Raw genomic sequence first — 144,179 nt, 5'->3', positions numbered from 1 at the left:
GAAGGCGGAATCTCTCGCTTACGTCCTTCTTAATCTGAACACTTTTTTTTTCTTCTTCCAGTCTGACTGATTCCTCTTGACTTTTGTACTTTTTATCTTTTTCCCATTTTTCCCTGTAGATTACTCCTACTTTCCTTTGAATTTCGAGCATCTTTCATCGTTTCACAATTGTCGAATACTTTTCATAATCTGACAGATCCTTTGATCGTGTAATGATATTTCTTTAGCCCTGTTTTCGTTATGAAACGCAACGTCAGATCAGCCTCGTTGTATCTGAGAAGACAAACTGACAGTCATGAAACACATTTTTTTCCGTTCTTCTGTATATTATCCTTCTGACTTTGTGGGATGCGCAAAGTGTTAAACTGATTGTGCAGTAGTTCTCGCACTTATCTGTCCTTGCTATGTTCGACATTATGCGGACCCAATTTTCCGAAAGTCTGATCACATCAACTCGATAGTATTCTTGTTGTGGCCTTCTAAACGATTTAGGAAATTCCAGTGGAATGTTATCTATCTCTTCCGCTTTATAGGTTTCATGTAATCCAGAGCTCTTTAAATCCTGACTGTAATACTGGATCCCCTATGACTTCCTTGTCGACAAATCCTAGCCCCCATAGAGGCTTTCATTGTACACTTTCCATGTATCTAGTCTCTCCTCTGGTTTTAACACCGGAATAGACTTTACACTCATAATACTACCACCGTTGCTTTCAATTTCACCGAAGATTCTTTTGAATTTTCTGACTGCTGTGTCATTCCTCCCGACGATCAGTTCTTTACCTATATCTTTACATCTTTTCTAAAGGAATTTCGCTTTGTCCGATCTATACTTTCTGTTTCATCCGTTCGTACGAGATTTTTATTGCTGTGTATCTATCTTTCTCGGAATATTTTTATGTTTCCGTCTCTCGTGGATCTATTGAAGTAGATTTTCTGTTACACTTACCTTCCGTACACCTACATTAGCCTTTCCACCATTTGTTATTGCTAATTTTATTGATGTCCACTGCTTTTCAACTGAATTACCTCCACTGGTATTACTTATGGCGGTATCTACATCCTTAGCGTGTCGTTATTGGTTCAAATGGCTCCGAGCACTATGGGACTTAATTTCGGAGGCCATCAGTTCCCTACAACTTAGAACTACCTAAACCTAACAAACCTAAGGACATCACACACACCCATGCCCGAGGCAGGATTCGAACCTGCGACGGTAGCGGTCGCGCGGTTCCAGACTGTAGCGCCTAGAACCGCTCGGCCACCGCGGCCGGCTGTGTCATTATTTCTCTTTACTTCAGTGTCCCACTTCCTTCCATATTGATTCTCGTAAAAGATTCACTTAAGCATAAGTCTAATCTTCATCATTATTAAGTTTTCACAAGAGTCTATATCTGCACCTAGGAACGCCTTACAATCCAATATTAAAGTTCGGAATATCTCTGTGTCGGTGGCGTAATGCACCTGGTATCGCACCGTATCTTCGGGTCTTTTCGAAGTATACTTCCTCCTCTTGTGATTCTGGAAGAGAGTATTCGCTATTACCAATTGAAACTTACTGCAGAACTTAATTAGCCTTTCCCCTCTTTCAGTCCTACTGTCAAGCCTATTATCTTCCGTAATCCTTTATTCCACTCCTCCCTCCTGCCCACCCCAGGAACCAAATTCCATTTGTTCATAATAATCAAACATTCATCTCCCGTTACGTATGTAATTACGCTTTCGGCGTCCGTATACATAGTTTTCTGTTTCTTCAACCGGCCGTTGTGGCCGAGCGGTTCTAGACGCTTTAGTCTGGACCCGCACAACCACTACGGTCGCAAGTTCGAATCCTGCCCCGGGCATGGATGTGTGTGGTGTCCTTTGGCTACATAGGTTTAAGTAGTTCTAAGTTCTAGGAGACTGATGACCTCAGATGTTAAGTCCCATAGTGCTCAGAGTAATTGGAACCTTTTTTTGGGGGGGGCGGGGGGGGGGGGGGGGGTTTCTTCATTTTCTCGTCTCAGCGTTGGCATCTGTATCTGAACTACCGTTGTCGACGTTGGCTTTCTGTCGAATACGATGGGAACCACCTGCCACTGAATTGCTGACAATAATAGACGCTTGGCCCTATCTTCCCAATTATAACGAATCCTACTCCAGTTATGCCATTTTCGACTCCTTCAGACATTATCAGTGGAGTTGTGCAGTACAACAGGTTGCTTCACGATTTCCACCTGAAGCAGCTGAAGAAGTACGCCAGGAAAGCTGCCGTGCTCTGACGAGAACTAAACCGATCAAGTCAAATAATACCAGCTGGGAGAGGACAGCCATTCGAGACCTGAGACAGAGACCTGAGATTGTTGTCTTACCGGCTCACAAACGCAATTCTACGGTTGTTCTTTCCCATAAGGACTACACTGAGGAGACGCAGAACCTGCTAAATGACGAATCTTACAGGAAGACCAACGCTGAGCCCACAAAGCAGGTGGAGAACAAAACTAGAGCTCTTCTCAAGAACGTTGATTTAGCAGAGGGTCTCGGCAAGAAATTGACACCTCAAGGACCTGTACCGCCAAGACTTAATGGACTCCCTTAAGTCCACAAACTAGGGATGCCTTTACGTCCAATTGTCAGCAACATTAGGGCACCTACATATTTGGTGGCCGAATACCTGGAAGAATTACTAAGCCCTTATGTGGGTAAATGCCCTCATCAAGTTCGTAATTCTGTGGATTTCGTAAGACATCTCAACAACTTCAAGCTGAAAGATATCCTGGTGTGTTTGACGTTGTTTCATTATTCAACAGAATGCCTCTTCGACAGTTAGTTGAGCTTATTGCCCAGAAATTTGACGAGAAGGCTACCGACCTTTTCAAGCACGTTCTGACCTCCACGTAATTTCTCTGTAAAGCGAATACTATGAAAAAACTGGAGGAATCGCAATGGGGAATCCACTCTCGCCTGTGGTCGCGAATTTCTATGTGGAGTACTTCGAGGAGGAAGCTTTGGCGTCATCCAAATGGACACCTACTTTTTACGTTATGTGGATGACACGTTCGTGATCTGGCCCCGTGGAAGGGACAAGCTCCTAGACTTCCTTACAAACCTGAACTCTATACATCCAGACATCAAATTCACTATGGAAACCGAAGCAGAAGGAAGATTACCATTCCTGGACGTCGTGGTCAAAAGAAGAGCGGATGGCACCCTGGGCCACAGGGTACACAGGAAGAAAACGCACACCGACCTGTATTTGCAAGCGGATAGCTTCCACCACGTGGCGCAGAGGAATGGGGTGCTAAAAACATTGGTGCACATGACGCGCACCATCTATGACGCAGAGAGTTGGCCCAAGAGCTGGAACAACTCATAACTGTATTCCGGAAAAACGGGTACTCGAAATGGTAGATCAGACGCGCTCTCCACCTCACCTCTACAGTGCAGCGTGTGGAGACGGAAGAAGTCACGGAGAAAGAGACAGCAACTGCCTATATACCGTATACTGGCGCACTATCGGGGAAAATTGGACGAATATTGAGGAAACACCGAGTAGGAAGTGTCTTTTGCCCACCAAATAAAACGCGAGCTTTATGGGGGAAGTGTCAAAGACGATCTCAGTTTGCGGAAGGCCGACATATACCAGATTCCGTGTCAATGTGGGAAGACTTATATTGGACAGACGGTGCCCACCATCGAAGATCGTAGCCGAGAACATCAGAGGCACGCTCGACTTGAGTACCCCAAAAAGTCGGCGGTCGCAGAGCACAGTTTGTCCGAAAATCACGAAATGGACTACCAACATACCTGGGTCCTGGCACAGACATCTAAATACTGGGACAGCGTCGTTAGAGAGGCTATCGAAATTCGTACCAGGGACGGACTCATCAACCAACATTGCGGCTACTGTGGCGTTCGCTCTTTATTCTGTGATTTGGTACTTAACTAATTTCTAAATGAAAATGATAATCTCATTTTATTACATTGAGTAATTACTAAATAATTTTTCTCCCGGCTAAAGATTTGGTCAAGTTACTGAAGAACTCCAAATTAACGTCGTGTTAAAGTGTTGTCTGTAAGTTGTGTAAGTGTCACTAAATCACAGTTCATACAACAGATTCTATACCACTACTGGTTATGATGGAAGAAGTTATCTTCAGCAAAATGATCATCAAAACCACCGAATATCAGCCGCGCACAACACTGACGTATGTTACCTGAAACAATATTCTTCGCATCTCGTGCTTAGTTAATTTCGGCTCGATACATCAGCTAGAAAAGTTTGTTATAAGGATCGTGCTATGAGGACTGTTTTCAAGGAACCAATCTGATTCGCATTATTTTCATTAAAATGAGTTCGGGATCACCGGTGCACATTTATTTTTACACATTTGTATTACCTTCGGCATTTATATCTGCAGAGATTCGTAATTTGTATTTACCGCTGAGATGATTGTTAAGATGGCGGCAGACAATTGATGGAGACTTTCTATTGTTAGAGCAAATAGGATAAGTATTTGAAATGCTTATTAAACTTTACTTTCGTATTGTGCACTATTTAGACTTCATCAAGCAAACATTTGATTTTTTCTAAGGAAAACACAGACAAAAAACGCGATACAAATCGCTATCATCAATGGCTGCGCACCTTGCAGCGGAAAGAAATGCTTATTGAGTGAGGAATTAAAGTTACAAATAATTATTCACTCTTATTTATAATAATAATGAACTCTATTCTCAAGTAATAATTAACAAATAATTGCAATTTTTTAACAGACCTCAGTTTGATGTGCGTCCGCAACCTTCAAAAGCCAACCAACAAAAGGTAAAAACAAAAGAAGACAAAAGCAGATCATAAAAGGAATTTAGAATTATCATTGTCTTTGTATGATACACATCGATATGTCCAGTTACATCGTAAAATATTACATAAATAATTAATATTTATGATCGTTTTCACTGTTTTTTCATATGTTGAATAGATAGTGTTTATAATTGTTAGAGGCATAATTTCCTCTCGTCTCACAGTAGCTAAAATTTATCTCGTGGATGTTACACTACAACCTCAGCAGGGCATGGGAACCAGCACTGAGTCTAATTAAAAAGACACTCAGCAAAGGAAACGAACGGGAAACTAGGGTCGACGACGCAATTACACCGACGCCAGCACAGACGACGAAGTCAGCGTCTGACCTACCACTGACGCACGGGCGCTGACCGCAGTGAGAACGCGAGAGGAGGGGATTTAAGACAGCCGCCGACCCTCAGGAACTCAGTTCGTCAGCGCACCTGACGATGGCGACATGTGTGATTGCCGAAATATTGTGCCCGTTGGACACTGCGGACCGGCAGTACACCCGTGGACTGTTCGAGCAAGTAATACGTCGGAAGAAACTGAAGAATCACGTGAATGTATCTTCTTTGAAACATTTCACAAGACGGTGGTCAGATAGCGTTAACATTTGTTCTTGGGTTAAAATTTTGTGCAAAAGGGGGCATATTTTAGGACATTTTTCACGCATATAAATCTTACCACTCTATGGCCAGGGTGCTACATCCATAATACATTTTCAGTAGGATAAAACATTCTAGGTCATGTGTTCACAAACCTTTGTTTGTCGTGCCCCCCTACTGCTAGAAACAGACGGTTTGCGCGCTTCCTTCTCACCAATAATAATGTACTATATATGGCCAGCACATGAAAATGTCACGGAGGAAGAGGCGGGGGATGGTTCAAAGGGAAAGGAGTAACGAATTGGAGTGGAAGGGGGTCGTGAAAGGGAAAATGCCATATATTAAATTACCTCTCGGCACTCCTGCATGAAGATGATGCGTGCCGCTTGTGTCGATTAGCCATTACGGTGTAAATATTGCACGGATGTAACGTGGAATCATGAAGACCCGTTATTAGAGTCCCAATTTCAATGCACCTTTATATTTAGTCGTCAGTCTTCCGACTGGTTTGATGCGGCCTGCCACGAATTCCTCTCTTGTGCCAAGCCAACCACCTCATCTCAGAGTAGAACTTGCAACCTGTGTCCTCAATTATTTGTTGGTTGTATTCCAATCTAGATTTTCCTCTATAATTTTGCCCTCTACAACTCCGTCTAGTATCATGTAAGTCATTCCCTGATGTCTTAACGGAAGTCCTATCATCCTGTTCCTTCTCCTTGTCAGTGTTTCCCACATATTCCTTTCCTCTCCGATTCTCTGCAGAATCTCCTCGTTCCTTACATTTTTCATATGAAGCTGGTATCCGTACAGATAAAATTGGTGACCCCTGCATCTCTAGGAGAATGAAATTATAATTAAATATAGACCTTTATCTGCTTACAGGTGTTGATAAATATAGACGGGGCAGCTGAAAAATGTGTGCCCAGACCAGGACTAGAACCCGTGACCTCCTGCTTACATGGCAGACGCTCTATCCGACTTAGTTACCGAGGACACAGAGTATAATGCGACTGCATGGACTTATCTCTGGCTCGCCCCCCGTGAGCCCTACACTTCCAACTTTATGTCGACACACTACATTTGCAGTGCCCCTGCCCATTATACTCATTACTCGCGGCAGTCCATCTACCGATTCTCGTAGGAGTTCGGGCAATGTGAAGAAGATCATTGGCCGGTGTGACATGTATATGAAGATGGGTTCTGTTCTTTCGGACATGTCCGAAAGAACAGATACCATCCTCATATCGTCAGTGGATCATACGGCACAGTAATGCACGCCAAGCTGCCGGATGGCTGTGTGGTGTGCGAGCTCACAGTGGGCTCGTACCCGTATATTGAATCCACCACTTGATATGTCTCAGTCATATGGTGTGAGAACAGTCAATGCAATGGTGTCCACTCCACTGTCAAGACCCGCATGTTACATGACATGATCAGAGCGGCAGACTTGGACATTGCCCTTCTCCAGGAGGTCCGTCCTGCGCTGCGCTTAGATCTACACCACCTGCCATCAGGTGACGGCGCAGGATGCACAAGCATCCTTCTCTGCGATGGCATGGAAGCGACGGACGTAACATTATTTCCGAACGCGCGAGGCATGTCTTTCATGGTGGGCGCAGTCCGCGCCGTTAACGTCTATGCTCCTTCCGGTACATCACACCGCGGTGACATGCACGTCTTCTATTCGGAGGAGGTCGCCCCACTTTTTCAAGAAAATATGGACTATTACATAGGAGGCTGCGATTTTAACAATTTTCTGCGGCCCGAGGATCAGATACCGCATTACGTAACATGCCCGGCCCTACAAGCACTGGTACATGACCTCATGCATCACAACACATGGCTCTTGCATCTTGGGAACCAGCTCAGATATACGCATTTTACCAGCGACTCTACCAGTTGTCTGGACTGTATATACGTCTCACGTGGCTTCCGCATAGCGACCCGTGATGCAGAACTATGGCCGACTGCCTTCACGGATCGCCTCGCATTTACCTGCACTGTCACCATACCCCAACGACCCACCAGACGCTGCAGATGCCCATGGACGCCAGACGTCACCATCCTTCGCGACGAAGCATGTCGGCAATTAGTTACTGACACGTGGCGTCGCTGTTTAATGTGCCCGCCCATGTATGCCTTACGTTGCTGTGGGGGCTGGAATGTGTGAAACCTGCTCTCCGAAAGACCCTGATCGCCTACGGGTGTGACAGATCGAGCAGGCAAAGGACGGCATCGGAATTTTACTGCACAGCGTTACTTTAGCTAGCGACGCAACCACGTTCTCCCTAACGTCAGATGTCCGTATGACGCATGAGAGCTCGCCTAATTCGCATCAGGGCAGAGCAGCTGGAAGGTGTCCGCATTAGTGCGCGAGTGCAAGACTGCATCCCTAATGAGACGGCATCAGTCTATCACAGTGTGCGCGAGAGGCGCCACCGGAAACCTCAGCTCATAACGGCGATAAACACGGAGGCGGGTGGCCGCGCAGTGACGTAAACAGATATAGTGCACACGTTCGCCTTACAATATGCGACGTTGCACATGGAAGATCCGCGAAACGCTCGTCATTACGACGAGCTGCTACGATTGTGCCGCGCCTAAGGACATGGCACCCTACGACACACATCCGACGAGCTGACATCTGCCTTGGCACGTCGAGCACCGAACAAATCGCCAGGGCCGGTCGGTTTTCCTCTGGAATTCTACCGCACTTTTCTAAATGTTTCAGAAACTGGTCCGCCCTAATTCCATTGTCCCCACGGAATTCACAGACGGCATCTTGACTCCAGTACCGAAGCTTGATGGTGGATGTAGGTGATACCCAATCACGCTCTTCAACAACGTAAGGTCTTCGCCCGCATTCTCGACGTGCGACTCAACACTGCTGTCGGTAAAGCCATCACACCGATCAGACGTGTCTGGGTGGTGTCAGCAACATTCATACAGCGTTAGGAGCATACCATGAGGTAATTGCTTTGAGGTCGGTCTTCCCTTGGCGCCGTCGATTTTGACCTCACGTTCGACCGCGTGGACCACGGCTTCCTACACGCAGTTTTGGAATGCATGGGCCTCTCTTCAGCGTCTACACAGATGGTCGTTCGTCTGATCCACGGAGTACGTTCCCGAATGATGGTGAACGGTTACCAGTCTGGTCACATTGCTGTGGGACGTTTAGTGCGACAAGGATGCACCTTGTCAGGTATATCATTTGCGGCAGCGTTTGAACAAGATTTGCTTGGTCTACAGAGGCGATTAGCTGGAATTTGCATGCGGGACGTTAGCTTTCATTGTGGTACATTCGTCGATGATGTGGTGTTCCTGGTCAGAGCAGAGGATGAAATGCACATAGCGCTTCTGTGGCTAAGCCAGTACCGAGCGGTCGCTGTGAGCGTCATCAACAAGAAAAAGGCAAAATATATGGATATCAGATAGGGGCTTTCCCATGCAACGGTGGTACCCTTTGACAAGCCCCCCCCCCCTTCTCAAATGTTTAGGAGTGCAGATGTAATGTAATATTCGCCTCACGGCGGCGGCTACATACCTCCGGCTATTACGCTTGACACGTGCTCTGATACGGGACAACAAATTGTGTCGAATGGACATGCTCCGACGGACACGTTATGTAAACACCTATCTTGTCTCCAAACTTAACTATTTTGCGCAACTCCTTCCCTTGACGGTTGCGATGGCTGACAGATTTCAGGCAGCATATGCACATTTGGTGAGCGCCGGTCGTGTATGTAAAGTGTGATACGCCACCCTGATACTGCTGCAGCGTGCGGGCTGTATCAGTTTAATTCGTGTCTATAACCATGCGCCATCGCTTTATCTCAACACAATGCGTCTCACGTGGACCTCTGCCCAAGCCAGATTGACGGGCACCCTGATAGCTAAAGTGGAACCACACTCTCTGCATCCCCCGTTTCCTGTAGGACACATTTTACCGCACTAGCCTACATCAGAGAGTTCTATATTGACCTCAGCTACTTCAGTTTACATCTTCCGACGACAAGGATACCTAGCACGAAAGACTATTATCGTCTTTATCAACAGCAGCTGCCTGTCAATGCGGTCGCACACAGACATCCCGAAGTTGGCTGGAACACGGTGTGGCGAGCAGTATAAATGCCTTTTCTACCTACGACGGTGCGTCCTTTGTGGTATGTGGTTGTGAACGGGAGGTTCGCTACTCGTCAGAGGCTACACTCCATTCATCTGACAGACGACCCCTTATGTCCGACATACTCGGCCGTTGACTCGGATACACATCGCCTGACTTTTGCCGCGACCAGCGAGTGCTAGCTACTCACGCAGCGCATGCTGGCATTACGCTTGCGTCGGTCTCCCCTGATGACATATTGCGCCCCGACAGCGTATCGTTTCCACCGAAGAACGCCATAAGCTGGCTAAAAGGCACATTCGACTTTTCGTCACTATTGATGTCGACACATGCAGGCTTCAGCCGCCACCGAAAGTACTGGACCCAGTTCACTAATTATTTAGGTTCTTTATCTGCGGACCCTCTAGCTCACTGTGACGTTCCGGATGTGAGATGCTGAAACTGAAGAAGAAGCCTGGAGCATATTGATCTACTACGGACGGGATAGGGAAGAAACCCTAACAACATTCGAGAGGACGACATGGACGCTGGGCTGGGGCAGTTGCAGGGTATGGTTTTAATGCAACAAAATTAATTCCATAAACATAAAAATTAAAAATAGACAAATAAAACAATATAGAAAGACCCACTAAATCCCCTCCCTGATCCTTCGATCCTGGAACAAGTTGCGTAGATATGGCAAAGGGATGGCCGGGCTTCGGGGATTAAACCCTGTTTTACCCGTCGTGTTGCTCCTGCAGCGGTTCCATTAAAAAAAAAAGGTGTAGCGTCATTTATTCAGAATCAAAATGTCTACGGTCTCGATTTCGAATACCATACTTGATCAAAGTTTGATTGATAATCCGGCATAAGAAGTCACCAGTCATTCTGTAAATGGGCTTGTTAAAGAGAGCGGAGGAGCGGACCGAGGTTCAGGGCACTCTCTTGTCCTGGGGGTGAGAAACTGCCCTGAAAGGCGGAAGAATCAGCAGTGATCAACGTCATGAGAACACAAAAGGTAAGGGAAACTACTGCATTAAAGACACGTAATGTGCATCCATAGGACATGTGGCCTGTAATTGAAGAAGTGTCATGATGATATCTCCATTGGCTAAAGATTCAGGAATAGTCGCCCCTTCGGAGCTCCAGGAGGTGACTGCCAAGGGGGAGGTTAACAAAAGAAAAATATTGAATAACCAACGAAAAATAACGTTCTACGAGGCGGGGAATGGAATGTCAGAATCTTAAACCCAGTAGATAAACTAGAAAATTTGAAAAGGGAAACACAATAGCTCAATCTAGTTGGGGTCAGTGAAGGGAAGTGGAAAGAAGACTAGGATTTCTCGTCAAATGAATATAGGTAACATCAGACGCAGCAGAAAATGTTAGAACTGGAGTAGGATTCGTTATGAATAGGAAGGTAGGGAAGAGAGTGTGTTACGGTGAACAGTTCAGTGACAGGGTTGTTTTTATCAGAATCGACAGCAAACCAACACCGACAACGATAGTTCAGGTATACATGTCGACGTCACAAGCAGAAGATAAGGAGACAAAGTGTATTAGAATACTGAAAGGGTAATACAGTACGTAAATGGAGAGGAAAATGTAATAGTCCTGGGAGACTGGAATGCAATTGTAGGGGAAGGAGTAGAAGAAAAGGTTACAAGAAAATATGGGCCTGGGAAGGAATTAGAGGGGAGAAAGGCTTATTGAGTTCTCTAACAAGTTTCAGCTAATAATAACGAATACTCTGTTCAAGAATCACAAGAGGAGAATGTATACTTCGAAAAGGCCGTATGATACGAAAAGATTTCAGTAGGATTACATTGTGGTCAGACAGAGATTCCGAAATCAGATAGTGGATTGTAGGGCGTACCCAGGAACAGGTATAGACTCAGATCACAATATAGTAGTGATGAAGAGTAGGTTAAAGTTTAAGACTTAAGTCAGGAAGAATTAATGCGCAAAGAAGTGGGACACGGAAGTACTAAGGACTGACGAGATACGGTTGAATTCTCTAAGGATATCGATACAACGAAAAGGTATATCTTGGGAGGTACTCCAGTTAATGAGGAACGGACATCTCTAAAAAGGGCCATCACAGAAGTTGGGAAGGAAAACATGGACGGAGAGATGGTAAATGCAACGGAACCATGGGTAATAGAAGAAATACTTCAATTGATCGATGCAACAAGGAAGTAAAAATTTGTCCGGGGAAACCTAGGAATACAGAAGTGCAAGTCGGTGATGAATGAAATGAACAGAAAGTGAAGGGTAGCTAATACGAAATTGCTGCAGGAATAATTGAAGTAATCGAAAAAGAACTGATTGTCGGAAGGACAGACTCAGCATATAGGAAAGTCAAAACAACCTTCGATGACATTAAAAGGAAGGGTGAGAACATTAAGAGTGCTACGGGTATTCCACGGTTAAATACTAAGAAGAGAGCGGGTAGGTGGAAAAAATGCACTGAAAACCTCTATGAGGGGGGAGATTTGTCTGATGTGATAGAATAAGTAACCGGAATCGATTTAGAAGAGATATGGGATGCAGTATTAAATCAGAATTTAAAAGAGCTTTGGAGGACTTAAGATCAAATAAGGCAGAAGGAATAGATATCATTCGATCACAACGTCTAAAATTATATGGGGAAGTGGCAACAAAACAATTCACGTGTATGAATCTGGCGACACACCATCTGACTTTAGGAAAGGCAAATTTCACACAATTCCGAAGGCGGCAAGAGCTGACAAGTGCGAGAATTACCACACAATCAACTTAACAGCTCATGCATCCTAGCTGCTTACAAGAATAATATACAGAAGAATGGAAAAGAAAATTGAGGATACCCTAGATCAGTTTGGCTTTAGGATAGGTAAAGGCACCAGAGAGGAAGATACGACAATCTGGTTAATAATGGAACCAAGACACGTTCATAGGATATGTCAACCTGGAAAAATCGTTCGACGGTGTAAAAAGTGCAAGATGTTAGAAATTCTGAGAAAAATAGGGGTAACTACAGGGAAAGATGGTTAATGTACAGTATGTACAAGAGCGAAGAGGGAATAATAAGAGTGGACGACCAAGAACGATATGCTCGGATTATAAGGGTGTAAGAAAAGGATGTAGCCTTTGGGACCTAATGTTTAATCTGTACATCGGGAAGCAATGAGAGAAACAACAGAAAGGTTCAGGAGTGTAACTAAAATTCAAGGTGAAAGGATTTCAATGGTACGATTCGCTAATGACATTGCTATCCTAAGTGAAAGCGAATAAGAATTACATGATTTGGTAATCGCAATGAACATTCTACTGAGTACAGAGTATAAATAGAGAGTAAATCGAAGAAAGACGATGTTAAAGAGAAGTAGTAGAAAAGAGAGTAGCGAGTAGCTTAACATCAGGATTGATGGTCACGAAGTAGATGATGTTAAGGAATTCTGCTACATGGGCACTAAAATAACCAATGACGAATGGAGCAAGGAGGACATCAAAAGGAGACTAGCAATGGCAGATAGGGTTTTCCTGGCCACGTTAAGTCACATCAAATAACGGCTTTAATTTGAGGAAGAAATTTCTGAGAATGTATGTCAGGAATTCATCACTGTGTGGTAGTGAAAGATGGACTGTGGGAAAACCAGAGCATAAGAGAATCGAAGCATTTGAGATGTGGTGCTACAGACGAATGTTGGAAATTAGGTGAACTCATAAGGAAAGGAATAAAGCTGTGCGTAGAATCGGAGAGGAAAGGAATTTTTGGAAAACACTGATAAGGATATAGGACAGGATGGTAGGACATCTGTTAAGATATGAGGGACTGACTTCCACGGTAGCAGAGGGAGCTGTACAGAGCAAAAACTGTAGAAGAAGACAGAGCAAATAATTGAGGTCGTAGGTTGCAAGTTCTTCTCTTAGATGAAGAGGTTAGCACAGGAGAGAAATTCGGGTCGGACCCCATGAAATCAGTCAGAAGACTAACGATCAAAAAAATCTGCAACTTACTAGCATACACTGTGACGGCGTTCCGATGATAAATTACGTTCGAATCTCCACCTTGTAATTTAAAGTTCATTGAGCTCAGTGAATCGAAAATATCTGACGGGTAAGCCTCAGAGTTCCGCCCACAGCTGAGTTTGGTTTTTAATTTCCAAAAAACTAAATTACGTCATCGCTAAGTTCAAATGATATAGATAACATATTTCCTTTTGAGAGCTAGCCTTCTTCCGTATGAAACAGCATTTTCTTTTCCCAAGTTTTCACGAATGCCCGAAAGAAGCCGAGTATTTGAAGCACTCTTTTTAGCACGATTCACAATTCTGAGGCATAATCTTAAGACGCCGTTGAGTTCGTTTGGAAGTGTTTTGGCTGCCGAGACTTTACAGTATTACACGATGAATTGAAATATCATTGGGATTCTTTTCTCTGATCATCTGTACGAATGCTGACCGAGATCCAAGCACTGACGGGGTGCCGTCTGTGCATATGTCGATCAGCTTTCGCCACGACTGTTTATATTTTCAAAAGAATTCAGATATCGCTGTCACTTGAATTGCTTTTGAAGTAGTCGCTAACTCTGTAGATAATAGCAACTCGGTTTTAATTGTTTTGTTTTGCTTGTGCCGAACGAAAACAAGCAACTGACAACAACTTGGTACATCTGTACTCTCGTCTAACTGTACTGCGAAGTATTCTGATTCTTTCACGGCCTGCATTGCCTGGTTTGTTATATCTTCGGCCATATCGCCATTCTGACGGTTCACAGTGTTGTCAGAAGGCTGTATTTGTGAAAGTTTTTGTTTACTTCCTGGTCCAAGAACAATATCGGCTGCTTTCATTAAACAGGTTTTGACAAGTGTTTCTCCGACACTATGACTCTTTTTAGGTTTTGCGATGAGTAGCGACAACTCATAGAAAGCTATTTTCGTTATTGCAGGAGACTGAGAAATTGATCCAGTATTTTCCAAATTCGCATGTTTCAAACTCAAAAATTTCGCAGAATAAAAAATCCGTTCGCATACCTTTTAATGCGCTATGTTTAGTCCGCAAACACCGTTCGAGATGGCAAGGTCTCATGGCAAAATTGCTCAATACTTTATGACAGTACATTGTGACTGGTCGACACTGTTGTACTGTACAGAAACAAAATTGAATTTAATGTCATCATCACTGTATTTGCGTTTTCGCGGCAAACTCATGACGAGTGAAAGAAAGTAATATCCTTATAAGTCGACAGTTTACTTTCAAATCAAAAGTAGACTCTCCTGAACTGCTTGTTTGATCGGTACTGAGTGAACAGCTCAGCCCACCTAAGACTCGAGCACCAACGCTGCTTAGAATCAAAGCCACTACAGGCAAAAATTGCTGTATCGTTGAAGCTGTGAATAATTCTATACAGAAGACGGTTGCTATGAAATGTGCCATTATGGTCCAAGTTTTCGCACGTTTACTGTACTCGTACGCTACGAATTCCAGCGGTCCGATTGGCTACGGTCAGTTACTGCGCTTGCATTCAGACCGAGGATCTAAGACTAAATTGAATCTCAAAGTACACAAGAGTTCGTCGCAAGTATTTACCAATTTCTCTTGAGTAAATAGCTACTTTTTTTTAACAATGTAATGCGTTGGTACTCCTCGCTCCGCCCGGGACCCCTGTTATGCGTCCGCACGCCCTCCTTGGGGGAGGAGGGGGAGAGAGGCTCCCCATAGTTTTGAAACGAGCTGTCTACGTTGTAAAAATAGCATAATCTTCATTGACGCGTTTCACCTTTTGCGGCATCTTCACAGTTCGAATAGGAACTGCTGGTAAAGCGTTAGTCATAGATCTTTTACTACTTATGACTAATGCGTTACCTGCAGTTCCTATACGAACTCTGAAGATGCCTGAAGAAGGCGGAACGCATCATTTAAGCTTATACTGTTTTTGAAACACTGTTTTTCCTAGCGAAATTTTTTCATTTATTTAGCTCATTTGAAAGACGAGCGAGAGGTGGCTCCCAATTTAATGAGATCCTGATTACTATATTTACATTTAATTTAACATACGAACGGTTTTGTTTGTTTTTACTTATATTTACATCGCAGGAGTCTAGCTAGCGCTGACAGCTATAAATCACGCGGTGGCAGTTTATCACAATGCCAGATAATGGACCTAAGTGGTCTACGACCACCCTTAGCAACAAAAAACATGAATCTGTAGTCTATGTTCTGTAGCGATTTTGATCTCACTTTGAAGTGAGTGAATGAGACTTCTCTTTCCAACTCTCGTATGATGTTTACTTTATTTGTGTAAGTCAAAACATTTCATTAAATAGCGGAACCCTGGATATCGTTGGTGCGAGGAAACAATGTTAAAATTACACAAAGTAACACATATTTAATGATATTTACCACCTTCTTTACCAAAGAGGAAGATAATTTCAGTAGTATTTATTATGGAATGTTAATTATGCGTTAAATGAATATGAAGACCTTAATTATTTTTAAGACGTGCTAAAAGTCAGAAGCATACTTCTGTTTGCAAAGGATACGATGACATTAATTTACGAAAGAATTTATTTGGGATCAGAATAACCTGCAAATAGTAGTGAACGGAAAACATGCAGTCCAGTTAAGTGAGAATTAATCCTGCGCACTTTTAATTGTGAAAAATTCAATTTTCAACTGTAATAAGGAGTACACAAGGTAACGATTGACTGATTCGTCAGAGCATTTCTTTAAACAGCATCGCAAGTTTTATGGGCAACGAAGAGAATCAGGAACTGAATATTACAACTATTTCTGGAAGAGATTGTAGAAAATAATCTTCCTGTCTTTGCCTTATTCTTACTGAAATGAGGAGAACTTACGTTCAAACAACGAAGTAATGACATACATACAAAGGAATTATTTACTGAGAATATAAGAGAGTCACATATCATGAAAGATAAACCGAGCGGGGTGGCCCAGTGGTTAGACACTGGACTCGCATTCGGGAGGACGACGGTTCAATCCCGCGTCCGGCCATCCTGATTTAGGTTTTCCGTGATTTCCCTAAATCACTCCAGGCAAATGCCTGGATGGATCCTCTCAAAGGGCACGGCCGACTTCCTTCCCTATCCTTCCCTAATCTGATGAGACCGATGACCACGCTGTCTGGTCTCCTTCCATCAAACCAACCAACCATGAAAGATAACTCTTCATCAACTTTTCACATTCGATACGGCCTCGTTACACCGCAATACAAACCCATATCGTTCGTCTGCGAACAACTTTGTGCTTTTAAGCATTGCGATACTTCACCTTCAACGGAGATGTGGCGAGCTCATAGATAATTGGAGCAGAGGGTTCCGCTGCCTGACTTTTTTATTTTCTTGCCCTCCGGCCAGTTGCATGGAAAGTCTTTTATTTAATCGTGGATTACATTGTATGATAATAAATATTATTTATTACGGAAAACAAATAAATTTCAAAATTATTTAAATGGGTAAGGTTTAAATTGCATCTTTTCCGCGTATCCTTTCATATTCAAAAGTAGAGTGGACTTATAATAGTAATAATAATAATAGCATGATATCGTTTTGTTCAAAATACTTTAATTCACATATGAAATGGCAATATCAAGAGAAAAGCTTTTTGGTATTCTACATAGTTTTTCTAAATGGATTGGCAAGTTTTACTACAAACATTTTCCTTATCTTTCTTACAATAATGTATTGCTTTGATGCGGCTAGTCACAGATTACTCTCCTGTGCCAACCTCTTCATCTCAGAGTAGCGCTTGCAGCCTACTTCCTCGGTTATTTGCTGGATGTATTCCAGTCTCTGTCTTCCTCCATGCTTTTTACCATCCACAACTCCTCTAGTACCATTGAAGCAATTCCCTGATATCTGAAACATTCTTCTGTAGCACCACCTCTCAGATGCTTCTATTCTCTTCTGTTTCGGGTTTCCCACAGTCCGTTTCACTACCACATAATGCTGTGCTCCAAACGTACATTATCTGAAAATTTTTCCTCAGATTAATGACTACCGTTGATATCAGTAGACCTCTCTTGGCCAGTTATTCCCGTTTTGCCAGTGCTAATAAAATTTTTATATTCTTGTTCCGTCCGTCATGGGATATTTTGCTGCCTAGGTAACAACATTCCTTAACTTTATCAACTGGCCTTAGCAATGAACTAAAATGACGAAGCTACTGATAAAAACGCGGTTCCAGCAAGGGTAACGAATATATGATTTACAATAAGAGCGTCGGGTCCTCTTGCCTCGCACTGCTCCAGTTAAGGGTTAAATTGGAAAAGGTCTGTTAAGTGTACGTTTATGTTAGAAGTAGGAAATTAAACTTGTTTTTAAGTGTTTTCAGTACGGTATTCGTAACTTTATAAGTGATACACTAATGTCACGAAAGTATACCGTAAGGGAACATACGTCCAGCATGCTCGAATATCGTGATGGATTAGGAAACTGTCTTTCGAAATACGGAGGGTGATGATTTCGAAACGAAAGCTTGAGGACGACCGGTAGCAAACGCTTCTTCGCAATGATTCTCGACGCCATCACAGGGTTGACGTCGCTCCTCGCACCCTGGCACTGTGTCAACGATATACTTGGCGGAGGCGCACGCAGCAGCCGTGTAATAACCCAGGGCGGCCCCTGACGTATGACGGCATTAATAACGCGCGACAAGCCGCGCCCGTTGCGCTGATCAATACTCAAAATGTGGCCTCATAAATCACCCCGCGCACCGCGACGCAGGTCGTCCTCGGCCCGCCTAGCCCCTGTGCGTAGGCTACACTCGCAGCGCCGCGGGTCGCCCGAGAAATAAATACAGCGGGATGGGTCGCAATGAAGTGCTCCGACTTTCCGCTGCCACGTCAGCCGCCGCTTCACGTCGGCCAGGTGCGGCTCCAATATTACACACCTGCGATGCTCCAATATCCAGCGGGCGTCTTCTAGCAACGAATTTCCGGATGATTTACCTCCTTCATCCAGTCTGTCAACCCTTCTCTCCACCTGAGTCACGGACAAAGAACGTATACTGTACTTAATAATTCTATTAGAATGTAGTAATCGCACAATGCAAACCAAATTCATTATTTGTGTAGGCACATACTCACAGTTCCTCCACACGTTTCTAACTAGTTCCAAATGTCTGCGAGCAAATATGCGATATTTCCGTGGATCATATCGAGTGTTCTACTGTTCACAGAGATAAGGGGTCAAGTGTTCTTGATAACCCTTGGCCTAGCGACTATTTGCATACATGTCGGATAAACGGGCGTACTGAAGTTAACCCACAGAAGAGGGTCAAAATTTAAATATTACATTAATCCATATCGAGCATATTGCTTGGCTCTTTCCGAACAGGTATGGTATAGGGTGGACCTTAGGAGATATATAATATCATCATTTCTTCACGGGCGATTCCTGAGGAAATACTGAAAAATCATGTTTTTTTGGTATGAAAATTGCCAACTGTGGGGATGGCCACGTATACAATTTCTGTTTACGGGAGATCATCGAAATTCTAACGAAATGTTCTTAAGATGATATTATGAGGGATATTTAGAACTTTTTTCGAGGTCATTATTCGTTACCAACAACCGGAGGTTCAAAGCTACCGCAGTAATGAAGAAAGCAGCAATAACCCACTTTTAGGAATTATGTAAATAACTAACCATAGCAAATAGCTTCCATTTTCTCACTGGATATACATCTACCAACGTCATTTAACCCTTTTAGAACATCTCTATCCGTTATCCAAATACACTATGAAAATCATGATTTTTGTGTATAAAAAGTACCAATTGGCGGATGGCCGCTTCTATAATTTCTGTTCTTCTTATATCATCAAAATTTTTTTCATATGTTTTCATGATGATTTTCTTGGGGAATATAGAGATTTTTTTCGATATCATTTCCTTTGAGGTTCGAAGTAAGGGTACTTGTGCACGTAAAATATTGACGTAACATCTCGTCTGAGGCGTACATCCAGTTTTCACGTAGTGAACACATGACAAAGTTTCTATGATGATTGCAATGGTTATGAGACCAGCAATCTATGTTTTTAATGAGAATTTCTCCAACAATAAGACTACATGACCCACTGTCTCTGTATAGTGGACGCATCACGCCTGTGCAAATATGCCCAAAGGGGATCTGCCGTGATACAAAATGGCTATAAAGGGTCTTAACATGTCTGAAACTGACGTAACGTGACTATAAAACTAGAAATACTGCAGATTCAACTAAATATCTCTATTAACATTTTTGCTTCTTGAAGATATAAGTGATAGGCAAGGCGTTTTCAACGAACTTTCATCGACGAACAAAATATCCAGAATAAAATCAAAGTGGACCAATTTGTGTTAACCTATGTATTTGTTGTTTACATGTGTGTAAGTACGCAAATGTGTCGAAGTATATAAGCAAACTCTCAAAATTTTCCTGGCCTATCTAAAAGTCTTTAAATAAGCCGCACAACCTGCTGTAATCAGCGGAAAAATGCTCGTGTCGGAGCAAAAAATGGCGAATACGTACATATTGAAAACACTCTGACAGAAAAGTGGGCAACTAGCTACCTTAATCCCCATTCCGCTTTACACACCAAATATTTTTGTCAGGCGAACTTACTCGCACTTCTTTGTGATGTAAGAAAGTAGTAGAGACAAAGACAGTGGGGGAGAGAGAAGAAAGTGCCAATGACAGAGACAGAGAAAGGAGACGGTGATGGTGGGAGAGACAAAGCTACAGTAAAAGAGAAAAAAAGATGGACGAAGAAACTAACACTGGGAGGCAATGAGGGAAAAGGCAGTGTACATGAAAAATACAGATGAGTGAAGAATATGTATATGTTTGGAAAGGGCGGTCTTGAGAGTCCCAGACCGGCCAAACTTTGTCCAAAATCTTAAACTCGTGGATATGGAGAAGAAGTAAGGCAAAACCCACAGAATTTTTCAGCTGCCGACTTAAGGGGGCGACGGGGCGACAGTGGCAGTGAGAAGGAAATAGGAAATGAGACAGCGTGAGTGAGAGAGGAGAAAGTTGTACTGAGAGGGGAGAAAAAGGAGGCAACGAGAGAGAGACATACATAGGCAGGGGCAGTGAGAGGGAGGTACTGAATATGAAGGCTTAGCTACAAAAAGACACTGGATAAAAAGATTGAGAGTTTTCTTTGATGAAAGAGCGCCAATATGTTGGCAAGCCAAAATGTTTGGTGAGAAATGCGGAATGAGAATTGAGTCACCTGGCTGTCCACTTTTCTGTCAGTCTTTTAACGCTGTAGTTATCTTCGGGTCGGTACGACTAGAACTGGAATTTGTTCTTCAATAATTTTTTAATATTAACTGTTATTGACGCAGACTTGATCGTATTGTTTTACTAAACTTTCTAAATACGTTAAAGCTCAAAATTAAAAAAAAAAAACTTTTCTCTGTCTTGCTAAAACTTAATTTGTTACACTTGTCTTCTTCGGGTCAATATGACCTGGAGTGGGGGGGGCTTAAAAATTCACATAATGTACAAATATCATAGTCAGGGTTTATTTCTACTTGCCTGAGGTGTATACGAAAATGTTTTTTAGGTAAAAGTAAACATCTGATTCCTTACTGTTGCAACGGGCGAAGGTAACACAAAAATGCAAGTCGCCTATTGTGTTCAAATTATTGTAGCACATTGTCGCTAAAGCTACATTTTATTAGCTGTTGTGTGCATATATCGTGTCTGTCATAGTAATTTCCGTGTGACAATCATGGTAAAACGTGTTCGTTCCCATGATAATTGGAAGCATTAGCAAATCCATCTGAAAGCGAGGAGAATATTTCTGAAGAAAAAAACCACGCAAGTGAGACGACATTTATCCTTCATTTGTTTCAGAAGGTATTTTATATACTGATACCTTAAATAGCAGTGTGTAAGTTATTCAACTCAAGTGTGGAGTTCAGAACCTTTTTCGCAAACCGGAAGATCATCTGGAGCAAACAGTATGACTCTGACTCCTGGTCCGCCAAGATACATTATCGCCAGAGTAGTTGATAGAAAATTATCTTTTTTGAGTTATGATGGACGATAATATTCACAGGATTGTGATGGAGTCGACTAATATTGACGGTCGAAGAGTTTATGGGCAACTATAGATGGAACTACACTTGAAGCTTACACTAGCCTCTTATTACTGGCTGGTGTGTATGAATCGACAGTTTATGGATTCCAGACGTAATTAGACAGATAACTCTGCCGTCTCACTGAAACGGTTCCGTTGCATCATCCGTGTATAACATTTCGATGGTAAGTCTGATAGAAGAGCATGAAGAGTAGATGAGAAGACGGCACCTGTAAGAGTTCTGTGGGATAAGTAGGTGGAAATATTCTGAAAACTATATACTCCTGGCACAAATGTAACTGTGGATAAACAACTGGTGGCTCTCGGAGAACATTCTCGATTCAGACAGTATACAAGTTGTTTCTGTAAGAGCGTGCAAAAATTTAACAGAACATAAAAGGTTTCCCACTGAACAATTTTAGGTAGGGAACCTGGTGTAGGAGACGCCAGGTTACGGAGATAACAGGAATAAAAGAACATTACTGTGTACTTCTTTATTTACATTAGTTACAGTTATCTATAAATACCATCACTGAAAATGAACGTACCATTTGTATCTTACAAAATGTGCTGAAACTGACGGCCATCAGCCTCAATGCAAGCACGGCTTCGGTGAACAAGATTCTGAAGCACCCTCACAAATATCCCTGATGTGTTTCGAATCACACCACAGGCAGCTACAATTCTGGCAACTAATTCCACCTCTATATGCACTGGAGTCTCATACGCAAGTGACTTTAGACATCCCCATAGGAATCAATCAGTTGGATTCAGGCCAGGTGAACTCGCAGGCGATGGAATAGGACCTCTCTTCAATCCAGCGATCAGAAAATAAAGCACCGAGATGTTTGAGGCCATCCACACTTCACCGATATGTTGACTGAGTCTTTCGTTGATTCATAGCACGTTCTGTAATGGGACGACGTACGAGTAAATACGATGCAACACAGCCACTTTATGGACAAGTAAGGTAAACAATACCTGCATCATGACTTCTTAGCAATCAGGCTCCTATTTCTTGTTTCCTTGAAGGAAACCGAGGATGTACAAGTAAATAAACTGTATGCATGTTTGTTGTGAAAGGCTGGAAAACATTAGGGCTAGACAAAGCGGTAGACAAGTCTACTTCCATATCTGCTTCAGCTGACTTCTCCGACCCCTGGATTCCTACCTCTCTATGTCCTGTTGCACTTTTACATGCTTTTACGGAAACACCCGGTTTACCGAGCAAGCCCTCAAAATGTGGGTTTAAAGTTGTAGGTTTTGAAGACACAAATCTATACAGGAAAATTATATGAACAAGCACCCGAGAAAAGTCAAGGTATGAGTGTTGTCATGGATCTGACACATGAGCTAAAAGAAGAAAATGTCACACATGACAATTTCTCCACATTTCATTATGTCAAGGATTTTTCAAAAGAGATCTTACGAGGGCTATTCGGAAAGTAAGGAACGACAGGTCGCGAAATGGAAACCACAGTGAAAGTCAAAACTGTTATTAGCATCAGTTAACTATAACCTTCCTCCACAGTCGCCGATCCGACTTAGACGTTTGTCATAGCATTGTACTAACTTTCGAATACCCTCGTTATTGAAGGCAGGCACCATTGCTTTCCGCCTGTTATCTACTCTGGCGTACAGCACATTGTCTGTGCCAAAATGTTGTCTTCATAGTCAGCGATTCATGTGAGCAGAGAAGATACTCAGAGGGAGACGATTACGGGCTGTATCGTGAGTAATCAAACATTTCCAACTGAAAACGATGCAGGAGCATCTTAACTGCCCCTGCAGACTGTGACTGAGAATTGTCTTGAAGAAGAAACCGCACGACAGTTATGTAATGTCGGCTGCATAGCTTCAGGCGAAATTTCTCACCAGGCCCTCGTATTTGGCGGGAGACGCTATTGTTCTAGATATCTTTATGTGCTCTCTGTGCGCTCAGAACTAAAAAGAACGACGTAATGCGATCTACGGGCACACTGGAGACACTGTCCAAACACCCATGCAAAAAATCAATGGATTTTCCCTGTGGTTTCCATTTCACGATCGATCGTTAATTACTTTCTGAATAACCCTTGTATAATTCTGGGGACAGTGAGGAAATGTTAGCCTCAACTCCGTTATAGAACACGAATTGTTTTCACTTTAAAGTTTTTTTTTTTTCTTTTTTTTTTTTTTTGTTTTTTTTTTGCTGAGGGTAACACGATCGCATGTTTCCTTCGAAGGATGTACGAACAGGTTGTTCTTATGGGAACAATGGGCAACGGTGAGGGAATAAGGAACAGGGGGGACAAGAAACTAAAAATGATATTGGGCTACAATGTAAGTAAGAGAGCAGCTGACACATTGGTTCAGCTTATTGGCACCTACAGTTGGAAGCGGAAAACTAAACGTCGTCCAATGATCTTGTGTAATAGTATTGGTACTTCTCCCATCAATGCTTTTGTGTTGTGGTAGGATATGTATCTAGTGCGGAAGAAATGTTCTCTACAAACCAAGAATATTTCTCGATGACTTGGGACGACTACTAGTTACTCCTTATAATGAAGCTAGATAAGTGCTAACACGAAATGAACACTCAGCAGTCACTGATAGAATACATACAGGAAGTCCATCAACATCAAGATTTAGCGGTGGCGACCAAAGCTGCAAACGTGGCAGATAGAAATTCTGTTCAAGTTGTGCCCCTTCTTTTTGTCATCAGTCTTCCGACTGGTATGATGCGTCCCGCGACGAATTCCTCTCCAGTGCAAACCTCTTCATCTCAGACTAGCACTTGCAATTTACGTCCTCAATTATTTGCTGGATGTATTCCTATCTCTGTATTCCTCTACAGTTTTTGCCCTCTACATCTTCCTCCACTACCATGGTAGTCATTCCCTCATGTCTCAACAGATGTCCTATGATCGTGTCCCGTCTCCTTATCACTGTTTTCCACATATTCCTTTCTCCTCCGGTTTTGCGCAGAACCTCCTCATACCTTACATTATCAGTTCACCTAATTTTCAACATCCGTCTGTAGCACCACTTCTCACATGCTTTGATTCTCTTGGTTTCCGGTTTTCCCACAGTCCACGTTTCACTACCATACAATGCTGTAATCCAGACGTACATTCTTAGAAATTTCTTCCTCAAATTATGGCCGTTATTTTATATTAGTAGACTACTCTTATTCAGGAATGCCTTTTTTCCATAGTAAGTCTGCTTTTGATATCCTCCTTGCTCCGTCCGACACTGGTTATTTTATTGGTAGGTTGCTGCGTTCCTTAATTTCATCTACTTCGTGACCATCAATCCTGATGTTAAGTTTCTCGCTGTTCTCATTTCTACTACTTCTCACTACCTTTGTCTTTCTTCGATTTACTCTCAATCAATACTCTGTACTCATTAGACTGTTCAAACCCTTCAGCAGATCATGTAAATCTACTTCACATTCGCTCCAGACAGTAATGTCATTAGCGAATCGTATCACTGAAATCCTTTCACCTTGAATTTTAATTGCACTCCTGAACCTGTCTGTTATTTCTATCATTGCATCCTCGATGTACAGATTGAACAGTATGGGCGAAAGACTACATCCTTTACTTACACCATTTTTAATAGAAACACTTCGTTCTTGGTCGCGACTCTTCATACTCCCACTTGGCTATTGCACATATTGTGTATGACCCTGTCTTCCCATAGCCTACACCTAGTTTTTTTCCAGAATTTCGAACGTCTTACACCATTTAACACTGTCGAACGCTTTTTCCACGTCTACGAATCCTGTGAACATGTCTTGATTTTTCTTTAATCCTGCTTCCATTATTAACTACAGCGTCAGAATTACCCCTCTCGTGCCTTTACCTTTCCTAAAGCCAAACTGATTGTCATCTAGTGCATCCTCAAATTTATGTTCCATTCTTCAGTATATTATTCATGTAAACAACTTGGATGAACGAGCTGTTAAGCTGATTGTGCGATAATTCTCGCAGTTGTCAGTTCTTGCTGTCTTCGGAATTCTGTGGTTGATGCTTTTGCGAAAGTCAGATGGTGTGTCGCCAGAGTGATACGTTCTATACACCAACTTCAATAGTTTTGTACCCACTTCCGATTCTAATACTGGACCCCCTATCTCTTCGAAATTGACTCCTACTTCCCCTTCTGTCACATCAGACAAATATTTGACCCCATAGAGGCTTTCAATGTATACTTTCCACCTACCTGCTCTCTCCTCTGTATTTAACAGTGGAATTCCCGTTGCACTCAACGTTATCACCCTCACTTTTTTAATGACTTTCCTGTATGCTGAGTCTGTCCTTCCGACTATCATTTCTTTCTCGATCTCTTCACAGTTTCCCTGCAGCCATTTCGTCTTAGCTTCCCAGCACTTTCTATTAATTTCATTCCTTGTTGACTTGTATTTCTGTATTCCTGAGTTTCCCTGAACATTTTTGTGCTTCCTCCTTTCATCGATCATTTGGAGTATTTCTTTTGCTACCCACGTTTCCTTCGCAGTTACCTCCTTTGTACATACGTTTTCCTTCCCAACTTCTCTGATGGCCCTTCTTAGCTTTTTAGTGATGTCTATTCCTGTTCAATTGTAGTGCCTACTGAGCTATTCCTTGTTGCTGTATCTATAACCTTAGAGAACTTCAACTGTATCTCCTCATTCCTTAATACTTCCCTATCCAAATTCTTTGCGTATTAATTCTTCCTGACTAATGTCTTAAACTTCAGCCTATTCTTCATCACTACTGTGTTGTGATCTGAGTCTATACCTGTTCCTGGGTACGCCCTACAATCCTCTATCTGATTTCGGAATCTCTGTCTGACCACAATGTAATCCCACTGAAATCTTTTCGTATCATACGGCCTTTTCGAAGTATACGTTCTCCTCTTGTGATTCTTGAACAGAGTATTCGCTATTACTAGCTGAAACTTGTTAGAGAACTCAATAAGCCTTTCTCCCCTCTAATTCCTTCCCAGGCCCATATTTTCTTGTAACCTTTTCTTCTACTCCTTCCCCTACAATTGCATTCCAGTCTCCCAGGACTATTACATTTTCTTCTCCGTTTACGTACTGTATTACCCTTTCTGTATCCTCATACTCTTTCTATATCTCTTCAACTTCAGCTTGCGACGTCGGCATGTATACCTGATTTATCGTTGTCGGTGTTGGTTTTGTTCTCGATTCTGATAAGGATAACCCTGTCACTGAACTGTTCACAGTTACACACTCTCTCCTCTACCTTCCTATTCATAGCGAATCCTCCTTCAGTTATACAATTGTCCGCTGCTGTTGATATTACGCTATACTCATTTCACGAGAAATCCTTCTTTCCACTTCCCTTCACTTATCCCTACTACATCTAGAGTAAGCCTTTGCATCTCCCTTTACAGATTTTCTATTTTACCTGCCACATTCAAGATACTGACATTTCACTCCCGGACTGGTAGAACGTTATTCCTTCACTGATTATTCAATCATTTTCTCGTGGTAACCTCCCCCTTGGCCGTCCTCTCCCGGAGATCCGAATGGGGGACTATTCCGGCATCTTTTGCTAATGGACAGATCATCATGACTCATTTTCAGTTACAGGCCACATTTCCTGTGGATACACGTTATGTGTTTTTAATGCAGTGGTTTTCATTGCCATCTGCACCTTGATGCCGTTGATCAATGCTGATTTTTCCGCCTTTAGGGGCAGTTTCCCACCCCTAGGACAAGAGAGTGCCCAGAACCTTTGTCCGCTTCTCCGTTCTCTTTGACAACGCTGTGGCAGAATGAGGGTTACTTCTTATGCCGAAAGTCTGCGGTCGCCAATGCTGATTATTGATTAAGTTTTGACTACAAGACGTCAATGATGTTTTCAACTGTAACAGACATATTAGTATGGCTCTCGTTAGATACCACTGCCCAAATAGAGGAATTATAAGTAAAACTCTATTCTGCTTTTCCCGTGATTGACCTTTTGTATGCTAAGTAAAACTTTATTGCGCCACAGCTTCATTGTGGTTCAGGGCTTACATCACTGTTGACACACTGCTACATCCACATATACACCCTTCTGTCATGATTTTGAAACGAAAACTTAGCGTTGATTAAATTATGAACTGTTTAAAATTCTACCGAGCGGCTTCATCTGTCTCTCGTTTCCCCCTACTCCACATCCTCCTACTATTTTTTCCTCTCTTCCTCATTCTACTACCGATTCCCAGTACCCTTCCAAAATTAAGCTTTTTCTTTCCCTTAACTACGTGAATAATTTCTTTTAACTTATCACACAGTCTTTCAATCTTTACGTCATCTACGAAGCTAGTTTGCATATAAACTTGTGTTCCTGCCGTGGGTGTTGACTTTGTGTCTTCTTGGCCACAGTAATGCACTGACTATGTGATTCATAGTAGCTTACCCGCATTACTATTTTTTATTCCTCATTTAACTTAGACCTGCATTGTATCTGTAAACCTGTGCTAACCGACGAGAAGTCATATGCCACCAAACTTCACTACTTCTCGCTGTGTCTAACTTCACCCTATTCATTTCCCTTTTTAAATTTCTAAACTTTCCTTCCCAATTGAGGGATTTAACATTGCACATTCCTACACATAAAGTGTCACTCATGTTTTTCCTGATGACGACATTCCCGTGAGTAGTCAACGCAAGAAAATCGGAGTGAGGGACTATTTCACCTCCGGTGTATTGTACCCAAGGGGATGTCATCATCGTTTAATCCATTTAACCATACAGTGCAGTTGCATGCCCTCGGGAAAAATTATGACTGTCGTTTCTCCTTCCTTTCAGCTGGACGACGCAGTACCAGAACAGCGAGGTCGTTTTGGTTCATAAGTCGAGATCTGTCAGTCATCCAGAGTTTTGGCCCTGCAACTATTGCCCCTTTTCAGCAACCACACATTTGTCTTGCCTATTATCAGATGCCAACCCGTTGTGGTCGCACCTACTGTGTGGGTATCTGTATCGCTGAGGTGCAGAAGCCGCACCGCCACGGCGAGGTCCATGGTTCATGAGTGAAGCTAAAAATACAAGCTTGGAGAAGCAACAGGGATTGAGAGAACGTTTCATTAACAAAGCTGGAAATTAAATTAATGTACATCTGTTAACAGAACACAAATTAATAAGATACTTGAACTAAAAAGTTGATTAGACGTAATCACAAAAAACTGAAGAACGGGAAAGCAACATTGTCAGACGGAGTACATTCCGAATAGTTTAAAATCGGAGATGTTACACTTACGGGACGTACGCCACATTTCACTAATACCCTCGTGCAGTTTGGTCACAAATTGATATTCCTACAGGTTTCGACGACAAATGAACTACTCTGAACTCTGGCGGCCGATGGAAGAATGTCTGACGCTGCAGTGGAATTCCGATCGCAGCTGGCAAAGACACCAAACAAGGGACAAATCGATACCAGGGCGTTACGTCTTTCCGAATATCACTCCGTGTGCTCGTTTGAGTAGTAACAATGCCTTGCAAACAGACGCCTGAGCAATATACGCAGATGTCAGCGTCTGAGAGGGGACGTGCAGTTGGGTTCAAAGAAACCGGTTGGAGTAATCCACGTATCGCTCATTATTTGAACAGGAAAGATGCCACTCCTCGACGATGTTGGCAGAACTGTATGACCCATAGCCGAACATAGCTTAAAGAATGATGCAGTCGACATAGAGAGACCACAGAACGTTAAGACCGAGGAACTGTGACAGAGGCAGTCAGTGCCTCGGATTCATCATTATCATGTACCCGACATGCAACTGGTGCTTTATCGACTGTAAAGACCATTCAAAAAATGGTTCAAATGGCTCTGAGCACTATGGGACTTAACATCTATGGTCATCAGTCCCCTAGAACTTAGAACTACTTAAACCTAACTAACCTAAGGACAGCACACAACACCCAGCCATCACGAGGCAGAGAAAATCCCTCACCCCGCCGGGAATCGAACCCGGGAACCCGGGCGTGGGAAGCGAGAACGCTACCGCACGACCACGAGATGCGGGCTAAAGACCATTAATAGGCGGTTCATAGAAAGGAAACTGAGCCCCAAGCGCAGATTAACATTGAGCTCTGTACGCCAACAAGGGCATGTGCAGTGATGTGCCTGACACTACTGCACATTCGGCATGGAATCTCATTCACGTGTCCCGCCACGAAGTGAGCCCTCATGATCAGAGAAGACTTGTGTGGAGACACACAACCAGAAGTTTACTGGATGACTGGTGTCAACACGCTAAAGTTGCGATTCAGATCCGATGATGGCACTTTTAGTGTGTTGAAACCGGTTATCCAGTAAACAGTATTTAAGTGATCTTGGCTTTTGAATTATCTCTACAATATTTCTTGTCATGGCAAACCGCCTTTGGTTGTCATCCGCAGCACACTTACTGCACAGCGGTTAAGTTGACGACATTCTACTCCCAGTTGTGTTTCCCTTCATCGCAAGTCCTCCTGGTCTTCCATTTCAGCAAGATAGTGCCCGCCCGCAAACGACACCAGTCTCTATTGCTTGTCTTCGTGCTTCTCAAACCCCACCTTGCCCAGAAAGGTCGCCGGATGACTCTCCAACTAGGAACGCTTGGAGCATTACGGACAGTTCCCTCAAACCAGCTCGACATTTTGAGAATCTAACGCACGAATTGGACAGAATTTGACACGACATCCCTCAATAAGACATCCAAAAACTCTATCAATAAACGTAATTTGTTGTGTATTTTAATCACACCTACAGACTTCCGTCTCACGTAGATTTTTTTTTCATTTTTGGTTTATATACTGGACAGTGATTAGGGTACCTAATGAATAGAACCTAACCAAAATATTCCCCATGTCAGGAAAGGAAATACAAGCGACCCAAACTACTATAGACGTATTAGCCTCGTTAATATAGGATATAAGTTCTATAGGACTATTTTAATTAATTGGTTGAATCTATGTCTGATATGATTTCATAAGAAGAGCAAGTCGGTTTCAGAAAAGGAAGATTTTGCCCCTGATGGAAATTTTAGTTTAAGACAACCGTGGGTGCACACAGCGTTTCTAAGAAATGAAAAAGCTTTTGCCAAAAGCAATAAACTTTTTTATATCAATTTCCATTGGGAACCGCGTGCTGCACGACCGTATTAGTGGCAATGTATTTTGAATGTATGGCGGCATCGGTCGTAAGCATTTAAATCCTTTATTTTGCAGACCGAAATCGATCCGTAAATAAAGTACTTCAGTATTTACGACCGATGCTGCCATTTATCCAAAACATATTCAACGTCAATAAACGACTGTTGTGGCGTATTATGAAAATGCTGAGGACGCAGATGAAAAGATTGGCACAGGATAGCAATTCGCTGTGGGCCGCATCAAACACGTCAGAACACTGGTGACTACAAAAACGGAAAAATAGGCTCCCAAACGCCTCTCACTAATTATGTGAAAGACTTTGCCAAAGAGACAAAAATTGTAACAGACGATTGGGGTAACTTGTCCACACACTTAACATGAACCAGGGAGTCAGACGTGGATGTGGCCTGTCTCCCACTGTGTAGAACATCTATATAAATGAACCTGTCAGGGCTTGGAAAATAAATGTCACCTACGACATCAACACGATGAAATGTTTTTGTACTCTACTATACACAGATGATCAAATAATAATTTTAAAAAATGGAGTGTAATTTTCAAGGAACCTTTATGGCCATACATTGTTGGCTTGGAAACATAGAATCGATAAACGATCATTTTTATCAAAACTACAAGTGCGTTCCAATCAAACTCCAATAAATCGATAAACCTAGCTAATCTAAATTAATTTCCGTCAAAAAGGAGAGTACGGGTATTGATAAAGTTAACATTAGTGATTGCCATCTCTAACTACTAAAAATCCATGTTAGTTCCATGTTCAGGAGCATTACTTAAACGAGTAGTTGAGAGTGTTATGAATCGAATAATGAGCGAAGCCTTGCACAACAGAGACCGGAGGACTAATGTCGAGCAATTAGCCCTGAGGGGTTGAGGGAGGCGAAATGTCAGGCAGAAATCTCAAGGGCCGGTGTGTTGCGTGTGAGCTGAGTTCCACGAACATGGGCCGTCTGTGCTTTCGTAGGTGTCAGAAACTGTGTTTGCACTCTAAGCTATGGGAGGTTATTGAGTAACAAAAGATTGTTTTTAGTGTGGAAAGTCCACTAGTACCGGGAGCACACCGCGACTTTTCCCCGCGAGCAAAGACCGCCATGGCGTGCTGAGCTCTAAGGAAGTGAGCCCTGCAGAAGTCACTTATTCCGGAAAACGATGGAATGTGTAGAGGCCATCCTGCACCTTAGCGCTTGGGAGCGTGACACTAGCAATTATCAGGCTGGCATCAGGCTACTAGAGGTGGTTGGCTTTCGTGAAGGAACTGTAAGAGCAACTACCATTGATTAATATAAATAAAATCAGTAATGGGCTACCGGAGCGCGCCTGTGTGTACGTGGAGGTGTTACTGTTGGGAACACGAACTAGGACAGGAAGTGTGAGTCACATGCTGTCTGTTTCTAAAACCCACGAATAAAAATCACCACTACTGATTAATCACATTAAAATTGTATGTGGAAGGAGCACTACTGCCCTGTTAGAACATATATAATTGATTAAGGCTTGAAAGGACCATTGTCACTGGCGATCAAAATCATGCACAATGCTCACACTTAAAATCAAAGAGTAAAAATTCATTTCTCGCTTTGGGCACTCAGTAGAAATGCACTCCGTAGAAAACAGATTCTGAGAGAGAGCAGTCTTCGATGCCGGACAGTTGACAAAGTTTTACAGCCATGACAGCATCCACTCGTGCGCCCTGGTAACTGTAAGTGTGGTGAGCAGCAGCAGCATCCACAAACCGAGTTGTAGACAGCGCGCGAAGAATTGAGATTAACGTTAGAAATTCCACATTTGTATTTCAAGTACGCTGATTAGCAATTGCAAGCTCAACATGTCAAAGCTGTAGGTGCTTGTATCACTACTTCTGCAGTTCTTTCCTTCCTTCTTGATTAACAATAACTAATCACTGTGCGGCTTCCGCAGTTGCTTGTTGATTCTAATTTGTTAATTTCAGATCCATTATGCGACCTAGGCCTCGGTGTTGTTCAGTTGCAACTATCATTTCCGTAGTATGCGTTTAATTAGAAGTCTGTAGGGACTCATAATAAATAGACCTCAATTGTGATAACTGTTCCACTCAGTTGTATGTTCAATGGCCTACCTTTACTATACTTGTGACTTTTAGCACCCATGTCTCATATATGTCAGGATTATCCCGTTTAATTCAGTTGATTAAATTATCCATCGCGTGAAAACTGTAATTAAATTCACATAATCCTGTGGTGTTTCATCTGCTTATCGGAGTGGTCACACTGTACAGGTCATTCTGACATCCAATGGGGTATGTCGATTTCTCAGCAGCAAGTTCACAACATGAACATCTCTATTAATAAAATAAAGATTATGACATTCAAGAGAAAACGGCCATTAAGAAGTACAGTTATAATGCATTATGCAATACTGGAGCAGGCTACTCGGTTGTCACAAGGGGTGAACAAGATCCTAAAATTTTACGCAGTTTCTTGAACAGTGTGAAAAACGACACAAATATCCATTTCAGAGGCGAATTTCAAAATACATGGCAGCACCTGTTATGCTCCGTGGATCCGAAACCTGGGTTTCACCTCAAAATCATATGAGCAGGATTTACAAACAGTGTTAAAGAGCGCAGCAGAGAAGATAACTTCAGAAATGAAGACTGTAGAAACGAAATACAGGTTTATGCAGTACACAAGAAAACGGATCTAAAGAGAAACAGATGATGGGAACACACAGACAGTATGCGTAAAAACAGACTTCCGAAACTAACGCTTGACTACAGATATAGAAGGATTTAACAGAGGGGAGGACCGTGGAATAGATGCCTGGATAACGGTGACTGGAAGGATCGGAACAAGTGAAATTATTTGATCCTTGATGGAGAAGAAAATCGAGATCATCTATATGCATCCTACCTTACAGTGTTTCTCGCAGCTTGTTTGCCAATGTGAAAGTTTCCTCTCTATGGTTGCTACCATGAACTCGGGCAAACGTTGCTGAGGGTTGCGTGGGAGCGACTCTCGTCATTTAGCAACGGCTTTTTGAAAAGTCTTTACTTCCTGGATGGCAGGAGAATTTTCTGTGGCGAAGTGAATAATTTGCCTTCAGAATGACGTTGCGGGACGATTGTAACAAACAAATTTTCAAATGAAATGTAGTTAAAACGTAATACTGACACAGTGTGTGTATTCAACCACACATCATCTACGATGCGTCAATGACAACAGTGACGGTGTATCCTAGGTTTCAAGATGATGTTATTAGTGCCGTTCAGTGATGCCTTACTACCGTGTGACTGGTTTTTCACGTCGTACAGTCTGGTAGCACGTTTTCTTAACAGAATTGAGAGTCAACATCTGTCTCGTCATCACGGTAGGGTTTAATGCGACAGACTACGAAGCACTATCGTCAACTGCATTTCCATTTCATTACACAAACAGCCCAATACACTGCTCTGTAATAGAAGTAAGAAGCACATTACAAAAAATAACTTTAACTTATTCAGTACTTCGAGCTGTGGAGAAAGGTAGCATTGTCAGTGTCTGAAGAAGTTGAGAAATGTCATATTGCCGCCTTCAGTTGCTGGTAAATTTTTCTATATACACAATCAATTTCGGTAGACTGACCATCATCAGGTTCATGAAAGTATTCACTGCTTCATGTGACGAAAAACGAAATCATCATCTTCAGATGATAAAACTATGAATTATGCACGATTATCATATCTTAATGTCAATTATCACCAGTCTGTAAAATTTGTGCTAGGTAGTGTAGTCATCCATGTTATTATTGTAGTTGGTATTAACGAGCGGTGGGCCACCGCCCCCTGAAAATATTTTTTTCAGTTTCATTTATGCTTGTTACGTGGTGGTCGTATTTTTAAAAACTTGTGTAAGGTGAAGGTTGTGAAGGAAGTCAGGTAACTTGAAAGCAACATAATGCATGGCGGGTGAATCAAGGAATGTATAAGAAGACAAGTAGCTCAGACAAGTAGCTCAGACAAACGTGGACGGATGGGGGGTGATTCAAAGTATTTGGGACATTATATTACAGATGGATTCTGGTTCTGGAGACTGTGGTGTTAGAGGGAACGCAGGTGACATGAAATTTAGAGGAAGACAAGGGAATGGGTACAGGTACAACAACGAGGTCATTTAGTGTAAATGCTACTCCGAGATGATGTAATTTTCAGGAGAGAAGAAATTGCGATGAGGGACATAAAACCCAAGAACCGGATAAAAAAGGAAAAATATCGATACAATTTTGCTACTCACCATAGCACAACGATTGGAACAGAAAGGAAGATTGTACAATATTACCTTCCGCCATTCGATGGACAACGGCTTCCGAAACACAGATCTATGTGATGTATTCCAGTTGCAAAATTCTGTTATCTTTTTTACAGAATATTTACTTTAAAATTTTGAAACTTCTGCTATTTCTCATTGTAATCTCCTGCAGCTGTAGACACTTTTCTCAACGTCAACAACATTATTCCACAGCCGACGCGAACGTTTATTTGTGAATATTTTGACCACTGGGAAATCGCTGGTGCATCAACAAAGACAGGACAGATGAGTAAGAAGCATATAAAACATTTTCGAAGTTGTTTTCACAACAAAATTTCTGTGTCACATCCGTCGAATGCGCTGGTGTGTAATGACTTTTCCGGCTCTTTCATGCAGTGCTGAACGGGCTGTTCCTAAAAACATCCTGGTGACTCTCTGCTACAACCTTAGTGCCACTTGCAGCACGATTAGGTTGAATTACTGTACCACAGCATGAGTGCGATATTTTTTTCAGTACTTGGTCATTACCCTACAGTTCTTGGTGGCGACAAGTTTGAGTGCCTCCAGTTTGCTGTCTGGCTCGTCGTTTTAGAATTGGAAACCACTAAGAACGTTTCATTCATTGTTACTATTGTTGGCATAAGAGTCCCATCCACGCCGTCATCACGTGCCAAAATAGCCTGGCAAATTGAAACGTGTCTAGCAATGAGGTCAACCGTCGGCATTCATGGTACATGCAAAGAGGACACTTCCATGTATTCAGTGTAACGACTCCATGTGTGCCGTCACATGGCCTGATACAACAGTCATATACCCAAAACACACCTGGGTGCCCTTCCGACACTCATGGAAGATCAATATAAGATTTATTATTCGGAATTATATAGCCATTCTTAGTATAGATTGCAAATGTGAATGCGGGTCGTCTGATGACGTATGCGTGGGCTGTCTGCTGTGGGTTCTGTGAATGTGGAGATGCCGTTTAGCCAACCATTGTATTGTGATATTGCACTGGACCAGAGAGACATAAGTTCCACGCGCGTTAGCAGGTCCCGTTAGGTTGGCCAATAGCCGCTGTGCAGACTCTATGAGCCGTTCCGGCCATCGTGTGTTGACACCCGACGAAGGGAGACGGTTAGGCATTCCCTGATGAGACTCTGGTAAGTACGGACGCTCTGCGTAATGGCTCCTACAGTCATCTCAGTTAGGAGATATAGTCAGATTAGATAAAATTGCAATTTTTTTCTGTATTACTGATCATTGGACAGCATTCCATATAATCACGCTATTAAGAAAAGTGAGTGATTAAGGAGTATTTTCACGATTTTTATTAAATAAATGTTGTTGTTATAGAAAATTCTTGATTTGGTCCCACATCAAAGCCTTATTTCCGTTAGTATTCCAATTAAGTTATTCAAACTTTCAACTTGCAGTTAACCAATAAGCAGATATTTTGTGTTGTGATACTTGCTCATGCAAACGGTCGCAGGCGTCTTTCACAAAAGATATAGGTGCCATTTTCAAGTTGAGGATGCTTGCCAAGGCTTTTCGGAAAGCAAGTACCCTGCATCAGGTCATGCTGCAAGAATATATGGACTGGTTCCAAGGATGTGTCAACTACGGCGACGAAATCATCCTCAGTCAGTCTACAGCTTCATTTTTGTGTGCAATATCCATCACATCAAAAAATAGTAAATTTTCAGAATCCCTGGCAAATTGCCACATGCACAGAATTGATGTCAACCTTTTCAGAATTGGAGGCACACACATGGAGGACACATTCATGTATTTAGATCACCTTGCAGTAAAATTTGGACAGATTCCTAGCATATATCAACTAAGGAGACAATATCTTTTTCACTCAGGCCATAGCGTAATTTTTGTGTGCAGTCGCTCAGACATCAAACAATAATACAATTTCACAACACATGTTATTTGTGAGCTATTCTGTATTTATTACGAGTACAAACAGGCGCAATGTGAAGTCATTTTTATAGAAGTAAAGCAAGTAATTCAGTGATATTATGTAAATCGTCCTTTCATGTAAAATGTATCTGTGATAGGTATCGCTTCCCCTAGATTGTTTTAAAATTGTCTTTCTTCTCTTATTGACTGCCGACTAGACGGAAATGCCACGTAGATTTTTGCGATTATGAAAATAATCATTCTGTAATATCAAACCAGTATAGGAGCATTCTTCCGTTCCTTTCATGTTACAACTATTAAGGAACCACATTTTGGCCATTTTAACTAAGTACGACATGGTACGTTTGGTGACGAAACGATCGTGCACATTTAGCGCTCTATCGTTAATTAAAATTAAAGTGAAGTTACATTATGAAACGAATTTCGGTAACCTTTTCTGCAAAATATTTTTACATGCTTGCGAGAATATTTATTAACATTCACGATTTAGCGTGATCAGGCTCACCACCGACGAACATCGAGCTTTGCCCTGTAGCTACTCTGAGAATTATAACAAAGGGAAAAAATAAAATAAAAGTAACAAAACCTCATATTTATATAATTAAATCATTTTTGTAAGTAAAGGAAGTCTGTACCTTAAAATTCTGAAGCCTCTCTTTTCTCTGAATATTTTAAAATTGATAATTACATCAAAAGCTAACTACAACGGAAAGGAATGCTTCAAGTCAGCGTTCGTAGAAACCAGCATCCCGTCTGGTGCAAGACCGAGACTGCTTTGCTCGCTGCCACACCTTCACATTCAGCACACCTTCACAAAACGTTTTACTGAAATGGCAACCAGTTTCAACGCAACAAGAGAGAAAGAGTAGTGTTAAATTTGGCGTTTATGATATCATTCAGCAGAAGAATCGTACAAACGTAGCGTCGCTTCACCATCGCACAAATTTCGGTATGGGGAACACACTAATAGGCACCTCTGCTGGGGAGAAACAATTGAAAGGAAACAAACAAGCTGCTAGTTGTGGATGGAGCCCCACCTCGGTTTCACAAAGAGTACTCTACCGCACTGACCTCTTACTCAGCTTGCGTTCATCATGAATCGCACGCTCAGCGCGGAAAGCCTACCGAGTGGAAGAGAGCGCAGGTGATTCCTGCATGTAAGAAGTCAGACCAATATCCGTAATATCAGTTTGCTGTAGAATTCATGAACGCACTTTTCAGCTCCAATATAAAAGCGTCTGGCCAAGAATCAGCACGGTTTTATAAAGCACCCCTCATGCGAAACACGTGAAACTCATATTACCTTTTTCTCACTTGATACACTGCGAACAACGGATGAACGGCAACAGCCAGGTTCCATATTCCTAGATTTCCTAAAAGAGTTTGTCACAGTCCTACACAGCCGACTGTTACCGCAGGTACGAAGTAGGGTCCCAGATATACGAATGGCTCGAGGACTTCTTAACTAGCAGAACCCAGTACTTAGGTCTGGACGGCGACTGTTCATCAAGACAGGGGTGTCGTCAACAGGCAAGTGTGGTGAGGCGGCTGTTATTTTCTACATGCATAAACGATGTGGCGGATAGAGTGAGCAGCAATCTGCATCTATGTGCTGTTGATGCTGTGGTGTATTTGAAGATATCATCGCTGAGTGGCTGTAGGAGGATACGACATAGACAAACTTTCTAGTTGGTGTGATAAATGTCAACTAGCTCTAAATGTAGGAAAACGTAATTTATTGCAGATGAGTAGAAAGAAAACAAACCCGTAGTCTTGGAGTAAACGTTAGTAGTGCAACATTGGACAGAGTCAGGTCTATTCAACACCCATAAGAAATGCTGCAAAGCAATATGAAATGGTGGGAGCATGTAAGGATTGTAAACGGGAAGGCGAATGGTCAATTTCGGCTTATTGGAGGAATTTTAGCAAAATTTGGTAGTTCTTCTATAACGGGGAAAGCTTACAGGAAACTGGTACACACTGCTCTTGAGCACTACTTGAGTATTTGGGACCCGCACCAGGTCTGAGTAAAGATAAATGTCGAAGAAATTCAAAGAAGAGCGGCAAGATTTGTTACAGGTAAGTTCTAACACACATGCTTCGCGAACGCAAATAGCGATCCCTGGAGGAAAGGCGACGACCAGAGAAAATTTAGAGGAGCGGCATTTGAAGCTGACTACCGAACGATCCTACTGCTGCCAACGTACTTTTCGGGTAAGGACTACGAAGATAAAAATGAGAAACTAGTGCCCGTTTGGAAGCCTATGTCATTCTTCCCTCGCTCTATTTGCGAGTGGAACAGGAAAGGAAATGACAAGTAATGGCACAGTGTACCCTCCGCCACATATCAAACGGTGGTTTGCAACTATGTATGTAGATGTAGATTCAGACGTATACACAGAAAAATAACTGAATATTTTAAACCGATCATCATGTTTCTATCTGTTCTCAGTCCTAAGAAGTAAAACGGGGGACCCTGGGAACGGAACGTAATTCCTAAATAAAACACAAGTGCTAAAGCTAATTTATTAGTCAAGTACAACGCTGCTCCCATATTAACATTGGAGTTGGGTATATATAAGGCCCAAGGTCGCTAGTTGATCTTGCCGATCTCCACAAACAGCACAGGTGCAGGAGGCCGGCTGCCTGGGGCTGGCCAGTGCCCACTAGCAGACGTGATTGATGCCGGGGGCAGCGGCGGCGGCGCCCGGGGCGGTGGCCGCAGGGTGTATATCAACCCCCGTCTCTGCCAGGCAGCCGCTCGGCGCCCCGGGGCCAGTCCAGGGCACGCAGAGCAGACTCTCCACACTGACCACCACCACTGACCACCAAGGGTCTAGGAGTTGTAATATGTTTCACTATTCTTACTCCCAATCAATGGCTTCAGCAAGAATTTAAATATTGAAGCAAATATTTACGCAGCATGTACATGTACGAGAAGACGTGATAAAATTTTAACGAACATCAAAAAACTAAAAATTACTATTTCATCATATGGCAGAGTTATGTATATTACTGGTTGATTTTTCTATGTAATAAATAATTTCTTTCTCCCATTCTTCTGTTTTATCTGGTTCTACCCAAACATTTACTATTTTCACTGCTTGCACTAAACCCGAGCCTCGAATATTCCAATACGTGTGTAGATCTATTATGTAGGGCGATTCAGCTGCCCCTGCAACTGTCATTTTAGGCAACCCACAGCGCTCTCTTACACGCTACACGCAAACTGTTTGTCTTACGGAAAAATGATAAACAACATGTTTTTATAGGAAATTTTAATATCATTACATTTTGTACTGGACTACGTTTTCGTTAGAGGAACTAGTTCTCGACTGTTCAGGAATAACATTCAAAAGGAACCAAACCCATTCCCACAACCATACTCAATCCCTACCTGTCAGGATCTCTATTATGTTGTCCACGGTACTCCCTCACATTACTTTACAAAAATTTGAGACAACCTGGATTATTTCCCATATTCGACCGTTTTCGGTCTTAATTACGAGGCATCATTACACCAGTGACCTAGACGAACACTTACAGAATGTAAAATTACACGAACACTTACAGAATGTAAAATTACGTTTGTGTAAATTTTACCTTGATGTTTTGTGACTTTAACAGCACAAAATAAACAATTACATCGTTGTATTCGTCAGGCTTTCTAACTATTGAGCTACTGTACTTGTAAGAGTTAAGTTACGATCGAATTACCAACGTAATTAGTTTTAGCGTAACGTTTACACAAGTCGTATTTCTTTCATTGTCCTCATGGGTACGTTTAAACTGATAATGTTAATGTAATAGCCGACAATACTGGTGTCGTAATAACCCAATCAACACAGACCAAAAAGGGTCGAATACCGAAAATGTTTTGCATAGTCGGGAATTTTTGTATAGTGGAAGGATTGAGTACCACAAACTACATGCCAGAAATCCTGACTGGTGGGGGATGAGTTGGGGTGGAGGTGCGATTGAGGGTCGCTGTTGCATGTTTTTCTTGAGTAACTCGAAAACCGTAGTCTCCATCGAAAACGTGAACCAGCACAAAATCTGACTACATAATATTTGTTACGAAAAGTTTCCGTTAATTATTTAATTATTTCGTATCATTAATAGATTTCACGAAGCGAACGTAAGAATATGAAAATCTCGCTTTGGTTTTTGAGGCAATATATAACATTACAGGTTGCATAACCGTATAGGTAAGGTAGCTGAATCACCATGTACAATACGCCTCTGCTTCATGTATTCATTTGTGAAACCACCAAAGCATATTATTGCATCTTTGCTTTGTTTCCTTCCCCCATGGACAGTATTTACAGATTTCTTGTGGCTACGAATGTGAGTACATGCAGTGCCTTGGAACGAGCCAATAAACTGAACGATCGCCAATACTGTATTCATTAACTACAGGATGTTTCAACACTTTACTGCACAACTTCAGGCGTGGATTACCCATGTAACTGTACGAGCTCTAAAATGCATACCGTAACAGCTATGAGCACATTTTTAGTAGGAGACACATCTTTCATAGTAATGAAGATAAACAAGTGCTCATAGCTGTTAAGGTATGCATTTTAAACAGCTATGAGTATTTTCTATGTAGGAGAGGCATCTTTCATAGTAGTGCAGATAAACAAGTGCTCATAGCTATTAAAGTATGCATTTTAGAGTCCATGCTCAGAGAATACTTTTTTCTTGGTTCGGCCCATACTACCTGCTCTAAAACAGAGGAAGTGAAGAGATTGCAGCAAAAGAAAAATTGTTCATGGGTCTTAAAGTATACTTTTTATCGACTTCTTTCCGTTTGTTATACGAAGAATTCTTTCCTGGAGGTTTGCTGTCTAGTTTTGAAACACCCTGTATTAGATTTTAATCCTGTGTTCTCTGACGTGTACTAAAATTCTTCTATAACAGATAATATTGTTTTACATTTTTACAATACATTTTAGGGTAAGTACAGAGTGAGAAGGAAAGGATAACAGGATATGAAGAGCCAGTATGACAATTGTGATAATCGTTGCACCTCTCTGCGGCCAACAACATTCGCTAAATCGACGCTAAGCGGCATATAACTATATAGCTTCGAAATAATAAACCCAATTATTTTCTCATAAACGTATCATCATAAGCCTAAAAGACTCACCGACCTTTCACCGTACGTCCTATGATCTCCTCTCCGGTCTCCAGCATGTAAAAGAAAGTAGAATGTAATATCCCGATAAAAATAATTTCAATCTAATCTAAAAAAATCAATATATTCACACCTAGAGCAAATATTTCTTTATATTTCAGCCTTTGGTGTTATAAGCTTTTTCTATGAAGATGAAAAAGCCTCTCTGATTAACTGGACCCTGCTTAAACCACTTCCACTAACAACGAGTTCCAAATTACGATAAAACTGTTACGGATAAAGCACAGGGACAACATGAGATCGATATTCTGAGCAACAATGGCCTTCGACATGTGACGACATGTGACCAGGTACTTGATGACGTGGTCTGTCTTCAAAGTCGGCACACACTCTGCCCACGTACCATACCTCTGGCCAGATGAGGATTCTTTTTTTAGTCATCAGTCTTCTGACTGGTTTGATACCGTCTTCGATTCTACACAGAATCTCCTCATTCCTTACCCTATCACTCCACCTAATTTTCAACATTCGTCTGTAGCACCACATATGAAACGCTTCAATTCCTTTCTGTTCCGGTTTTTCCACAGTCCATGTTTCACTACCAAACAATTCTGTACTCCAGACGTACATTCTCAGAAGTTTCTTGCTCAAATGAAGGCCTATGTTTAAAAATAGTTGTTTCTCTTGGACAGGCATGCACTTTTTGCCTGTTCTAGTCTGTTTTTAATGTCCACTTTGCTCCTTACGTCATTGGTTATTTTTCTGCGTAGGTAGCAGAATTCCTTAACTTCATCTATTTCGTAACCGTTAATGCTGATGTAAAGTTTCTCGCTCTTATCGTTTCTGCTATTTCTCACTGCTTTCATCTTCCCCTGATTTATTTTAATTTAGACACTTTCTTCTTCTTAGTTAACCCTCCTTATTTCCTCTTGGCTTTTGTACTTATTGTATATCACCCGGCTCTCCCCATAGCTTACCTCCATTTTTCTTAGAATTTCGAACATCTCGCACCATTTTAGGCTGTCTAACGCTTTTTTCAGGTCGACAGATCCTAAGAATGTGTCTTTATTTTTCTTCAGTCTTGCTTCCATTATCAACTGCAACGTCTGAATTGCCTCTCTATTGACTATATCTTTCATAAAGCCAAAGTGGTCGTCATGTAACACATCCTCAATTGTGTTTTCCATTCTTGTGTATATTATTCTTGTCAGCAACTTGGATGCATGTGCTGTTAAGCTAACTGTGCGATGATTCTCGCACTTGTCAGCTCCTCCCGTCTTCGGATTTGTGTGAATGATATTTTTTCGAAAGTCAGATGTATGCCGCCAAGTTCAAACATTTCACACACCAACGTGAATAGTCGTGTTGTTGACACTTTCCCCAATGATTTTAAAAATCCTGATAGAAAGTTGACTATTTATTCCGACTTATTTGATCTTAAGTCTTCAAAGATCTCTTAAACTCTGGTTCTAATACTTGATCATCTATCTCTTTAATATAAACTCCTGTTTCTTCTTCTAACACCTGAGGGAATTGTTCCCCCCTCATAGAAGTCTTAAGTGTACACATTTTGCACCTGTCCTCTCTCTTCCGGCATTTAACAGTGGAATTCCTATTGCGTCCTTAATGTTGCCAAACTTTCTTTCATTTCAGCGAAAATAATTTGGAATTTCCTGCATGCTTAGTCAATCTTTAAGGCAACTATTTCTTTTTCGATTTATTCACGTGTTGTAGCAGCCATTTCGTCTTAGCTTCGCTGCACTTCCTGTTTATTTCATTCCTCAGCGACTTGTAATCCTGTACTCTTGAATCTCCACGAACATTTTAGTTCTTTCTTGTTTCATCGATCAACCGAAGTATTTTTTCTGTTACTCATGGTTTCTTCGGAGCTACCTTCTTTGTATCTAAGGTTTTCGTACCAAATTCTGCGATTGCCCTTTTTAGACATTGTCATTCCTCTTTGACTGCACTGTCTAGTGAGCTATTCCTTATTGGTGTGTCTATAGCCTTAGAGAACATCAAGGGTATTTCGTCTTTCCTTTGTACTTTCGTAACCCACTTCTTTGCGTATCATCCTGACTACTATCTTAAACTTCGTCCTTCTCTTCATCACTACTACATTGCTATCTGGGTCTATATCTGCTCCGGGTACGCCTTACAAGCCGGTATCTGTTCTCAGATTCTCTGTCTTACCATTATGTAGTCTACCTCATTTCTTCCCCTCTTGTGATTCGTGAACTGAGTATTCGTTATTACTAGTTGAAATTTATTACAGAACTCAATCAGTCTTTCTCCTCTACCATTCCTTGTCCTAAGCCCCTATTCTTCTGAAACCATTCTTCTACTCCTTCCCCTTCAACTACATTCCATTCCCCTACGACTATTAGATTTACATCTCCCTTTACGTACTATATTACCCTTTCAATATCCTGATATACTTTCTCTCCGTCTCTTCACCTTCAACGTGCGACGTCGGCATGTATACCTGCACTATCGTTGTTGTTGGATTGCTGTCGATGGTGATAAGAGCAACCCTATCACTGAACTGTTCGTACTAACACACTTTCTGCACTACCTTCCTATTGATAAATAATTCTACCGCCGTTTTGCTATCTTCTGCTGCTGCTGATACTACTCTATGTTCATCTGACTAGAGAACCTTGTCTTCTTTCCATTTGGTTCCACTGACCCCTACGATAACTAGACTGAGCCTTTGCATTTCTCTTTTCAGGTGTTCTAGCTTCCCTATCATGTTCAAACTTTTACCTTTCCACGCCCCCAATCGTAGAACGTTATCCTTCCGTTGGTTATTCAAACGTTTTCTCATGATCACCTCAGTCTTGGCAGTCTCGTCCCGGAGATCCGAATGGGGGACTATTCCGCTATTCCGGAATAGTTTGCCAATGTAGAGATCATCAAGACCCTTTTTCAATTACATGTCCTGTGGATAAACGTTACGTGTCTTTAATGCAGTGGATCCCATGGCCTTTTGCATGCTCGTGCCGTTTATCATTGTTGATCTTCCACCCCAAGGGTAAGTGAGCGCCCAGAACCTTTGTCGGCTCCTCCGCCCTCCTTGACAAGGCCGTTTGCAGAATGACCGTGACTTCTTACGCGGAAGTTTTCAGTCGACAATGCTGATTATTAATAAAAATTTAAGCAGTGTCGGGTTCGAACCTGTGACCGAGGACATGTTGACAACAAATCATTGTCATTTCCCCTTTTTTTAAATCACATTTTGTACGTTATACTTCATTGCCTTTCTTCTGGGTGGAAATCCCATGACACCTGTTCCAAGTTCATCGTAGGTGGTAACCCTCTGACGGAACACACCGAGCTACCAAGCCGGAGGTCGCCACACCACGGGTACACATGAGATATGTGCATACAATTCAGAATATAATAATAACTTGAACAAACTGATTTGAACAAACGTTAAATCAGCTGTTTCAAAAATAAGTGCCCAAATAACTTTGTTATACTGCAGTAGACATTAAAATATCTGCGCCACATTACCATTGTACGCAGAGACGAAAGGTTAACAGCAAAGACGCAGGTAATCTCTCTAGTGAAGAACCGGGAGTCGAATGAGAAGTGTTAGGAGACCGGCGTATAATGAAGGGGAAAAAGGAAAAGTTAGTTGTGGGTCGATTATCAAGATTGTACATCACATTTTCAAAGTGAAAAACATCACCACTCAACTGACAAGGAATTGCTTGAGTGCGAGGTCGCAAATTCAGTCGTTAGTGGGGTTAATTAAAGTGTTATGTTAACAATTACGACACGAAAAATATTAGCTGGCAATGACGCACCATGCCCATCAGGAGGGGGACAGAAAATGAGTGTAAGGGAGGTGAAGAGTTAATCCATCTATGGCACGTATGTTTTACGCTTCACAAAGTGGACAGCGCCGACATTCAAGAAATGTTCAAAACGAACCATTAACTTGCACCATAAACACCTAATGAAAAGTGGCTCCCTACAGTAATCACAAAAGGGCGCACCATCAAAATCGAAGGCGAACTGCTTGGGAGCCACGTACCGTGCAGGATGTTTAGCTAAGTATCCACTCTTCAAAAATGCATATAGAAACATACTAGTGTAACGGGGTGATGAGAACTGATGGAATGTGACACCATGCAAGCAAATTCGAAACATTCTTCTAGCATACTGTGAAACTGGCAATCCGGCGTAGCTGCAAATAGTGCGATAAAACTCCTTCCGAACAGGCCTTGTAAGGCTCAGAGTTACTGACTGGCCGCCGTGTCATCCTCAGACCACCGCCGTCACTGGATGCGGATATGGAGGGGCATGTGGTCAGCACACCAATCTCCCGGCAGTATGTCAGTTTACGAGACCGGAGCCCCTAATTCTCAATCAAGTAGCTCCTCAGTTTGCCTCACAAGGGCCGAGTGCATCCCGCTGATCAACAGCGCTCGGGAAACCGGATGGACACACATCCAAGTGCTAGCCCAGCCCGACAGCGTTTAACCTCGGTGATCTGATGGGGACCGGTGTTAGCACTGCGGCAAGGCCGTTGGAAATATGTTTTATAGGCACGGAAAAAACAAACATGGAAAAAAATGGTTGAAATGGCTCTAAGCACTATGGGACTTAAGATCTGATATCATCAGTCACCTAGGCTTAGAACTACTTAAACCTAACTAATCTAAGGACGTGACACACACCCATGCCCAAGGAAGGATTCGAGCCTGCGACCGTATCAGCCACGTGGTTTCGGACTGATCGGCCTAGAACCGCTCGGCCACCGCGGCCGGCTAAAACTGGAAATTTGTGGTAAGATAGTATGGGACCAAACTGCTGACGTCACCGGACCCTAAGCTTACACACTACTTAATCTAACTCACACTAACTTACGCTAAGGACAACACACACACCCATGCCCGAGGGAGGACTCGAACCTCCGACGGAGGGAGCCACGCGGACCGTGACAATGCGCCCATGACCGCGCGGCTACACCGCGCGGCACAAACATGTAGAGTCTAAATTTTTACAGTGGATCTAAGTCGTATGAACTGCAATGTCACACATATTTCAGGAAGAATTATTTGCTTTGAAGCTCTCTGATTCGTAGATGCTGACCAGGAATCACGTTTAAGTACGTTATTTCGATCAGAAATTGGTCGAGAGCAGTGCTCATACCGCAGTTGTAGCTATTTTAGCCCATTTTCCCAATCTTCTTTGCTGTGACGTAAAAATTCCCTACTGCACTGGCAAGATCACGTCCACGGGAAAGAATCGTGGAGGGCAAGCACCTCCAACTTCTCGCAGCACAGTAAATAATTTTCCAGCCAACTCGTCATCAGATTAACAGTTGGCAAAATCGTGTACTAATCCGCTAAGGGACTGATGTTAGCTGATCTTGATACGACTCTCTAGGTACATACGATTTCCAGGTTTCCTTCCATTAGCATTTCCTCGTCAAATTCCGTTTGATCAGAGTAGACAACAAGTTCTGTACTGAACGATGGAGAAAGTTTGTTTATATCGTCTATAAATTTTCTGTCCGGTTCCGCAGTTTGCTATGCGTCACACAGTTGACGCTCTTTTTGAAATGTCTGTATCACTGTTTGAAGTTATGCAACGATCCGCTGCCTCTCTTGAAATCACTGTAATCTGTGTCGCACACAATTTGATGTGCATAACGTCACAGGTCACTACCATGCAGGTCCCCTAAGTTCTTTCCAGCATCTATGAAACGTGAGAACACTAATTTTTGTAACAAACGTATCTTGTCTTTCCTTGAATATCCGTTGTTTTTCTCATGCAATAGACAGTCATGTTGCGGCGGACGTATTCGAAATCCGCTCTTTCTTTTTTTTTCTCTCTCTCTCCTCTCACGTTCCACCGAGTCATTTTGTAGAAGCGCTGATATTTTATCTGCCATTTATTTCTCACTCTGCGAAATTCCTTGGGTTCATTCTAACGAAATGTCAGCTTCAGCAATTTCTGTTGTAGATATAATGCAAAGTTTGGTTTGTTTGTCATTGTCACTGCTCTGCTTTGTACCAACACTTTTAGCACAGCAGCACTGTTGTGAGTTACTCGTCGACCAGGCAGTCCAGATAGGCTCCGTAGCCTCACACCGTGCTCACCATGGGGTACCTGCAATGGCCAATAGCAGATAATATTTTGGTTGCATGGTAGACATGCATGGTGCGTCGAATGCCGCAAACATCGCTGGTCTATGTGACCTTGCACTTAAGGGGTTCCGCGACTTCTCACACTCATTGACAAACCCAATCGTACCGAAGCGGCAGCAGCAGCAGTAATGTTGCCGCTGTTCAGAGTAATCCAGCCACTTAGTTACCAAGGACGTGAGCTGGATGTGTATGACTCGGTAACGAATGTGTTATGGAAGCATTGAAAAGACATGGATTCACAACCACCTAGAAGACGAAGACTCAAATATCACTGAGCAATGTCATTTTGAGTGCCTTCTGGGATTGTCATGCTGTAGTACCAACAGAATTATCGTAGGAAATAAACAATTGGAGGAGGATACTACTGAAATCTCCCAAAGACGTTGGACTAAGTCGATAAGAACAGTGGGAAGTTGTCCAAAGTGGTGCTCCTGTCTACGACGAGGCTCCAATGCATTCCACACTGGACACTGCCTTTCATGTAGTTTTTTTGTGTTTTTTTTTTTTTTTTTGTTTGGTCTCAAGTCTGTATTCCCTTGAAATGGTACTATTTGACCTCTTACTCTCTCCTCGGATGAAACAATTGCGTGGCATTTCCGTAGTGACCATGACCTTTTTCCAGGTAGAACACTTCCTCAATCGGCGACATGCAGACTTTCACCATTAGTATCTCCGCCAAGTCACACGTCTTTGGCAAAATGTATTGCACTGTGCTGAATGTATAGAGTAGGGCTAACACTATCACCTAGATTTATGCTCACAATATTAAACTTTCGGGGTGACAGTTAAAACTGTATGACTGCTGTTTTAAAGGTGAAATGTTAAACTTTCTTGTCACAAATAACTTTTCACTCGTTACAGTCACATCTAGACCATTACTCTCCAGGAACGTTTTTCCGGATTTATGAATCTCACTGCTGAGGAAATAAACTGAACTCTTATTTTAAGTTTCCTGTGATACTGAGTTGCACGAGAACAGCTGATCTTAATTAGACAAAAAGTGACACGTCTCTTTTGCAGCCCTGACAGTACATTGCTTTTTCTTGGGTCATCAGTCATCTGACAGGTTCGATACAGCCTGCCATGAATTTCGCTCCTTCGCTATGCTTTTCGTCTCAGTGTACCACTTGCACTGTACGCCTCGAATTGTTTATTGGATGTATTCAAATCTCTGACTTCAGCTACAGTTATTACCTCAGCAGTTCCCTCTGGTACAATCCAGTCACTACTTCTTGTCAGTGTTACCCATACGCTCCTTTTTCCCCTGTTCTGCGAAATACCTCTTTATTCCCTAGCTTATGAGTCAAACTGATATTTGACATTCCTTTGCACCATCAGATCTAGAGCGCTTCGATTCTCCTCTGTTCCGGTTTTGCCACCGTTCATGATTCACTACCTTCAGTAGTGCACTGCCAATGAACATTCTCACAAATTTATTCCTCAAATTAAGGCCTATGTTTGATACCAGTAGACTTCTCTTGGGCAGGAATGCCCTCTTTGCCTGTGCTTGGTTGGCTTTTATGGCCTCCTTGCTTTGTACGTCATGGGTAATTTCACTTCCAAGGAAGCAAAACTCTTTAACTTCGTCTGCATTGTGATCACCAACGTTCATGTTGAGTTTTTCGCTCTTGTTATTCCTGATACATCCCACTACCTTTGCCTTTCTTAGGTCAACTCTCACATATTCCGTACTTATTAAACTGTTCATTCCATCCAAAATATACACTAATTCTCCTTCACATTCCCTGAGAATAGAAGTGTCATTGGAGAATGTTGATACCTATATCCTTTCATCGTAAATTTTAATCGCTCTCCGGGCGTCTTTTATTTCCTTCATTGCTTCTTCGATGAACAAACGGAACGATAATGGCGAAAGGCCACATCCATTTCTAGTTCGATCTCTCCGTTCTTGATATTTCAGTCTTCTTTTTCCTTCACAGTTCTTGAACTTACGTATTGTGTATTACTTGTCTTTCCTTGTAGCTCACTACTTTTCTCATAGTTTCGAACACCTTGCACCATTTTGCATTGTCTAAGTTTTTTGTTGCTCATCTAATCCAATGAACGTGTCTTTATTTTTCTTCACCCTTGCTTCCATTATCAGTGGCAACGTCGGAACTGCTTCTAAGGTGTCTTTGTCTTTCCTAAAGCCAAACTGATCATCTAACAAACCCTCAACTCTCTTTTCCATTTTTCTGTATATTTTTCTTGCCACCGGTTTTGATGCATGAACTGTCCGGAATTGTGTCGTTAGTATCTTTCAGAAAGTCCCATGTAACTTCGCCACTTTGATACATTATTGGTTCCAACGTGAATAGTTGTTTTGTTCCCACTTCCTGTAGTGATTTAGAAATTGCGATAGAATATTATCTACCCTTCTGCCTTATTTGTTCTCAAATCTTCCAAAGCTCTCCGACTTAAATATAATGAATCTCCTTGTCATCCATTTCGACTACACTTTCTTCATCTGCCACATCTTAAAACGAGCCCTTCCCATGTTCTCTTTACACCTACCACACTACTCCATTTGACATCAGAATTCCCAATGCACTCTCAACATTAATTTAGTTGCTTTTAATTTCTTCGGAGGTTGTTGGGACGTTTGTATACTCTGTCAGTTCTACCGAGTTATGCAACGAAAGTAATTGAATATTGAAATTTTTGAACTTCTTTTGGTTTATTTGGATCGCCTCGTCACGTGGAACTTCATATCACCATCCGAGGAAATAAGCGCTGTTGTGGCAAGCAGTATCCGTTGGTTAAGTTAATCTCAGGTGAAAGTCGGTTGCCTGAAGCCACTGATACTTGAACAGACTATAAATCAGGAAGTCGTGCTCCAGAACACTCTCTTAAGAGTTGCCATTCTCTTGTTCAAAGTGCTCAGACAAGATACCACCGGCTCGGTGTTTCAAATAAGGGAACGAGGGTTAATACTGCACGATGACGGGTAAACATTCTCTAAGGCCCGATGATATCGTGTCTCTATGGCTAATAGTAGACCTTCTCCATGTGATACCTGGGTAGGAAAGCCTATTGCATAGCCTCTTACAAGAGACCAGGAGTGTATCTTCTGAAACAGCACTGAAAGCGAGTAAACGAGTCGCCTGAATTCAGAGATCCAGACTGGATGGCGGTTGACCATCCAGCCCTAGGTCTTCCTCACGCATCCAGTGAGGCAACACTGAGGTAACTAGTTGTCCATGAATGGAACTTCCGAGTCTTAAAATCTGAATAAAACTGTTCTCTTCAGCAGTCGGGAAAATTGCCTCACGGAGAATTGTAGTTAAAAAGTTCGAAGAGCATGTCTTTGCTCCGCTATGTGAGCTGCTGTAACATGCTGTAATGGACACTGTCGTCATTAGGTGATGTATAATTAGCAACGGACAAATCGAAATTCACCTTTCAGTAGGAAAAAAGGCATTTTTGTTCTTCATCTTCTTGAGCTCATTACTAACGCTTTATATAAAATTCTTTCCTTTGAAGATACCTTCGCACTCCCTTTCCTAATCCGGCTATCTGGCATACATTCTATCACGACAGGCTACAATGCCCTTGCTGCGCTTCAACGCTGTGTGCACCTCACTTCTTACAGCACACTCTACAAGAGATTTGAAATGTAATGTCGTGTTTAGATGGTAGATTTCATTGTCTCGAACAGGAGTCTACCCTTACCCTGCGTCTTGGCTGAATTTGCCCAGCAATCATTTCTAAGGCTTTATGTGTGTAGAAAGGCGATGCCTTCTCAAATAAACCTTACACACAATTGATAAGAACATTATAGGCTACGAGATCATTTTTCTGTTACTGTTAGTAGTTTCCAGAACACACCTCAGGAAGGACTAGCTGCGCGATGTCATTTTGCATACTGGGTGATAGTACTGTCCAACGTAAAGTCCGATCTCACGCCGCAGGGAGTCGCTCGGGGCCGAATGACCGTCGTGTCATCCTCTAAGAATTATGACACTGAACGTGGTATGGTGGGGCGTGGCGTAATCACGCCATTCTGCCGGCGGTTAGTTCTCGGTCGAGTAGCTCCCTTGCTGGCTTCAAGAAGCTGACCACTACGCGTTCCAGTCCTCCTACCACGGGAAAATTCCTACTAGTACCAGGGATCGAACACGGGTCCTCAGCCTAGCAGTGCGCCGTGCTGAGCACTCAGCTGCATACGCGAACAGTTAATATTGTCCAACGGATGGGTCAAAAAAACTGTACAGTCAGAAGATGAAACTTCATGGATGTCCGTCGAGCAGGTTGGGAAATAAAGAGTTCAGTCAGACAGAAATCCACTTCTGTGGGAGAGCCTCGCAGAACTGAGGTGCAGTAACTTCCGTAGAGGTGGTCCGCAAATGACTGTCCCGTCTCAACAGCTAACCGTCTCACTGGCACACGGCACACCTTCGAACTGAGATTGTTCTGCAGGGGATTGTACAGTTCTTGCGTCCGGACGGTTAGGACAAAATTCCCGATCCCTGTGACACATAACGTTCCAACCGCCGCAACGCGTCGCTGAAGCATACCGAGAGCATACGGTTGTAGAAGACAGACGGTGCTCATTAGTCCACAGCTCAGGAAATCAGGTTTCGTCAAAAAATTTATCCAGCCAGTGCAGGCTAAGCTTCCTGAGTTGCTCGCTATTTGGCATGCCTACGGAGCTACGAGCGGCATAACGAATACCACGGACGTGTCGTGCATTAGCCCTCTCAAAACATTCCGACCACTTTATAGCATAGAAATATTACCCCAAAAACAGATACACTCTTTCCTGAAATATTTGGAATGCCAGCAGGAGACTATTAACATCCTGACACGATACAATCAGAGAGTGATGTACATGTCGAAATTTACCTTAAGGTATCAGCTGGAATGTCAGCTAATATATGGAGTGAAGAAAATCTTCAAGCTGCAATTCCGAAACCTCTCGGAATATTTATTACTGGGAGGTTGCCCAGATACATTCGGTGTCTACTTAAACTCACCACTGAAGAATAATGCCAAACGTACAGCGCAATATCTGACCACAAATGAGTTTTTAATAAGAAAAAGTAACTACCTAAAAGAACAGAACCCACCTTATTAACATAAGTGAGTGCAAGGAAGTCTGTGCAGAGATAAGAGAGAATGGAATAAGTTGCAAAACCATCGAACATCAGGTACGACCATATGCTGAATGCGAGCATAAATTTCAAGGTATATAGAAATAGTGTCTTATAACCTTATTGATAAGAAATGACATAAATAACAATATTAAGACTGCACGATCATGGGAGGAATCCATACATATGGGTGTATGTATGTGTGTATGCTCCGCATCTCGTCCTAAACCACTGAATCGATTTCAGCCGAACGTGGTACACATATTCCTTATACCAGGCAACAATCTGCGTTGGCGAAAGAATCATCTACCTACCATAGTTCGGGAGATATGACTTCATTAAGATCAAAAGTGCTGCCTTGTGCATGACGTTTAATTTTATTACCTCTTTGGTACTAATTGTATTCGAAACACTTTTTGCAGACAATATTCGCATGTGACGCTGAATGTAAATATAAAATTATATTAGTGTATGACGCATGAACGAGAAGGTACAACGTCATGAACACTGAGATGCGCAAAAAGCTGCCGCATACTCCATGACGCTTAAATTTATTATAGTTCGCAACATATATCATAAACAGATCTACACAGCCGCTGAATGTACCTACCCGCCACATGTGATTGTACGACGTCGTAAGCTATGAGATACGTGGAAAAATGCTGAAGCATGCAAGAAGTCGTAATACATTTGTTCTTTACTACTAAGACACTCATACAACCGGGTTAGGAATATCCCTTACAGTAGGCAGCGCTTTTGACAGTGTTCAACTACGAATTGCAATCGACTTTAGGCGGAATCATTGTCGACTATAGAGCTATGGAGAGACGTTGCCGTAGAGACTTTACAAAATCGCGTTCTAGACACGCGAAACAGCTGCGGCCAGTGTATAGAACCTGTCCGGGAATGCTGGGTTTTTCAGTTAGTATATATACAGATGTAAACGAAAATCATCTTCAAATAGAAATTCTTCCAATACATATGTGGCATACAGCAAGCCAGTGCTTAACAGTATTGGTCAAAAACAGTCTTCATTGCAATTTCAGTTTTTTATTTTTCAACGACGCGTTTCGCCTTATTTAGGCATCTTCAGGTTATCTTTTCTAGATGGACGCGAGAGGCACCAAGATCTGCACAACGTGTTCCCGTTCACAGGAGCGAGTTTTTAACCAATACTCATCTTCAAATGTTAGTACCTATTTAAAATAACGAAGTTCGCATAACACATTCAGTATGAGAGTCTCGTTAGTTCCGTCTATGCATCAGAACAATGTCTTTCGACAGACAAAAAGCTACCCAACGCGGAGTAGCAAAAGAAAAGAAAAATAAAGTCTTAATATTCTTTCACTTTCGTTACCTCTCAGATATTTAAAAATATCTGCGACTTTATAGACATGGTGAATCGTTTTTCGCTGGAGTATTAAGAAACAACAGGCGAAGAGAATTCACTTAATAAACTACTTATTTAACCCCAGATTTAACCCCCGTGTCCACCCCCAGTAGTTGAGTGGTCAGTGTGACAGAATATCAATCCTAAGGGCCCCGGTTCCATTCCCGGCTGGGTCGGAGATTTTCTTCGTTCAGGGACTGGGCGTTGTGTTGTCCTAATCATCATCATTTCCTCCCCATCGACGCGCAAGTCGTCGAAGTGGCGTCAAATCGGAAGAGTTGCACCCGGCGAACGGTCTACTCGACGGGAGGCACAAGTCACACGACATTTCATTTCATTTCAACCCCGTAAAATTTAGGGTTTCAGATGGTATGACTTCGCGGTTCCGTCAATCTAGACACATGATCGATACGTGCTCTTCAGTACCTTCAAGGAAAACGTTGCTGTTACCAGTGGCTGAATTATTTATTGCCTGACTTCATCGGTGTTGCTGAGACTCGTGGTCTGCAAATATTACCACTATTAGTAGCGGTGTGCCTGTTTCCTAACAGTCGACATATTTGTTTAACGCTTAGAATTTATCTTAGTATGGCATCTTAGGTGAAACAACGAGAAATCGCAAATAGAAATGTGTTACATCACAATTCGTTCTCTCCAGAGCTAATTTCATTTTTTCTAATAGTGATATTGGAACAACGTGGATGGTGAAAAGCTTGATTTTCACACCAACATACAGGGAATCGCAGGAAAAATACCTGAGAGAACGTGGAAGAACGCCAGTTTGGTCTTCTTAGACTGTTCTCTAAGTAGAAGGCTGTAGTTTTGTTTGTAATTTTTTTAAGTGATACTAATAATTATAATAATTTGAGCCGTAACATTGTCTTTACACTGTATAAAACAGGACTATTTGTACTTACTTTGTACATAAAATGCCATTTCATATCTAATAATTGTAATTAACGTGTCCATAACCTATACATTTTGACTTCTTTTGAATAAAATTTTGATTAGTAAAATTTACGATGGTTTAGTAACACTAATACTTTCCCTCTCTTAATACTCTAGGATGAAGCTTTAGAATGCAAAGGACCGAAAGAAGTCTCTGATTATCTACGCAGTGATACTGGACTAGCATTTCATCAGGTGCATTGACGCCGAGGAACGGGTCAGGCAAACTAACCACGTTGTAAACCTCACCAAACTAATGTAGGACCACTGGATGTGTGTTATCAGACTTTACTGTCAGCCCCTTTATGACAGATTGTGATAATATTCATTGAAACGTTCTCATGTGTCACTTTGATTCATTTCTATGTCTAAATTCCTAAGTGTTTACTTAATTATACGCTTCCAGTGTACGTGAAACTCCCAGTACACTGAAACCTCGTCCAATGCACCAAAGAAACGAGCGCATACATACACATACAAACACATACAGACACACGCGTCCGCGCACGCAAATATGAAATGCACACACACACAAATTACGAAGTGACAGTGTAACGTGACAACTGCAGAGGTAGCGTACATCTGTCAAAATATTTCGAGTTGGTGCTGTTGTGGAGTGCAGCACAACCTTTTAATTCCTAAGATCTGCAGCTTGACGCTTCAGAATCTGAAATGCCTGCAACGAATTGGACGGGTGGGAGGAGTGACCTAAACTGCGGTGGAGGCATGAGAGGCCTGTACACATCGAGGCTACAACCCGCATTGACATGCCCTTAGCACGCATGTTGTGTGTGAATGGGCACGCAACAACACTTTGGCTCACTATTTCTGCGCTGTGGAATCTATAAGCTGGGACTGGGGTTAGCCGGCCGCGGTGGCCGAGCGGTTCTAGGTGCTTCAGTCCGGAACCGCGGTGCTGCTACGGTCTCAGGTTCGAATCTTGCCTCGGGCATGGATTTTTGTGTGATGTCCTTAGATTAATCAGGTTTAAGTAGTTCTAAGTCTATGGGACTGATGACCTCAGATGTCCAGACCCATAGTGGTCTGAACCATTTGAACCATTTTTTTGATTGTGGTTATCGCTGCGAGAATGCGCCAGAATCTGTCATCGATGGGTAGAGGCTTGCACAGCCACATTGTAAGCCAAGATGACAAATGTTTTCTCTTCTTATTCACAGTGCTGCTTTTTTGCTCCACCCCTGCTTGGATTGGCAAAAGGGGGTTCACACACTAAGGTTTTCGCTTTAAGGAAAGTGTGTGTTTTAAGACTCATTGTATTGTTCTGCACTCAGAATCCGATACCATGGCTTTTCGTTGTCCTTTTATATTGTCTGTTTGTAGGTTACGTGGTCAATGTGTACTCTATTACATAGTCTGCACGCAAAATTGTAACTCTTGGGTTTCGGAAATGTGAAAAACAGTTGTTTATCTTTGCTTATAAAGACCGATTGTTTTAATTAATTCTTTTAATTCGAAAGTAAATTGGTTGTCTTTAAATTATAAAGGCGATTTTCGTGAAATTAATTCTGTGCGTTGAGAAAACTCGCACCACAATTCATGTAATTTCTACTGCACCAAATTTGCTAGTGGATTAGGAAAAGTACTGCCATAGCTATCAAAAATTCACAAACGCAAATTTTCAGGAAAATCTGTCAGGGTTTGGAAATCTGTGTTGTGGTAGGAGAAATTGTCTTATATTTTCTAGTCCATTTTGAAAACGTGTTATTTCAAAAAAGATTTCATAAGTAATTTGAAGTTTTCCTTTTCGTTTTAATTTTTACTTCCCTTTTTTCTTTCTTACTTTTGGGTTCCAGGGGGCCCCTAGTGATTTGAACTCCAGGGCATTGTCCAGCTTGGCCCAGCTTAGTTACGCTCCTGATTCGATCTTATTTGAGGACGAAAAATGCAATACATGATCTTATTCTTGTATACAGCCTATACATGGCGGTACAGATACCCCCTTCATGCGGTTGCTGAGAAATGCAAGTCATTTGCATATCCAAGCACGTAGCAAACTTCATGTATATTTGATGTCGGTTGCATGTCATGATACAATTTCAGTGGCAAATAGTGTCTGTCGTCAGAAAACCTATAATAATCTCTCATTGGCTGCCATAGAAAAACCAACATTTTAATGGCAGCTGAATTGTTACATATCAGTAAAAATGTAATCAACAGAACGACAGGGTACAGAGGAGTGGTAATTCAATGATGAAGAAGACCACAACTTCTAAGTCGGCATTTCGTTATGATCTAGCGGTGACGATACTGTACTAGAGAAACAGAACATCGTCAGCAAACTGTCAGCTAGTAGTTATGCCATTGCCTGATCGATCGTTTATATACAATGAGAATATTAACTCACAGCTATCGTTTTTTCGGGAACATCCGATTTCTTTTACGCTGAACATTCAACGTCCTTACTTCATATGGTAATCGAACACTCAAACTTTCATAGAATCCATCTATCCAAGTAAAAATATTCCCGAAACATTAACAATGTAACATGCATGGATAAGGGAGTGATGGACGTGCTTACATGTCAAATGGGTGTATTGTAAATTCTTCATTACTCTTACAATTATTAAATTTTAAATAAATTCTAATAAAGACTTATGTTAGTCCCAATTAACAAAACTGTTTCTTCTTTTTAATCACTTAGGAAAGATTTCCTGCAATTTCTCGCCATTTAGCAAAATCACCTTGTGCACAAAACTACACTAATTCCATAGTTCTACAGAAATAAAAATGTGTGTTTTGTAACATAATAATTAACATTTCAGCATCTTAAGTCTCTTAGGAAACACTGGACAAAACGATTTATGTAGCCAGAGACAGGTGAATGATATCGTCCTCTTCTTCCCACGGACACAGGGATGAAGGCAAACACAATGGAGAGGCTTCTTGAAGTGCGCGTAATTAAAGCATGTCCTAGTGATCGACGCTGTAAATGTTTGTAAACATGGCGTATCGTCATAACAAAGACTTGACGGATAACTAAGAGTGAAGAAACTTGACTTTCCTTAACCAATGCGTCTCTCTCTTTGGACCTCATAATTCCAAGGTGATACATATACTGCTTGGCCAGAAACAGTCCCAACAGCTTGTAAAGGTAATCCAGTGTAGGTTGTGCTCAGAAATAATTTCTACGAAAAATATTCGATCCATTGCACCGTTTCCGAGGTAATTAGCATTAAAGTTAGCCGGTCAGGTCACTGCGTGTGGAGAGGGTCTGTGTCGACAAGCGTATACTTCGCTCGGTTTCCGAAAACAGAACAAGAGAGCGATAGAAGAATTGGACATTGTAGTAAGGATCGAACCAGACCCAAAGACTGAGCAGCCTCGTGGGCTATTATCTAAACTGTCAGAAGAAATGGCAGTAATTGCATCTGGAGAGCCGCTTGAATTTACGTGTGTAACAGTGTAACTCCTATTTATTCGGAAAGGTGCAACGTATCGAACTCTTAACAATTTATTGTCAGCACATCTTAACCTACAACACCCTTACAAACGTTTCAGAATATATCTGAGAGCTCTATACAGGGTGTAACAAAAATGTTCGGCAAAATTTGCAGGACATTTTTCTCACACACGGACGAAGTCATTATGTTATGTGAACATGGGTCTGTAAATACTTTGTTTCCATGTTGCATCTGATTTTCTCCAATGATTATTCATGCTAAGCACACGCAAACAGAACGTACCAGCATATGACGGGCAATTCTTTCCCATAGGAGACGTTCAACATGCCCTCCGTGGGACCTGATATACACATAACCACCCGTCGTACTGAATCTCGTATGCGCTGATGTATCCCGGAAGTATGGCATATAATTTCGCAGCCTTCAATATTACGGGCACGGAGACTCTGAACATTTTGTACTGGGGATCCATACACAAGCTTTCAAACGCCCCAACAAATAAAAGTCCAGTGGGGCTAGGTCCGAAAAGTGCTGAGGCCAGGCAAGTGGTCCTTCTCTACCCATCCATCCGTGAGCGAATCTGTTATCGCCTGACCCCACGCTCTCTATACCTAAACCCACTGAGTTTTGTTTGTGCTAGTATTTGAAACCTACTCTCATTCCTTAATGAATTGCCTCTTTCTCTATTGTCTCTGCCAATTCTTTGCCGGTAATTCCACATTGCGGCTTTGTATAAACCCGAGTACTCTTGTTTGTTAGTCAGAAAATCTTATCAATACTTTCAACATTTGGGGAACACTTTAAGCACTGTTGGCTAGTGTGTTGCGTGGCACACTGGTCCTTGAAACCATCACTTATCGAGACGTATGCTCCCAGATTAGTAGTCGGTTTGTAACGTCCCACCGGTTAGTGAGTAGTTAAAAATGGTTTAAATACCTGTGAATATCTTGCCTTCGGTGTCCCTCGACGACTGCATATATGAGCTAAAATATGCTTGTCTCTAAATACAGAATACCACAATAGTGTGGACTTCAATGATGGCTTCAGTGATGCAGACCACAACTGTAGTAAAGTAAGAACGTAGATTTATTCGCTTCGAAATCTGTATCTTATGAGCTCATGATCAATTTTCGGTGTAATAAACCTCTATGTTACTACTTCAGCTAACCGATGGTGGCACATACTACACTGGCGATATTAAATAGTCCAGATGCAGTATTTTGATAGAAATTCGTGTGTGGGGTCCATTGCATTGTTCAATATTAATACTCAACGAAGCACGAAGCGATTTTGAATCAAACTATTTAACACTCCGAAATAATCCGTCGTTGCACTATTCTACTATGCTGTTTCAGACAATGTCCATTACACAACTTGCTCTATTGTAAATCCAAACCTGAATCATGCACCAAGAACTTTTCTCAACTGTACTCACTGATCTGTCCTCTAGTGCGTCCAACAGTCACCTCCCTAACAATACTCGAGGCCGAAGATTTATACTCTTCCTACAATGTACTACTGGTTATAATAATGCTAAACATAATTTATAATATGAAATAGTTTAACAACATTATCAAACACTTTATAATATTCCCTACTTTGCTAGAACAAGTTTAAGACATATTCCAAACACATAAAGATCACATTAATATTGAAATTGCGCAAATAAGCAATCTAAGAATGCTAAATGATCAATTGTCTATATTTTGTTAATTAGGCTCGAGATTTAATTCCTACCATTTGCAGATGATGAAAACGAAATATATTAATTTTTCATCCAAACAGTTTCCATATATTAATTTAGTGAATCTGATTTTCATTGTTTATGGAACAAAGGCTATTGTAACTACTATTGTTTGGTATTGCTGTTATTCTTGTAAAAGCCTTTTTTCTATTATTGAAAAGTAATTGAATTTAATTATAGATGGAGATATAAGAGTATTGATCTAGCAAAACATAATGCAGGGATGGTAACAATATGCCTGAAATGTTACAGATTGTCACTGACATATAAATTTTAGATTTCGTAAACTCATATAACATTTCTAATAACTGGAGCAATTGTTCAGCAATAGTCTGTGAGGGATATTGTGTGAGCTTAAAAGGTTTTCTGCAGCTTCTCTGTCTGGCTACATCGGTCATAGAATAATTTTCTTTTATGACAGCATAGGCATGTTTAATACATTTAAACCTATTTCTTCCTCCTGTTTTTTGCTTGAGTGTTTATACAATTTTTCTTGCAAAAACGTACTGTACATAAAATAAATGCTATGTTGGAGTGTCAGCATTTGCCTCAATCTTCTTATTGATACGGAAAAACAGAATATTTTAACTGCATCCGGCGAAAAACTTTCTTTATACAGCAAGTCTGAAGTGTCAACACGCCAAGAACGCTGGCAATGGAGATGACGTATAGAAATACCGTTGTAATATTTATTGTGGGAAAAATTCATTTCTGACCATCGTTCATGATCTTATTTACTTTCACGTCAGGAATTATATGCAGAATTTCATCATGAACTGAAGAAACGACAACCGGGACGGGTATCACCAGTTCACCTCATCATAACGCACACACACAGCACTACGTGTAATAATCCTACAAAATAAAGCCTTGGACCCTGTTTGGATGTTTCGTATATAGTGTCGCGCCATCGTACTTTACAGCGTTCTAATGCCAGTACTTCTTGCTGATATCTAATTGAGACTTGGGTCACTGATCTTTAATTAATCTGGGCCTATAACAGTGAAACTGACAGGGCAATTAACATGCCAATGAGAACTTGGATACGGTTATCCACTCCATGATTCAACAGCCGTGGACGAAAGCAAATGACAAACTCGTTCGCTTGGGATCGTAAAATAAATACCGATAGTGGAGGCAGCGATACTATGTATCATTTATGGGTGGCTTCATGATTTTCTTACGAATATTCCATAATTAGTAACACATAATCAGTAATTTTTGGTGTGGTGATGCCCATTTCCCCCTTTCTAAAGCTGAACGTTAAATCGCGATATGCGCATTGCTCTCAGTTTTGTAAATAATCAAGACCTGCAGTTTTAGTATTTTTTTATGTGTAATACTTTTACTGACTGTGCGTCCTGAACAGGCAGATGAGTTAGTGTGACATTCCCGGGAATGCCTCCTACATAGCTCCACGTGTTGCAGATAACAGTTTTCTATCTGCGTCTTCACTATGACGTACTTCTTAATTTCACTTTTCCAGTTCATGTACTCTTCTCGCTACAAATGTATAGTCAATTACGTTCTACATTTCTCTCCTTCTTTTGGATAGTCATTTCCTTACGCGTTGGTGAAAGCAACTGGTCAAGTAAAAAGAGAGGTCACCGTAAGCGCTGTCGCTTAAAAGGAAGACAAATGGCAGTCGGCCGCTATTCACACACAGCTGGCCTGCCTGTGCGCATGCGGAGGACCGCAACTTTACTGTGGAAATTCCTCTGCGCCGTAGAAAAGCAGAGTGCAAAAACAAAAAAACAAAAAAAAGGCGTCGCGTAGCACATGTAAGGCGAGTGCACCCTTGTCTCTGGCGTGAGTCCAGGGACTGGGTCCAGTAAAACTGGCCACACGCTCCGACGGTAATACACTGGGCGATTTGGCACCGTATCGGGGAGTTAACTCATATGTGAGACAGAACAATACTTGACACCAGTTTTTGTCATTCTGAGTAAGGTTTACAGAGACTTTATAAATTAGACCACACGCTCTCCAAAAAAGGAGGCTACGTCAAACATTAAAGAACCAGAACTGAAAAGATGATGACAAACCGGTGTGTTGTTTACAACGAACCAGAAAATTTTGGAAGATTATCGGTTACACAACACTGGAGGTAGTGCGAGTGGTAGGGTTAGGCTGAGCCTTGAGTGAATGTATGCGTTTAATCATATGTTTATCTAGAAACAAATTAAATTTAGAATCAGTCACCTGGATAGCCAAATTAAGAACATGAGAGCTTTTGAGAAGCCAATGCAATGTCAGTAGAAGCAAAATGCAAGAGCCAATAGTAAGTCAAACAGAAAAGGGTGACTGCGCAGCCCAACAGAAGAATTGCAGTAATAATCAAAATATTTAAATCAGGTAATCAATATACACAATTAAATTACTGAAAAGCCAAACAAAATTTCGCTATACAAAATATGCTGTAAACAGTTTTAATTAAAATAATGTAAGGAGAAAATAACTTTTAGAGTGAACGCAAGTAAAAGCCGAGTACGATATCAGATTCTGATAACTGAGCAAAACTTCAAAGACAAGATCCTTAAAAAAGAGTAAAGCATTTTATTGATTGACCCGTTTGGACACAGCTACGTAGTCATCTTTGGATATTATGCTTTAAAACCTTTTACAACATATTTCAAGCACAAGGTCAGATGCTGACAGTATAGCTCTGTCGAAATCGGTCATTCAATAAAATTCTTTTTAACGATGTTGACTTGAGGAGTTTTCTTCAGGTATGATACATTGCAAATTGCTCCTAGACTGAACGTCGGTAACATATAAGGAATAAAATGAGCCTACAGAATACACAGTATGTTCAGCGTCAGCTAATACAGCCCGCAAAACGGAAGAACTACATAATGTAAATTAATAGTGGCAAACAGTCTGTTACTCAGGTATGTATTGTAAAGAAGCTGCTCTTATCGGAACTTTTCCTCGATTATTAACACGTTCGGTACCAGACTTAGGTTGACCTTCTTATATAAATTATGGATTTCTTATCGGCAGATGTTCATATCGTTCTCTAGCAGTCATATGCGAGTATCCGTAAATGTATTTCGATATATTATCAGTTATCGAACGTACCCCATGAAAATTTGTAATCATCATTTTAAAAGTATACAATATGAGAAGAAGTATAGGTACATTTTTTTTCTTTAGTACTATATGCAGACATCTATCCCCATTCATAATGTTATTAATTTTACTGTCGATAATAAAATAGATTTTCATCAAATACAGGAAGTTCCAGTTTCTCATTTTTTCCAAAATTTATATCCTTAGTTTCGAACCATTAGACTAGTAACAAATGTGTAAACTGAAACTCAAATAATTTCAATGATGAAAGCTATTTTAATACTATTTAATTTACCCCCTGTTCTCGAAGATTCTGGGACATGGTCATAATACACATACGAGGTTTTGGCACCAAGTGCCTCAGGGCCAGAGATTAGTATTGGAGTTCTTAAGATTAGTCCAGATTAATCTTAGCTAAGAGACAGCTTTCTATGAATGTCTTTAAAAGATATGAAAAAGATTTATTTTCTACATTGGATATGTGAAAAAAGCATGAAGTAATTATGGAACTTAAATTGTCAGTTCTTGAGGCAAAGTTAACGGTAACACCCAGGACCTCTCTGTATAGAATACTGTACAACAAGAGCACAGACCTAGACACTGAAGTTACCTTGAAAAGATATGTACAATTTCTCAAGTTAATGTAATGCAACCGACCTTTAATCTAGGAAATCATCTCTACAACATTATGTACCAATGTTATTATGAGGAACTAATGAAACGTATTTACTGTGGAAAATTAAGGGAGGGATTCATTACAGTTGTGAGCGCCAACCGGGATAAGCAGTTTTAATTTCTAGCATTAGAGTAGATGCATTACATTTCGCAACAGAAAGACAAAAACAATTTAATTTTGTTGAGAAGCATTATGTAAATCTATGATTCAACTAAATGCTTCTCCTCAAAATCAGCCTCTTAAACATTTAAGATCCGTGTAAGTTGATACAACCAAACTGACGAATAGAAACATCATATATCCACCATACAGTTCGGTCTACCACTTTCTTCAAATATGATACCATTGGTCCAACAGGCACAACGTGCGCTGCAGTCCGGAGAGAGCTGTATGAAAACTGGTACACATACACACACACACACACACACACACACATATCCCAAAATCCGACCTCAGTCCACACTGCAGTAAGCACATTTCACAGATTATTTTACTGAAACCAAGCCAGAATGGCGTGCTTGGTTCCATCAAACAACACTCTCCTGTTTCCAGCCATCCGCCACCCAGAGGCTGCGCAGGATATCTGTCAATATTTAATGTAGACATTCCTCTCTGCCTTCTGGTGGTCAACTGCCTTCTCTTTGTGGTACTCGAGCTTTAATCTCTACGATAATTTTCTGCCTGCAGTAGCGAGCGGCGTTCCACATAGGCTACAGGTGGCGCTGGTGCTGCATCGCTCTATCTATCAACGCCCTGTCACTGCGACACTACCGCACACGCAGATCTATTGACGTAGTCCTTCAAATTCATCCTGCACCAAGTTGAGGAGACGAAAGAAATCAGTTACATGAAATTGTTTGTGGAAACACCTGACAATTTCATAAGACCTTTGTGGAAGAGAGATCAAGGGAAATTTAATTTTGCAAATAAGTTTTGTAGCAACTGCGATAAATTTTTGACATCGCTTGATATTATGTACTCTGATAATACAAATCACTTCCACCTGCCTGGAGCGTGTTGATCGATATGTGAAGAGGGACACAGAAGCGGCTCTGCGTGGTATGTTTTCGACAAGTCCTCGGCAAGTTTTGCGGATGTAAGAGCACCAGATGCCTACTCACAGGTCACAAAACTCTCGTAAATTATAAACTGGTGGTAGGTGGAAGCGGAGCTGTCAACCAATAACGTTCCAGTTGTGTTATATATGGTGCAGACCGTGCTGATTAGGAGGCCAAAACATTATCGGGAATCTGCTATCATGGTCTTGGAGCCATTGTAGCACAGTTATGGCCTTCTGCTTATGACATGAATCCATATGGAAGATGCCATCGCCGTAGGGGAAGTCATGAAGGGATGCAGGTGGTCTGGAATTATGTTCACGTGGTTCAAAGATGTCTCGATGTCTTAGATTACTGTCACAGGTCCAAATGAAGACCAAGTGAATTGTCCCTCACATCACAATACTGCCCAGAGAGGTCTGTGTCCATGGCGCGGAGCTTGTTACGAGAAGCTATTCGCCAGGATGCCGACGTATCCCTACACGACCCAACTACTTGTTGGGATAGGAATAGTGACTCACACGACCAGGTGACTCGCCCTCATCGGTCCACGGTCTAGTGACGATGACCTCGTACACACAGCAATTGAATTGATGACGTCGTCGGATTAACGTGTGAGAACGGTGGTGGCCGTCTTCTGTTGAGTCTCAAACTCAACCTTGTGCAGTGAATGGTTTCCTCTGATATAACTGCACCAGAAGTGTACGCTGTACTTAGATATTCCAAAGATTTCCGCCTATCCTGCTAAGCCCCTCACGTTCTGTGATGAAAGATATGGGTGAACTTCGGTTTCAGTCGGACGAGGAAGTGCAAGATTGGGTGCGGATCCGTCAGCGGTTGACAACGTTCTACGAAACAGGGATTGATCGTTTTGTCTCCCAGTAGGATAAAGGTATTAATGCTTGTAGTATTACTTTTGAATGGAACCATTCCATGGACCCATTATTGTGGTTGTTCGGTTTCAATACGGCTGCCCCTTCTAAAACTGCCTTTTACTAGTAAACCAGCACTAGATGTACACGATTACAAACTCTTCTATTGAAGTACTAATTCAACACTTATAACAGAACAGTTCCATTGAGACGTCAAGAGCACCAGTATCCTTCCTAGATGACGTTGACTACTTCATCGGAGACGACGAACTGGGCAAGAATGAGGCCATGCTTACCTCTATCTAGACTTCCACGTGATGGCGTTACGTTTCTCAGATAGAGGGTGGGTCTCCAGGGACACCACGCATTCGTCATAGCGGACTGCAGTATGTGGTATTAACGTGCGTTGCTAACTTTGGTTTGACACTGCTTTCTTTGGACGATCCCACAACCATCATTTTTTATGTTCAGTATTACATCTACATCTACGTAGATAATGCACAAAACCATCGTACGGCATGTGCAGAGGGTAACCTGTACCAATACTAGCCATTCCTAATCCCGTTGCAGTTGCAATACAACTATTTGTATGATTCCGTATGAGGTCCGCCTCCGGTAGCTGAGTGGTCAGCACGACAGAATGTCAATCCTAAGGGCTCGACTTCGATTCCCGGCTGGGTCGGAGATTTTCTCCGCTCAGGGACTGGGTGTTGTGTTGTCCTAATCATCATCATTTCATTCCCATCGACGCGCAAGTCGCCGAAGTGGCGTCAAATCGAAAGACTTGCACTCGGCGAACGGTCTACCAGACGGGAGGCCCTAGTCACACGACATTCCGTATGAGCATTAATTTCTCGTATCTTTGTGGTCCTTACAAGCAATGTATGTTGCCAGCAGTAGAATCGCTCGGCAGTCAGCTTCAAATGTGGTTTCTCTTAATTTCCTCAATATTCTCTAAAAGAACATGGCCTTCCCTGCAGGAATTCCTATTTGAGTTTCCAAAGCATCTCGGGAACATGTGATTTTCGATCCTATCGGTAACAAACCTAGCAGCTCGCCTCTGAATCGTTTCGATGTCTTCTTTGAATCCGGTCTGGTATGGATCCAAAACACTCGAGCAGAACTCAAGAACAGGTCGCACTAGCTTCCTATATGCAGTCTCCTTTAAAGGCGAACTGCTCTTTCCTAAAATTCTCCCGATAAACCGACGTCGTCCGTTCGCCTTCCCTACAGCAATTTTTACATATTCGTTCCATCTCACAGTGCTTTGCAACGTTATGCCCAGATATTTTAATGAGGTGACTGTGTCAAGCAGGAGACTAGTTATACTGTATCCGAACATAGCAGGTTTGATCTTCCGACTCATTCTCATCGACTTATATTTTTCCACATTTAGGGCTAGCTGCCATTCACCACACCAACCGGATACTTTGTCTGTCTTTTATCTTCCTACCGTCACTCAACTTCCAAACCTTACCGTATACCACAACATAATCAGAAAACAACCGCAGGTTGCTGTCCACACTCTATGTCAAATCATTTATGCATATAGAGAACAATAGCGGCCCTATCACACTTCCCTGGGGCACTCCTGACGACATACTGGGTTCTATTAGAAAAGAAGTCTTCGAGTCACCCACATATCTGTGAACTTATTCCAAATGCTCGCACCTTTTTTAACAGCCGGTAATGGAGCACCGTGTCATTTGATTTCTGGAAAACTAAAAATATAGATTCTGCTTGTTGCCCTTAATCCATAGTTCTCAGAGGCAAGCTGCCCTTCGTATTTACTGGAGTCATCTGCACATTTTTACAGTCGCTTGGTACTTTGTACTGGGCATGAGATTCACGATAAACGCAAGCTAGGTAAGGTCTCAGTGGCGTAAGATCGAACTGGGATTCCATCCGCACCTGATGATTTATTTGCTTTAAAATCTTTCAGTTGTTCCTCTACGGCAGGGATACTGTTTGACGGCCAAATAACGGTATATTTGTAGGATTATCCTGCGTGAACGATTTCTTGAACGTGGAATTTAAAACTTCGCTTTGCTAGCTTCAACTGACACACGAGACTGGTCAACTATGGACTGAATGGAAGTCTTAGATCTGCTCAGCGATTTTACGCAAGACCAAAATTCGGGTTCCCTGTCACATCATTGCGTAAGGTGTGACGGTGGTAGCTGTTGTATGCTTCACGCATAAATCTTTTCACAGACGCGTCAATCTCTACTAACCTTCGCTTGGAGTCATTTGCGCGTTCACTTTTGCACCGATAGTGCAACTGCCTCTGCTTCCTCAGCATTATTATTACATTACTCTATTACTTACTTTCTTCGCTTCCTCTTGGGATAACAATGTCGTCAGAGAATCTTACCATTGATATCCTTTCACTCTGAACTTTAATTCCTCTGTTTAGCCTTTCTTTTATTTCAGACATGCTTTCTTGAGTCTGTAGCTTGAACAGTTTGGGTGGAAAACTGAATCCCCGTCCACACCACATTTTCTCTGATCACTTCATACTTGGTCTTTTACTCTTATTGTTCTGTCTTACTCCTTCCACATAATGTATCACCTGTCTTTCCCTATAGCTTACTCCTATTTTGCTCAGAATTTCCAAAACCTTGCACCGTTTTACACTGCCGAACGCTTTTTGTAGGTCTACAGATCTTATGTGCTTGTATTGATTTTTCTTCAGTCTTGCTTTCATTATGAAGGGCAACGACAAAACTGGCTCTCTGATGCTTTTACCTTACCTAATGCCAAATTATTCGTCGTCTAAGATGTCTTCAATTTTCTTTTCCATTTATCTGTATGTTATTCACTTCGGCAGCTTGGATGCTTCATCTGTTAAGATGATTGTCCGATAGTTTCTACAGTTATCCGAACTTGATGAATTCCGGAATTTCTGTGAGTACTATTTTTCCTGATATCTAATTATACGTCGCCAGTATAATAGCTTCTACACTCCATCTTGAATATTCGTTAGGTTGCCATTTTGCTCAATGATTTTTTAAATTCCGACGGGCTGTCATCTATCCCTTCTGCCTTATTTTATCTCTTATCTGCTCTGAATCTGATATTGCATTCCCTATGCCTTCCATTCCGACTGCAGATTCTTCTATCAAGTCAGCAGAAAAGTGCTCTTTCCACCTATTAGCTCTCTCCATTGCTTGGAATGGTGTAGTTCCCGTTGCACTCTTAATGTTGACACACTTGCTTTTAATTTCACCAAAGTTTCTTCAGACTTTCCTATATGCTATGTCAATTCTTCCGACGACCACTTCTTTTTCGATTTCTGCTCGTATTTCCTACACCTGCAGCCATTTCTCCATGGCTTCCCTGCACTTCCCAACTAATTCATCTCCAACTTTTATCTGGCGCCGTATTCCTCTCTTCTTCTGACCACTTTTGTGCTTCCTCGTTTCGTCGACAAATTGAAGCTTTTTTTCTGTTAACATAGGCTTCTGCGGATATACTCTGCCTGTGCGTATATCTGTCTGTTCAACACCTATGAGTGCCCTCTTTGGGGGTGTCTACTCCTCTTCAACTGAACTGGCAACTCTGGTATCCACGGTCTTAGCAAACTTCAATCAGATATCGTTATTTATCAGTACTTCAGTGTCTCACTTCCATCCACACCGTTTCTTCCCGAACGATTCTCTTGAGTCTTCTCTTGATCAATACTAGTATGTCACCTGAGTCTAAATCTGCTCCATACAACCCAATACTTGATGAGTTATTTCTTTGGTGTCACTTATGTAGAATACCGTTATGTCTTCCTTTACATGCTGTGTGGTTCTTTAGTGGATGCAGAAGCGAAGAATAGATGCCGTTCATGATCAGAGATTTCAGATATTAATTTATTTCACACCTAATATCAAACATAAATATAATACAGAACTTTGTTACTGTTGCTGCAGCGTCAGTTGCTAACAACAACTTTTAGTGTTGAAACATGTAGAGATAGATAAGATTTATAAAACTTTCGTCCTTCAATACAATGTCTACTTAGAAAATGTCGAGCCCTGGGAACTATGAAAGACTGTAAATTTTAGTTAACTGGCAAATACTGAAAATGGAGACGGTGCAGGAACATTCAAACTTAAGCACACCCGCCGCTGGAACTCCGGTGAGAGGATGCTTGCATTCCATTGGCAGCGGCGTAATCGTTCCTGGCAACGCCATCCGGCAGTGGTGGCGGCTGTTGGAAACGCGGTGACGTAACTGAAGGCGCGCATATTCGTAAGTGCGGCCGATCGGATAGCGGCCGATACCGCAGGTTCATGTCAGAGGTTTTTTTTTTTTTAAGGTTTTACATCAATATATTGTCAAGGGTGCTGCCCCTATATTAAAGTGGTTCTGACGAAAAGAACATAATTCGAAGAGTAAATGCATGAAAGTCCAAGAAGTAAACAAGCCGAACTGTACATTTCCAGACGGGGAGACGATACTGTAATTACCAAGATAGTCACTGCGCGAGGTTGCTTCTGGCAGTAGTGCACTTAGAACTTATGAGTGGTCACACGTTAGTTTGCCTATAGAAGGCTTGGTCAATTTGTATGGGTGGGATGTCTGACTCGGTGATGGAACAGGATACAAGAAGACGCCGTTGAGCAATTGTTAGCCAGACAATAAGACACTCACATGTGACTGCATCCTTCGAGTGATTTCAAGACGTCAGAAAACAGACGCGGTGTCTACAATAATGGAATAGGCTGAAGAAATGAGCTAAAGTAGTACAGCCGCCGGAATACGGACACGGGTCTCCTCCTGATTACCACGCAGATGCTCTAGCCACTGCTCCCCACCGTCACTGCGGCTACGCTATCTCATAGATTACACTAGTAGGAGCTAAACTGTACAAGGCTGAAACTTAGTTTCTGGAGGTGCTGCAGAGAAGAACAAGATTTTACACAATGAGGATTTACATAACGAGGTTAATATACCGAACAGTGATAACAACTCAGTTCACTTAGTCGGTTCACGGATAGGCTATTTAGTTCAACGAAGGCTGAATACAGTCACCCATACAATACTTTCAGCTGACCGATGACGGAAACTACGTTAAGCTGGTAACTAACTGCTGCCTACTTTCCTTAAGTTCTTAAATATGTGGGGAAGATTAAGGCAGGCAGCGTGGCTGTGGTCTTACTAGGACATTCTCAAACCTCTCATTGGTGACTAAATCGTAAATTGACTGAACTCAATACTAAATTATTAGTTACGTGCCGGCCGATGTGGCCGAGCGGTTCTAGGCGCTTCAGTCTGGAACCGCGCGACCGCTACGGTCGCAGGTTCGAATCCTGCCTCAGGCATGGATGTGTGTGATGTCCTTAGGTTAGTTAGGTTTAAGTAGTTCTAAGTTCCAGGGGGCTGATGACCTCAGATGTTAGCTCCCATAGTGCTCAAAACCATTTGAACCATTAGTTACGTTTCACATTCTCCCTGCAAAGTATTACTAACATTTTGATGGACCCTTCCATATCACGAGATGATCGAAGTCCATACTCCACTCTTGACCCGACGCAGCTATTCTGGAGAGTTCCCGGCTACTGTCATGTAGGTTTCTGTGGCTAAGTATTTTTTTCAACAAGATCTTACTTCCAGATGTGGTTAACTAAAGCTGGGACTTTGTTGATAATATATACTTGAAATACAGCTCTGCCAAGAGATTAGCCTGGAACATTCAGCGTACGCCCACAGCCCTTTGGCACAACCTTAACGAGAGTCGTATGTTGGGTTTGTGAAATCTTTTACAGTTCTTACAAGAAGGAAAAATGATGGTTGTGTGAGACCTGCTTCGATGCCCGCCCATTGACAGGAGATATAGGCCGGTGACACTTTGCGCTTGAGAAAGAGTGCGGGGTGCTTTGAAGTAATTGCGTATCATGGAGCATTCTTGCTGTAAGACATATTAAAAGGCAGAGGTGAGCCAGGTGCCGTCTGGCAAACGTTTCAGCTACATATACTGTACTCCGCAAAGTTTTGTACACTGGAACCTAGTGGACTGTTTAAGACAGTGATCCGACACATCAGCGATCGAGATGTTGACAGTTTGTAGTTAACATGATTTAACATTGAGGTGATAAAATAATAATAACAAAGTAGTGCTAATGCAACTGTAAGAGTGTCATTTTCCCCATCTCACCTTTATCTCGTACAATATCATGTACTTATCCTTAATTAAAACTGGTTGCAGTTGTGTTATTGAATGAATCCTCATTTAGCTATATATACTGGTATGCAACATTTAATGATGACCGCTGCCAAGTAGCATGTGTGGTTGTTGTTGTTGTTGCGGTCTTCAGTCCAGAGATTACTTTGTTGTAGCTCTCCATTCTACCTTATCCTGTGCAAGCTTCTTCATCTGCAAGTACGTAGTGCAACCTACATCCTCTTAAATCTGCGTAGTGTATTCATCTCATGGTCTCCCTCTACGATGTTTACCTCCGTGCTGCCCTCCAATATTAAACTGGTGATCCCTTGATGCCTCAGAACGTGTCTTTCCAACCGATCCCTTCTTTTAGTAAAGTTGTGCCACAAATTCCTCTTCTCCCCAATTCTATTCGATACCGCCTCATTAATTATGTCATCTATCCAGCTAACCACATTTCGAAAGCCTCTACTCTCTTCTTGTCTAAATTATTTATCGTCCATGTATCACTTCCATATATGGCTACACTCCATACAAGTACTTTCAGAAAAGACTTACTGACACTTACTTCTATACTCGGTGTTAGCAAACTTCTCTTCTTCAATAACGCTTTCCTTGCCATTGCCAGTCTTCATTTTATATCCTCTCTACTTAGGCCATCATCAATTATTTTGCTGCCAACTACCAAAAGTCATCTACTACTTTAAGCGTCTCGTGTCCTAATCAAATTCTCTCAGCATCACCTAATTTAAATCAACTACATTCCATTATCCTCGTTTTGCTTTTGTTGATGTTCATCTTATTTCCTCCTTCCAAGACACTGTGTATTCCGTTCAACGGCTCTTCCAGGCCCTTTGCTGTCTCTGACACAATTACAATGCTATCGGCAAACCTCAAAGTATTTAATTGTGGATTTTAGTCCCTACTCCAAATTTTTCTTTTGTTTCCTTTACTGCCTGCTCAATATTCAAGTTGAATAACATCGGAGATAGACTACAACCCTGTCTCACTCCCTTCCTAACCACTAGTTCCATTTGATGCCCCTCGACTCTTTATAACTGCCATCTGGTTTCTGTACAAATTGTAAATAGCCTTTCGTTCCCTGTATTTGAACAAATAGCATAGCTCAATAAAATTTGGACCGTACATAGAAAGAACTGTTACGGAATAGTCCAGAAAGTAACTGAAAGAAAAACGCAATGAGACGAACAGATATAACTCTTCCGTGTAAATACAATTATTACACTGAAGTCTCCGCGGTTCCTGATGGTCCCGGTCCATGGTTCGTAATAGGGTGTGTCATCACCACTGGATCCATGCAACCTCAGCACGTGCCGTAAGGTTGTTAAGGAGTTATTGTGGTAGGACGTTCCATTCCTCCGTCAGCGCTGTTGAAAACTGCTGGAAGTGGACGTGCTGCATTACGCCTCGCCACTGCATCCCACAAGCACTTTATGGCGAAAACGGATGGAGTGGGCAAACCAGTCAATCTGTCGAATACCCTCTCACTTCAAGATCTCCACTACCCTCACTGTTCGATGCGGTCCTACATTGTCATCAACAAAAATGAAGTCAGGACCGAATGCACCTCTGAAAAGATGCATTTGGTGACGGAGCACACTGTCATAATAAACAGAGTCGTGACACCCCATGTTCAACGATATGGACGTCAGTACGTCCATGCAACACTATGTCTCCGATCACCTTAAAGCGTAGTCCACCAAAACTATCGTATTCTACAATGTTCTTGCGTACATTACGTTTTCACACCTTTCACCATATGAGGGCCGTCCAGAATCTCTGCTCAAACTAAACCTAGTCTCATCCAAGACGAACAAGCGACGTCACTACTCACTGATCCAGCCCATATGTTCTTGGAATCGTCGGAAGCGGTGCCGCCAATGTGTGGGTGTCAACGGAGTACCACGTACTGGTCGTGTGGCGAAAGGACCACACCAATGTAGTCGCGTTGCTTTGGTGGTTTAGTTAGCTTTTGATGTGATTATGAATTTTAAAAGGAACAGAGTTTCATTTATTTGCCGAAAGTGTTTAATCACTTTCATATGAGGTTTTGCTTCTTGTATTTCCTGGTAACTTATTTTCTTCTGTTGTAGTTGTCAATTCCACGTAAAACGTAGAGATGAAAGTCTGATGATGGTCGGTTGTGTGCTTGGCACGTTAGACCGCCAAAGTTAGTATTCTCAGACACACTGAAATATACTTTGCTATAACGTTTATTGGACTTAGTTGGAGAATGCACTTTCACTTTTATGAACTGAATGATGAACGATAGAGCACTAATGGTGCCCGATCGTTGCGTCACACAAAGTACCATCTACAACTCAGTTAAAACGGCCAAAATATGCTTTAGTAATCCTTTTGACCTGAAATAAATGGAAGAGCGCTGGTATAATGAAATAAAAATGGTTTGATGTTACACAACAATTATTATTCATAAAAGCAACAGAGTACAGTGTGCATATGTGTAACCTACCCCGCTCCAGAAAGGGAAGAAGGACAATTGCAATAACAACAACAGCAAAAAATCCTACGAGCGGAGTTCTCTATCACGATTAGATTTTACATAAAAGGGTTAACTCCACAATATCGCTGCATTACTAGCCTAGCTTCGTTAAAAATTACATTACGCTGTGCATGTTTCATCTCGCGATGGATATGGAGTATTTCACAATTAACATTTTACATAGGAAAATTATTCTGAAATTGTGTTATTGTTTGACGTGAGGGGAACTCCACAAAAAGTTATATTACAGTGCCTCTGTGGAGCGTGAGACTGCGTGTTTTTCAGCCCTGTTAAATGTGGTTGCAATTGTACCCACTGTCTGACGTCATACTTCGTCCTTCCTCCTGTTTCCCAAAGAATCTCCACCGTGTGATGCTCCACCGTGTGGAATGAAGAAGACCACTACAGTGCACAGCAGCTTATCGCCGTTTGACACACCCTGTATTTTCCCGGTACCTTCAACTGCCACGTGTTGCAGGGCCAGCACCACTTGGCACTACAGTCACGCTCGTTCACGCCTTGTTACGTCCAAATTTATTTGTATGACTAAAATACCTCGGGGGACAAACATGTTCTCACACTTTCATTCACTTCCACAGAGTAGATATGTAAACTTGAGTGTTACTGTACGTTGTCTTATATTCTTTCCTATACCACTTGTCAGACTGCGATGAAATTTTGGTGAGTTGACGTATGCACGCTCGCAATGGCGTACTTCCTATAGTGGACAAGGGTGCACACATGACATGAGAGAACTGAGTCACATACGAACAGTGACATTTCATTTCGTGTGGGGCATATCAAGTGCGGTTGTTTACAGATACAAACACGGTTGTTTACAAATTCCAACTGCCGGTCGACATCAGATGATAAATATCCTGCGCATTTTCTTATCTTCTTGAAAGTGGATTTGTCATACGTCCCACAGCGCTCTCAAATTTGTGATGCTAATCGAACGACAAGCGACTTGTTGCTCTACACTCCAATCTCGAAAGAAAATAAGTATCACGAGCTTCAGAAACACACGAATAACGGGAAAGAAGACTGGAAATCGATCGATCATGAACTTCCCTATCCAGACAGACACTACACGTTGATTGATACTTTGTGCATTCCACTATGATAATACTAACCATTACAGTCTTCATCCAAGCTTCGTTATTGGAAAAATTATAAATTATTCGTTAATTCTAGGGACCTCAAATGTAAGAATGAAACACCAGGAATGTTCTGTATGGGTGGAAACTAAAATTTCCAGAATGACATTCACCATCCAAAGCTTTATCAACGTCGATATCAGGTAACACATGGCGTTCGGAACATTTGGTAATTGTACAAAAGGACAATTATTATTTTCATATGACGTAATTCAGTGCAAAAAGAAGATACTGTGCGTGCCAATAAAATGACAACATTAAAACTTCAAGGGCAAATCTGTCATCTTTCGGGATCACTACAAACACTGACGAACGCAGATCACAAAATTCTCAAAATTTAGTTCTCGGAAAACACTGATCATCATATCGATAAAAGTTGTCAGTTTAATACGGGCACTGAACGAGAAGCTGATGCTGCGTTAGACACTTCCGTCTGTTAACACAACGAATTGATTCGATTGTTCAAAGCTGCTGTCAGGTAAATGTCGGGTGATGACTTCCAAATTGCAGTTTGACTAAACAGCTACCGGCGAACTAGAAAGACAGTAGAATGCACCAAAAATTGATAACGTGACGATCGACAAAGTTGGTGAACAGTTTAATTAATGACTTTGAAATTGTAGTTAGACTAAACAGCTATCGACGAACTCAAAAGACAGTACAATGCACCAAAAATTGATAACGTGACGTTCCATACACTTATGATATCTTTATAGCAACAATGGTTGTGCCCAGCGAGTCTAAAAAAACTCATCGCTCATACGCCGGATTACTATATCTGATTTAATTTTGACAAGGAGACGAAGTATATTATTTCAGCATCAAACTTATAAAGGCACGACCAGAAGAGCAAACGAATAAGAGTTACGATTCTTGAGAACGCTTAAAATCGTACATAGGAATTCCGACACCTGTTTAATCAATACCTTTATATGAAAAGCGAAACAGAACAACTCTACATTCGCTTAAATCGAAACCAGCTGCATTCTGAAGAGTATATCAATTTATGTCGTGCCGCATTTAACCATTTCAGTGTGAACCTAAAGGAATTGCGAGAAATGGTTATACTATCGGCGTATGTGCAAGGTAATGCACGGCAGGTGCGTGAATGCGTGTAGGGTACAATGACGTACGCTCGCACACAGGCCCGGTTAGATTTTTTTATTGCATTCGCATCGAATCCTACGCAGGATGAAATTTATTAACTTTTGTTAATTGAAGAATCATTATCGGATAGTCATGATCTAGGAGGGCGTGCTCAAAAGTAATGCCTTAGAATCTTCAATGTGAAAACTCCTAATGCTCCATCAATAAAACAAACGTTACTAACATTCTGCCTCTTAATTTCTTCGTGGCCACACACCTGCAACCCTCGCCACTAAAGAGCTCATGTGTGTGTAACGTAACTTGCTCACTGCGTGAGAAACAACGCCCTGTAAACAAGTTTCGAATTCGAAGATGTCGCCACACATGAAGCTCCCTCCTCTTCAGCATGACAATGCCAGACCACACACTGGCACTGCGACATCTGCAAGAATCCTATGCCTTGCGTTGCTCACATCGATCATCATCCATACTGTCCAGATTTGGCCTCATCCGACATCAATATGTTCCCCTATTTTAAAGCATAACTTCGAGGACTTCACTCTGGCAGTGATGAAGCGGTGCAAGTAGAGGTGTGCTTATAGCTCCGCCAACGAAGTCTAAAATTAAGCAGTAACGGCATGTACAAACAGGTCATATGCTGGGAGAAATGTGTTCATCTCCAGCGTTACTATGTTGAGAAATAAATATCTAGATATTAAGAACAGGGTAACAAGATGTTAATAACGTTTGTCTTATTTAAAAAAAAATTCGAAGCCATTGCTTTTCAGTATGCCTTCCCACCAACGAAATCGACCAACAGCAACAGTGACGCTACATTGGCCTAAGTAGCAGTGAAGCAGCAGCAATTCGTGAAAGACATCCCACAAGTTTTTATTTGGCAGTGCACATTAAAAACGGACAGCGTGTGTACTTCACAACATGAAATGCATGTTCATAGGTACTATCACCACAGCCTACCAAGTTAATTGCGTTTTGCTCGTTGTGCGATGATGATATTTTTCCTAGTTTTTCATGAGGTGCCATAATATACAAGGAATGTATCGGCGAAAATGTTATAACGTTACAAAAGAAATAAAATAGTAGCAAGGCATCAATGGTGGCGAAGACGATCATGTACACCTTAGCAAAGTTCTTGTGGAAAGGGGAATTGTTTCGAGTGCCGGTGAAGACAGCTGTTTTGGATCCAAGCAATGGAGGAATGGGTCTAACCGACATCAAGTCTAAAGCGCTGGTATTGTATGTCGAACAAAGATGGGGCATAACGTGTAACGATCCAGGGTGTACTACAGCAAAACTATACGGTATTGTCAGGCCAGGAACTGTAGAGCCGCCGATAAATACACAAAAAATAAGTTTTAAGCTAAAACACATTAGGGAGTATTATCTTGAAATAAGTTATCTCAGCAAAAAGCTTTTAAACTCCAAAAACGTTACAGCAATGGCGATTTTAACTGAAAGACGGAAACATGAAACGAAAAGTAACATAGAAACTAAATATGCTGGAATAGCATGGAATGTGGTCTGGAAAAACATCAGTAGTTATGTTCTTTCGTCTGACGTGAGAACAGCGTGGTACAGGGCAGTCAATAACAACATCAGCACTAATGAGCGTCTCTTTGCCATCGGTTTAAGCGACACTAACCTCTGCAGCAAATGCAACCTCGTTGGTAGTGTGCCTCATCGTTACACATGTGGAGATCGGATTATCAGCTGGAGGTGGACGAGGGAGAAAATGCTCAAATATCAAGAACTTCAGCAAACAATGTACCGACTAACATTTTCATCAGACCAGAAGAAAGTTACTACCCTCAGGCAAAAAATAACGCAGTAATTTGGTTAACAGCAAATATACAAGTTATGTTTTTAGCAATATTGGGAGCGATGAACATATTGAATACAAGATGTATATGGTAAATGAATTCGAGAAAATACTTAAATATCAGAATCACAATAAGAAATATGGTATCATGCTCCTAATTGTCTTCAACAGAATGGGTATAGGTTAGGAACTGGGTTCCTAGTAGAGAGGGAATGGGTTGGGTCACGTTCCCGACCCTAACCTCAGCTGCAAGTCACACATTAAAAATAAATCAGTAGTACAGCAGATACAAGAATATGACGGCAAACATCTGGTGTCTGATATAAAGGAAGATCTTGAACTGACAAAAATAACAAGACAGTGAAGGACTTTGCGATGTCGCTGCTCGGGACTTCTCTTCTGTCCATGCCATTTACCCTGGAAGGAACACACACCAAGAATTTACTGAATGATTAATTTGGGTCTGGGAAATGATGATGAGGAACCTCAGGCTGCAGAAGAAGAAAATGTGCATGCTGAACTGCCACCAGTTCAAGGTGACGTGAAGGTGCTAAATTGTGCTACTGCTAAAGACTGAACATTATTCCTATTCTTTGAACGCTGTAATTTATGATTGCAATTATCTGTCACCTTATTTATTTCATTTCATTGTAGCCATTTTTGTTATTGTTTTTGTGGAATAAAAAAAAAGTGTTCGGCCGTCTGTACACTATCCACAAGCCTGCCTTCCCTTGAGGCGTACGTGTTTTGTTGTACTGTGTGAAAGTATGAGTGTGAGTGAGAGAGAGCCCCAGGGTGACTGAGGATTACATTTCGCATTTTATCATCTGCTGCATACTTTTCATACAGCAAAACCACGCTCGCCTCCCACCTGTTGAGTACGGTATTGATAACCTCGCTGTGAGAGCCGTATATATACCACCACTAACACTACTATTCATCGAAACAATGCAGTATCCTTTTACTTGCCCTACGAGTTAAACAACATACGAGGATAGATACCCTTCCAAGAGCTCAGAACCGTAAACGGACAAATAAGTGTCACGTATCTTAAAGGTTTTCAAGAGTTAAATCTTGTTGAAAACGGTGCCCGTTGCCCCACTTCATTTGTAAATGCATCATATGCTGTTCAGCTGCAGCAAATAAGCACGTTCCTGCAATTGTAATGACAACGTGTTCGTCATTCAGTCCAAAATACGAAGACTAGATGAGTGAAGACATCATGCATCGTTTGCGTGTTACGAATCAAAAGTTCACACCAAAAGATATAGTGAATCATTGTTTCCGACTGAGGATATATATTTAGCAATCGTTAAAAAAGTACTGGTACAATTTGGTATGGGGTACTGTGCCGAATCTATTTGCAAATTACATTTTTTCGATCGTGATTGCAACAAGAGAAACGCGTCGCTGTTGATGAATTAGATACATTTGCTCAAACAGAACTTCCTAAATCGGTTGCAGAAAATTCATAACGTATAACAGTATCATGCATGCAATTAAGAGCCAAAGTGTAGGATTTCATTTCCTAAAAGCGCCCGGAGGGACAAGCAACAATTTTCTTATTTCACATGTTATTGCCGTCAGATGATAACGGAAAAAAATATAGTAATGGCGACTGCATCAGCTGCGGTTAAGTTAACTCCTCTGGATGGTGGCACTGAATTTGCCATTCAGTACGCAAATCAGTCAGATACTAAAAATTCTGGAATGTGTAAAGTACCTCGATATTGTCAACTCGTTGCATGGGACGCGTGTGCTATTGCGCACTCAAAACTATTTGAAGCGCTTCGTCGTAAATAGCGGTCGAAAACAACGATCTCAGTCCCAACAATTCCAGCTTTCAAACGCAGCACCAGACGTCGTTACAGTAATGAATCGAGATAAAGTCGCCAGATATCCAACTGAATTCTTGAATTCACTTTATTTTCCAGGCATACTGCCGTACGTTTCAATAGCGAAAATTGGTGCACCTAACATTCTTCTCGTAAAAAAAAAAAAAAAAAAACATGAGTCCACCAATAATATGCCACTCTACCAGGATATAGTGAAAAAAATTATCAAAAATATTGTCGAAGTAGTAGTTTGAAATAAAAGTTTGCAGGAGAAGATGTACTGTTGCCATGGATTCTATAGATCCCGTAGCCTTCAAACATGATTGGTTAGCGCAGCTCGGCTTGCATTTCTTGCATTTCTGTCTTCGGTCCTCTTCTTGAGAGCGATGTAGATAGTGCAACTGATATTCTCCGTGATCTGGCTCATGCCTTCTAGTCGTTCAGCTTCTTCTGCTGTCCCCTCAATGATACTTTCAGTGGTACCGTCATGTCACAAGAGACTGGCGACTCATATGGCCCTTCTGTGTTCGCTTTTCTACGAGAGACAAGGCTGCTCTTCCCTCAGTCTGTGGAGCAGCTCTTCGTTTGATATGTTGTCTATCCAGGAAACCTTCAGCATTCTGCGGTACTTCTTCTCCTCCTAGTGCCCGTGGTTCACTTCCGTACAGTAACACACTCGATAGAACGTTTTTACCAGGTCTTCCTGAGGTGCCTGTTTATGCTGCTTGGTATGAAAAGGTTTCTTATTTTGTTAAAAGAAAGTTAGCCTGTTGGATTCTGTTTGCAAAATCCTGTCTAGACCATAACGTATCACATAATTTTACTTCCTAAGTGGATACAGGATTCGATGGACTCCAGTGTCTTATTGTTAAATGCGCATTGGGGCACGATGTTTTGTCTGCTCATCACTAAGAGTTTTGTTTTACCATTATTAATTTTAGTATTATAGGAAGAGATGAGGGAGGTTTCCATCTGGGCCAGCATCACTCTTAATTTTTATGCATCTTCAGTTAATATTGCTATATCATCGTCAAATCTCAAGACGTCTTTTTCTTACCATGAAGTTTAATTCCTCCTATAGTTACTTCTGAATGTACTATTCTAAGTATAAAACTGTCTCTGTTTTTTTCGACACGTTATTTTAAATTTTTATCCAGATTGCACTTGGTCAAGGTGCACTGTAAATGTTTTGTCTACATGACTACTACATCTATACTCCGCATACAACATAACGATGTATGACGTAGGGTACCTCTCGTACTGCTATGTTACCGCGTCCTTTCCTGTTTTGTTCACACCGAGCGAGTTGGCGCAGAGGTCGGCACAATCGATTCGTATTCGGGAGGACGACGGTTCAAACGCGCGTCGGGCCGTCGAGATTTAGGTTTTCCGTGATTTTCCTCAAGCGTTCCAGGCAAACACCGGCCTAGTTCCTTTGGAAGGGCACGGTAGATTTCCTTCACACAGTCTGGGGTTGTGTTTTGCCTATAATGACCTCGGCGTCCACAGGACGTTGCACCCAATCTTCCTTCCTTCCTTTTTGCTCATTTACGAAAGGCTGGTGGGAAAATTTACTGTCAGTAAAACTCCGCACTACATCTAATTTCTCCAATTATCTTATCGCGATCATTTCTCGAGATGCATGCGAGTGAAAGTAATATGATGCACGATTCTCCTTGACACATAAGCTCTCAAAATTTAAACAGAAACCTCTCCGTGCTGCACAACGCCTCTCTTGTAGAGTCTGCCACTGGAGTTTGCTAGGCATATTCTTATCGATCTCCCATGGAGTGAATGATCCTGTGGTTACTAAACAAGCCGCTCGTCGTTGGATTTATCCTTCTCTTCTATTAACCCTTCTTATTAAGTGTCCCACAGTGAAAAAAAAAATATTCAAGAATCTTCTCAACCAAACTTCTACAAGCCAGGCCATCCGTGTGTAATTTATATTTCCTTAAGATTCTCCCAGCGAATCTCAAACTGGCACCTGTCTTTCCTGCTGCTTGTTTCATGTAGTCATTTCACTTTAGGTCGCAATGGATGTTTATTCTTAGATATTTTATGATTGTTATTGTTTATAGTGATTTGCGCCAGTAGGGTAATCCAACCGTAGCTACTTTTATAAAGGGTGAACAGTAACAAAACTTATTAAATGCTGGGACAGAGTTCTGTCTGGAAATGGAGGCAGAAAGATCCAATGATCGTATGTCCGGATTGACTACGTGTCGCGCGTTCCTCGTCTGTTGCGGGCTGTATGATTGACGAACCGTGCTGTGGGAAGCAGAGCGGTCCCGTACTTATTATGGGAAAAAGCCGAATGGTGTTTGTGCACAGCCAAGGAGATGGAAACGGTCGAGAGGCAGCACGAGGCCGGCCGGAGTGGCCGTGCGGATCTAGGCGCTACAGTTTGGAACCGAGCTACCGCTACGGTCGCAGGTTCGAATCCTGCCTCGGGCATGGATGTGTGTGATGTCCCTAGGTTAGTTAGGTTTAATTAGTTCGAAGTTCTAGGCGACTGATGACCTCAGAAGTTAAGTCGCATAGTGCTCAGATCCATTTGACCCAGGCAGCACGACTATACCCTAACAAGTACCCTCACAGGCACCAACCACATCTCACAACATTTAAAGCCCTTTTCGGGCGTTTGTGTGTACACTGGTTCTTTCAGTCAGACGAGCGTGCCGGTAGGCGGCTGACTGAGTGCACACCAGATTTCGAGGTCAGTGTTCTGCAGGATATTGAAGCGAACTTGAGGCAAGTAGCCCGCCAACATGGTGTAAGGCAAACTACGATTATGTGTATCCTTCATGACAACGACTACTTTCCCAGTTACCTGCAATGTCATGGCGGCCAGTTTGAACATCTCTTGTGACGTGGATACGATGCAGTTGTGTACTGTGTTCCGGGATGATTTGTTGTCATTGCACGTTCACCGTCCATTGTCGAACACATGTTCATAGAATCATTTTTCCTTCGTTTCCACACAGGAATACGTTGCTGCAGTTTGTCGGTCGTATTATTGTTCACCCTGCGTAGCTTCAGGATCAATATAAAGTGCTTTCACCAGTCGTTGCCCCTCTGTAGACCTTCATGCATTTCGCTAACGTCCTCTAGAATTTCAACCTTCGTACAGACAGCATCGTCGGTGAATAGTACTACTGAGCCTCCAACGCTATCCATTAGATTATTACAATAAACTGAAAACTGGGGTACACAGTAACACCCTTTGGGTAGCCGCGATATTATATCTGTCGTATTTGTTCCGTTAAGAACGAAGTGTTTAGTATCATCTGCTACTAAGTCCTATATCCAGTCAGAAACCTGCTGCTATACTCGGTAAGCTCTTATTTGTTTCACTAGGCGGCCGTGCGGGATGGTGTCAAATGCCTTACTAAAGCCAAGGAACACCGCATCAACCTGAGCACCGCTGTCTACAGCGCTATGGATTTCATTGACGATGAGAGCGAGATGAGTTTCGCAAGTTCTCTGTTTGTTGATTCCATGTTCATTTTGATAGAGGAGATAAACGTTGTCGAAAAACGTCAGAAGGCTTGAGCGTAAAACTCGTTCTATAATCCTAATAATTTACGTAAAGTATATAGGTCTGATATTGCGTGAACCTGTCTCAAGGCCCTTCTTGCAAACGGGAATGACCTGCGATTTTCTTCGGTCGCAAGGTGCCCTTCGTTGCTAGAGCTATGTACGATAAACTGCTACAAGAAGCGAGCAAGCTCTTCCGCACAATGTTTTTGCAACCTTATAGGTGTCTCATCCGGTCCTGCTGCCTTTCCACTACTACGTTATTCTTGTTTGCTTTTCTAATCCGTGATCGGTTATTTCAATATCTTCCAGTTCGAGGTTCGCACTGAGATTAAAATTAAGGTCTGTGTTATGTTCATCCTCTACGAAACTATTACGGAAGACCGCGAATTCAGTATTGAAGCCTCCTTCATATTATCTGTTACCTGTATCGCTCCAGTAAGGTCTCTAAGTGAGTGACTATATGATTTCTAAGTGATTATTTATTTCATGTTAGACCAGTATCTCTTAGGTCTTTTACTCAGATCGGTTGAAAAAATTTTACTTCCAAAGGCATTGAACGCTTCTCTACTTGCTCTCCTTGCACTCGTTTTCACTTCTCTCGGCTTTTGTTTGGCAGCTAAGTTTTGATTTCTCTTGAGTCTGGAATGAAGCTCTCTCTCTCTTTACGCAGCAGCTTTATAGCTCGGCTATTAAACCTCGGAGGGTCTTGCTAATCCCATAAGGCCTTTGTCCAGACTTATATAAGACATATTGAACGACGATTTTGAATTTTTTACATTTGTGCTCCATACCTTCGACCTCATATCTGAATATTTGACGCTGATAACACATGCTGTGCAGTTTGTGTCCTGTCACTCTCGTTAAGCGAAAATGTCTTCCTATATGTATATGAACATTGTATCTGCTCCGAAAGAACAGCATATATATATGAAGATGGTGTCTATTCTTTCAGAAGCCGCGTGTAATGAGTATAATGGGCAGGGGCACTGTGAATATAGTACGGGACAATAACTTGCGAATGTTGGTCTCACGGGAGGCGTGCCAGAGTTAAGTCCCTACAGTCGCACTATGCTCTGTGTCCTCGGTGGCTCAGATGGACGCCGGCACGGTAGCTCAGCGTGTTCAGAGGGTTGGATGCCCTCTGTAACAAAAAACCTGTGTTAATGATCAACAACGAACTTAAACGGATGTATTACGGAACAAAAGCTTACAAAATGAGATTAAAAAAAAAAAAAAAAAAAGAAACAAGATGGATAGAGCGTCTGCCATGTAAGCAGAAGATCCCGGGTACGAGTCCCGGTCGGGGCATACAGTTAGTTTCAACTGTCCCCGATGATTTCTATCAACGCCTGTATGCAACCAGGGGTATTCATTTTATTGTCTTCCTATCATTCTTTAACGTTCCTTGGAAAAACCATTATTATAGTTTGCTATCACAGCCTTATGATCATTGGTACCTTCCGGTACGTTACCTGATTCGATAAGCACCGATCTGTTTGTTGCAAGGTGGTCGAAGACGTTAAAGTTTTTTTCGCACTGGGTCTGCTCTTTCTATTTCGCATTTCATCAGTCTTGATAAATAAGCCACACACGCACATACACGTGAAACAATGGTAACAAAATTTGAACTTTCCATACACAACACTTGCTTAACACTACCGGCTACTTTCCAACACACAACTTGGCGTCATGCATTCAATTGTTATCATCGTAGAGGCTGGGCTACAGTCGGTAAGCTACAAACATTCCATGAGACCGAAGTCTTTGAAGACAGCACATCATCGTTGTGAATGGTTCTGTAGAGGAATAAATAAATTACCGTCACGACAAATAGCGGTGGAGTACAGTGCGTAAGATACGGTCCCGACCTGTAGAAGATTGTGGGTCTCAAAGTCGACATCATTTCTTTAAATTTTTAAATCTTTTTCAATACATTGCTTATTATTTTATTGAATTATTTGCTTTAAATGTTTTTTTTCATTTTTAATCATTTGTCGCGCCATTTTCTTCTCCTTCTTCTTCTTCTCCTCCCGAACAGACCATAAAGGCCAAACGGTACCGACCGGCCGCCGTGTCATCCTCAGCCCATAGGCGTCACTGGATGTGGATTTGGAGGGGCATGTGGTCAGCACACCGCTCTCCGGCCGTATGTCAGTTTCCGAGACCGGACCCGCTACTTCTGAATCAAGTAGCTCCTCAGTTTCCCTCACAAGGGCTGAGTACACCTCACTTGCCAACAGTGCTCAGTAGACCGGATGGTCACCCTTCCATGTACTAGCCCAGCCCGACAGCGTTTAACATCGATGATCTGACGGGAACCGGTGTTATCACTGCGGCAAGGCCGTTGGCCATTTTCTTCTCACATAGACTTATTATTTGCTAGTACTTCTTCTTCCTCTTCTCCCTTCCTCATTCACAATTTGTCTTCACTGCCTATAACCTGAAGCTGAGTGTCAACCAGTATAGTTTGTCGGCTGGTATCACATCCGTTCGAGTAGCCAGTCTGACGGTAATTACAGGTAACCAAAGAAAGGGAGATATTATAATTCGCTTTTAGTTCTGAATCTGGATTTTTTCTGTCTTGAGTTAGCTCTTAACAGTCAGCGTTAATTGCCGTTAACAACACGTGGGTATTTAGTAGCTCTACCACAAATTGTTGGTCGCATTTTCTCGGATGCGTTAACATGGCGGTGCTGTGGTTAGATTAGGACATAAGTGTAAATTTAGTGCTAAAAAACGCGCCGTCTGCTGCATTTTAGTCACTGGTCACTAAATTCAGCTCTCGAATTACAATCTGGCATTCCCCTCATACCTGGTGGCAGCTGCTTCCCAAATTGCACCTCATTACAAGTAACAGCACTTCAGCACTTGTGAAGTTGTCCACTGTGTTTTCTGTCAATTTTAACAGAGCGGTAGCCAATGTGACATAACGATAGTGGCAAGTGATAGACGTCAACTGGCTAATGGTTTCAATCGGACTATATTGGAAAATACTGCCTGAGATAGTTATTGTTGACTGCTGTATAGCTATGTTGTCCGTTTCGTACTGTTTCCTTCCTTGGTAATAAGTGAATGTATTTGTTACAGTTAGGACCTTTATCACCGGCCAGGGTGGCCGAGCGCTTCTAGGCGCTATAGTCTGGAACCGATACTTTCGCAGCTTCGAATCCTGCCTCGGGCATGGATGTGTGTGATGTCCTTAGGTTAGTTAGGTTTAAGTAGTTCTAAGTTCTAGGGCACTGATGACCTCAAAAGTTAAGTCCCATACAGCTCAGAGCCATTTTATCTTTATCAAATATGTCAACACATAGGGCGATATCGGTCTTGAATGCAAACACCATTTAAGGGACACACCTTCACAAAAGCATGTGCTAAATATTAAGGTGCCTCCACCTCGGCAGGTAGGCGCGGTTTGTTCTCCTCATCCCGTGGCTGTAAATGGTGGGCCCGGGCTTGCTTCATCCATTCCCTTGATCTCCCTTCTGTCATCTTCCAGTTTGCAGTTAACACACTGTATCTGCCATTTTGACGTTCGTCACAGGGTTAAAAGGAGGAACTGTGATACGGTATTCCCCAGTGAAATAATTTCTGAAGCGCGAATTCATTGTATCGGCGTTCTGTGTCGTCTTCCCTTTCGGCGATTGTAGAAATGATTTCATCCCACTTAGGGATTCTACGTAAGACCAAATCCTCTTAGGATTTTCGGTCTGACTGTGGAAAAATTTTACTTCCAAATTCAAGTAATGCTCCTCGAATCGCCGTGTTGACACTCATTTTGGCATCACTCGGCTGTGTAACTATAGGTTTTGACTTCGAATAAATAGAGTCAAAACAGCCTTTGCTTTCGCAGCAGCTTTCTAGCATAGTTAACGGTGGATATTTTCACTTCTTCACAACCTTGCTCGGCACGTAAATGTTTAACACATATCGTACAAAGTTTTCGGGATTTATCATGCTGCATATCTTCGGCCTTAGAACAACATTTGATTATGACTGCTCAGATACTCTGCTATTTGTCTCCTGTCACTATTGCAAATCAAAGACAATTTCTTACTTTTTTTAAAAACATTCTTCGTAATACTCGTAGTCATTCACACTGTAATAGCCTTATAGTCACTGATTCTATCCTCGGCGTTTACTGGTTCGAGAACTCCGGTTCTGTTAGTTACTTGGACGCCGAAGGCATTGCCTTGGTTATTGACTGTCTGCTCGAAGAACGGACAGAACATTTAGTACAGTATCACAAGAATACCTTTCTCTGGCGCGCTTTAATTGCGTGACTTCCCCATTATATACATGGGAAGTGTACCTCCCACTCTGCTAAAACAGTGTGGTCAGGTAAATTGCTCGTAATCTTCTCCAAGTTGTCTCCGAATTGCAATACCTTTATAGATCGTGACGCGGGTTGTCCATAAATGCTGACCTCTTGAAGGAGCGGAATTATACCACCAAAACTAAAAGGAAAAAATAAAGATCGAAACTGAAAGCTTACCTTCTCGCCACCAGCAGGTCGTCGGTACGGAAGAGGGCTTCGTGGTTCAGCTACACTATGTGATCAATAGTATCCGGACTTATAGTTGAAAATGAAATACAAGTTACTGTCACCCTCCATCGCTAATGCTGGAATTCAACTTTAGTCTTTATGACAGCTACCAGTCTCGCAGGCATACGCACAGTCAGGTACTGGAGGCTTTCTTGGGGAATTGTAGCAATTTATTCACGGAGTGCAGCACTGAGGAGAGTTATCGATGTCGGTCGGTGAGGCCTGGCACGAAGTCAGCGTTCCAAATAACCCCAAAGGTGTTTTATACAATTCAGGTAAGGAGTCTGTGCAGACAAGTTCATTATAGGAATGTTATTGTGTAACCACTCTGCCACAGGCCGTGCATTATGAACATGTGCTCGATCATGTTGAAAGATGCATTCATCAATCCCTGAATTGCTCCTCAACTGTGGAAAGCAAGAAAGTGCTTAAAACATCACTGTAGGCCTGTGCTGTGATAGTTCCACGCAAAACAACAAGAGATTCAATCCCCCTCCATGAAAAAACACGACCAAGGAAATGGTTCAAATGGCTCTAAGCACTATGGGACTTAGATGAGGTCATCAGTCCCCTAGACTTAGAACTACTCAAACATAACTAACATAAATACATCACACACATCCATGCCCGAGGCAGGATTCGAACCTGCGACCGTAGCAGCAACGCGGTTCCGGACTGAAGCGCCTAGAACCGTTTGGCCACAGGGTCCGGCGCTTCAGAACCCCTGTAGCCGCTACCTCGATGTGGAGGTCGAGAAATTTGCGTCCATTATCACTGAAGAATCATCTGAGCCTCCCTTTAGGACCTACCACTCTGCTCCAAACCAGGTGGCCGCAATCGACTCAGGGTACTACGCTACAGATAACTGAGCCCTCACACCGGCAGCGTTTTCACTAGTTCAAACTACTGCCAAAATGATACGATAGTTCCCTTAGAATCCAAGCGGTATTTGTTGTACTTGGCGACATGAGCTACTATCCACAACCGGTCGCAACCAACTCGTTCAATAGCCACCGGCAGAGCCACCTCCAGAAATCGTAGCAGACTTTCAGGCAGTCGTAACGAACGCTCACTGGCATTCTTCACGACTTCCTGCTTTTTCCCTGAGGGGCTTAATTACCTGGATGATGGAGGAACCCCCAGTAATCAATAAACTAATCTTTAGTGATTCTCCGGACTTAGAAGGGAAATCGACCTCTGGCCCAACACACGTGGCATTTCTTGCTGTCAGATGAATTGTCAACAATGGGCAGCATCGCGTACCTGTTTCACAGGCATAAGGCAGCAGTTACCACATCTGCCTTCCGCCCAGAGACATGCGGACCCACCACAGCCGGCCACTCACACAAAAGATGCAAGCCAGATGATGAGCTTCAAAATATACAGTAACATCTTGGCTATCACGGGACTCCAGCGGCGCCAGAGGTGACCTAATTTTTGCCACTGGTACAATAACTTCGCCGCAGCTTAACCCGTCGGACCGAGCTTTCGGACGTCAACATTGAGTGTGCCGAGCTCATAGCGCCGCTGAATGTTTAGAAACGAGGCGATCTGTGCGCACATAGTCCAGTCAATGAATGCATTGCAGAGTGCATGGAACGTGCGAGAAGTTTTAACTTCAGATCTTTGTTAGGAATAAATGATAATTAATCGAAACCCTCAACTGCCGACAGGTGTTGTTGATATACTTCAATGGGGACAGCTGAAAATGTGTGCTCCTACCGGGACTCGAGTACAAGATGTCCTGCTTAAATGGCAGACGCTCTATCCATCTGAATCACCGAGGACACAGATGAATAGCGCGACTGCGGGGACTTATCCCTAGCACGCTTCTCGTGAGACCCACATTCTTAACTGTCCCCAATCCATATACTTAATGTACCTAATATACTTGAAGTATATCAACAACACCTGTGGGCAGGTGGGTTTTCAATTAATTATCATTTATTCTAGAGAAGCGGCACGGTCATCAATAGTATCTGTTCTTTCGAGAACAGTTACTATCTTCATATATATTGTTAGGAATAGTTAGGAGGTAAACATACTAAAAGCGTCCGCCCACGGGAGGTGAGCTAAAGGAGTGAGAGGGAGGGGAGGGTGTTGTAAAGGTCCCATTATGCTTTGTTTTTTTTTGTTTTTTTTCTCTGATAACTCTGAAACAGTACAATGTAGAAAAATGTTTCTCAATAAAAATGAAAGCTAGTTAAATTTCCCGTAAAACTGTCTCTGTAGATACTTGCCGAATTGATAATAGTTTTCAAGACATACATTATTGAAACCGGCAATTTTAGATCAAAATCATTATTATCTCACTGTTTTGTCAAACATTTACTTCAGTTGCCTCCAGCAATCGTTTGTCAGAGGAACTATTGAAGGCGAGGCTATAGAGCATAAAATTTTCCAGAATTTGATATCAACTTTTGCCAATTTTTCCCCCAAGCAATCAAAAATTATAGACTTTCTCTGATGTACGATCTATTTTACGTAGCTGTAGAAATGAACGTACTGACAGCCTGCTGCTATCATCATGAATAACAGCACTTCTACAACATTTATAGCTTTCATTATACTATTACGAATCATATGATGAAAGCATTACAAGCACTGATGCGAATTCAGAAATGAAAGAAAAGCGAATGCAAGTCAACATCTAGGTTTTCTTTAGGTGGAAGGGTTGAGGTTCATTCACCTTCTTCGGCATAATGAGGACTCCATTATGGCCACCGGTAACTCACCCCCTGGAATGAGTTAATAACAAAGGACAGACATCTGGCTTCTTCCAAAGACCGGGTGCAGAGGGATGGGGTTCAAACAAACTTCCTTTCTTTGCACTGAGGTGAAGAAAGTCATGAGATACTTCCTAATATCGTTATGGACCGTCTTCTGCCTGGCGTAGTACAGCAACTTGCTGTAACATGGACTCAACAAGTCGTAGGAAGTCCGTGACAGGAATATTGAGCCTTACTGCCCCTACACGCATCCATTATTTTGAAGCTGATACTGGTGGAGGATTTTGTACACGAAGTGACCTCTCGATTATGTCACATAAATATTCGATGGGATTCATATGAGATGATCTCAGTGGCCAAGTCATTCTCTCAAATTATCCTAAATGTTCTTCAAACCAATGTGGAACAACTGTTTCACAGTGAGGTGGTGCATTGTCAACCACAAAAATTCCACCGTTGTATGGAAATATGAAGTCCATGAATGGCTGCAAATGGTTGAGAAATTGCAGGGCACTCCCACTTTCCATACAGTGTCATGCCGCTTGATGTTCTTAGGGAAGATGACATTTTTTACCTGATACGAACTGACATCATTCATCTGATGAAATTGTCAGTAATTAACGCCTCTGCTTGTGTGCTCTAGTGAATGTATAGCAGTAAGATCTACCTGCATTCCCTGTATTCAAAGGAAGAGGATGACGTGCTAACTGACTGCAGTAAAAGAGTACAGCGGCTCGAGGCCGAAGGGAGCGTCTTTTCCTGCGGAACCTAAGTGAAAACGTTTCTAGACAACCAAATCCCTCAGTCTCATTGTGCAGACACATTGGGTGGCGTCAGTCAGCTGGCGGCCACAAACAGGTAGGCTGACTAGCACCGAGGAGTCACTACAGCTATGAGCAGAGCTTTGTAGGAACTGATGACCAGCAATAAAGCAGAGAATGGGCCCTTATCATGTAGGAAACCGATGAGACGACTGTGAGTTTCTGCGAATTTTCGTGAGGCAGAGCAATGGCGCCCAGGCATCCAGACTCCGCTACAAAACATATTGGTGAATGCACGAGGCCTTTAGCAAGTTTATGGCCGTTCTGTGAAAATTTCAAACTGGACGCAACAGGAGAGATGATGATATCTTTTCAGAGGGCTGTGGTTCCATCCAAGTCATGGTTTTAGCAAAGATACGGCATAAATGCGTGTGAATGAGGCCACAAAGATGAATCTTTTTTCCTTCTCTGCCAATTAATTTTTAAAGTCGCTGGTTGTTTAAATCTGTGTATGTAAAGCAGGAGGTGGGCTCCCAGCTTGGAATGCTGAGCTCCAGCTCTTGAATTGCTTGTGCTAAGGTGGTAGTAGTATAAGCCAGTATATGTGCCATGCTACCGAGCTGTGGAGGAAAGCTGTAGAGAAAGAAAACACTCTGGTACTGGGGCTTCACTAGTGAAGAGCGGCAGGTCTTTTCTTAAACGGTGAGACTTGTGTCCTTTGCTAATCTGCCACTTAGAGCCTTTGCCAGTTGAACCGTCAGAGGTACTGCTTCTAGCAAAATATGTTCAAATATGTGTGAAATCTTATGCGACTTAACTGCTAAGGTTATCATTCCCTAAGCTTAAACACTACTTAATCTAAATTATCCTGAGAACAAACACACACACCCATGCCAGAGGGAGGACTCGAACCTCCGCCAGGACAAGCCGCACAGTCCATGACTGCAGCGCCTAAGACCGCTCGGCTAAACTCGTGCGGCCTGCTTCTAGCATCACATACACAACAACTGATGTGTGGGTGTACTTATTTGTTTTCAGTTGGCCATCTAAATGTCTAACATATTCCATCACGCATAGTCGTGTCATGGAGTCAAATTGGTTTGGCAGCCAAGCAAATGGGTGCAACTGCACACTGGAATCCGCCGGGGTTTCAGAGGCTCATAGGGAAGTACCTTCATTGTCAGTCAGCCGAATGCGAGTCCCGTATTTGTATATTTTCCGTGTTTGCTGTGCATAACAGATTGTCGCGGTCCATGACTCCAGTTAGCGAACCCGCCGTGCTGTGCCGCCCTCACCTGCAGAAGAGCAAAGTTTTCGTTGCTACAGCGTAGGGCTCCAATATATGCTTCTCAACACCCTGTTCTCTGGAACCATATTTTTCTTTATGGAATGGTAGAGTACAGATGATTTATAGTAGCATAGTTTTTGCACCATACCACGGATTCACATTCAGAGATAGTGATTATTTCTGGTTAGTGTGTGGTTCAGCATAGACTGCGTATCATTGAAGGAGTTTGTCAGTTAAAAATGTTTGTGTGGCGTTTCTTTAGCCATTTTTTGTCATGCGATGTTAAGAATGTATAAATCTACTATTATTTGGACTACAACTCCTCCCAATTTTCAGATTAACATTACCTTTGCCATTTTATTAAAGCCTTGATTGCGACGGAAAGAGCTGGAAGCTTGCAGTGTCTCCAAGGTACCGAACATAACCATATTTAGTCAAGATATGTTCAGATTGATCAGAGGACCCTATACATTTCGTATAAACAGGGCACACCATTATGTAGCCATCAGCACCTTCCGCAGTGCCTTATTGTCAACTTGGGTCCATATCATCATATGGTGTGAGCCCCACTCCAACACTACTATCAGCGCTTACCAACTTAAACTGGGACTCATCTGACCAGTCGAGTGGTTTCCTGTCGTTGGGCGCTATCGATATTCTCACTAGCCCAGGACAGGCGCTCAGACGATGTCGTGCTGTTACAAAGGCTCTCGCATCGATCGTCTCCTGCCACAGACCATTAACCCCGTATTTCGCCGCTCTGCCCTCATGTATACCTTCATTGTACGTCCCACACAAATTTGTGCACTTATTTCACGGAGTGAGGCTTGTCTGCTGGCACAGACGTCTCTATGCAAACGCCGCTGCTCTTTGTCGTTGTCCGTGGTGAGAGGTAATGCCTGGTATTGGTTATTTTTTACACACACTTTGACCCTGTGGATTTCGGAATATTGAGTTCCGTAACTATTTGCCGAATGGAACGTCCCATACGCCTACCTATCCGCGTTCAAAAAAGTCGCTTAATTCGCTTCATGCGGCCGTAATACGCCGGAAATGTTTTACCGACAATCGGCTGAGTACAAATGACAGCTCCGCCAACGCACAGACCTTTTATGCTTTTTGTACGCGATACTGCCGCCATCTGTATGTGTACATATCGCTATCCAAATACTTTTGTCACCTCAGTGGACCTTCAGTTCACTTCAAAAGTTCTTCGACCATTGTAGACACAGTTTTTGTGCCGGTTTTACGATCTGGTTTTCCGTAAATTGCTTTAACTTACTCGACCATCGACAATGTAGCATGAACAATGGCTAATCAGTGTTATGCGTGTGATGAAACAATCGGTGGACGAGGTCATGGTATTTGTGGGTGTTTCCACAGTAACAAGGAAAGTAATATTATCACTCGTCAAAGCAAGTAGAGAAAGAGGAGATGGCAATAGCTCTTCTTTAGAGAATTCGGTCACCATTCTCATTCGTACCATACCTCGAAAAAATTACACCAGACCATATTCCACCAATGAGTGTAGTGGATATCAGCACCAGTCTGCAAAGTGAAACTGAAGTCAAACTACAGGATTTCCAACTTTCAAAATAAGAGAGTCAGTTGGTAAACTCGTTGAAGACGCTGCTGCAGCAAATTGCTGACGTTCGTACTGTGATGGCAGCTGTCAACAAACCGAAAAATTCCGCTGCTGGTCTTTTTGGAGAGGACATCGAACTGGCTGTGCTCTTCGTAGCCAAAACTCCAATTGATCGTGACATTCTGCTGGTAACACCTGGAAGAGGAATGTCAAGACGAGTATTTATTTCCCACAAAAACTGCAGCAGGAGCTGAAAATGAAGGAGAGTGCCTTACAAGCATTCACAGTCTGTGACACAATAAGTGGGTTTTGCCAGAATGTAACAGAAGTCCCAGTCATAAAACGTGCAGCTGAGGTGTTTCCCAGCGGTTCTTCTTCCTCCGACTCCACTGAGATAGCTGGTATCATGAGTATTCTCTCGTGGCATGGTGCTCCAGCCACAGAAAAATTCTTCAACAAGTTTCGTCAAAAATCATTAGCCAAAGCAGTTGGAAATATAAAGCCTGGTATCTCAACCTTCCCACCAACTGAAGGAGTTGCTAAGCAGCATGCATTCCAGACGTACCACCAAGCTCATCTACAGTTAGGAGAGCAACCTAAGGGTGGGGTATCGAATTAAGGTTGGAAGAGGAGGAATAACCAAGTAGTTCCGGATCTCAGACTTTGATGCTATCCCTGACGAAATCTCAAACATTATTTTTTGCCTTTATATGAAAGGATATGAAAATCACATCCTCGAATTCCAAGGGAAGTTGCAACAACAGAGTCGCATTATTGATTCTGGAAGAAGATGACGACGGCATTGATACTATACTAATCTCGACAGTCGACACCTCCACTGCTGACGAAGTGGAATGTGCCTCCATCGTTCCACCTCAAAAAGATAAAAAATAAGAAGCAAAAAACATTATGTTGCCTTGAATGCATATTTTTTTCATTTTTGAATTACTATCAGTCATTATATGATTCATAATGATATAAGAAAACTATAATTATAAAATAAAGATTGTGTTTCGGATACAGCTACCTTATTTACGTTGTCAATATGTTGTTATTCTTCATGATAGCAAGTTACAGCAGTTAAGACGCAAAAGAATATCAACAAACTCATTTCTAGAGGAGCATGTAAACTGAGCGTACATATAAGAAATTCTATAACTTTTTATCGGTTGAAGATAAAATGGCAAAAGTGTATATCAAATTGGAGAAACTTTTGTGTTCTATAACTGCAGCTGCAACAGTTTCTCTGAGAAACGATGGTGGGAGGCACTAAAAGCAATTGTTTGACAAACGTAGACAGGTCAGAATGATTTTTTTTTTCGAAAGTTATTGTTTTCCAAACACTTTTATCTTTAAAACCGTTAACAATTCGGCAAATATGTATGCAGACAATTTTATAGCATTCTTTTTTATCTGAAACACTTTTCCAGTAGTGCACTGCTTCCGAGATGTAAGTGAAAAACCAAAAGAATTGGACCTTTCCAACCCTTCCCGCCTTTAAATGTTCAAATGTGTGCGAAATCTTATCGGACTTAACTGCGAAGGTCATCAGTCCTTAAGCTTACACACTACTTAATCTAAATTATCCTAAGGGCAAACACATACAACCATGCCCGAGGGAGGACTCGAACCTCCGCTGGGACCAGCCGCACAGTCCATGACTGCAGCGCCTCAGACCGCTCGGCTAATCCCGCACGGCCCTCCCGCCTTTAGCTCATCTTCCAGTGGCATTAATATATTTACCTCCTAACTATTCCTAACAAAGTTCTGAAGTGAAAAATAGTGCATATTCCAAGAAATCTACATCCCTCTTTTGGCATGGTACAGGTGCCTATTAACGTGGTATGCGCCATCGCAGCGCACTCCAACGCAGTTCTCGCATGTATATGGCTCAAATATGACACATTTTATGAAAAGGAAGGCCGTAAATGTCCTACGTTAGTTATATTACAACGCGTATTTCCTTCACTTCCCATACCTCTGTAGTATACATACTTAAAAGCGTCAACATCTATTAACATGTTTTAAGGCGAAAAAAAGAAATTTCCATTAATTAAGGACATCTGCATATAAAATTCTATTACAAATTGCTGACAAGGAGGCCTGCAGAGGACAGGATGCGGCTCAGTGTCCTATTTCCTTGCAGGCTAGCGTTTGTGCACTACGCAGGAAGTGCATGCAGTTGTGGAATGAGCAATGGTTGCCGGTGGCGGCCAGTAAGCTGCGGATTGTGAAGTCAACAACGCAACCGTGGCGTTCCCCCTGGCAGTTGCTCAGCTGAGATGAGATGACCCTCAAGCGTCTTGGAATTGGGCACTGCCCTCTCACACATAGCTTTTTACTATGGCAATAGGATTCCCCGTTTTGTGATGCATGTGGCGTGCACATCTCTATTCGCCATATTTTAATAGGTTGCATTTTCTATCGCGATGCAAGGGCAGAAGCAAATATTGGTGAGGATCTGGCCTCTATTTTAGCTGATGATAAGAAGAGTGTGACTAAGGTTTGAAACTTTTGTGATGGGTCTGGACTCTAGCCTAAACTTTTAAGTTGTAGGTTTTAGTGTGTTGCAACGTGGCTGCCACCGCTTTTATTTTGATTTTTTTTTATTCTTGTAGTCAGCCAGCCACGTCCATGTGCTATATTGTTTTAACTCCTTATAATACTTTCTTCCTGTATCGTTAATGTCTTACTATTGACGAAATACTTCGTTCTGCGGTTCTGTGCTGGTACGCATAAAGGTTTCCAGCTTTTGTTAACTGTTTTTACACGTTGTTTCATTGTCCTATTTTGTATATTTCACTGACACTCGTCTCAATCTGTTTTCACGTGGCCCGCTGAAGACCTTGCTGTCATGCGCCCATACAAACATGTCCATGTCCATGTCTCTTAAAAAAAGTGCGATACAAATTAATAAAATTTCTCGATAAGATAAGCATTATTTCATTGTTATCACTTTTTAGTAAACCCTACGGTCATTCTTAATTGATCACTGTTCACCTGCAATAGCGGTATATACACTGAAGTGCCAAATAACTGGTACAAACCATGCATATTCAAATAAAGAGATATGTAAGAGAATAAGTGTCTGGCGCAGGATAAATAGATTACTGATGCTACGTTGATGGATATCAAGATTTAAGTGAGTTTGAACGTGGTGTTACAGTCAGCGCACGAACGATGGGACACAGCATCGCTGAGTTATTATATAAATTTGGGATTTCCCGTACGACCATTTCACGAATGTACGTGAATATCAAGAATTCGGTAAAACATAAAATCTCCGACAGCGCTGCGGCCGGAAAAAGACTCTGCAAGAACGGGACCAAATACGACTGAAGAGAATCGTTCAGCGCGACAGAAGTGCAATCCTTCCGCAGAATGCTGCAAATTTCAATGCTGGCCTATCAACAAGTGTCAGCGTGCGAGCCATTTCAACATCATATCATCGATATCGGTTTTCGGAGCCGAAGGCCCACTCGTGTACCCTTGATGACTGCACGAAACAAATCTTTATGCCCGCCTGTGCCCGTCAACACCGACATTGGGCTGTTGGCTGGTTCAAATGGCTCTGAGCACTATGGGACTCAACTGCTGAGGTCATTAGTCCCCTAGAACTTAGAACTAGTTAAACCTAACTAACCTAAGGACATCACAAACATCCATGCCCGAGGCCGGAATCGAACCTGCGACCGTAGCGGTCTTGCGGTTCCAGACAGCAGCGCCTTTAACCGCACGGCCACTTCGGCCGGCTGGGCTGTTGGTGACTGGAAACAAGTTGCGTGGTCGGAGGAGCCTCGTTTCAAACTGTATCAGGCGGATGAACAGCCTAATGAATCCATGGGACCTACATGATAGCAGGGGACTGTTCAAGCTGGTAGATGCTCTGTAATGGTGTGGGGCGTGTGCAGTTGAAGTGATGTGGGACCCCTGATACATCTAGATACGACTCTCACAGGTGCAAAATGTCTTTCAGATAATGCCAATGGAACAAACTCACTCAACAGAGAGAACACGTTTATACACTGTCCAGCTACTTAAATGTGACCGCTCGTCAAATTCCTTAATAAACACCTTTTGCAGAGTGGACCGCTGCGATATGTGTAAGAAAAGAAGTAGTGAGGTTACGGAAGGTACCAATAGGACTGTACAGCCATGCCGACTCGAGTGCTGTAGCCAGCTGCTCTAGGTTTATCGGTTAAGGATCCATGGCGCGAAAAGCCTGACCGAAGTGGTATTATAGATACTCCATTGGGTTAATATCCTGGGGCTTTGGTAGTGAGTTTAGTAGAGTAAAACCTTCCTGGTGTCTTCCATCCATGCATGCACAGTGTGAGATGGTTCATTGTCCTGCTGGTGGATGCCACCGGGAGGAGGAAGAGGAAGAACAGACTGCATGCAACGCTGGTCCCTTGAGATACATGTATACTTGTGTTCATTTATTGTACCTTCCACAACGATAAGATCACCGAGGGAATGCCACGGAAACATTCCCCTGATCATACCACTCCCGCCGCCAGCTGTAATCTTCCGATGGTTGTTGCGGGTTGTTTGCTTCCAGACGTTTCACTTCGTTGGAGCGTAGAACGTGATTCATCTGAAGTGTCTACACGTCGCCAACAGTGTCTCCTCAACTACTCTATACATTTCTTACCATGTAAAGGCCCTATAAAATCCCTAATACCATTACTAATCATTTAATCAGGGACAGAATAAAAAACATAAAGCAGGCCGCAAAGATCACAGAAATCGAAAAACTGAAGTGATACTGACAGTTACACTACAAAGTTATCTCGCTCCACAAAAAGAATCAAAAAATACGAGAACACTTACAACACATAAAACAAATGGGTCAAATGTCTCTGAGCACTATGGGACTTAGTATCTGAGGTCATCAGTCCCCTAGACAGAGCTACTTAAACCTAAGGACGTCACACAAATCCATGCCCGAGGCAGGTTCCGAACCTGTGACCGTAGCAGCAGCGCGGTCCCGGACTGAAGCGTCTAGAACGGGTCGCCCACAGCGTCCGGCACAGATAAAACAGTAAAGCTAAACACAAATAATGTTTGCCCTGTTGTACACGTTTTATTAGAGTCGCAGAAATTATAAAACAGATTGTAGTACGAACTTCATTACTAATTAAGGGAGGAATTGTATTTTATAAAACTGAATACACCTAATTTGGATTCGGACATGGTAAATTTTGTTTTGTACTTGCAACTCATTTACGTAATGGTAACAGCGCATGTGTGACTTCGTTGCTGTTGAAATAAGTGATTAGTTATGGAATGAATATTTCCATAGTGCGCTTAAGAATATTTTTCTCTTATTTTCAGATATGTCAAATAGTAAGTACATTTCCCGTATCACATCCTGATTTGCACAATATTTATTTGGATTACAAGGCGTTTTTACCTAAAGTTAAGTGGGACTGCTACTATTCGCAGTAGATGTACATTTCCTCATCTCGTCTTGGTGACTTGGGAACCAATTACCTTACTGAAGAGCTGTTAGGCTAACGACCGCGCCATCATGGCAAATCAACTGTGGGTGTTAGAAAGGGCTGTTTGCGATACCCATTTCACGAGCAATTGCTCGCGTGCTCGATTAAATTTGTCATTCAGCCCAGCAAACACAACTTATTCCTAAATGTTACTCAGTACATTTTGTTGACTGCCACGGTCGTATTACAGTGAACTCACTTTCCATTTCAAACGCTGAAAAAGTCTTGGAAATGAGTTATGCATCGGATGTCTCTTACGTGAACCTACTTCTGTACAGTTTTCATTTACCAGTCCGTACACGAAAATCAAGCCTTACAAATTCATAACCATGTTCAGCAACATATCTTTAGATGGGATAAAATTTGCAGTTCACCTCGTACAAGTATATTACAGTTTTACAGTTCCTGAACTGCAGTTCTTTATATCAAACTCGACAATGGCAGTGTCCAGACCATACTATCATTTGTAAATGTGTAACGTTACTTGTTTCCACTCTTCGAGCTGTACGCTTGTGTGTTGGCTGGATTTGGCTACGCTTCAGTATTATCAGTATCATATATACAATTTAAATCAGTTTCTTTATTTCAAGAAACAGCGTTTATTAGATTCCGTACTACACTGTCGGCTTTACGCAGCAGTGCCTTTGGCTTCGTTATTTGCGACTCATCTGTTTCCAGGTCAGTATCTTCCGCCTCAGATTCACACATTTGACCATTCCCGACATGGAAATTTGTGGTGTCGCCATGAAAACCACATTTCACCACCTTTTAAATGCTTCGGCCCACTTTTTCTCTCGAATTATCGTTGTTCCTAGCTATCAACGAGAAGCAATTTGTCTTCCTTGGAATTCCAATGTTCTCCTTTTACTGTTGTAAATAATTCACAGCATTAACTTCTATTTATTTCATGTCACTGTCGTGTTCAAGTTAAACAATGTCGGTGATGCTCTGCATATTTTCAAAACATAAACCTGTCTTTATTGGGAAAGCACTTTCATTATTCCCAATGTGCTAACGACTATTCACCTGTGTCTGTACTTTATTCCCACTAATCATAGGATTCTAAATCACTTATCTCCCTGTAAAGCAAAGAAATATGTCTATACATTAAGAAATGCTAATAATATCTGAAGATTTTACTTCATTCATTCACTCAGTCAGTACGAAAAAAAGTTACATTTTTACTATTTCCTCTTGTGAACTGAAACCGAACTTCGTCGAACACCTAATAAAACTTTATTTTTGTTCCTCTCGTTATTAATAGGGCAGCGGTTACTAAAGTGATATATCACACTACCTCATCTGATAGGTTCTACAGCCTCTTGTGCATTCTTTGACTTTTACCTTGGGTCATACTTCTTTTGCGTGGTTTGATGTGGCACAACACCACTACACCATGTCCTAATCACTTCATGACAGAGTATCACTTATACATTACTTCTTTGGAGTACGACATGCCAAAAGCTTCGATTCATTTTTGGTTTTCCACAGTCCATGCAATGCTCTAGTCGACGATCTAGATATGCACTATGTGATCAAAAGTATCCGGATACCTGGCTGAAAATTACTTACAAGTTCGTGGCGCCCTCCATCAGTAATGCTGGAATTCAATATCTATCTTTGGTGTGACGTCATAAGCGAGTGACTGCGTGTGAGATCGCTCTCCAAGTTTTTATATATTTTTAGGTTTCAGAAACATATTTTAACAGTTTTTGTGATAATATTTACTATATAAGTGACTTATTAGTGGTTTCTTCATTCACCTCTGCCTTTCTTGTGTTGTGACCTGATATTTGTGAGTGTTTCGCATCGAACAACTGAACCTCTTTCCTGTGTTTACATTCCGCGCTGACCAGTTGCAACTGTAGCGGTGCATCGAAAGCTAAGTACTAATTAATTGTTTTTGTATAGTGGTTTATTTAGGAACTTTAGTAGTCTTCAACCGGAGTTTTTTGTGTTTTCTGGTCAAATAATTTCAGAAGAACCTTTTGGGAACTGTTTTCAGCTTCGTTACTGTGTCATTAGACGTTTGATTCTCTTTCTGTATTAGTCTTTTGTTTTATTCACATTTGTTGTTTATTAATACTGTTAATAATAGTAGTTACTTCCTTTGTAGAGTAAGTTTGTGTCTATTGTAGTCAGGTTTTTAACATCTTTTTATTGTAGTAGCGGAACTTAGAAAAAGAAAAATTTGACCATGAGTGAGAAGTGTGGGCTCTGCCGTAGGTTCGTGAGTAGTGGATTGCGGTGTGAGACTTGTTCGAAGTATTTTCACTGGGGGGAATGCAGTGGGAAAGCCAGTGGGCATTCTGGTGAGATTGTCTCCAGGAACTGCAGGTTAAGTAGCAAGAGTAAGTTGATAGAGGAGCAGGAGCGTAAGATCTGCGCCCTTCAGGTGCAGTTGAAAAACGCACAGGAGGAGCTAGATAGGATGAGTAGGGAGAAGGGTGTTGGGGAATGGGAGTTGGCTGTTGGGAAGAGATCTGCTAGGAGAAGAAAATTTTCAGATAGTTTTACTATTGGTGTTTACAATAGATATGACCAACTGTCAGAGTCTAGTGGAGAGGAATCTCTAGTAGCTGTAAATGTAGGAAGTATGCAGCAGACCTCAGTAGTTACGGTGGCTAGAACAGTTGCAAAGTCGAAGAGGAAGAAGAAGGTTCTGCTGTTAGGTAGTTGTCATGGCAGAGGTGTAGGCCAGCAGTTGCAGGAAGTGCTGGGGAGTGAGTACCAGGTCACCAGCATTGTGAAGCCTAATGCAGGATTGGCTCAGGTGACTGTCAACATAGGGAGGCTATGTAGGGATTTTACTAAAGAGGATCAGGTAGTGATTCTGGGTGGGGCTGGTAATTGTATTGATAGGGATGGGGAGTATGACATAGATGGTGACCTGGAAAAGATAGCCACTCAGACTGGCGACACGAATGTGCATTTCGTGGAACTGTTTCAGCGTCACGATCGGCCGCATCTTAATACAGCCGTCAGGCGTAATAACATGAGACTTGGGGGTGCGCTGATGACAGAAAGCATGGGTCTATCAGCATGGAGTCAATCAGCGGGACGGGTTTCACTAGACATGGCCTGCACCTCACCAAGTATGGGAGGGGGAAGTTGGCAAAGTTTATAGGTGACAGCATAGGTGGGGTTGGTGGGATCACTCATGGGAAAATTCCTGCAGTAGTGGGTGTTAGAGCTGCACCTTTTTTAGATTGAAGTCAGCTGATAGGTATTCCTGCTTAAGGGAAAAAATGGTTCAAAAGGCTCTGAGCACTATCGGACTCAACTTCTGAGGTCATTAGTCCCCTAGAACTTAGAAGTAGTTAAACCTAACTAACCTAAGGACATCACACACATCCATGCCCGAGGCAGGATTCGAACCTGCAACCGTAGCGGTCTCGCGGTTCCAGACTGCAGCGCCAAGAACCGCACGGCCACTTCGGCCGGCTCTGCTTAAGGGAAGTCTCTCCAACAAAGGAACCACTTTTGACAAAGCTTAGGTGTCCGAGTAATGAGGGAATTAGCATATTTCATCAAAATATACAAGGTATTAGAGATAAAGTTAGTGAACTGCTTATAGATGTTGACTTTGAGATTATTGGTATATCTGAACAGTTCTTAAATAAGGAGATAATTCAGAGGCTTCCTTTACCAGGATACAGATTGGCTGGCAGCTTTTCGAGGAGCTCTTTGTGGTGTGGGGGAGTAGCCATGTAAGTGAAAAACGGCATCCCATTTGAGTAAATTGATGTTTCAAAGCACTGCACTGAAAAGGTGTTTGAATGTTGTGCAGGTGTGATTAAATTTAACGGAGCTAAACATCTAACTGTTGTTATTTATAGATCCCCAGACTCCAATTTCACAACATTTTTGCTGAAGCTAGAGGAGGTTCTTGGTTCACTTTATAGGAAATACAAAAAGTTAGTTATATGTGGTGACTTCAATATTAATTGTATAAGTGATTGTGCAAGGAAGAGGACGCCGGTAGACCTCCTTAATTGATATAATCTTATGCAAACCGTATTCTTTCCAACGAGAGTGCAAGGGAACAGTAGAACAACCATAGACAACATTTTTGTTCATTCCTCATTACTAGAAGGGCATTCTGTTAGCAAAAAGGTGAATGGCCTTTCCGATCATGATGCACAATTTTTAACTCTAAAAGATTTTTGTGCTGCAACACGTGTTAAATATAGTCATCAGCTGTTTAGGAAAGCTGATCGAGTTGCTGTAGAGACCTTTGTAAACCTTATCAAGGAACAAGTGTGGCAAGATGTTTATAACGCTGATACAGTAGACGATAAATATAATGCTTTTCTCAAGACTTTTATCGCGCTCTTTGAAAGTTGCTTTCCGTTGCAACGTTCAAAACAGGGTACTAGCACAAACAGGCAGCCTGGGTGGCTGACTAGAGGGATAAGAATATCTTGTAGAACAAAGTGGCAATTATATCAAAATGTTAAAAACAGTCAAAATCTAAATGCAACAGCCCATTACAAACAGTATTGTAAGGTGCTTAAAAACGTTATTATGAAGGCAAAAAGTATGTGGTATGCAGATAGAATAGCTAAGTCTCAGGATAAAATTAAAACCATACGGTCAGTCGTAAAGGAAGTGGCTGGTCTGCAGAGACAGGTCCAGGATATAGAATCAGTGCGTAGTTGGAATGTCCGTGTTACTGATAAGTCGCATATATGTACAGTATTTAATAATCATTTTCTGAATATAGCAGGTGAACTAAATAGAAACGTAGTCCCAACAGGGAATCATATAGCGCTCTTAGAAAAAAGTGTTCCGAGACTGTTACCTGAAATGCTCCTCCATGATACTGACAAGAGGGAGATTGAGTTAATAATTAAATCACTAAAGACCAAGAACTCTCATGGATATGACGGGGTATCTAGCAGAATACTGAAGTATTGTTCTATGTACGTTAGCCCAGTACTTAGCCATATCTGTAACTTTTCCCTTAGGAGCGGTCGGTTTCCTGACCGATTAAAGTACTCGGTAGTGAAGCCACTTTATAAAAAGGGAGACAGCGATAATGTTGACAATTATAGACCTATTTCTATGCCATCAGTGTTTGCTAAAGTTATCGAGAAGGTTGTATATACAAGGTTACTGGAGCGTTTAAATTCATATAATTTGCTGTCAAATGTTCAGTCTGGTTTTAGAAATGGTTTAACTACTGAAAATGCTATGTTCTCTTTTCTCTGTGAGGTTTTGGACGGATTGAATAAAAGGTTGCGAACGCTAGGTGTTTTCTTTTATTTAACGAAGGCTTTTGACTGTGTTGACCACAAAATATTACTGCAGAAGTTTGACCATTATGGAGTATGGGGAGTAGCTTACAATTGGTTCGCCTCTTACTTTAAGAACAGAGAGCAGAAGGTAATTATCCGCAATATTGAGAGTGGTAGTGATGCTCAGTCCCAATGGGGCACTGTTAAGTGGGGCGTTCCCCAAGGGTCGGTGCTGAGGCCACTGCTGTTTCTTATTTATGTAAATGATATGCCTTCTAGTATTACAGGTGATTCAAATATATTTCTGTTTGCTGATGACAACAGCTTGATAGTGAAGGATCTTGCGTGTAATATTGAAACAGTATCAAATAACGTAGTTCATGAAATAAGTTCGTGCCTTGTGGAAAATAATTTGATGCTAAATCACAGTAAGACTCAGTTTTTACAGTTTCTAACTCACAATTCAACAAGAACCGATATTTTGATCAGACAGAATGGGCATATTATAAGCGAGACGGAACAGTTCAAGTTCCTAGGCGTTCGGATAGATAGTAAGCTGTTGTGGAAAGCTCATGTTTAGGATCTTGTTCAGAAACTAAACGCTCCTTTATTTACCATTAGAACAGTATCTGAAATAAGTGACACTTCAACACGAAAAGTAGTCTACTTCGCATATTTTCATACGCTTATGTCGTATGGTATTATGTTTTGGGGTAATTCTTCTGATTCAAAAAGGGTATTCTTGGCTCAAAAACGGGCTGTTCGAGCTATATGTGGTGTAAGTTCGAGAACCTCTTGTCGACCCCTATTCAATAGTCTGGGAATTCTGACATTGCCCTCACAGTATATATTTTATTTAATGTCGTTTGTTGTTAGCAATATTAGCCTATTCCCAAGAGTTAGCAGCTTTCACTCAGTTAATACTAGGCAGAAATCCAATCTGCATGTGGAATGCACTTCCTTCACTCTTGTGCAGAAAGGCGTGCAGTATTCTGCTGCATCCATTTTCAATAAGCTACCACAAGAACTCAAAAATCTTAGCAGTAGCCCAAACTCTTTTAAGTCTAAACTGAAGAATTTCCTCGTATCTCACTCCATCTATTCTGTCGAGGAGCTCCTGGAAGAGCTAAAAAATTAAGCAAATTCCAGTGTTACATTGTTGATTTTCTTTATTTAAACTTACGACTTGTCACCTGAATATGTTTGTTTTTATATTTCATTTTATCTGTTTCTAATATCGTGTTATAATTTCATGTATTGACTCGTTCCATGACAATGGAGACTTCTCCTTAATTTGGTCCCACGGAACAATAAGTAAAGAATAACAAGAAAGAAGAAGAATATGGTATTGGCTTCCACTCTCGCAGGCATACGTTAAATCAGATGCTGGATAGTTTCTTGGGGAATGGTAGCCCATTCTTCACAGAGTGCTGCACTGAGGAGAGGTATCGAAGTCGGTCGGCGAGGCCTGGCACGAAGTCAGCGTTCCAGAAAACCCCTAAGGCGTTCTAATCGATTCAAGTCAGGACTCTGTGCAGGCCAGTCCATTACAGGGATGTTATTGTCGTGTAAACACAATAAAATATCAGTGTAGGCCTGTCCTATGCAAAAACCGACATAATGTCAGAGGATAGCCGCAGTCAGTGATTTTGCAATGTTACTTATAATCCCTCTTGATTGCAAAATGTTTATTCATATGACGGATTATAAGTAACATTGGGCTGTGCTGTGATACTGCCACGCAAATCAACAAGTGGTGCAAGCCCTCCTCATGAAAAACACGACCACATCGTAACACCACAGCCTCGAAATCATACTGTTGTCACTACTCACGTTGACAGATGACGTTCACCGAGCATTCGCTATACCCACACCCTGCCATTGGATCGTCACATTGTGTACTATGATTCGTCACTCCACACAACGTTTCTCACTGTTAAATCGTCCAGTGATTTCGCTCCTTACACAAAGCGAGGAGTCGTTTGCGGTGCCGTTTGGGATTTACCGGCGTGATGTGTGGCTTATGAGCAGCCGCGCGACCACGAAATCCAAGTTTTCTCGTCTCCTGCCTAATTGTCACAGTACCTGCAGTGGTTCCTGATAAAGTTTTGAATTCCTGTGTGATCTTCTGGACAGATGTCTGCCTATTACACATTACAACCTTCTTTAAATGTCGGCTGTCTCTATCAGTCAACAGACGAGGTCGTGCTGTACGTGTCCGTTCAAGTTTCTACTTCACTATCACATCGGTAACAGTGGAACTGCCGACGGTGTGGCTGAGCGGTTGTAGGCTCTTCAGTTTGGAACCGCATGACCGCTACGGTCGCAGGTTCGAATCCTGCCATGGGCGTGGATGTGAGAGATGTCCTTAGGATAGTTACGTTTAAGTACTTCTAAGTTCTAGGGGACTGATGACCTCCGAAGTTAAGTCCCATAGTGCTCAGAGCCATTTTTGAAACAGTGGAACTTGGGACGTTTAGGAGTGTGGAGATCTCGCGTACAGAAGTAAGACACAAGTGACACCCTATCAGCTGACCAAATTCGAAGTGCGTGAGTTCCGCGGAGCGCCCCTTTCTGGTCTCTCACGATATCTAATGACTGTTGAGATCGCTGATATGGAGTAATTGGCAGTAGCCGATAGCACAATGCACCTAATATGAAGAACGTATGTTTTGGGGGGGGGGTTCTGATACTTTTGATCGCATAGTGTCGTAATTGATTAAATTTTTCTGTTTAAGTGATTGATACCTGAGATTTTGCTTGTTGTGGTATTTCTGGTTTTAAACCCCTTTGGTTCCTTCTTCATTAGTTGTTTGGTTTTCTAGGTAGCAAAATTATTGCACTGTGTGTTCTATGTGGTCACGAATTTTGAAGTATGTTTATCGTTAATTTCATTGTCGCCTCTCCTCTTTGATTTACTCTCATTGAATATACTTAGTTGAAAGTTCAACAGGCCCTGTAATTCTACTTCACGTCCACAGGATATTAAGTGCTTTCAGATAACGTCATCATTTATAACCAGTCATGCTGAATTTCAATCATTTCTGAACCTGTGCTTCAGTTCCTTCATTGCCTCTTAGATGTACAAATTGAACGTGAGAAAACGACCACTTATTTACTATAGGTTCTGTTTTTAATTACGTTATCTGTTTCTTGGTCTTCTACACTCCTGGAAATTGAAATAAGAACACCGTGAATTCATTGTCCCAGGAAGGGGAAACTTTATTGACACATTCCTGGGGTCAGATACATCACATGATCACACTGACAGAACCACAGGCACATAGACACAAGCAACAGAGCATGCACAATGTCGGCACTAGTACAGTGTATATGCACCTTTCGCAGCAATGCAGGCTGCTATTCTCCCATGGAGACAATCGTAGAGATGCTGGATGTAGTCCTGTGGAACGGCTTGCCATGCCATTTCCACCTGGCGCCTCAGTTGGACCAGCGTTCGTGCTGAACGTGCAGAACGCGTGAGACGACGCTTCATCCAGTCCCAAACATGCTCAATGGGGGACAGATCCGGAGATCTTGCTGGCCAGGGTAGTTGACTTACACCTTCTAGAGCACGTTGGGTGGCACGGGATACATGCGGACGTGCATTGTCCTGTTGGAACAGCAAGTTCCCTTGCCGGTCTAGGAATGGTAGAACGATGGGTTCGATGACGGTTTGGATGTACCGTGCACTATTCAGTGTCCCCTCGACGATCACCAGTGGTGTACGGCCAGTGTAGGAGATCGCTCCCCACACCATGATGCCGGGTGTTGGCCCTGTGTGCCTCGGTCGTATGCAGTCCGGATTGTGGCGCTCACCTGCACGGCGCCAAACACGCATACGACCATCATTGGCACCAAGGCAGAAGCGACTCTCATCGCTGAAGACGACACGTCTCCATTCGTCCCTCCATTCACGCCTGTCGCGACACCACTGGAGGCGGGCTGCACGATGTTGGGGCGTGAGCGGAAGACGGCCTAACGGTGTGCGGGACCGTAGCCCAGCTTCATGGAGACGGTTGCGAATGGTCCTCGCCGATACCCCGGGAGCAACAGTGTCCCTAATTTGCTGGGAAGTGGCGGTGCGGTCCCCTACGTCACTGCGTAGGATCCTACGGTCTTGGCGTGCATCCGTGCGTCGCAGCGGTCCGGTCCCAGGTCGACGGGCACGTGCACCTTCCGCCGACCACTGGCGACAACATCGATGTACTGTGGAGTCCTCATGCCCCAAGTGTTGAGCAATTCGGCGGTACGTCCACCCGGCCTCCCGCATGCCCACTATACGCCCTCGCTCAAAGTCCGTCAACTGCACATACGGTTCACGTCCACGGTGTCGCGGCATGCTACCAGTGTTAAAGACTGCGATGGAGCTCCGTGTGCCACGGCAAACTGGCTGACACTGACGGCGGCGGTGCACAAATGCTGCGCAGCTAGCGCCATTCGACGGCGAACACCGCGGTTCCTGGTGTGTCCGCTGTGCCGTGCGTGTGATCATTGCTTGTACAGCCCTCTCGCAGTGTCCGGAGCAAGTATGGTGGGTCTGACACACCGGTGTCAATGTGTTCTTTTTTCCATTTCCAGGAGTGTATATTACTTGCCGCATCTTACACATAACGCATATTTTCTGCCTTTGCCTATAGCGCGTGCCTATGGTACTGAGAATATCACACGTTTTCTAATGTTGTTGAATGCACTTTCTGGCTGAGAAGTCCTACAAAGGTGGTCCTTCCTGGCATTTCCTGTGAACAGGCACTGAGGGGTTCCGAACCTCTTTCCCCTCCTCCGCTCTGTTTGACGAATCAGTTAACAAAACAAATTAATTACTCTCTTCTTGTATATCTACTGCCTGCCGCGGTGGTCTAGCGGTTCTAGGCGCTCAGTCCGGAACCGCGCGATCGCTACGGACGCAGGTTCGAATCCTGCCTCGGGCATGGATGTGTGTGATGTCCTTAGGTTAGTTGGGTTTAAGTAGTTCTAAGTTCTAGGGGACTGATGACCAGAGATGTTAAGTCCCATAGTGCTCAGAGCCATTTGAACCATTTTTATATCTACTGTTTAATCTAACATCTCAATACATAAAATCTTGTTTATTAAAAACATAAAAATTATTACAATCCTCGAAAGCTGCAATCGACTATGACAAGATTCGAGCCCCATCTATGAGTGATTTTGTATTTCAAATATCGCTCTTTAAACACGATGCAGTCGCATTAGTGTGACCACGCCTATGCTCGATGTCCAGGCACGTTTGGCAGCTCTGGACTATAATTAAAACGCATGTAGGGGACATGGAGAACGTGTGTCGATGTCGTAACGCGGAATCGCAGTGGTGTGATCACTGGCTTTCAGGTAATGGTTGAAGCACTTCCGAAAAGCACAAGCTTTTGGTTAAAGTGCTCGATGCACGGCAAAACTGCACTTCCAAATCCAGCACACAGGCAGCTGTAGTGCAACATATGCCGTAGAAGATAGGGGTGCACGACGGCTTCAGAGATGTGTACGGTCGAATAGACCCGCAACTGTTAAGATACTGAGCACCCAAATAAACCAACGGGCTATGAACACACTCAGCGACCATTCAGCGAACTTTCCTGCTTATGGTCCCCCGCAGCATGCACTCATGATGGCTGCTGTTCATCGGTGACAGGGCTGGAATTTGCGCCCCAGCACACAACCAGTCGTCTACTGAGTGGCGACCGGTATCAGTTTCAGTTGATTTAGGCTTTACGCTCGATCAGACAGATGACTGTAGGCGCTTACATCCATGCAGTAACCCTCGGAAAGTTCCAGGCTGGAGGAGGAGGCATTATCGACTGGAGAATGTGTTCGAGGTATTTCCCGAGTGATTTCGTCACTCTACGAGGCTCAGTGGATCAACAAACGCACTTGTCTGTGCTTGTGGACCATGTTCACTCCAACAAGCTGTTTCGTTTTCCCTCGGAACGATGGCATCTATTAACATAGTAAGGCAATGTCTTACACAGCTTGCAGGGTACGTGCTTGTTTCCAGGAGCAACAGCATGAGTTTACTGTACTCCCCTGTTCCCTTATTTTAACTCAGTCTAGAATCTGTGGGACCTCTTCGACCGAACCGTTCGTGCCTTGAATTCAGAAACTAGAAAACTAAACAACTCACGAAGGCAGTGGAGTCTGTATTGTTTCACATCCCTGTCGGTACCCACCAGGAATTCGCTGATTTCCTTCCTGCACGTCAGCGCTGCAGAAGGTTAAGACTCAGGTTCTTACAGGTAGTCACATTAATGTGAGTAGTGGTTGTGAACTGAGCTGGCCCCAGTTTATGCGTTGGTTTAAACCTTGAGTTTACTCTGTATTTGGTTTCCCACAGTTATTGCGATTATGCCATGGTTCTTCCTCTTTCGACAGCGGTGTGTATCGATATTCGTACCTTGTACTATCTTTGGTTTGGTGCTTAGAGTTTCCCGCTAGCCGGTGTGCGGCAGTCAGTCGGTTGGTGACTATCAGCCAGGAAATCTCCGGGCGGCGCAGTGGGACGGGACCGCTGGCGGTCTCTGCGCAGTGTCGGAGTGTGTGTGGGAGCTGTTCCGATTGCTACGAGGTTTGTAGTTCACCGACCCAGGACATTTGAGTGGTGATTTATTTACCAAAGCCAGTCTGCTCACATTATGCCGCTGGTATCCATGGTTGGCTGTTGGGGGCATTACCGTGAGCAACAGTGAGTCTTCGATTTGGCGAAAGTTTGGTCACCATCCTGTTGAGTTTAGCTACATTTTGGTTATTTGAAGTCCAACTGCACCAGCGGAATTTTCTGCCTTGTGGGCGTTAGCGTTCCGGTTACCTGCCCTGGCCGCTACTGTAAAATTCAGGCAGTTACCTCTCTTCACCGTGTTGTCGCTGTCCAACACGTGTGTGTGGTTCTGAAAGCCAACGCATACTTGGTTGCGAGCAGCTACGCCTTTCACGTTTTGGCTTTGGAGTTCCTTGTGTACTGGTCGGGTGGATAGCAAGTCATCTTGTTGGTGGTTCCGTTGGCTGTCTTTTGGTTGGGTTGCCGGCGGATCAGATACAGTTGGGCCGACTACCTATCTCCCCGAAGTAAATGTTAACGTTTCAAGTGCAGACCGACCCCCGAAAACTTCTGACCGCCGCTGGCTGTACTTCCCTTTCGTATTGGTGTTTGATTGTGTATTTTAATTGCTCATGCCCAATAGTTTGAATTTGTATGCTTTTAGTTGGGTTTTAAAAATGGGCCTTCAGCCGTTTTAAAATTGCAAGTTCCTTGTCAAGTCTTGCATTGTTTGGGCCTTCAGCATCATTTAAAATATTTTTTTTGGATACATCTTCGGTCCTTCTGTCTTTTGAAAATTCATTGTAGTTATGTTTTTCAATCATGGGCTTTGAGCCGTCTTAAAATTAAAATGCTTTAATTGTTAAGTCTTAGATATTATGGGCCTTCAGCGTCATTAAAAATTTTTTTTTCTGGATATAGCTTTTTCTTTCTGCTTGTTGAAAATTTTTTGTAATTGTGTTTTAAATCGTGGGCCTTCAGCCGTTTTAAAAATTAAAGAGATTGTGCCCTTAAGACATAAGATTGTGTGACATTTTCAGTCGATAGTTACGCTCCGAAATTAGCGCTGTAATGTTTTGAGCAACTAAATAAAGTTACATGTGTTCGAGTGAGAGCCGCTCATTTTTGGCCTCTTTCCACCATTCCTAGTACCTGTTCTGGTCCTGCGGATTTAACCAGGCGTTTCACTGGTAGCAGAGTGTGGTTGCGCTTGTGCTTGACATTTTAATTGCTGTCAGTTTCACTCTTCTCTCTGTTTGTGTCTGGTGGCACCGTATTTCTTTGGCTGTGACTTGTTTCGGATGCTAGTCCAAATGGCAGTCATACAGTGTCTGGGGATTGGCCTGCTCCGGAAAGACCGCCTGGTGTACGAGTTGGCAATAAGGTGCCAAACGTTTGAAAGAAGTGTTCCGGAATTGGTAGCCCGTTTGCGCGCTGCTGTACTGCAGTCGGTTGACGTCACGCAGGTGGTGGTCGGTGAGACAGGAGCGGCAATTCAGTTTTGGTTTGAGGCTATTAAAGGCCTTGAGGATAGTATTTGTCCTCTAGAGGGAACCCAACCTAATGACAGTCAGCTGGTTCGGGTGCAGGCACAGTTGACGCACTGAACTAATCGGGTAGCCGATTCAAGTACGCTAGAATTGGGGAATCATCACAAAAAATTAATCATTGAATGGGAACAGCGCATTACAGATTAAGCTTACGTGTATCGAGTTAGATGGGAGGAAGTTAGAAGACAACGACTCGTGCCATCAGCGAGTGCCCGGGGGTGGCACTGTTTCATCGGCTGTCAAATTAGATGCTGTGTTTGCCAAGTTGCCTAATCGTCAAGCCTATTTATTCCTAGATATTACTGAATTGGTTGTAGAACGACGTTATCAGGTGGAAAGATTAATTTGGTTACTGGTTCGCCTAGAATAACACGCGGCCGCCTTTCGCGTTCCGCACCAAGTAATTCCGTCGTTGTACCCGCTAGCTAGAGGCGAGTTGCAGAACCTCCTCTCGCGAGCCATAGTGGAAGAGTTTTCCTTGCAGCAATTAAGGGAGCTCGTAATTAAACAAAGCCGGCCGCGGTGGCCGTGCGGTTCTGGCGCTGCAGTCCGGAACCGCGGGACTGCTACGGTCGCTGGTTCGAATCCTGCCTCGGGCATGGGTGTGTGTGATGTCCTTAGGTTAGTTACGTTTATGTAGTTCTAAGTTCTAGGGGACTTATGACCTAAGATGTTGAGTCCCATAGTGCTCAGAGCCATTTGAACCAATTAAACAAATGTTAACCACCGGGGTTTCGTAAACGACTTGAGTGTCGTTATATTTTGGAAGCGCAGCGGGGTGAGGAAGCAGTTACATCAGTACGTCGATAGAGTCGAGACAACCTTTTTGGCCTTATTGATTCATTTACCTGAACAAGAATTAGTCTCTATCGTGCGTAAGGGAATTCTTGCTGCAGATAGGTCGCATTTTGTTTTCTGTAAGCAGCCTACAACCTGCAGAGAGCTCCGTGATGTGGTCATAGCAGCATCCACATTACCCCTTGAGAACCATGTACGTCATGAGGTTAAGGGGCGCGACGTAGGCGCCGATTACGGATTACCTACATCCGTTGAAGTTATCAAAAGGTAATCACGGCGCTGTTTCAGGTGCTGCAGTACGGCTCATTTGGTACGCTCTTGCGTTCAGCCTCGTGCTCCTAGAGCCAATAGATGACGCCGAGTTGGCCCGCGTACTCAGGTTCGTACTTTTAGGCCTTGGCGTACTCGGGTGGGTGCTTCCTCGTCATCCCTTTTGCCTTATGTTTGTTCTTGGGTAAGTGGCGAGCCCGTTTGTGCTCTCTTGGATTCTGGTAGTTCCTTTTCATTATTAATTTTTGAGTGGTTTCTGGAATTTGGGCATCTTCCGAAACTTCGTTCGGTCCCTTCGCCAGTGTTGAGATGTCGGGCGTCCAATGGCCAGGTGTTACCTCTGCAGAGTTGAGTCCGCGAGAGGATATCGGTCGGTGAATTTTCCTCCTTTGTCTTTAGCCTTGATTAAGAAACTGCTTGTTAGTCTAACTTTGGGGTGTGATTTCCTTAAAACCGGGTTGGTCCTGGATTATTCTGTACAAAACTTTTGCTTTAAGTTTATTCCTAGGGAGAAGTTTGGCCTTTACGAGTGCGCTAAACCTAGTGTATGGCTAACTGCCGGAGCCTTGGCTATTGAAGATGCATCAAATGAATTCGGTTTGGCCCATCTCTCGACGCATCAGGCTTCTCAGTTGCGCGATTTGTTGCACACTTTCGTCCAACTCCTTAATGATAACATGGGTGTCACTAGCGTTCTCCAATATCATATCCGTCTGTCCCATGATATTCCGGTTCGGCAATCTCCATACCGCTTCTCACCCCTGAAGGTGAAGATACTCAAGGCTAAGATATCTCAGATGCTCCAACAAGGAGTGATTAGGCCTTCTACTTCTGCTTGTGCTTCCCCGATATTTCTTGTACCTAAAGATCAGAGGAGCGATATTAGACCTGTGGTTCACTACCGCCGTTTCAACGCCAAGGTTGTACTTGGATCAGTACCTCTGCCGGATCTGCATAGATCTTCTACTTGGTTTGCCGGTCCTAACTGGTTTACGGTCCTTGATTTGAATGACGCCTATTATCAGATTTCTTTGGCTGAGGAATGTAAACATGTTCATACGTTTTATACTGATTGTAGCTTGTTCGAGTTGAACAGAGTTCCTTTTGCGCTAACAACCGAAGCGGCGGTGCTTACTCGTTTGTTGGATAACATCCTTGGCGACTTAGAGCTAGCCTGCGTCTACAATTATTAGGACGACTTGGTTATCTATAGTCGTTCGTTTGAGGGTCTTTAGGAGCATATCCAACAAGTTCTGTTGAGATTACAGCGAGCCGGTTTAACTGTTAAGCTTAGTGATATCACGCTAGGTAAGCAGGAGGAATCTTTCTTCGGCCATATAAGGCCGGGTCAAAGTATTCGCATTGACCAAGAGCGGGCTAAGGCCTTGCTTGCATTGCCTCCCCCTACTGATAAACGGGAAATTGCTTAATTTATAGGCATGACAAATTCCTTTAGGCGTTTTGTTCCCAATTTTGCTTAGTTGGCGGCACCCTGAAATAAGTTACCCCGAAAGGTCGTGCGTTTTGAAAGGGGACCCGCCCAGGAGGCTGCCTTTGAGCACAATAAGACAGCGACAGCCAACCCACCGCTTGTTGGGGTACCCGACATCAATAAAAGGTTTATGCTGTGCTTAAGTACCCTGCCTACGAGTGCGAGGCCTTGGCCGTTTTGTTTGCCTTAGAGAAGTACCACTTCTACCTTGAGCATAGGGTATTCCAATTGGAAACCGACAATCAAGCTTACAACTGGGTGTTGACTAGGCCGCGTAAATCTGGCCATATTGCTAGGTGGGCAGTACGTATTTCGGCATTTCAGTTTGAAGTCAAACATGTGAAGAGCTCTGGAATCGTCCTTGCGGATATCCTGAGCCGGATGTTCAACGAAGCTACATGAAATGGGGGAGGGTAGCAGGTAAAGGGCGACAACATTAATTGTATGGCATCTGAATAAATTCCCCTGTTGTTCAAAGACACTGCTCTGTGTCAGGATCAGGACCCTGTTTGGACCAGTATTAAGCAACGTGTGTTGGCAGGAGAGCTGTGGGCTGAGTATGCTGTTAAGTGGGGTATTCTTTGCAGGAAGGTTGGCAATGCTAAGCAGTCTAAGAACTGTTTGCCTGCAACCTTGGGGCGTCCGGTCTTTCGTTATTTTCGCGATTTGTTGGTGGGTGGCCATTTACTGACTTATAAGACTCTCCAAAAAATCAAGGAGCATTTACCTTGGCCCTCCATGGACCAGGATGTGAGCCAAATGATATCGCAATGCCGCTTGTGTATAGTAGCCGAACCCAGGAACGCTCTTCAACAAGGTTGGTTGAGTGCTGAACGAGAGTCCTGTCCTATGCATAAGCTCTATATTTATTATTTTGGGCCCTTACCACGTCCTAGGAGGGGTCATTGATATGTACTTGTTGTGATTGATGCGTTCTCCAGATTTAATTGGCACCTTCCCAGCCGTAATGTTATCGCCGCCACCACTATTAGCCATTTAACTAGTGTCGTCAGTGTTTTTGGACCACCCAAGCTGCTAGTTAGCGATAAAACTCCTGCCATTCTTTCGGCCCCTTTCAAGGCCTTCTGTTTTCAGAACAGTGTCAAGCATGTCACCACCACCACCCCGTATTATCCCCATGGGTCCTTTGCGGAGAGAGTTAATCGGAATCTTAAGTACGCTTTCATTATTTATCATCAGAAAACCACCAGTAAATGGGACTCATATCTCCCTGGCTTAGTTTTGACTTTAATACCGCCAGCCATGAACCCTTGCGAGCTGCAGCAGCATCCTTCATCTCTTCCTATCCAGTTCATTCTCCTCTTTCGATCTTGTGGGGAATACAAGATCTTATTCCAGCTGATATTAATCCACGTGTTATCAAGGAAAACTGGAACCCTGCCAGGCGTAATATACTGAGAGCCCTTAATAAGAAAGCGGAGTGTAATAACCGTAATCTGGAAACCTTTAAGAGCAGGCTGGGGGATCAAGTTTATGTCCGCAATTTCCAGGGGAGGAAGGAGAGTGGTGGGAATCTTAGTAAATTTACTCCTCGTTTATTGGGGCCTTGCACTATCATGCATGTATCGGGCCTGGTAAATCTGTTGGTCAAGGAGAACAGCTCAGGTAAGCTACATCAGATTCACCTTAGTCAAGTTCAAGCTCTGAATTACACCCTCCCTGGGTTAAGTTTCAGAAGGGGGGGGGGGGGGGGGAAGTTGAGCCGTGCTGGCCCCTGCTTATGCGTTGGTTTCAGCCTTGACGTTTATTCTGCATTTAGTTTCCCGTCGTTATTGCGGTTATGCCCTGATTCTTCCTGTTTCTACGTGTGACAGCAGCGGTGTGTATCGATATTCGCACCTTGTACTGTCTTTGGTCTGGTGCTTAGAGTGTGCTGCTGTCGGTCGGTTGGTGTGGATCAGCCAGGAAATCACCGCGCAGCGCGGTGTGCCGGGCCCGCTGGCGGTCTCTACACAGTGTCAGAGTGTGTGGGAGCTGTTCCGATTGCTACGAGGTTCGTGGCTCACCGACCCAGGACATCGAAGTTGAGTGGTGATTTATTTACCGAAGCCAGTCTGTTCACATTGTGGCGCTGGTTTTCATGGTTGGGAGTATTCCCGTGGGCAAAAGCGAGGGTTCGAGTTGGCCAAAGATTGGCCACCATCCTTTGGAGTTTAACTATATTTTGGTTATTTGAAGTCCAAGTGCACCAGCTGAATTTTCTGCCTTTTGGCCGTTAGCGTTCTGGCTACCTGCCTTTTCCGCTGCCGTAAAATTCAGGCAGTGTCCTTTCCTCACCGTGTTGTCGCTGTCCTGCACGTGTGTGTGGTTTTGACAGCTTATGTATACTTGGTTGTCGGCAGCTACGCCTTTTACGATTTAGCCTTGGAGTTCCTTGTGTGCTGGTCGGGTGGGAAGCAAGTCGTCTTGTTGGTGGGTCCGTTGATTGTCTCTTGATTGGGTTGCCGGCGGATCAGCCGGCAGGACCCATGGGGATAATACAGGGTGATGGTGGTGACATGCTTGACACTGTTCTGAAAACGGAAGGCCTTGAGGCCTTGAAAGGGGCCGAAAGAATGGCAGGAGCTTTATCGCCAACTAGGAGCTTGGGTGGTCCAAAAACACTGACGACACTAGTTAAATGACTAATAGTGGCGGATCAGCCGTCTGGTCCAAACAAAGTCCTGACAGCTGATTAGCTATCTCCCCGAAGTGAAGGTTAATATTTCAAGTGCAGACCGTCCCCCGGGAACTTCTGAGCACTGCTGGCTGTACTGCCTTTTCTTATTGGTGTTCGATTGTGTATTTTAAAGGCTCATAGCCCATACTTTTGATTTATATGCTTTTAGTTGGGTTTTAAATAATGGGCCTTCAGCCGTTTTAGAACTGAAAGTTCCTTACTTGTCAAGTCTTGCATTCGTTGGGCCTTCAACCTCATTTAAAATATTTTTTTGGATAAGGCTTTGGTCCTTCTGCTTTTTGAATATTCATTGTAGTTGTGTTTTTCAATCTTGGGCTTTCAGCCGTCTTTAAATTAAAATTCCTTACTTGCTAAGTCTTAGACTGTTTGGGCCTCCAGCCTCATTTAAATTTTTTTTTTTTCTGGATAAAGATTTGGGCCTTCTGCCTGTTGAAAATCTTTTGTAGTTGTGTATTAAATCATGGGCCTTTAGCCATTTTAAAAATTAACGAGAATGTGCTCTTAAGCCACAAGATTGTGTGATATATTCAGTCGATAGTTAAGCTCGGAAATTTGCGGTGTAATGTTGTGAGCAACTAAGTAAAGTTATATGTGTTCGACTGTAACTGACAGCTTCTCATTTTTGGCCCCTTTCCACAATTGCAACTACCTGTTCTGTCCTGTGGATTTAACCAGGCGTTTCTGGTTGTCTCCGATGAGGAAATGCCATCTATGACGTCCAGAAGTTGCTGCCAGATTTGTCATATGGCGCGAGTGTAGACAACAGATCTGGCCAGAATGTTAAAGTTAACGTAACCGTACATCGTATGGGAGCCAGTTTTGAAGTATGGATGTTAATCGGTGCAAGGCTAATGGGACATAGCAAATCGAATATATAATAGTTTCCGACGTCACCAGTATCTAAAGTGGAGCTTCAAGATTGCAATTTCATCTAGGACGAACGTTATAGGGAGATGGGCACTGATTTTAATGTGGAGATAGTAGAAACCCATTGATCTGAGGACTACGCATACAAATGCAGCATGGAGCCTTCAGCAATGGGCTATCGACCACAGAAAAGACTTAATTTGGCTTTCCACTACGTTTGGGCACTCATTATCTCACGACTTTCGTCGTTTTATCTATTGACTGGATGTTTAACGTGGTGATAAAAAGCGTTTAAAATGGTTCAAATGGCTCTGAGCACTATGGGACTCAACTGCTGTGGTAATAAGTCTCCTAGAACTTAGAACTACTTAAACCTAACTAACCTAAGAACATCACACACATCTATGCCCGAGGCAGGATTCGAACCTGCAACCATAGCGTTCGTGCGGTTCCAGACTGAAGCGCCTAGAACCGCACGGCCACTACGGCCGGCAAAACGCGTTTATATCACGCTGTTCTTCTCCAATAGATTTTCCGAAATGTGTACAATACGAGTACATTAATACCGCAAAGGCAGTGCGAGCTTTCGGTGAAGTGGAGAAGGTCTCTGATTCCTTTCGCTTCTCTCCCTCTCTGCTGCGCATCCTCAAAGAGGTTACGTACTTTTCACGGAAGAGCCTAGGCTCCTTTTATCTCTCGCGAATGTGCAAAAGTGGAAGGCTCGCGGACGCCGGCGGTCGGCAGCCGGCCGTGATCAATAAAACAGGTCCAGATAATGGACGCTCTGAATAAGGAATGCCAGGAGACGATGCGGCCACCGCCGGAACACGGCAGAGTGCGGACCCGGATGCCGAACGCGGGCTGCGCCAAGTCTGAATAAGGGATGAAGGCGGATGGGGCGCCACGGGGCGGCTCAGAAATCGCCACGGCTCCTGTGGGACTTTCATGTAGCGAGCGTCCCTGTGTAATCCTTCCCAAGCCTTTAGTGGTGCACAATAATACCAAAAACACAGAAAGGGTGAAATTCGAGTACGAAGAGAACAAAAAGAATGGTGCTGTGATGTGAGCTTAAAGTCGCCCTTTTGCAACCAACGTAATTCTGTAACTAGGGCCCAGTAGTTTTGCTGGCTCAGCACCTTCCAAAGCATGTGACGGTAACCTACCTCCTGTCGGCTGAGCCAGAGTGAGTACAAATCTTCCAGCTGGTAGCAACATTCCTTTGGTGCCATACATTCGACCAGTTCAGATCAGTTCAGTTCAATTTATTGCCAGAGAATTTAGACATGTTATGTAGACATTTTAAGTACTTATGGCTCTAGATAAGAATGATGCAGAGTATGAAACGAGAAAATTAATGGCTATTTATGAACAATGTGGACTAACGGTGATTATGAATAAAACAAGAATATCTTCTTGTCGGAAGTGAGCAAGGTGAGGATTTTGCTTTCGAGTTTGGTTAGGTAAGAAATGTGGAAGTGTTCAAGCTTCTGGGTTCGCTAATCTATAAAACTGGACAGTGTCACGTGGACATATCTCACAAGACAAGTCGAGCGAGGGTGGCTGTTAGATCATTAAATGGTATCCAGTATAACTAGTCACAGATACGGTTGATGCGCGAGCACTGAGGTGCTGTGGACACACCCGACGGATGGCAGAACAACAGTGCCTGCTCAGCTGATCTTCGCCACAGTCGACGAGACCAGGGATGTCAATGTGGGCTTGGGAGGGGGGGACGGGGGGGAGGGGGTAGCCAAGGCCTTGGAAGTCGGAAGTAGACTGTTAGACTGGCAGGATAGAAGTTTCTGGCATCTGAAAACAGGCAACAGGTCTTACGTTGAAAGTCCTGCTAGGTTGAAGTAAAGTAATATCTGGAAACTCAGAGCAGGTCGTAAATATTCAATAACAATGGTGACAATGGAAGGTGGAAAGCATTTTTCATGCCGGTTTCATCAATAATTACGGGGTGACGGCAGGGAAAATCGTTATAGCAATGTTACCGATATTGTAAAACCCGGTGAGTGGCAATAGGATGCCCCGTGTAATTTATTAAAATTAAAATTTAAAACAGTTTTGATCACAATTGTTTTTATTGGAGTGAGTGACCGGTTTCGACTCTTTCATAGATTCATTTTTAGACCCCAGAGCAGTTACACGAGCGTAGAGGGTCGACGAAACTCGTCTGACAGTGTCCATCCACCGCTCTGTCTATGAAAGAATCGGAACCAGTCACTCACTCCAATAAAAGGAATTGCGATCAAGACTGTTTTAAATTTTAATTGTAACAAATTTTAAGGTCGCTGACTATGTTTTCAAAAGTTAAAAAAAAAACACAACAAGATTCCCGTGTAATTTGTTTGTCTCACTTTCTTAAACCATTGGCGGTTTATAAATGAATTATGAATGATTCGCGAGGGTCGGAGAGGGGGCATGCGGTGCGCAGAGCCCTGAACTGGAAACAGAGCAAAAAGAAATGCTTCACCCATGCAAGTCATTGACCTGCAGACTGGTCTGTGGCCTGAGTGGTTTGAAAGTGAGGTCATCCAGGACCCCACAGGGAGCGGCAAGCATTGTCCTTCTACACGACTGCTGCATATCTGGGGCTTGGTCAATGGCGTTACGGCCTCATATGCAAGAGTCAGGGGCTCCTTTCCATGTTTTCTTATTTTGGAAGAAGCATAGGGCCGGCCGAAGTGGCCGTGCGGTTAAAGGCGCTGCAGTCTGGAACCGCAAGACCGCTACGGTCGCAGGTTCGAATCCTGCCTCGGGCATGGATGTTTGTGATGTCCTTAGGTTAGTTAGGTTTACATAGTTCTAAGTTCTAGGGGACTAATGACCTCAGCAGTTGAGTCCCATAGTGCTCAGAGCCATTTGAACCATTTGAAGAAGCATAGGCCACAAGAAACATATTATAGCCTCGTAGTGCTCCTCCCTCAATTTCTCGAGCCCAGTTGCCATGCTACGAACATAAAAGCGGTTGGTATAAAGAAGTGTGACGCCAGATTGCAGCGCTGAAATGAATGCATTTGGAAGTAACGGTATTACGTTGTCACTATATGCTAGAAAAAAATAATCAAATTTTGGACGGATGTACTGTTAGAGGAGTTAAAGCGATTTATAATTTTGCGATTGGCGATAGGCACCATCTGGCGGTAAAGAGTAAGCAGGGCGAAAATGAGCGCCGCAAGAGAAGCTCTCGCAGTAGGATTCAGAAGAATCCAGGCAGACTCACCTTTAGGATACCAAACTGTCCAGTTCGTCTCAGCGATAGGGTGCGAGAGTGTCTAGTTGGACAGTCAATAGAGACACGAGTGTCTCCAAATCGACTTCACGTAGCAGAGCGATGGAGGCTGCCACATCTTAGAGTCCCGAAAATGTGCTGAGGACTCCATCTTCGTGTAGTGGCCGGCACGTCTGCAGCACGCATTTCGGCACAGCACAGTCATACGATGAGCATAATTAGCGGCACTGGTAGAATAGTCCCATTTGATTTCACGCAAGGAATCGTGGACGATTGCCTGTTCCATCTCTTTTTGCACTGATAATGAAGGTGTAGACTTCTGAGTAATAGTCACCGAGTTGTCAGTTATCGCTCAACACTGGGAGAGGCTAACTTCTTACAAAGGCAAGAAGTGGTTTATCTGATAGTGGAGTGGCACTGTTTACCATTTAATCTTCTTGCCTGTTTTGATGGAGATAATTATCGCAGGTTTTGATTGATCTTTAATATCACTAGTCGACATAATCGTCTTGAGAGATCGAGCAACTTTTTAGATAACTGGGAAAGAACAACAGATGAGATTTCTCTTTAGTGTTCATTTGTATATTGACTTCGTAAATGTTTTTATGAATAAATATGCGTATCGAACTTAATCATTGTTTGTGTTCGACCCCTTCACATATATCCAAGAAGATATTAGCAATTATATCTGAATCATGACCAGCATACTAATCCAGTCAGATAGTGCTAGAGTGCAAATTTCCCACTTCTAGAGCTATAACTATTGTCGTAATTTTGGCTCTATCCATTTAATTATACTCACAAACAAGTAGAGGTTGGCTCTTAAAGAAGTGTTCAGCCCACAGATAGTTTTGGATTTTTTTAGGAAAATTCTACACGACAGAGGCTTAGAAATACAGGTTTTTAAATTACATACGTAGGTATAGGTTGCCAACGGCCTTGCCACAGTGGTAACACCAGTTCCCGTCAGATCACCGAAGTTAAGCTCTGTCGTGCTGTGCTAGTTCTTGGATGGGTGACCATCCGGTCTGCCGAGCACTGTTGGCAAGCGGGTAGCACTCAGCCCTTGTGAGGCAAAGTGAGGAGTTACTTGACTGAAAAGTAGCGGCTCCGGTCTCGTAAACTGATATACGGCCGGGAGAGCGGTATGCTGACCGCATGCCTCTCCATATCCGCGTCCAGTGACGCCTGTGGGCCGAGGACGACACGGCGGCCGGTCGGTACCAGTGGGCGTTCCAGGGCCTGTTCAGACGGAGTTTAGTTTAGTTTTAATGTAGTATAAGTTACGCTAGAAGCAACCACTGTTCAAATTAATTAAAAAATAAAACAATATTGACAATATAATCATTATACAACCAACATAAAGAGTAATTAATTGAAGTTCTAAGTGAAGAACTGTCATCTTATGTTACTAGATATGTCATTAGCACTCTCATAAAACCTCTAGGTTTGCCGACTAAATACAAGTATACCTACTCCTAGACCTATTGTTCCTAACTACTCCACATAGTCCACAGTGGTAAGAGCATGCCTTGGCGATCCTAGTGTATACGCATACCATGTGAAGGTAAATTCTAGTTTCTCTATAATGACGTTATTTTGAAACTTAATGTATCCATCTAATCTTAAAGAGTGAAAGTTGAAGGGCTGGTTTTTAGATATTCAATGTGCAGTCACATTAACCCTAGAGCATAAGTTTTGATCAGATAGCAGTCTGATTGTCTGCAGTCTCTCTCCACCTGTAAATGGGAGCAGCTGAAAATGACACGATCAGTGGAGCATTTCTCTCCACATTAATAGATCTGTGTGTTTCTACATCTCACTCGATGCAGTTGTTTGTGATAAGGACGAAGATTTCTTAGCAGATGTGCCATATCTCGAGTTGGAACAATGTCGCGCAATTTGAACCTGTCCCAACTGCTTTAAAATATGCCTTAAAATGTTTCTAGTGCTCCAGTCACACTGCTTTCCATTTAACTTTCAGGATCGTAAATGCCTTAGTCAATAATATGAGCTGCTGTGATCTCCGACACATGGTCATATCGTTCACGCCCCAAACCAATATAATGTTGCCGGTAACGTACTGCGACACACATCGGACATATGCCAAGAGTCCCAAGCAAGACCTCGACATGTTTAGTGACAAAGGTATCGATCAGCCCCAGAAATACGCTCCGCTGAAGTCGTTGCAGCTTTGTTCTGTATCTCTCCTGTCGAAGACGCTGACCCAGACGCTGGCAGCTAAGCGTACAGTTGTGTTGAAAGTAGGTTGTGTGATATGACTATACCATACGCCGAGGTAATTTAGTCAGCAGTCCCGGTACAGGCAGCGTTATAGATAATTTAATGTGCTTTCTAAGTAAGAGGTTTTACATGTTCTAGGAAGTTCCTTCTCGCGTCTAGAAGAATCCCAGAAATCTAAAAACAGCGTTTGGAATTCCGGTATATCTCAGGGAAGGATTATGGCAAGAGAAAGTCTTCCGTTCACATGTGTGTACTCTGACGGAAAAAAAAATCCCAACACCAGGACATAATTATGTAGAGCAATGAAATTTCGGGAACACATTTCTCTAGCTAACATATTTAAGCGATTAACATTGCAAGAACGAAGGATGACGTAGCCTCGAGAAAAGCCACTGCAAACCAGAAATGCTGGTACAGTAGTCACCAATGCAACAGCCAGAACGTTTAAGCCAAACGTGCAAACGTGCTTGTTTTGTATCACTCAGATTCCGGATGTCCATTTGTCGAAGGGATTTCCTTTTCGCAATTGGTCAATCATTACAGGGACAGTTAACAATGGATGTGGACAACGCTGGAACTGTCATCCGTTGATGTCCCGTACATGCTCTATTGGAGAAAGATCTGGTGTTCGCACGGGCAAAGGTAACATGTCGACACTCTGTAGAGCATGTTGGGCTACAACAGCGGTGTATGGACAAGCGTCATCCTGTTGGAAAACACTTCTTGGTATACTGTTCATAAATGGTAGCACAACAGGTCAAATAACCAGACTGGCCGGCCGCAGTGGCCAAGTGGTTCTAGGCGCTTCAGTCCGGAGCCGCGCTGCTGCTACGTTCGCAGGATCGAATCCTACCTCGGGTTTGGATGTGTGATGTCCCTAGGTTAGTTAAGTTTAAGTAGGGGACTGATGCTCAGATGTTAAGTCCCATAGTGCTTAGAGACATTTGTACCATATTTTAACCAGACTCACGTACACATTTTTAGTCATGAAGCGTGGGATAACTAAGAGAGCACTCCTGATGTCATACAAAATCGCACCCAAAACCATAATTCCAAGGTTAGGCCCAACGTTTCGAGACTGCGAGTAGGTTTGTCGCAGGCCCTCAGCTGACCTTCTTCTAAAAAACGCACGACCTCACTGCCGGGTCGGTGTTCACCAGGAAACACAACGAACCTTCACTCCACCCTCCAGTGATCTCTCGCTTGACATCAATGAAGTCGCAAACGTTAGTGGTTTGGAGTAAGTGGAATGCAGGCTAAAGAGCGTCTGGCTCAGAGTTTAACGAGTTTGCAACAGTTGACCGCTGCTCGATTTGCTGCTGCAGAAGCAATAAGATGCACCACAGGCATACGCCGAGTACGCCGGCCTTCCCTCTCGGTAGCACCACGTGGATGTCTGTGGCCCGATCTTCTTGCGATCATAGTTTCCCGTGACAACCACTGCCTGAAATTATATACACTCGCTCTTTCTGTAACATCGCGGAAGGAACAACTAGCCTGTCGTAGAACTATCACACGACCTGGTAAAACTCAGTGAGGGGTTGCTAACACCAGCTGACTAATTCCATTCCGAAAGGTAACTGACGTTCACGACAGAGCGCATTTAAAGCAAATACGACTTGCACTCTTATGCTACTACATCGATATTTGAGTTGACGTCATCTTTAAGATGTCGGATACTCTGTACATAAACGAACTAGTGGTTAATGTTGGAAACCCTGTGACAATGTCCGTAGGAAAGTCACAACGCTAGATAACTGTATGAAAATGCAGGAAAACGTGTAGAAGATCGATGGTTGCTGCTAGGATTGGTAACTGACTTTCAACATAAGCAAATGTAACGTATTCCACATAAGTATTCTAATAGGTAATTTACTGCATGATGACACGACTGAGGAACAACCATTACAATCTTTGGCATCCACGCGGTATCTGGGCGAATGGCAACGGGCCTATTTAAAGTTAACGGTAGATACGAGACTTAGCCATTGGAACAACATCCTCAGTGTAGTCCATGGACGGGTTGCTTACAATGTCCTCGTGCAACCAATATACATTTCTCCTTAGTCTGGTACTCATACCAGGAGGACTGACGTAGGAATTGCAAATGAACAAAAGAAGAGCATCGTGTTTCGTAACTGTCATGGAAACGATTGACCGATTCCGGACGGTAGAAGAGAGTCCTTGTCCAAAAACCGCGTAGTTTCCTGTTAAAATATTGAAAGCATAGATTACTAGGAGAGCCAATATATTCAGTACCCCCAAAATATACACACATGCACTCTAAGGCAATAATAATAACAATGAATAAAAAAGACACACCACGGAAGAATTACGAATGGGACCAAAATCAATAGGTGTGTGGCCGTGTGGATAAATCAGCGATATTCCCGCCGCCGGTGGTGCGCGCAGAGCACGCGATGGCGCCACCTACCGGGCCGCCCGGGGAGTGAGGGGTAAGCTATAGGAAGTAGCGAGGATTTTGCTTTGGGACGTCCAGCAGTAACGTCGTTTGGGAAGTCTGGCGGACAGTACAGGCGCCGTGCGAGGCAGCAGGAAGAGCACATCTAAAAGGGGCTGTTTACGCGGGTGACGGCGCCGTAGCAAGTATCTCCGGCGTGGAAGTAGTCACGTTACTGGGAAGCCGTTGGTGTATTTCGCTTTCTGCATGCCTCCTGGCACCAGGACCTGCGGCTGCTGGCTTCTTCGAACAAGGAGGAGGGTAAGGGCCTTGATTGTGTTGTAAATTGTGGCCGGAATCGACTACTGGTTTCAGTGCTGTTGACTTCATTTTCTTGGTCGGCCGTTGCTACTCCTACTGAGCCTGTCCTCTAATGTGTTAATTTCAACTTGTTTAGGATGCAAGGCTCTAGTGAGAGCTGTATGTGATGTGATGATTAACATTTACTAGGGCCTAGAGTGCTGATACTTTCTGACAGTGTTAACCACCATTGGAAACAGTTTGGCTGGTCCTTGTCTAAGTGGCGCCTGGTTATTGTATTTATATAACACGACGGAGTTAAGCTGGCCAATTGCTATAGATATACATGGATAAAATTTCCCCTGGATATGATGTGTGCCACGGTATCTGAGTCGTTGTTGCCTGAACTGTGAATTACTTTGGTAATACCAATCACTGCAGTAGCGAAACACTACATTTCCTCGTTAAATTTTAGTAAATTGTTCTTCAGGTCGATCATAGTTTTAGAGTAAATAATTTTTTACTCATTTCATTAGATGTGTAATAGCCCCTAAGTGCAGTGGTTTATGAATGTTTAAATTTTGAACTAACTTGCTCTCACCTAAATACTAATTTAAGAAATGTGTTGATGGTTTCATTGGTTATTTGTCTTGTTTACATGTTCCAAATAAATGTTCAGTGCAACTAAAAAAAATGGTTAAAATGGCTCTGAGAACTATGGGACTTAACTTCTGAGGTCATCAGTCCCCTAGAACTTAGAACTACTTAAACCTAACCAACCTAAAGACATCACACACATCCATGCCCGAGGCAGGATTCGAAACTGCGAACGTAGCGGTTGCCCGGTTCAGTGCAACTGTCGATGGTGATTGCCTGATGTGTCACTTGGTCCAGTCCTTCCACTCCACAGCCTATTGTGCTGAGCTTAAGTTGCTGTGTAAAAGCTGAATTCCATGCTGTGCTGACACATGTGCAGACACACAAATGATTACAATATCAGAAAAATCGGGTGATTTATTCAACAAAAAGCGCTTGATAAATTGAGCAAGTCAATAACGCGTTGGTCCACCTCTATTCACTTTGCAATCATTTATTCGGATAGGTACCGACAGACTGAGTTGTTCAATGCCCTCCTGAGGAGTATCGTCACATATTCTGTCCAAGTGGCACAATACATCTTGCAAATCATGAGTTGGTTGGGGAACCAGCCCATAGTGCTCCAAAAATTCTCAATTGGGGAGAGGTCTGGTGACGTTGTTCGCCAACGTAAGGCTTGCTAAGCACTAAGGCAAGCAGTAGAAACTCTGGCCCCCTACGGGCGTGCATTATTTTGTTGCAATGTAAGCCCAGGATGGCTTGCTACGAACGGCAGTAAAACTAGGCTTAGGACAACGTCGACGTACCCCTGTGTACTAAGGGTGCCGTGCATGAGATCCAAAGGGGTCCTGCTATGAAAAGAAATGGCGATCCAGACTGACTTCTAGATTTCGGGCCATATGGCGAGAGACACCCTGACTGGTATCCCACCACGTTCTTGAGAGTCTCCAGACACATCTACTGCTTGCTATATTGATTACAGTAGAACGGTCCTCAGTCATTGCTTCGATTTGAGCCCCGGTAAACAACAAAGACGTGTGTGGAGATGTCCTTGACCTCAGTGGGATACCAACCTGACTGTCACCCGCCGTATGGCCCGACAACCAAGACTAATGGTCCCGGGTACACTATTTTCTTTCATAGCAACACCCATTTGGCTGTCATCCGTGGCACGCTCACAGCACAGTGGTGGGCCGACGATATTCTGCGTCCCGATTTGTTGCCATTCATGGCAAGCCAACCTGGGCTTACATTTCAGTAAAGTAATGCCCCCCTGCAGACCTGCAGACTCGAGAGTTTCTACCGCTTGTCTTTGTGCTTGCCAAGCCCCACCTTGTCAACCCTTCACGGAATCTGTCCCTAACTGTGAACGTTTAGAGCATTATGCCCATCAACTAGCTCGCGATTTTGACGATCTGATGCGCTAAATGGACAGAATTTGACACGACATCCCGTAGCAGGACATCCAGCAAATCTAACAATCAGTTTAAATCCGAATAACAGTTTCTATAAAGACCAGGGATGGACCAGCATGTTACTGACTTGTTCAGTTTGTGAAGTTGTTTCTCTTGAATAAATCTCACTTTTCTGATATTTTCGTTCTTTGAGTGCGGGCAGATTTCTTGATTTTTTGTCCCATACGGACACTTTCTTCGGCCGCTTCGTTTCTTCTGACTTAGAATGTTTCTCACAAAAGACCATTAAGGTCATGTTGCTACCCTACAGGGTATCTCGGGGCAAAACTGTGAATTGGTGCACAATGGGACTGTGCTCTTTCCTAAACTGTAACACGCTGCGACCTATTGTAGTGAGGTGTAGCGATGTCTCTGAGTGGAAGGGAAGGCGTGGCAGACATTTAAACTTAGTCTGGAGTTTGGTTTGTAAGTAATCGTTTGTCCTTTACATTCCTAACTGGGTTTTTACAACTATTAGCGAATTGTTAACTCCGCCCCAGTACATAAGATTTAATTTTAAACTGCATACCATTCGCTATACTTTAATTACATAATGCGTTTAAATCCGTCATTCATTACCCCCACAATTGTTAACCTAACATGTGCTCCGGGAGGGGGAACGGGACAGAGCAGATCGGTATAGCTGGTGTAATGTCTTTCTCTGTCCCGTGACTTTTGCATGTAAGTTGAGTTCAAACTACATACTTCCATTGCTTTCCCAGATAGTGCGTACTTAAATTAGAAACAACGATAACAGTGGAACGTTACATCAGTGGAAACTGCAGTTTCAGTCGTTTTATTGTCTGAAAAGACATTTTAAAAGCGAGTGATGAGTTGAACGTAACCAAATCAACGTTGGAAAGACGTGTTTGCAAAGTCAAGAATAATCCTGACTACAGAGTTGAGAAATCAGATGGAAACTTTAAAATGAGTTTCTATTAACAGGTTCAATGAACTACAGCATGCTGCTGCAAAATAGGAAACGAAAGTAACAGGGTGCTAAGATGTGAACATTGCACGGACAAGGAAGTCAGGTGCAAAATACTCTTTGAAAAAATTAAAGCTAAAATATCTAGTTGTGCACAAAAACAGAGGAGACCGAAGGTCCTAATAAGATGCTGGAGGGAGGGGGTGGAGGGGGTGAATCAGAGGCAGAGGAAGCTGAGTGCTTCCATTGTGAGGACTATAACTCCATGTATAATAACTGTTATGTCAAATGACAGAACCGCTTCAAGCGGGCACGTAATTCGTATGCTGGCATAGAAAGTGAGGATGAAGAATATACTTTGATTTGTGAAAACTGTTAGAAAGACTAGTAATTATAAACGATAAGAATAACTGTACATTTTTCTAAATGACATTAATAAATTTTCTTATTGTTAATAACCATTTTTTCGAAGATTCCGGATACCACATTCTAAATCGTTCATTGAACAAAATGGTATCGTAGTCTCAAGATGATTTCAATCGTTTATGTAGTAATTACAATTTTACGTAATTTGACGAAAAGTTATCGTATGGCATTCTTTCTCATGAGTGGAACACTGCAGGAAGTATGTAGCATACAGTTATAAGTAATTTTAAAGTAATCTGCATTAGATTCTCATTGAAGGTGACTTTCTATACCCTTAAGAACTGTTCTTCTCCAGTTCCTTATTTTACAAAGCTGTTAAACATCAACTACACCATTCCGCTCTGAAGTCTCCTACGAAATAATTGAAAAATCCAGAATAACAGCTGACCTGTTGAAAAAAACGGAATTATACCAGGAAAACTGAAAGTGAAAAAAGATCGAAACTAAAAGCTTAACTTCTCGCCACCAGCAGGTCACCGGTAAATGTGGCAGCCGGTAAAGAAGAGCGCTCCGTGGTGTAGCTACACTATGTGATCAAAAGTAGCCAGGCATATGGTTGAAAATGAAATAAAAGTTCGTGTCGCCCTCCATCGGTAATGCTGAAATTCAATATGATGTTGTCCCACCCTTCCAAAGACCCCAAAGGTGTTCTACAAGATTCACGTCAGATCTCTGTGTAGGCAAGTCCATTACAGGGATGTTACTGTCTTGTAACCACTCCGCCACAGGCCTTGCATTATGAACATGTGCTCGATCGTGTTGAAAGATGCATACACCAATCCACGAACTGTTCTTCAACAGTGGAAAGCAAAATGGTGCTTAAAGCATCAATGAAGGCCTGTGCTGTGACAGCTCCACGCAAAACAACAAGGGGTTCAATCCCCCTCCATGAAAAACACGACCACCCTATGACACCACAGCCTCCGAGCTTTACTGTTGGCACTGAACACTCTGGCAGATGACTTTCACCGGGCATTCGCCATACCCACAGCCTGCCATCGGATCGAGACATTGTGTAACGTGATTTGTCACTCCACACAACGTTTTTCCACTGTTTCATCGTCCAATGTTTACACTCCTTACAGAAATAGAGGCGTCGTTTGGTTTTTAGCGGTGTGATGTTGGGCTTATGAGCAGCCACTCGACCAGGAAATCCAAGTTTTCTCACTTCTTCCCTAACTGTCATAGTACTTGCAGTGGATTCTGATGCAGTTTGGAATTCCTGTGGGATGGGTGAATAGATGGCTGCTTATTACACTTTACGACCCTCTTCAACTGCCGGCGGTCTCTATCAGCCAACAGACGAGGTAGGACTATAGACTTTTGTGCTGTATGTGTCTCTTCACTTTTTCACTTCACTATCACATCGGAAACCGTGGACCTAGGGACGTTTAGGAGTGTAAATCTCGCGTACAGGCGAATGACGCAAGTGACACCTAATCACCTGAACACGTTCGAAGTCAGTGAGTTCCGCAGAGCGCCCCATTCTGCTCTCTCACGATGTCTAATGACTACTGAGGTAGCTGGTAAGGAATATCCGGCAGTAGGTGGCAGCGAAATGCACCTAATATGAGAAACGTATGTTTTTGTGTAGCTCGCTAGCTCACTCATCCGTTGCACAATGTACATCGAGCCGGGATGGCTGCAATACCAGGACGTCAGATAGGATCATGCGCCGGAACTTTCACCCGCAATACCGAATTCCACCTCCTGCCTGCAGCGTTAGGGGTGGAGAGATCATATATGGCAGCATTTGTTTTGAAAGTCACTTGATACTACCCCCCCAGGGGGTCCACAACTCTTTTGTGGACACGTGCGTAGCGAGCACGGGACCCCGAGCTAATGTGGCCCTCCTTCCTTTCCGGGCTGCATACCTTCCCTTCCCTTTCCGCATCCCTCCCCGTCCCCCATCTTCGCCCCCCCCCCTCACCACTGGCTCTTTCCTTCCCTTTCTCCCCTTCTGGGAGTATGGTTTGTGCCTACGTCTGGAGACGGACGCTCGAAACTGTTCCAAATTCTTTGCTTTCTACACTTCTGTCCTTCTCTTTTCTTTCCCTCTTCTCCTTGCCCTTTTCTCCGCTGCGGCGTTTGAGACCCCCTCTTCTTTCCTTTCTCTTTCTCTTTTTTCCTCCCTGTGCGTGTCTGAAGGCCAACCCACGCACTTCCATGCGTAGCCGGTGACGGGGTAACGCGTAATTCCCCGCCCCGGGTAGACAGGTAGGACACGTACGTACCCCCTGGTAACGGCCAGGCCCAGGGAGGGGTGATTACCCGAGCTGATACCTTCCGAAAGTGCCGATTGGTCCCTCCGTCCGTTTGTCGGGAGGTGTGACCTGAGGTGTGAACAATCACCTAAGGCGGGTGTGCCCTCGGTGAGGGCCCCCACAAGGGAGGAGCGCGCCATCGGAGACGCCGGTAATCATGGGGGACTCTTCCGCAATGAGTTCCTCACCTTCCACTATGTCTGCTCACAAACGTAAGTTCACTGAGTCTCAGCCACAGACGGTTCTTCCATCGTTGCCACAGTTCCTTGTTGTTTCTCGGTCTGACGAAGGTCACGACTTTTCCACGGTCAACCCTTTCATTATTCAGAAAAGTGTCGACGCAATTGCGGGTCCTGTAAAGTCTTGTTCCAGATTACGGAATGGCACCCTGTTGTTGGAAACACACAGTGCCCTCCAGGCTCAAAAATTGCTGCGTACTTCTCTGTTCCACACCTTCCCTGTCCGGGTGGAACCGCACCGTACCTTAAATTCCTCGCGTGGAGTCGTTTATACACGCTCCCTCGATGGATTGTCTGACGAAGAAATTCAGCACTACCTGTATGACCAGGGCCTCACGGCTGTTCATCGGGTTATGAAAAGGGTTGACTCGAACATCATTCCAACCCACACTGTCTTCTTGACATTTGACACAGTTCAACTCCCATCAAAAATCAAAGCAGGCTACGAGATAATTTACGTTCGCCCTTATGTCCCAAACCCTACGCGTTGCTATCGATGTCAGCGGTTCAATCACACCAGCCAGTCCTGTTCCAATCCGGCCAAATGTGTTGCGTGTGGCAAGGATGCCCATGAGGGTGCTTGTCCACCTCCATCCCCTCGCTGCATCAACTGTATGGGTGACCACGCTGCTTCCTCTCGAGATTGCCCCGTTTTTCAGGACGAAAAGCTCATCGAGGACATAAGAGTGAAGGAAAAGGTGTCGACCTTTGCTGCTCGAAAATTATTCGCCAGTCGACAGCCCACCGTGCCTCAGAAAGGAAAATACAGCACTGTCCTTGCTTCTCCTCGGCCAACAAAGGAGGCGGCCACGCAGACTTGCGACCTCACCTTTAGTACCACGGTCGTCAGATCGGCCAGCGCAAAGATCGCCCGTTCAACCTCACCACTTTCGCCTGCCCACTCAATGGCTCACCCTTCGTCGGGTTCTGCTAAATCTCGAGCTCAAAAGTCAGACGCCAAGTCTTCGAAAAAAGAGTATTCCCGTGAAGAGATTTTACGTACCGCAACTTCACAACCATCGGTTCCTCCTTCATCTAAACATCATACTTCCAAGAAGGCTACGAAGAAACACAGTTCCTCTCCTCCTCCGCCAAGGCGTGTCCCATCTACAGCACCACCTGGCGGAAATCGCCCTCGCCCGTCTTCTGTGTCGCCGAGGCGCACTGCTGGTGGCCGGTCAACCGGCCGATCGCTGGTGGCAGGAGCTGCTCCTGACCAACCTATGGATCAGGATCTTCTGCCTTCGACTGAATGCCATTCCATGCTGTCGGTCGCAAGCTCTGAGCAGTCATTGAGTTGACAGCACCCTTGGTCACGTTCCTCCATTTTCTGTTCACCCTATGTCCATTATCCACTGGAATATCCGCGGCATTCGAGCCAATCGGGATGAATTGTCGATCCTCTTACGATCCTACTCGCCGGTCATCTTCTGTCTTCAGGAAACAAAGCTGCGTCCCCATGACCACTTTGTTCTCCCTCATTTTCAGTACGTCCGATATGACCTCCCCTCTGTTGAAGGCACTCCAGCCCATGGAGGACTCATGATTCTGCTCCATGATACTCTCGATTATCACCCATCCCCTTAAACAGTTCCTTCCAAGCTGTTGCCGTCCGTCTTTCCCTTTCTGGATACACGTTCTCTCTTTGTACGGTATACATTCCATCGTCCACACCAATGGCACGAGCTGATCTCCTTCATCTTCTTGATCAGCTTCCACCCCCCTATTTGCTGGTTGAGGACTTCAATGCCCACCACCCGCTTTGGGGATCTCCGCATCCTTGTCCACGTGGCTCACTATTGCTAGACGTCTTCCACCAAGAGGATCTAGTCTGCCTCAACATTGGGGTCCCCACATTTTTGTCTGCCTCCACGACAAATTTATCTCATTTGGATCTTGCGGTCGGTACTGTTCCGCTAGCTCGGCGCTTCGAATGGTTCGCCCTTGGTGATACACACTCGAGTGACCACTTTCCATGTGTTCTTAGACTGCAGCCTCAACTGCCATATATGCGCTCGCGACGCTGGAAGTTTGCCCAAGCCGATTGGACACTTTTTTCGTCTCTAGCGACATTCGATGACCGTTGCTTTCCCAGCGTCGACGATGAGGTCACACATGTTACCGACGTTATTCTCACAGCTGCGGAACGTTCAATACCACGCACCTCCGAATTGCCCCGGCGCCCCCCAGTTCCTTGGTGGAACGAGGCATGCCGTGACGCAACACGTGAGCGGCGACGTGCTCTTCGCATTTTCCGTCACCATCCATTTTTGGCCAACTGTATCCGATATAAGCAGCTCCGTGCGCGATGCCGTCGCGTCCTCCGCGATAGCAAGAAGGCAAGCTGGAAATTCTTTATTAGCTCCTTTAACACCTTCACTCCCTCCTCGGAAGTTTGGAGTCGGCTTCGACGGTTCTCAGGCGCGCCTAGTTTCTCCCCGGTCCCTGGGCTCACTGTCGCGCATGATACCTTAGTGGACCCCGTCGCAATTTCTAGCTCATTGGGTCAGCACTTTGCTGAGATTTCGAGCTCTTCAAATTACCCGCCAGCGTTTCTCCCGAAGAAACGTGCAGCGGAAGAGCGACATCTTGCTTTCTCCTCTCAAAATCACGAAAGCTACAATACTGTTTTCTCCATGCGGGAACTCCAACATGCCCTCTCTTCTTCTCGCTCCTCCTCCCCAGGACCGGATGGTATCCATGTCCAAATGTTGCTGCACTTATCAACCCATAGTCTGCGTTACCTCCATCGCCTTTATAATCGAATTGGGACCGACAGTACCTTTCCCAGGCGATGGCGGGAAGCTATTGTCGTTCCCGTTCCGAAACCTGGAAAGGACAAACATCTCCCCTCTAGCTATCGCCCCATTTCTCTCACGAGTAGTGTCTGTAAGGTTTTGGAGCGTATGGTGAATTACCGTTTAGCTTGGTGGCAGGAATCCCGCAGTCTTTTAACACCAGCCCAATGCGGATTCCGAAAGCATCGTTCTGCAGTTGACCATCTTGTTGCTCTCTCCACTTATATCATGAACAATTTTCTCCGGAAACGCCAAACGGTAGCAATTTTTTTTGATCTGGAGAGAGCATGCGATACCTGTTGGAGGACAGGCATCCTCCGCACACTGTTCTCTTGGGGCTTTCGAGGCCGGCTGCCCCTATTTCTTCGCGAATTTATGGCAGAGCGCACATTTAGGGTGCGGGTGAACACTACTCTCTCCCGTACTTTCTCCCAAGAAAACGGGGTACCCCAGGGCTCCGTGCTGAGTGTTGTACTGTTTGCCATCGCCATTAATCCAATTATGGATTGTCTCCTTCCTGATGTCTCGGGCTCCCTCTTTGTGGACGATTTTGCGATCTACTACAGCTCTCAACGGACCAGCCTTCTTGACAGACAGTCTTCAAGGCTGTCTCGATCGCCTCCACTCGTGGAGCATCGAAACCGGCTTCCGTTTCTCACCCAGTAAGACCGTTTGTGTTAATTTACATCTAGGTCCTGTTAACCTTCCGTTTTCCGACGTCGCTAAATTATTGGGTCTTACGTTTGACAGAAAACTGTGCTGGTCCTCCCACGTTTCCTATCTTTCGGCTCGCTGTCTGCATTCCCTTAACACCCTCCGTGTCCTGAATGGTACCTCCTGGGGAGCGGACCGAGTGGTCCTTCTCCGCCTCTATCGCGCCTTAGTGCGCTCGAAATTGGATTATGGAAGCATAGTCTACTCCTCTGCTCGGCCGTCTATTCTTCGGCGTCTCGACTCTATCCACCACCGTGGATTACGTTTAGTGTCTGGAGCTTTTTACACCAGCCCTGTGGAAAGCCTTTATGCTGAGACTGCTGAACCTCCGCTGTCCAATCGGCGGGCAGTCCTTCTGAGTCGTTATGCTAGCCATCTGTCTTCCATACCTGCTAATCCAGCCCATGACCTTTTCTTCGACGCCTCCTTTGATGTAGGGTATGCAGGCCGCTCCTCCTCCCTACTACCTCCGGGAGTTCGCTTCCGTCAACTGCTCCATTCTCTTTCCTTCCGCTTTCCTAAAACCTCCTTGACAACTAGGGGTACAGCACCGCCTTGGCTCCGTCCCCGGATCGACTTGCTCCGAGACCTATGTCAATTTCCCAAGGATGGTACCCCTACACTTGTTTACCGTCGGGCATTTGCTGCTCTATGTGCACAAATGACGGACGCCACATTTATTTACACCGACGGCTCGAAAACATCGTTAGGTGTAGGGAGTGCCTATATTGTTGGCGACACCCCAAATCACTTTCGGCTTCCCGACCAGTGTTCGGTTTATACTGCGGAGCTTTACGCTGTTCTCCAGGCTGTCCACTACATCCGCCGCCATCAGCGGATACAGTACGTAATCTGCTCAGATTCTCTCAGCTCTCTCCTAAGTCTCCAAGCTCTATACCCTGTGCACCCTCTGGTCCACCGGATTCAGGACTGTCTGCGCTTGCTCCACCTGGGGGGCGTCTCGGTGGCGTTCCTCTGGCTCCCGGGACACGCTGGTATCTGTGGGAATGAGGCGGCCGATATAGCGGCCAAGGCTGCAGTCTCTCTTCCTCGGCCAGCTATTCAGTCGCTTCCCATTACCGATCTACGGAGCGGTTTATGTCGCCAAGTTGCTCATTTATGGCATGCGCATTGCTCAACACTTCCCCATAATAAATTGCGGGAAGTGAAAGCCGTTCCTTGCGCTTGGACCTCTTCCTCCCGAACGCGTCGTCGGGAGGAGGTAATTTTAGCTAGACTCCGGATGGGGCACTGTCTTTTTAGCCATCGACATCTTTTAAGCGGTGATCCTCCCCCACTCTGTCCCCACTGCTCTCAGCTGTGGACGGTCAGACACCTTTTAATTGAATGCCCCTATTTTAATCCGTTACGCTCCCGTCTACAGCTATCGCCTGATCTATCGTCGATTTTAGCAGATGACACGCGCTCAGCCGACCGCGTTCTCCAGTTTATTAGTGACAGTGAAATGACGTCAGTCATTTGAAGCTTTTTTTGGGGACCACCAACCCCTTTCTATAGTGGATTTTTAAGCATTCCTTCTGCCTTTAGTTTCTCAAATTTTATGACTTTGTTCCCATTGCTGCTGGTTTTAAATTTCGTTTTTTTCCTGTTTCCTACGTCACGGGCTGGGCGCTAATGACCATAGAAGTTTTGCGCCCTAAAACTACAAACAAAAAAAAAAAAAAAAAGAAACTTGATACTACAGTGTGTAATTAATTTCTTTTACGTGAGCATTTATGAAAATCTTGAAGAAATGCATGTTTTCACTATTCTGTCTTATAAGACATTTATTCACTACGCTTTCGATCATATACCATCTCCACCGTGGAAAAATATGTGTTTTAACAACTTCAGTCTACTGTCTACAACTTGAGTCTAATGAGCACAGAATATGGATTTAGCGTAAATCGAAGATATACGAAAGTATTGAGAAGTAACACAAATATGAAAAGTGAGACACTTAACATCAGGATTGAAGATCATCAAGTATGATTTTAAGGAATTCTGCTATTTTGGCAGCAAAATGTCGACGACGGAGGTAGCAAGGAGGACAACAAAAGCAGACTAGCACTGGTATGAAGGGCATTCCTGACCAAAACAAGTCTAGTAGTATCAAATATAGGCCTTAAATTGAGAAAGAAATTTCTGAGAACGTCCGTTTGGAGCATAGTGTTGTATGGTAGGGAGACATGGACTGTGAGAAATTCGTATCAGAAGAGAATCGAGGCGTTTTTGCTGTATGCTACAGACGAATATTGAAAAGTAGGCAGACTTATAAGGTAAGGAACGAGGAGATTCAGCGCAGAATCGGAGAGGAAAGGAATATGTAGAAAACACTGACAAGGAGAAGGGACTGAATGACAGAACCCTTGTTAAGACTTGAGGCAATGACTTCCATGGTGCAGGGGGATCTGTAGAGCGCTAAGTCTGTAGAGGAAGACAGAAATTGGAATACATTCACCAAATAATTGAGGACGTAGTTTGCAAGTACTACTCTGAGAAGAAGTTGGCACAGGCGAGGAATTTGTGGTGAGCCGCATCAAACCCGTCAGAAGACTGTTGCTGTTGTTGTGGTCTTCAGTCCTGAGACTGTCCTGTGCAAGCTGCTTCATCTCCCAATACGTACTGCAGACTACATCCTTTTGAATCTGCTTAGTGTATTCATCTCTTGTTCTCCCTCTACGATTTTTACCCTCCACGCTTCCCTCCAACGCTAAATTGGTGATCCCTTGATGCCTCAGAATATACGCTACCAACCGATCCCTTCTTCTAATCAAGTTGTGCCACAAACTACTCCGCAATTCTATTCAATATCTCTTCATCAGTTATGTGATCTACCCATCTAATCTTCAGCAGTCTTCTGTAGCACCACATTTCGCAAGCTGCTATTCTCTTCTTGTCCAAACTATTCATCGTCCATGTTTCACTTCCATACATGGCTACACTCCATACAAATACTTTCAGAAACGACTTCCTGACACTTAAATCTGTACTCGATGTTAACAAATTTCACTTCTTAGGAAACGAATTCCTTGCCATTGCCAGTCTACATTTTATATCCTCACTACTTCGACCATCATCAGTTATTTTGCTCCCCAAATAGCAAAACTCCTTTACTACTTTAATAGTAGCAGCAGCGGGAACAATTCAGGATACTCCTGGGGTTTTTGCCCGTGTCAGAACATGATCGGCCGATGTAACCTTTGTTTACGTGTCAATGGAGGAATATTTGAAAATCTACTGTAATTGAAATTGGGTTGTGTTAATGTGTTGTCTCTTGGTCATAAAATAAAGGAAAAGTGTTTGTTGGTTTAATCAATTTGCAGCCAGAGAAATCTTCCTCTACCGGTTTAACTACTCCTCATACGAAAAAATGACATTAGAGAAAAATATTTGTTTTGATGTCCCCTACAACCTCCCACAATTTGTGGGTTTAAATACTTTTCACCCCGTATAGGGGTGTCGTTTCGACTCGCTTGCAGTGTTGCTGCTGTGGAGAGGTGGTTGCTGCAAAGTGGCATGTTTCTTTGTGCCGTTTGTTGCGGTGACTGGCGCTGTTGGCGTGGGGTTGGGTGTAGAGGATGACAGGGCAGGGAACAGGGAGGAGTTCCGCATTGGCATGCGGCGGACGGGAGGCGGCCCCAACTTTGCCGTCCAGCAGCGCTGTTTGTGTCCCGTGCCGCGAGCGAACAAAGTTTGCGCTGTGAATAAGCACCCCAATTGCTGCAGGTGGCTCCGAAATGCGCCGCGGGAATAAAAAAGAATGTCCAAGGTGGACAACAGGACTTCGGTGAACTAACAGTGGAGCGCCAATTTACATCAGCAGGCGCAATTCTGTCTTCTGCACGAGCCATGCTGAACATTGATAGTGTGTGTCTCAAAAACATTCAACCGATTTCGCTAGACTGCATCAACTAACTGAATGAAGATAGTTGTTTCGGACAAATCTTAACCATGGGATGTGTCTTGATGTCAGTTGTAAGTAGCCAGTTAATGGGTTCGTCAGAAAACATCTCTTGACCATTTTACACCGTTGCATCTATTCATGAACACACAGACAACACAGCATCAGAAGAGGTTTAGTGTTCTCTCTTTAAAAGATGCAATTTGGTTGAAACTGTTCCGCATGATTCTCGGAGAGAGCATAGCAGCGGGCTTCCTAAAGTGTAAGAAGAATACAGAAATCGCATTAGATCCCTGACCTGGAAGATCGCCTGATACCATGGTATATAAATTTTTTGTGCACGTTTGTGAATGACGATTCGATTCGTACGTCAATACACTTTGTAACTATTGTATAACAACAGTGTACTAGTCTACCTGTGCAGTTTGCAATAGGCTTTCGGCAGAAGATAAAACTCGAGGCAATCTCTATTTTTCGAATTCAAGTTGATACGTCTCTTGGGAATTTTTTTTTTTTTTCTCCTTCATGTCTGTGGTTTCTTGGAACAATGTCGACGCTATCGATAGATGAAATCACTCTCTTTTTGATGTCTCCTGCTTTGTGATTTATGTGTGTTTGAATACATTTTCAGTGTCACTTCTACTTCAGCCGTACTATGGTCCTTCATTTTAAAATACTAGGTTCCATATTTTAAAAACCATCGAGCAAGACACATATTCGTAAGGATATTATCCGTTGACAATGTGATGGAGTCTGTATAGCTTTTCCAAAATCGAGCAAGACAGAACCTATTTGTTTAGCGTCCTCTACTGTTTCCTAGATGAGGTATGTTGCATCACATACTTCTTTCATTTAAGTGATTTTCCCTGAGTAAAAATGATACTGTAGCTGTCTTCACTTACCATTCTGGAATTTTTTTTTATATTGACGTAAGATATACCTTTCGCGACTTAGCGTATACTGAACGTTGGGTTTTGGGTCACTACATTGTACTATTGTACGCGATGCTGCAAGGACCTGTCTCCTCGTGCGTGTCCACGCGTTCACGACCTCAACCACGATATTATACTCAGCTTTAGAAATACAGGTACAGAGCTCGACAATATTGCTCTGCAGCCTGTTTTGAAAAATGACTTTCTATCATCAGTCTACAGCCACCGGGTTTATAATCCATTTTCATGTTTCGTGAGCATCTACGTAATACTCATGAATTGAACATATCGGCCTTTGCAAATACGAATTACTTATGACTACAAGTATATGGGTAGATCAGTATTTGGTCATGCAATGATAGTCATTAGAAATCTGGTACAAGCTTGAGCTGTAGGAGCATTGGGGACCGTGACTTTATTTACGGAACCATGTGGCAACTCGCAAGTTCTAGAAAACATGAAACACATTGATTAGCTTCTGTACTGCATTTGTACTAGTACCGCAAAGATCCGATACCCAAATCAGACGCTCTATACACTCAAAGAAATGAATGTGAAAGCCTTGATATAGTGCAATTTCGGAGATTCCCCTCTATCTTCTAGCTTTCCTGCAGCTGAATATGTATGGTTTCCCAAATATTTAGTAATGTTAATGTCTGCTGGGAGTATAATTAAATTATCTGCCATAGAAGTAATCATAATGTTTTTAAATGTGCTGCAGTTCACTTCCTTTCGGTACCGGTCGCTTCATTTGCAATTGTACAGGAGTAACGATCAATGAAATTTGTAATTTTTCACACATGTTTCAGATACATTGTTATAGATTCCCCGCTGAATAAACGGTTGTGGAAACGAGGCCTGTGGGTGTATGTACTGTCACATCCAAGTGACCAGCGTAGTTAATTGTAATCATATTAAGGAAACGTAATAACCTAAAAATTTAAATCACTTACAGCAGTTAATTTCAGTAAATTTAAGTTACTGTAACAAATATGAAAAAAAAGTGAAATGGAAATCTGTTTTTATGTTAATTCTGGTATACCTCAGAAATTTACTATTATTCTATCTCACATACTTTTTTCAAAAGCATCGTGTGGAGATTTATCTAGTTCCATCAGTGCAGGTTCAAGTATGAGTACAAAAGTAAAAATTGGAAGCTGGTATTTACGTAAGCCAGACATTATGACAGACATTATTCGAATAAAATTAA

This window comes from Schistocerca serialis, chromosome 7, assembly GCF_023864345.2.
Source record: "Schistocerca serialis cubense isolate TAMUIC-IGC-003099 chromosome 7, iqSchSeri2.2, whole genome shotgun sequence".
NCBI classification, from domain to species: Eukaryota; Metazoa; Arthropoda; class Insecta; order Orthoptera; family Acrididae; genus Schistocerca; species Schistocerca serialis.
Note: the sequence above shows the minus strand (reverse complement) of the source record.